The 144,179-nt window shown below is 37.1% G+C and overlaps 7 protein-coding genes and 4 pseudogenes across 12 annotated transcripts; 5 read left to right on the forward strand and 6 right to left on the reverse strand.

Moving 5' to 3' along the window:
• Nucleotides 1-2,205: 2,205 nt before the first annotated feature.
• On the reverse strand, nucleotides 2,206-14,569 carry LOC143538268 (peptidyl-prolyl cis-trans isomerase FKBP18, chloroplastic-like). Its single transcript, XM_077031863.1, has 6 exons — nucleotides 14,224-14,569; nucleotides 3,821-3,891; nucleotides 3,651-3,737; nucleotides 2,590-2,739; nucleotides 2,447-2,506; nucleotides 2,206-2,348 (listed from the first exon to the last, which is right to left on the reverse strand). The coding sequence occupies exons 1-6, from the start codon at nucleotides 14,567-14,569 to the stop codon at nucleotides 2,286-2,288; spliced, it is 777 nt and encodes a 258-aa protein (XP_076887978.1). The 3' UTR covers nucleotides 2,206-2,285.
• A 7,952-nt stretch (nucleotides 14,570-22,521) lies between these two features.
• On the forward strand, nucleotides 22,522-24,000 carry LOC143538287 (putative F-box/LRR-repeat protein 9). 2 transcript variants are annotated; one of them, XM_077031876.1, is made up of 3 exons: nucleotides 22,522-23,015; nucleotides 23,114-23,747; nucleotides 23,823-24,000. In XM_077031876.1, the coding sequence occupies exons 1-2, from the start codon at nucleotides 22,678-22,680 to the stop codon at nucleotides 23,742-23,744; spliced, it is 969 nt and encodes a 322-aa protein (XP_076887991.1). In that variant the 5' UTR covers nucleotides 22,522-22,677; the 3' UTR covers nucleotides 23,745-23,747; nucleotides 23,823-24,000. The 2 variants fall into 2 exon arrangements, with proteins under 2 accessions (XP_076887991.1, XP_076887990.1); XM_077031875.1 differs by having other exon boundaries at nucleotides 23,114-24,000.
• A 1,497-nt stretch (nucleotides 24,001-25,497) lies between these two features.
• LOC143538269 (MLO-like protein 9) lies at nucleotides 25,498-28,857 on the reverse strand. The gene is made up of 13 exons (XM_077031864.1): nucleotides 28,738-28,857; nucleotides 28,593-28,650; nucleotides 28,284-28,501; nucleotides 28,075-28,191; nucleotides 27,899-27,956; nucleotides 27,732-27,820; nucleotides 27,564-27,638; nucleotides 27,391-27,479; nucleotides 27,066-27,115; nucleotides 26,893-26,933; nucleotides 26,569-26,778; nucleotides 26,420-26,487; nucleotides 25,498-26,044 (listed from the first exon to the last, which is right to left on the reverse strand). The coding sequence occupies exons 1-13, from the start codon at nucleotides 28,855-28,857 to the stop codon at nucleotides 25,774-25,776; spliced, it is 1,464 nt and encodes a 487-aa protein (XP_076887979.1). The 3' UTR covers nucleotides 25,498-25,773.
• A 1,529-nt stretch (nucleotides 28,858-30,386) lies between these two features.
• On the reverse strand, nucleotides 30,387-44,948 carry LOC143538300 (MLO protein homolog 1-like; annotated as a pseudogene). The gene is made up of 15 exons (XR_013136223.1): nucleotides 44,752-44,948; nucleotides 44,410-44,452; nucleotides 41,254-41,274; nucleotides 39,284-39,573; nucleotides 39,092-39,208; nucleotides 38,181-38,241; nucleotides 38,001-38,086; nucleotides 34,802-34,876; nucleotides 34,519-34,607; nucleotides 32,697-32,746; nucleotides 32,519-32,559; nucleotides 32,249-32,422; nucleotides 31,532-31,567; nucleotides 31,235-31,345; nucleotides 30,387-31,140 (listed from the first exon to the last, which is right to left on the reverse strand). The product of XR_013136223.1 is annotated as an MLO protein homolog 1-like (transcript).
• A 5,389-nt stretch (nucleotides 44,949-50,337) lies between these two features.
• Nucleotides 50,338-52,812, forward strand: LOC143538288 (uncharacterized). The gene is made up of 5 exons (XM_077031877.1): nucleotides 50,338-50,519; nucleotides 51,999-52,116; nucleotides 52,251-52,347; nucleotides 52,420-52,512; nucleotides 52,590-52,812. The coding sequence occupies exons 1-5, from the start codon at nucleotides 50,438-50,440 to the stop codon at nucleotides 52,734-52,736; spliced, it is 537 nt and encodes a 178-aa protein (XP_076887992.1). The 5' UTR covers nucleotides 50,338-50,437; the 3' UTR covers nucleotides 52,737-52,812.
• Nucleotides 52,813-55,922: 3,110 nt separating this feature from the next.
• Nucleotides 55,923-60,635, reverse strand: LOC143538301 (glutamate receptor 3.3-like; annotated as a pseudogene). Its single transcript, XR_013136224.1, has 6 exons — nucleotides 60,357-60,635; nucleotides 58,752-60,077; nucleotides 57,885-58,162; nucleotides 57,753-57,784; nucleotides 57,076-57,482; nucleotides 55,923-56,336 (listed from the first exon to the last, which is right to left on the reverse strand). The product of XR_013136224.1 is annotated as a glutamate receptor 3.3-like (transcript).
• An 8,864-nt stretch (nucleotides 60,636-69,499) lies between these two features.
• LOC143538302 (glutamate receptor 3.3-like) lies at nucleotides 69,500-74,922 on the forward strand. 2 transcript variants are annotated; one of them, XM_077031890.1, is made up of 7 exons: nucleotides 69,500-70,022; nucleotides 70,314-70,599; nucleotides 70,877-72,204; nucleotides 72,622-72,899; nucleotides 72,991-73,022; nucleotides 73,283-73,689; nucleotides 74,378-74,922. In XM_077031890.1, the coding sequence occupies exons 2-7, from the start codon at nucleotides 70,335-70,337 to the stop codon at nucleotides 74,789-74,791; spliced, it is 2,724 nt and encodes a 907-aa protein (XP_076888005.1). In that variant the 5' UTR covers nucleotides 69,500-70,022; nucleotides 70,314-70,334; the 3' UTR covers nucleotides 74,792-74,922. The 2 variants fall into 2 exon arrangements, with proteins under 2 accessions (XP_076888005.1, XP_076888006.1); XM_077031891.1 differs by having other exon boundaries at nucleotides 70,021-70,190.
• A 1,112-nt stretch (nucleotides 74,923-76,034) lies between these two features.
• On the reverse strand, nucleotides 76,035-79,275 carry LOC143538289 (pentatricopeptide repeat-containing protein At4g02750-like). The gene is made up of 2 exons (XM_077031879.1): nucleotides 77,765-79,275; nucleotides 76,035-77,124 (listed from the first exon to the last, which is right to left on the reverse strand). Exons 1-2 carry the CDS (start codon nucleotides 79,220-79,222, stop codon nucleotides 76,318-76,320), a joined length of 2,265 nt encoding a protein of 754 aa, XP_076887994.1. The 5' UTR covers nucleotides 79,223-79,275; the 3' UTR covers nucleotides 76,035-76,317.
• A 2,650-nt stretch (nucleotides 79,276-81,925) lies between these two features.
• Nucleotides 81,926-84,846, reverse strand: LOC143538303 (F-box/kelch-repeat protein At5g42350 pseudogene; annotated as a pseudogene). The gene is made up of 2 exons (XR_013136225.1): nucleotides 84,797-84,846; nucleotides 81,926-83,544 (listed from the first exon to the last, which is right to left on the reverse strand). The product of XR_013136225.1 is annotated as an F-box/kelch-repeat protein At5g42350 pseudogene (transcript).
• A 10,575-nt stretch (nucleotides 84,847-95,421) lies between these two features.
• Nucleotides 95,422-104,689, forward strand: LOC143538270 (regulator of telomere elongation helicase 1 homolog; annotated as a pseudogene).
• A 16,980-nt stretch (nucleotides 104,690-121,669) lies between these two features.
• Nucleotides 121,670-123,035, forward strand: LOC143538304 (F-box/kelch-repeat protein At3g23880-like). Its single transcript, XM_077031892.1, has one exon. It carries the CDS (start codon nucleotides 121,703-121,705, stop codon nucleotides 122,810-122,812), a length of 1,110 nt encoding a protein of 369 aa, XP_076888007.1. The 5' UTR covers nucleotides 121,670-121,702; the 3' UTR covers nucleotides 122,813-123,035.
• Nucleotides 123,036-144,179: the final 21,144 nt, after the last annotated feature.

A 144,179-nucleotide genomic window follows, 5' to 3' on the forward strand; every position in this document is an offset into this window, starting at 1 on the left:
GTGGGGGGTGGGGGTGAATCCAGACCACTGAGGAGTCTGAATGAACGAGTCATGGTTGTGGTTTGTGGTCAAGGACAAGCACAAGGGAACATGAGGATCAACAGCAGCTTTATAAATAGTGGAAACCGTTGTAACTAACTGTATTTTCAAATTAAATGATTAACAACCAATTCTACTTTTTATAAAAAAAAATATAAATAATAACTTATGTGGTGATCTGATTCTGAGTCGATTGACAATTTTTTATCGGGGTTTTGGACAATTATGTAACTTTAATAATTATTTTAAGTTTATTGTAAATCAATACCTGATTTTTTCAAAATTATGCTATATTAGCATTTTTCGTTAACCTCGTTTATGTTTTTCTCATGAAGTCAGGGTTAAATAGTAACTTTGTTTTTGTCGTTTTTTTTTGTTTTTTATTTATTTGACAAAGTTGTATAAAAGCTTGACATGAGGTGTAGCAACTTGCTGTTTATTAGCATGTTGGTAGGAGTGAAAACGAGGAAAAACAAGGTTACTATTTTACCCCTAACTTGACGAGAAAAAATAAACGGGGTTTACAAAAGGTACGAAAATAACATGATTTTTAAAACGTCAGGTGTTGATTTGAAAGAAATTTAAAAAAAAGGTATTAAAGTTGTATAGTTGATTAAACCTTAGGTATGAAAATAATGACAATTAACTCTTTTATTTTATATCTTAAATACGAGGTGATACAATTAGAAAGTATTACAAAGTTGTTAATATATATTTCTTTTCCTTTTAAGTGAAAACATAATTACAACATTAAAGTTTATTGAAAGCAAATTCAATATAGTTTCCACAAACAAAATATATAGAACTTGGGTGAGTGAAAAATCCAAATAATGCTAGAACCAGCGATAATTGGTAATACTGAGTTGTAATAACTGACTCAGACTGATAGCTGGCGGTAAGGTTTTTTGTTTATGAAAACAAAAAACTATGGTTTGGTTTCAGTAATGGAACCATGCTGAATTGAACAATAATACCGAACAAAATAAGAAAAGAGTTTTGTTGTAATTTTTGAATTAAGAGAAGAAAGCCAGAATCATATTGCCAAAAAAGGAACTTAACAAATCAGGTTAAACATGAGAAAGCAATTATTTCTAACATGTTGAAAGAAAAATTTCTTGGTGACAAAGCTTTACTTAAAAAGGTGATTGAATGTCCAATGTTATATCTTAAAATGTTGTCTCAATAACAAATGTGTCATTGTAGTTAGGCAAAGCTAACACTTGGCCGCTTCATCTGTCTCAATGATAACAATGTCTAAAGTCGTTACAACTAGATTTCACTTACAAGTTTTAGGTTCGGGTTTCCTATGATTTAATCTTCATTAAAAATTGATACGATTAGATTAATTCGACTTGGTTAGCTCTTTTCTTAAATAACAATGCTAAGTTAAACTTGAAAATAAATATAAAAAATTTTTGAGACATTCCGAAGATGAGACACCATACTTTCTGGCACTTGATAAGAAAGTATTACAAAATAATAAAAAAATTACTTCATGTTAAATATCACTTTTTACATCAAATGGTAACAAGTTACAAGTTTTTGCTAAAATTATATGTTTTATAGTTCATAATTACACTTTGATGTAATGTATTAGATTACAAGACAAATTACGTGATAAGATTTGTTATGAAAGAGAGAGTTTAGCAAGAAACATGTTACGTAAATAAATGTGTAACATAAAAAGTGCATCATTCATTTTGCACCATTATTAACTGTCATGGAAATAAAATGTGTATTTATATGCAACCAAATGCATATATATTTATTTAATATATTCATAGAAGTAACTAAGGTAGGTGAGATTGGGGGGTTGACCTGAGCCATATTAATTATTAAATTAATGTCTGTGGCCCAAAATAAACTGCTAATATGTGATTGTGGTTGTGGTACACCTCAGCTCTATCTATAACCCAAAATATAAAGACCTCTTTGAACAGTCTATGGTTTGAAATTTAACACTTTGATTAAATAATAAATAAATAAATAAATTTTCCTTCATATCAAAGCACCTGCAACTGCAAGCAAACACAAAATGTACTTTTAACTCGATCTTAAACATATAGAGAAGGAGGTGGCGAGAGCCGAGAAACGTTCAAAGAAAATGAAATTGGTATATAAACATGTTATGAAATTGGTATATATTAATATGAATACAGTGTGTATGTACGTACGTGTGTTCTTTATACGTTACACATATTCAACAATTATTAGCTCTTTATAACAAAACCAAGAAACATTACACATTACTTTCCTTCGGGTCGCGTTACTTGCAATAGCTCAAGATTCAATTCAAAAGTGGCTCCAGGCTGCACATGCATAATTAAAAACAAACACATAATCAGCCAACAACATTCTTAATAGCAACCTTAACATAAGCAAAGAGCTTAAGTTAACACAAGCATACCGGAATCTCATTCTGTCCTTTTTTACCGTACCCTGCCTCCGGGGGAACAATCACTGTCCTCTACACGTTCAGCATATTCAAATTATATAATCAATTAAACAAAATAAAATAAGTTAAAATATGAGGTTAAGAAATACGAATACCTTTCCACCAACTTTCATCCCCTCAACAACGCTGTACATGGCGGGAGGAGGTTTTGGTGCAGCTTGAGCAGAAAATAAACCGTTGGGGTTGTCTACAAAATCACGTTTTCTTTCCCTTCCTGGAGGAGCTCCAACCTTAAACTCATAAGGCTACATTTTCAAGAAACATGTCGTCATTCGTTAGCATACTTAGACAAAAATAACACGACTTTGGGGGTGTTTGGAAGCTGATAATTTAACTTCATTTAGTGTTTGGTAAAAGTGATTAAGCTCTTCATTCGGGATAAGAATGAAAGTTGCTGTGATTATTGAAATAAATGTTAATTAACTACCTATCCGTAATTAGCTTTATCCAATCATAATTCAAAGGTTCAAGTCCTTTGAAAATTTCCTTTTTGTACGAAACAGAAAACAATGTCCATAAGGATTCTGAATTATAAACAAGGGCAGGCTAGTGAAACTCAGGTTAGGGAGTTATTTATTTTTATTTTTAGAAAAAATAACCTTGTGTGTAAAAATAACCCGTGTGAGTACGTATGTACTTTAAAAATCTCATTTTATACAATCAATGTTCCTCTCCTATCACCTCAGAATCGCAAGAATCAAGACCAAATTTTCTCACCACGTAGTCAAAACTTGGCCCTTTGCAAACATCATTCAGACACACAGAAAGTGGAAAGCGACAATCTTATGAAGACAAGACAGCCACCTCAATGAAGTCCGCCTACAAGGAGAGGAGAGAAATGCTATTTCACCACTCTAAACTCTAGTCTTACACCGACAACTAGACATCTTTTGGGACACAGTACGACTACGTTTGTCATTGGCAATTGGCATGAAATTTAGATTGGTTGTTGCACCAACTAGAATGGCAAGCTTAAGAAGTGTACAAATTGCATAAATCAGTGAACGCCTTACGTAACGAATGAATTTCACCCGACTTTAAGTAATGGGTATGATCACTTGGAAAAAATGAATACAGTTGACTTTTGAGGTTATAAAGTCAACAAATCAATTTTGAATTTTCATTACTCCGCAGGTGAAAGTAGAAAGAAACATACCTGTGCGATGGTACGGTTTCCAGCTAAAATTTTAGACTCTCTGCTTGAGACTGCTGTAATTTTGTTATAAACACAATCAAAGTGAACCTGCACAAACCAACCTTACTCATAACCACATTCGCTTAAAAGATTAACTCGTATCAATACATTATTACATACAATACAAGAACCTGAACTGTTGATCCCTTTTCAGCAACGGGGCCCTTTCCTTCCACAAGATCATAGTATTTCAGCCCATCCGCTGCTTATTAAAAACAACAGTTACCATCTAAACAATATCCTATCCTTGCAAATACAATCTCAAGCTTCGGTTAATGTTTGGACTAACATAAAATGTTTCAAGTAGGAAATGCAATTCAAGCTTCCTCGCAATGTATAACAACATTCTTCATGAAAATTAAAAAGGAAAAAAAGAAAGGTGATCGTACATACTACTAGGCCTGTAAACGATCCGAACGAACACTAACAAGGGCATGTTCGTGTTCATTTATTTAACTTTGAATGAACATGAACATGAACACGAACAATTAATCGGGCAAATATTTATGTTCATGTCCGTTCGTTTAAAAAGAACATGTTCGTGTTCGTTAATTTAAAATCATAACAATTCACAAACATAAACAAACATAAATTAACATGACAGAATAAAGATAAACGAACATAAGTGATCATAAATGAACATAAACGAACAAATATATAACATGAATGAAGAAACACTAACCGGACCCCGGGCAGATTACGGGTAACCTGGGGGTTAGATAGATGTTTCCCACGAGGGGTTAGACCCAGAGAAGATGGTTCTTCTGATAACCTGCAAAACAGACACCGTGAGCTTGTCACTGAGAAGGGGGGGTTTCCTCCTTGTGACCACCCTCCGGCGTGAGAATCAGACTAGATTGCTCTTTAAATATAAATGTATATTAAGAGATTGCTAGAGCAGATATCAGGTATAATATGATGATACAAGATAAGATATGATCATACCATTTGTGGTATTTATAGCCGAAGGTAGGTTTCCAAGGAGGTGTGGCCGGCTGCAACAGTATTCCTGTTCCACCAACAGTAGCCTACGCACGTGCCCTGCTGGTAGTTGGTGGGTAGGCAGCGGCTGATAGAGACCAGGCCTGTTGTATACTATTCCTTTTCCACCAACTGCCGGCTACGCACGTGGTATGACAAGAGTTGGTGAGTAGGCAGCGGCTAATAGTGACATACAGTGCAGGAGCATGCTGCTCGCCATACTGTTGTCAATAAGCTGTCGTATCTTTAGTCAGATCTTTTGCCCATACCTCGTCAGGTACAGTACAGAAGATCTTCCTGTATCGTACGGACTGGCTTATTTGGGCGGGAGTATTCCCCCTCCCGCTCCTGTGCGGGATTGTTCCCGGCTTTGCTCATTCCTTCAGGTGACACTGAATGATCGAGAGCTAAGTGCCTTGTGCGTGTAGCCTTGCTGCGCGGGTGGCCTTCCCTAATGGCTTGTATCCGAGGCTGCGGGGACAGGCGGAGTCCTTCACCATTGGGAGGCATTTCCTGAGGGAACAGCTTGCGTACTGCGCGTAAGGACGTCACGTCTCTGAGCATGGTTGGTCCTGCGGATCCAGTTGGTTTCTGCGCAGACGTCCCTGTTCAAGGTGAGTCTTGCGGGTCCAACTGGGCTCTGCTGGGACCTACCTCTTCAAGTCCCCCCAGTCTAATGTTCTTCTCATGCGTGTTTAATAAAGTGAGGTGAACTTTTGGACTTGAGCAAAGGGTTTTTTGAAAAGGGTTTATTAAGGTTTTCCATGGGGATTCTTCCCGCGGAAGTCCTTGTCACTTGCAGAAATTCCCGAGTTTCCTGCTTGGTCTTTGGGTATGATGCGGGTAGGTCTGTAACCTCCTCGCAAGTCAGGAGCATTGAGTCCCACTTGTGTGGATTTTCCATGAGGTTTTGGTAGTTTTGAACATAGTGATCAATTATGTTAAAACCACCAATTCCATCATGGAGCTTCAAACAACGTAGTTCTCGACGTTCCCGCTATGCGGGGATGTTATTTCCGTTTCCGCAAGCATTGCCCAGAAGATCCTTCTTGGTTTCAATTCCCAGCGGAGCGCTAGGTATGTGAAGGGTTTTGCCTTAACACTGTACCAGCGCTCGTCTTACGGTTACTTTACTTCCAAGGTATTCCTGGCGTCAATTCCCTGCGGGTGCTAGGTATGTGAAGGGTTTTGCCTTTACACTGTACCCGCACCCGTCTTATAGTTACTTGGTTGCCGAGGAATATTTGGCTTCAATTCCCTGCGGGTGCTAGGTATGTGAAGGGTTTTGCCTTTACACTGTACCCGCATCCGTCTTACGGTTACTTGTTCGCCAAGGTTTATTTGGCTTCAATTCCCTGCGGGTGCTAGGTATGTGAAGGGTTTTGCCTTTACACTGTACCCGCATCCGTCTTACGGTTACTTGTTTGCCAAGGTTTATTTGGCTTCAATTCCCTGCGGGTGCTAGGTATGTGAAGGGTTTTGCCTTTAAACTGTACCCGCATCCGTCTTACGGTTACTTGTTTGCCAAGGTTTATTTGGCTTCAATTCCCTGCGGGTGCTAGGTATGTGAAGGGTTTTGCCTTTACACTGTACCCGCATCCGTCTTACGGTTACTTGTTTGCCAAGGTTTATTTGGCTTCAATTCCCTGCGGGTGCTAGGTATGTGAAGGGTTTTGCCTTTACACTGTACCCGCATCCGTCTTACGGTTACTTGTTTGCCAAGGTAAGGGGTATTTTCCTGCTTACTTTTTAATACTTTTAAATTTTGAATTTTGAAATTCGAAAGGTTGGTGGAAAGATAAGAACAGTCCAAACCTTTGAAACGTCGTGCGACGGTTTCTTCTGACTGTGTCAGGACGTGCAGGAAGTTATGGTGACGTGACAGTACATGGTCATTCCAGACGCTTTTTCAGGCGCGTGGGCGCGATTTTTCGTGCGCGTGGCCGCGAAATTAATGGTACGCGTCCTGTCAACAGCTGTTGCCAGCTTGCTTTTTGCCACGTGTCATAGTTTCATTGCACCTTCGATTTCTCTCTCCTCTGCATTAAATTCTTCGCATTAATTGCGATTAGTATATAAAGGGGGAGAGGGCTCTTTGTAATCCACACTTTCACCCTTGTCTTCATCTTCTTAGCGATTTCCGGCGAATACTCACCTTTTCAGGCAAGCATTTTCCCGAAATCGTTTTCTTCTTTCTGCAAGATGTCTTCACGTGATCTCGAGTCTACAGCTGATGACAAGAGTACTGCTGGCGAGTGCCAGTGTGCTCTGCCCGGCGATCTGTACCGGTATGTTGTCAGGAAGTTCATGCTCGATCCTCTCGAGCCTGAGTTTCCTGAACCCCATCAGACCGTGTACGATTCCCCCAGAGGCAAGATCGGGGTTTATGCAGCATTCTTTGTCTATGGGAATCTTAGGTTCCCATTGACAAAGTTTGTTTACCGTGTCCTTGAGAGGCACGGTGTTCATTTGACCGAGTTGCACCCCATGGCGATCGCCAAGATTCGCCACTTCGAGTGGGTGTGCCGGATTTTGGGCATCGAGCCCCATGTTGACCGCCTGATGACCTTCTACACTTGGAGGTGCATCCAGGGGTGGTATACCCTGACAACCCGTATCAAGGGTTTGAAGATTTGCGCGACCGAGCGCAGTCTTCGCGCGTGGAAGCGGGAGTTCTTCTTTATCTCCGCTCGCGCCATTCCCCTTGCCATGAAGTTTAAGAATGGGCAAGCTCTCCCAAGCCTTCACGCCTCCAACTACCAGGAGGCGGAATGGTTCTCAAAGATATCTCGGGTCCAATCTCCGGTTTACCGGTTTGCGGAATCCGGGATGGTCATGTTGGGGATGAGCCGGGTGTGGAAGGCGGCGGACGCGCAAAAGGTTCCGATCGTCCTCGAATACGGTTCGAACTCTGTTCCTTACGGTATGCTTTCTTTCCTTTTGTTGATTTTGAATTTCTTCTAACTTTTTCCTTGTTTACTTCAGAGGGGAACGACCTGCAGTCGCTCCTTAACCCGCGGGAGGCTGACGGTCCCGCACGGATGGGTACTCGTGCTCTGGAAGAGAACGAGTTGCCCATCCTTGAACAAACTGCGGATCGGTTCGTGGAGGTCTATCCGCTAGGCCATGAGATCCTTAGCGCCAGGCGGCCAGGTAAGGCGCTCTTCGACCCTCGACCCCTCAATGTTGAAACCTCTGCTGGAATTCCTCTAATCGTATGTTCTGATGAGGAATCCGCAGATGGTCCTCCGTTGGTGCGGAATAAGAAGGCCGCCGGCGGGAAGGGAAAGGAGAAGGTGGCCTCCACTGCCGATCCGGTGCCTCTGTCTGACTCGGAGACTGAGAGCGAAGAGGTGGCGGGGAATCCCGGTGTTGAAAAGACCACTGCTCCGGAGGTTGCGACTGTCACCTCCGGAGAGCCCAAAAAGACGACAGTGACCGGCGCAAAGAGGCCGGCTCCATCGGGTTCGTCCCCGCCTCTCCGTACCTTCAGGCTCAAGAAAACCCGTAAGTACAACTTTAGCTTTTTTTCTTCATAGCTTAATATCCTTTTAACACTTATCTTCTTTACGCAGGTGTGGATGTTGACGCATTCCAGGGTTGAGCGCAGAGGAGTACCTCTCCGCCAATGACGGTAGGCCCGGTCAGCCTACCTGAGGCGACGACCCAGGCGGCTGCGCCTGCGCCCGCTGGTTCAGTTGCTCACTCTGAGCCGACTGTTCCAGCCGAGATGACGTCACCGCCGGCCGTGAGTGCGATTTTTACAGCATCCTTCACCGAGCCGGCGGTTACTATTGCTGCGGATTCTGCGGCAGCGACTGCGGCGGCTGCTACCATGCCCCCGCCACCGGCCACGACGGCCGGTCCCTCAGGTACGCATGGGGGTTCTCGCCAATCTTTGCCACTTTCCCATCTGCCTGACCTCTTGGATGGATTTCCTTTGGGTTCAGGTGATGGGTTCGGCGGCTATCGGCCTGTTATTGACCCTACAGGTGCGTAGGGTTCTTCTGGCCCATTTTATACATATATATTTTATCATCTTTTCCTAACTGCTTTGTGTTTTTTGCAGTGTCGGATTCCAATGAAGGGTATGTTCCCCGATGGAACATTCGCCGAGGAACAACCCTTCGCACCCCTGTGGAGTGCGTGGAATGGGCTCGTCACGCTGCTCCCAGTGGTGCGTTGGGGGAAGCCATGGCTAGCTACCAGGAGGGTAGACTAACCAATGAGCTTCGGGTTCTCCTGGCCCGGATGCAGCCGCGCGTCGAGCTGCTTTGTCGTGAAAACGACAAGTTAAAAGCAGCTCGCCTCAAGGAAGTAACTCAGGCGCGGGCTGTCCGGGAGGAGAACCAAAAACTTGCCGCAGTGGCTGCGGAGAAGGAGAAGGCCTTCAAGGCCCTCGAGGTTGAAGTTCAGGCTCGACTCGAGGCCCGTTCCAAGGCTGCCCAAGCTGTTAATGAACAGCTTCGGCTGGCTAAGGAAACTGCGAGGAACGCAACCGAGAGGGCCACCAAGGCTGAAGCTGTTGCTGAGCCTCTGCGCGTGGAGAATGAAGAACTTAAAGCCAAATTAGAGGCTCTCCAGCAGGCTCATGATGCCTTGGCGATGGAAGACGCCAAAAAGCTCCAGGAGATCTTGGACCAGAGGGGGGTGCTTGACCATACTGAGCGTAAGCTAAAGGGCGTCGAAGAGGCTGCGGCTAAAGAAGTGTTGCTTGCCAACCTTAACAAGAGTGAAGCCGAACGAGCCCGTAACGAAGCTCAATCTGCCATCCAAGAAGCTCTGGCTGCCAAGGAATGGCTTCTTCGAGAAGCGTTGTCTCAGGTAAACTTTCATGTCTTTAAGCTCTTCTTTGTAAATAAAAAGGGTGTTGACACTAGTATATTTTCTTATGTAGGTTGTGCATCGGGTCTTCTCAGAGACATCTTACGACGATGCTATGAGCGCAGCCCTCAACGCTTCTCACGAGGATGGGGAAAAGGCCGGCTTCCTGCTTGGTCTAGGATTCGTTGAGAAAGGCATCCCGCCTTCCAACTTCCCTTTATTCGATGTAGATACCGAAGCTGTATACGACCAAGCAGTAAATCAATACGCCGCCTTCCCGCATCCGGTGGTGGAGAAGGTGAATGAAGTTGCTGCTGCTGATGATGGGCTAGCTATCCTCAAAGCTTTCCTTGAACTGCCACGCTCTACTGATGGGGCTGGTCCAAGTGGAAGTGGCCCTGAAGCCTGATCCTGAAGATCCCTTCCCACTGCTAGGATAGATTTAACTTGTATAGATTTATTTTCTTGTAGGCGGGTAGTTACCCGGCCATTCTTGTAACGAATATTTATGAAATATAAATCTTTATGCGGGTAAGACCGTTTCTTTTATTGGATTCCTTGCTTTATAAACGTTATATGACTTGCATATTTTAGTTTAAATTAGCAATTTTCCAAGTGTTTAGAATAAGTTAACCTTTGAACGTGGTAGATAATAGGTGTGAAGTTTTGCTTCCTCTTTCGTGATTGTGCGGATAGGACCGTCACTTGCACTTAGTAGGATGGCTAAACTTTACCTGCGTCTAACCTGCGTGTAGGTTTTTCTCATCCTTTAGGATAAGTTAACCTTTGAACGTGGCAGATAATAGGTGTGAAGTTTCGCTTCCTCTTTCGTGATTGTGCGGGTAGGACCGTCACTTGCACTTAGTAGGATGGCTAAACTTTACCCATATCTGACCTGCGTGTAGGTTTTCCTTATCCTTTTTTAGGAATTTTGTTTTGAACCGTTCGACGCGCAGTTGTCAATAGGTTAGTGTTCAGTTTCCTTTCATGATTCATGCGGATAGACCGGCACTTTCATTTAATGGGATAACTGAACTTTTCCCCTTCAACTGACCTGCGTGAAGGTTTGTCGTTTTTTGGGTTTATGCGGGTTTTGCCGCCTTCCCCACGCAACGACTTTTCACGTAATTATGCGGTGAGAACCGGCATATTAGTGTTTAATAAATTAACCGTTCGACGCACGGTTGTTGATAGGTTAGTGTTCAGTTTCCTCTCATGATTCATGCGGATAGACCGGCACTTTCATTTAGTGGGATAACTGAACTTTTCCCCTTCAACTGACCTGCGTGAAGGTTTGTCGTTTCTTGGGTTTATGCGGGTTTTGCCGCCTTCCCCATGCAACGACTTTCCACGTAATTATGCGGTGAAAACCGCATAATAGTGTTTAATAAATCATAAAGTATAAATGTAAAATCATCAGCATCGGTGTTTTAAGGAGAATCATTTCCATTAGAAGTGGCTCTTGGCCTTTTCTTTACAAATTTGGAATTGATTTACATGCAAACTGTGTAAATGAGCTCCCTTCCATGTTGGGATGGGAGTGCCATCGAGCCGATACGCACCTGGTTCGGGATCTCGTTCTTTACGCAGCATGTAGTCTCCATATCGAAGCTGGAATTTTATTCGTGTTTTCCCCAGCTGGGGTTCTACACGCATCAGCCTGCTCAGCGTTCATTGCGCCACGAGGTGCGCGAGCGTCCCATCTCTGACAAATGCTTCGACCATGTCCTTCACGTCTATGCATTCTTCGGTGTTGTGGCCTTTTGTCTTGTGAAAGTCACAGTATTTACTCCGATCAGCATTGTGACGATGTCGGATTATTTGAGGCTTTGGCCATGGGAGCTCCTCGGTGGCGAATATCTCGGTGACGCTTTTGGTGAGCGGCGTCCATCTGGGGTTCTGGGTCGATCGTACATTATCCCTTCCGCCTAACCTATGTTGCAAGCCGGATGAGGTGTCAAAGTTTACCCTTGACTGCCAAATGCCTAGCTTTCGCTTTTTGTTTAATCGGGCGGTAAGGACGTTGTCTTCCCTTGTTTTCTGGGTGTAGAGGTTTGTGCTCTGTGGGAGATCTCTACCCAGTTGCTTCTCAGTTTCCGCGAAGCGTTTTGCTGCTGTCATGATGGCATCCCATGTGGATGGCATGCCATCTTTACCCGTTAAGGTGCGGATGAGCTCTGGGTCGTTCGCGCCCTGGATGAAAGCAGCGCGAACAAGATCTTCGCTAATGTTACCCAGACTAAGTTTCTTCGAGTTGAAGCGAGTGATGAAGTCTAGCAAAGATTCATCTGTTTCTCGAATGCATTTGAGAATTGTCCATTGCTCCTCGGTATACTTTCTTTGCTGGCTGAAGTGTTGGCTAAACTTCTGTTGGAAGTCTGCCCAGTCGTAGATGTGGTTGACCGGTAGACGATCGAACCACGCTCTAGCAGCCCCCACAAGCGTCATTTGGAACATGTAACACCACGTAGGTTCCGTCCAACTACTGACGGTTGCCCCCGCTATGAATCTGTTCAAATGATCATCGGGGTCAGATATACCATCATATGTGCCTATGCTTGACATTTGTTTAGCACTTTTTGGGGCGATTGCTTCCGCAATGTCCCTTGCAAATTTGGACGTTCCCGCATTTGCAACGTTTGGTCTGAATGCTTTGGAGAAGTCCTGTGGACTTCCGCCTGTGCTTTTTGGTTTGAAGGCTTGTCCAAAATGCCTTCTCGGTTGGGAGTCCGGTTCTTTACGCTTCCCTTTTGCCCTGTGGCGAGGGTTCGCGTCGGAGTCGGGTTCCTCCGAGTCATCCAAGTATTCGAATTCGTCGGCCTGTTGTACGGAACGCAAGCGTTCGTCCAACTCAGCCTGGAATTCCTTTTGTCGTGCCTCCGCCCATGCCTTAACTTCATCGAGAGTTTGGCGGGGGAGTCTTCGTTTCTCAAACTGGGTATCGGTGGATCCCAGTAGGCGATCATTTACTGCACTTGCCCCAGCTTGAGTAACTGGGGTAGTGTTCGTAAAATTTACTTCACTTGCCCCGGCTTGGGTAGCCGGGGTAGTGTTTGTAAAAACTGTGTTGCCGGTATTCCCCCCAGTAGCTGGGGTTGTGGTTACCGGAATTTCTCTAACCATCTTTGTAGAAGTTTGAAAAAACTGGAGAAAATTAAAGTTCTAGCTTTATGCACGGATGGTGCCAATGAAGAAACACTAACCGGACCCCGGGCAGATTACGTGTAACCTGGGGGTTAGATAGATGTTTCCCACGAGGGGTTAGACCCAGAGAAGATGGTTCTTCTGATAACCTGCAAAACAGACACCGTGAGCTTGTCACTGAGAAGGGGGGGTTTCCTCCTTGTGACCACCCTCCGGCGTGAGAATCAGACTAGATTGCTCTTTAAATATAAATGTATATTAAGAGATTGCTAGAGCAGATATCAGGTATAATATGATGATACAAGATAAGATATGATCATACCATTTGTGGTATTTATAGCCGAAGGTAGGTTTCCAAGGAGGTGTGGCCGGCTGCAACAGTATTCCTGTTCCACCAACAGTAGCCTACGCACGTGCCCTGCTGGTAGTTGGTGGGTAGGCAGCGGCTGATAGAGACCAGGCCTGTTGTATACTATTCCTTTTCCACCAACTGCCGGCTACGCACGTGGTATGACAAGAGTTGGTGAGTAGGCAGCGGCTAATAGTGACATACAGTGCAGGAGCATGCTGCTCGCCATACTGTTGTCAATAAGCTGTCGTATCTTTAGTCAGATCTTTTGCCCATACCTCGTCAGGTACAGTACAGAAGATCTTCCTGTATCGTACGGACTGGCTTATTTGGGCGGGAGTATTCCCCCTCCCGCTCCTGTGCGGGATTGTTCCCGGCTTTGCTCATTCCTTCAGGTGACACTGAATGATCGAGAGCTAAGTGCCTTGTGCGTGTAGCCTTGCTGCGCGGGTGGCCTTCCCTAATGGCTTGTATCCGAGGCTGCGGGGACAGGCGGAGTCCTTCACCATTGGGAGGCATTTCCTGCGGGAACAGCTTGCGTACTGCGCGTAAGGACGTCACGTCTCTGAGCATGGTTGGTCCTGCGGATCCAGTTGGTTTCTGCGCAGACGTCCCTGTTCAAGGTGAGTCTTGCGGGTCCAACTGGGCTCTGCTGGGACCTACCTCTTCAATGAAGTAGATGATCCATCCAAAAAAGAACAAAAGTAAAAGAACATTTGAAGGAACATAAATGAACGGACGAAACATGTGTTCATGTTTGTTCATTTAATTAAATAAATACAAATTTTTTGTTCATGTTCGTCCATTTATTAAATGAACAAACATAAACGAACTTCCCACCAATTGAACGTTCGGTTCGTTTACGCTTACATGGTGCATAAATAAACTACCAGAAAAGAAAACTCTTTTTAACAAAGTATCCATTACACTTCCTATTCACTTAACATGAAAATCAACAGACTTTTGTTTGGATTTGGGAATTTTACATCAGACAAAATACATTCAGCATAAAATGCAAAATCAATCTTGTACTTTTTTATTTTATTTTATTATTATCAGGGTACAGAATTGAGCTATATTTGTATCTCTAAACTTATAAAAATATAACCTTGTCACCTAAAATGTATTATTAACCAGGCCACATTGTGAAACTTTTGATTTGGGAAACAATGTGACATTAGAGTTCCATAAGACAAGAATAATAAGTAAGTGATGAAATGAAATAGAGTGACTAACGGGTAGTTTGGTAATCTTCAAGAGGGATGATCTTTCGATTGCGTCTTTCTCTTGCGAGAGATTGTTGGGGGTTTGAAAGTGGAATCACTGATATCAGAATTATTGCTGCTGCTGTTCTTCTTGATATGGAACAAATGGGTACTAATGCAACATTTTGATTTTGATTTTGATTTTGATTTTGATTTTGATTTTGATTTTGATGATTCACTTGTTGATGATGATGATGATGATGATGATGACGATGATGATGGCTTTTTATGGGTTTGCAGGAAGAAATCAATGGACTTATTTTCTGCAAACAAGCCATGGCCATGTGCACCCAAATCCCAAATCTATCCACTTCCATATTATTAATATATCTTTTATTGAAAATAAATATTCTCACATTTTTTTAGTGACCATTTGAAAATTACTACCGTTTGTCCGGCCTTTCAACTATGTTTATCTTAACAGATCTTCTTTAAAAAAACACTTGATGTCAGTTAAGTTTTCTTTCCGAGTTTCAAAAGATGATTTAAGGCTTTTGATCAAAAGAATGATACGAGTCAACTGATGTAAAACGAAATAAAAACATCAAAACCGAAAGGAAATGAAACCAAGAAAACTGACCAGAACAAACAAAAAACCGATACTGGGTCGAGTCGAAACGATCCAAGTGACGGGCTGGTGCAGATCAAAACGGTTGGGTTGTTGGCGGGTCGTCAAACGCGAACTGGCTCGGGGCGTCAACCCGAACGCGTCCTAACCCGGAGCGCTGACCCGAAAGCGCTACGACCTGGAGTTGTGACCCAAACTAAAGACTTAATGTTTCAAACTAAATATGCTTATCAACTATACTTAAATGGTAATTGTTTTTACTTAACATATATAAATATGTCTGCTCATTAAGTATAAAACTAAAATTATATTTAATTGTTGACTTTTTCACAATTCACAATAACAAATTGTTTAACATTCAACGATTTATATCTTTTTTTTTCTTATTTTTATTGGTCAAAATCAAATAATTATTATGTTTTAGTTATGTAAAATTATCCGTTTTTATATAATATAACATCTACAGTCCATTAAATATATAACATGCTCACATATATTACGCTTTCTTTATTTTCCACTCATGTGTAATATGGGTAACTAGCCTTCGACACATTTGGATTCCTAGCTTCCGAGGCGGTTCGCTTTTTGGAGTGGGTGCATAAGGTGGTCCACAGTGACTTGTAGAGCCCGATGAACCAATGATTGATATTTAGTAGGATAGGCTTTGAGACTCAAAAGGGGATATTGCTCGCTTACCCATTATCCAGATGTAGTTTGGTTTTTATGCTAATATTATTAAAGAAAATACAAATACATAAAAAAAATCTTATTTTTTTCTCAACTCAAGAGAAAATCAATTACATTTACCTTATTCATTCTTATTTCATTTCTACACCTAATTTTATTTCAACGATTTTATTTAACTTCTCACTATCAAGAAACATTTTCATTTCAATAGCACCAAGAGGAATTTTCGGTTCAGTTTAACTACACAAGATTTTTGGTAGCAACATGGTCGAAGTTACACTACGTAATGGGTTGAACGTGTCACTACAATGTAGGAAGGGTATATGTGTATTTAAAAACCCACTTCAATAATGTACACGCTTGTAATTGAGTTAGATAAAATTATAAAAGAGGTAAGACACACCATTGTAATCACAACAAACACCATACCATTTAAAAATGTTTAAAAGATATAGAACGACTATCATAGAGTAAAGAAAATGAAAGTTCAATTTTTATATAAAGAATAAAGTATATTAAAGACTATAGATTTTAAAAATTTATAAAAGTATTTTAAATCTTAATAAAGAAAATAAAATTCTGTATATTTTGTAAACGGATATTATAAACACATGTTAATTTTAGTCTCAAATCTACATCATCGGTCACTATAAGACTCAAATCTTAAAAAAAGATGTTATTTTACACATCTTGATACCATTATATTACAAAAGACTTGGTGTCAAATGTATATAGATCTTCCATTTTCTTTTTTCTTTCTAACATTATATTTTATTATCCGAGTTAAATGAATACATATAGTAATGTAGTTTTTAAAAAAATTATGTTTTGTAATTAAAAAAAAGTAGCGGTGCAGCTTGTGCTATATTACAAGATAATAATATGGAAAACATTCTCTGGATTTTAAAAATGGACAACTTCATAGATTAGTAACCAAGTTTCAAAAGTGTTCTAATTAGGTCACTTAACTTTAAAAGGTATTCCAATTAAATCACTTAATTTTCATATTTTATTAAATTAGAAGTTTTAATATGTTTTTTTAGCGTTTTTCTTTTTTGTTTCACATAAGAAATCTTTTTATCTTTTTTTATGTTGACGTTGAGTGGCGACGTGGATTTTATTTTTTATTTTTTAATTTTTAAATAATTAACGTTTTTTAATTTTTTTTAGTTATAACTAAATATATTGCAAATTCTGACCCTCACGTCTTATCCTCCATTTCTTTCTTGACGCACACAAAAATCGGTGAGACTAAATTTGAAGATTTAGTGACCCAATTTGAGAAAAATATACATGAGTGACCAAATTGAAACACTTTTGAAAGTTGGTTAGTATCTTACTAATCTATTAAATCAACACAATTTTGCCACATGTCCTTCTACTAGGGTGTCCACCTAAGCCTCCATGTCATCTCATTTCCATTCTAAAACTCTCTAATATGTTGTCATGTGTCATCTCACAAACTATTTAAACCTTAGAAATTTCCACCATCATTTTAATTTCTCTCTCTCTCTCTCTCTCTCTCTCTCTCTCTCTCTCTCTCGGCTTAATTACTAACTCCACCATCTTCTATATTCCGGTGATGTAGATCGAGATTAATCGCTTTCCGGTAAGGCCAACAATATTATTTGATTTTCCGGCAAGGTAATATCTTTTTCCGGTAAGATTTTCCGATATGGTTTTATATTTATTTTAATTGTTATATGATTTTGTAATAATCCTTTTAGGTTGTATATCAAAATCCAAGATTGAATTAATATTTTGAAGTTATTACGGTTTTTCGGTAAGGTTTTCCGGTAAGATTTTTGTTTTCCGTTTTTGTTTGTATTTAATCTCTCTCTCTCTCTAACTCCACCATCCACCATCTTCTATATTCCGGTAATGTAGATCGAGATTAATCGTTTTCCGGTAAGGTTATATATTATACTTTAATGTCCAACAATGTTATATGATTTTTCGGCAATGTTATATCTTTTTCCGGCAACATCATATATACTTCCGGTTATTGTAGATCTAATGATTTTATCTTTATTTTCATTGTTAACTGATTTTTTTTAAATCAGTTTAGGTTCTAAATCAAAAACGGCGATTAAGCTAATATTTCTACGTTTTTACGTTTTTCTGGTAAGTTTTTCGGTTCATGTGTTATACCTATAACAATGGTTGTTTTATATTTATTTGAAGTTTATATTTTTCCTGTATTTTTCTTTTACATGTTGTTCTTCTAGGTTCCAAATAAAAAGTTTCATCCATGAACATTATCATTATTCTTTTTCCGGTAAGGCCAATAATAAATTGTAAATCAGTGGTTTAACATTCCATAACATATAACATTACCGCGATTACTTTTTTTTATTTCTAAAACGATTACAATTTCGAAATTTAAATTTCAAATTTAAGTTAAATATGAAATTTGTAAATGGTAAGTCAATATTCTAAAACGTTTAAACTTACCATCATTACAGTTTATTGTTTTCCAAAACGATTTGATTTAAAAAGTTTAAATTTCCAAATTTAAATTAAAATTGATTTTTTTATTTAATTGTTGGTCAAACGTTTAAGTTGGTAAGTTAAACGATTTGATTTAAAAAGTTTAAATTTCCAAACGATTTGATTTAAAAAGTTTAAATTTTCAAATTTAAATTAAAGTTGATTTTTTTATTTAATTGTTGGTCAAATGTTTAAGTTGGTAAGTTAAACGATTTGATTAAAAAGTTTAAATTTTCAAATTTAAATTAAAGTTGATTTTTTATTTAATTGTTGGTCAAACGTTTAAGTTAGTCAAACATTTTTAAATTGTCTGGTCAAACATTAACGTTCAATTTAACTTTAAGTTGAACTTTTTAAATGGCTGATTAAACAAACATTCATAATGTCTAAAATTACAATCACTAAAATTTATTATTTCTAAAACGATGTAATTTAAAATTTATAAATTTTCAAATTTAAATTAAAGTTGAATTTGATGAATTACTGGGTAATTATTTCATAACATGTAACATTACCACGATTAAAATTTATTATTTGTAAAACGAATATTAATATTTAATTTTCTCATTTCAGGTTATGTTCCCAACTTGATATAGCTAATTTCATGGGTTGAAGATTTGTTGATAAGATATCTTATTTTTTGTTTAATATTGATGTATATTTTTGTTATTATTCATGTATTTTATTTTTCACAATTCATGTAATTTATTTGATTTTCATATAATCAATCATATATAGTTGTTGGTTTTGTCCATTTAATATATTTTAATCATAACCGATGTATTAAAGAAAGATTTTATTTTTGTATCTTATATTTATCTATTTATTAATGATAATCTCTATAATTTATAATAATTATTATAATTTTAGTAATTTTGTTATTATTAATTTATTACATTTTCTAATTAGTTATTACATCTTATTTTAACATAAAATAATAACACTTACTCCTTACCATTTTTATATTTCATTATATTTGACTTAAAACATTATTATTTTATTATATTGTAAGATACATTATATTTTCTAACATTTACACATTTCCATCTTTTTTGTTTGACCGATGTATATGAGGCATAATTGTCACAATTAATGCTAATGTGTGTCATCATTTGGTTATGGAAACTGTAACAATTAATGCACTATAAAATTTCGAAATATTATTTGAATTTGAATTCTAAAAAAAAATATATTACAGCTGGTTATGGAAAATTTTTGTTTTCATTGTCAATATTTATTGTTTATTAGTTTCCAATCTCCACAATTTTCATATCTTATATGTTTGACTAATTTATAATTAGACATAAATATCACAATTAATGATAATGGGTTTTTAACAAAATTGAATGCATATTTCTTTGACTGTAATAAAATAATATTAATTATGGATTGACTAAAAAAGTAATAATTTAAAGATTACATTATGCCATGATTTTGTAATATTTTTTGTATTTAGGATTTTTGACTATAACAAATTTCGTTTAACAATTTTGGTAAACCGATTTATAACTTAAATAACAATTTATTATATTCTAATTTAATCAAATCATATAATAAAGTTTAAAGTCATTATTTATAATTATTACTTCTTATGTGTATTCAAATTAATAATTCGAATTTCAAATAAATAAGTTGAGTATAATTTATTTATTTATTTTTGAGATGACTATAATGTGGGTCGGTGTTTTCTAAAATTTTTAAAGTTAATAACTTTCTTTTATATTGTTGGCCGACCATTTAATATGTTTTAATTTAAATCATTTTCCTAATATATACTCAACATAAAATGTCAATATCTTAAATACGTGTTTATTACATTTTCTGTTTGTACGGGATATTCATATACGTTCGTTAGTAATGTCTTTAATAATATTCTCATTTAAATATAACAATTAATTTCCACGTTTTTAATATATTTTTTTATTAAAATACATGTATATATGGTATATATATTTTTGTATCATATTTTTTCACCTTTAAATATTTTCAAAGTCAACATAATTTTTTTTAATCTTTCCAAAGTTATTTGAAAATGAGTATCAAATTTGTTATGTATAAAATTACGGCCAAAAAAGATTTTTATTGACATATGTTTTTGGTTTAATGGTTTAAGTTAGAAAGATGTTTTATGTTGTCGTTTTACTTTGTTTGTTGTTGTATGTTATTTTGTTTTAATAAAAACAACTTTATTAATGTTCAAATGTTACTCATTTTTAAATATATTTAATATTAATGCTAATGTTTTATTATATTTTCAGGTGGTGAAGCAAAATGAGTTTTTTTTGGTAGAATGTTTAAAGAAGTTGATGGTGGTATAATATGAAAGTACATGTTTATGTCTTTTGTTGATGTTTTTTGGTTGTTCGATGTACATTAACTTATTGTAACTTTTGACTTTTAAGATCTAGACAATGTAAATGGTTAACGTTTTGGTCCGAAAGTTTGAAGAAGTATTGTGTTGCTTGAATTTGTTGTTTAAATTTATTATATTTGTTATGTTTAAATTAACTTCCTGTAATTTGAAAGTTTTAATATTAAGACAATGTAAATCTATTACTTTTTGGTTGGTATGGTGATGTGTTTAGTGACAATGTAAATCTATTAAGTTTTAATAGTTAAAGAAACATTATGTTTGTTTAAATTGATGTTTAAGTTGATTATGTTTAGTGACAATTTATTCCACACGCGTATAAATAGTTATATGAGATTTCCGCTCCTAAGTCCTAACTAATCTCATTTCAGTTATAATTGAAACCTAATAGAAACACTTTTAAAAAATGGAATTTCCGCCATTTCTTGTGTTGCCTGCAAATTGTTGATACATGTTTTCATTCATTTTCGATGTTTAGTGAGGGTTTTATCAATCTCTCATTTCTCAGCACTTCGTCAAATTTTATTAAACAACTCATTGTAATGCAATATCATATACAGTGTTGTAAAAATCGACTGATTACTTTTTAATTAGTCGGTCAGAATTTCGGTAGTCGGACCTAATTTGACGGACCTTAATTCTGGCCAATTTCCGTATACATATACATACAAAATTTATATATATATATATATATATATATATATATATATATATATATATATATATATATAAATCCCAATCCTAATAATTGCCAATCCCCACTTCACCGTCCGACTAGCGACCGGCGATTTCTACTATAGATAGATAGATGATTATGTTGTTCTGTGGTTTAACTAACATACATAGATGACTTCTTTGATTTTACAAGTTTCAGTAGTTCTAGAGTTTCTTGTATAATCTATTATTTCTATTCTGACATTTTTTTGTCACTTAATTTCACGTTTCTGCTTTACTTTTATGCCAATCGCATGTTCTTGTTATGACTGCAAATTTGTTAGGGCATTTGATTAGCATCATATATTTATGTGTATAAATCAATGGACTGGTTTTACATTTGGTTTGCTTTGCTTTGCCCTGTGAATGCTAAAGTGACAATGCCAAAAAAATCAAAATCGAATCGACGAAAACACAAGGCGGCTCAAAAACCCAAACAGGAATGGCGACTGAAGCAACCAACAAGGAACTGGTTAGAGCTTCCTTCAGATATAACGAGGAATATACTCCAAAGGGTTGAGGTGATTGACCGAATTGATAACGCACAGTTAGTCTGCACCGCATGGCGTGAAATCATCAAGGACCCTGCCATGTGGAGGGTGGTTCATATGGAAGGATGCAAAGCCGGGACATGTGTAAGGTTGCTGTGCATAGAAGCCGAGGCCAATTACTCACCCCATGAAACCAATTTCATTTCAAAGTAAAAGCAAAAACAAATCATGTCTTGTTCGTAAGCGCCATTTCTCTTCTTCTCCAGTACTACTGTAATGTAATGTGAGTTCAATTTCCCTAATCAGTTGATGCATCTTTTCCAAGTTTCATTTCTCATTCTAGGGTTTCAATTTGTCATTTGTTTTTAATTTTCATGTAGAATTAATTAATTGTTAGGGGGTTTGAACTTTAGCTTGACGTGTTTCTTATGACATTGCTAGGCCTGTAAATGAACCGAACGTATAATGAACGAACATGAACAAAAAAATTATGTTCATTTGATTAAACGAACGAACATGAACACATGTTCTTTTCGTTCATTTATGTTCATGAACGTTCGTCTATGTATGTTCGTTTATGTATTGACAAAAATAATTAAATATTACTTAAAGTTTTATATTTGTTAATTTGCGTTCATCATTTATGTTCGTTTATGTATGTGTTCATGTATGTTCATTTATCTTTGTCCAGTTATGTTCGTTTAGATTTTAAACAAACGAACACAAATGTTCGTTTTTTAAATAAACGAACATGAACATGAATATTTGTTCGATTAAGTGTTCGTGTTCTTTTAAGTTAAATGAACGAACACGAATCGTTCGATCTGTTTACAGGCTTTTGTTAATCACATTGATGAATACACCGGTCTCAATCTCTAGGCTCTGTCAATTTTATTTGTGTTCGTGGTGAACACATTCATTTCCTTAATGAACGAACACGAACATTAAATGTTGTTCGGTAAGTGTTCGTGAACCGTTCATGATCACAGTTTTTCCTTAACAAACGAACATGAACAAGGCCTTGTCCGTGTTTGTTCGGTTCGTTTACAGCCGTTGCTATACATGGTCATACTTTAAAAAAGTGATTTTAACATTATAGTGACAATGGCATCATCAAAATCAAAGTTTAAAAGTGAAGAACCAGCAAGGAACTGGTCCGAGCTTCCTTCAGATTTAACCATCAATATTCTCCAAAGACTTGGTGTGGTTGACCGCCTTGAGAATGCCCAAAAAGTGTGCACCGCTTGGCGTAAAATCTGCAAGGACCCTGCCATGTGGAGGGTCGTTTATATGGAAGCATGTTTAGAGGATCCAGTTGGAAGAGCCAGAAGGGCCGCATACAAGGAGATGTGTAAGCAGGCTGTAGACAGAAGCCAAGGTCAACTGCTTGATTTAACTGTCTGCTATGGTGATTATGAGCTTCTTCTCTATATTGCTGACAGGTATGCACGACTGATGATTAATTATATGCAATCTGCGTTTGTATCTTTTTTAACGATTGAATTTCTTATATATTATTTGGATTTGCTTTCGTTAACAGATCAAGTAAGCTTAGACGTCTGGAACTTGTGAAGTTCCGCCATATCTTTAATGAAAAATGGGGTGAAGCTTTCAAGAAATTACCACTACTGGAAGAACTCGGGTTCATTGAAACAGAGGTTTGGGAACACAATATTGAAGATGCTGCCCGCCATTGCCCCTTGTTGAAAACACTCAAACTGAACCAAACACCTGTTCTATTATCGTATGGTAGTGATGATGATATCGATTACATTTTAAGTATGCGGGATGATAACGCTTTGGCAGTTGGGAGGCACTTACCTGAGTTAACTCACCTGGAACTCATTGGGAACAGCATGACAGACCATGGGTTGCAATTTATTTTGGCACGTTGCTGTCACCTTGAATCACTTGGCCTGCGTCGGTGCCGGAGCATATGGGGTCTACGCGGAGACCTGGGGAAACAATGTTCACAACAGATTAAGAATGTGAAGTTTCCTTGGCATGATCTTAAAGGGCATCCATATGCTCGTGATGTTTTATATGATCCTGAATATGATTCTGATTATGTACCTTGGTCAGAATATGATCCGTATGATCACCTATATGATGATGACTACACCGCGAATAATAATGATAACTTTGATGACTTGGATGCTGTGGAGCCTTGAGAGGTGAGTTGTTGTGTGGTTTTATGAATGTAATATCATGTTTGGATACTAATTGTGTTTGATGTTTTTCTTTTGAAGGTGTAGTAGAGCAGTCTTCGGTTTGCTTAATCATGGATCAATATTCTGCTTATGATGTCTCTAGTCTTATGAAACTTGTTACTTGGGTAACCGCTAAAGCTGTTTTTTTTGGAGTTATTGTTTGTTGGAGTAAAAAATGCATTTCCTTTTATGGTTGTAGAACCTATTTTGTTTGTTGGAGTTAAAATGCATTTACTTTATGGTGAAATGACTAATTTCAGATTGTAATAGTTACAAATCAGTGTTGCGTATGACAACCATCTTGACCGAACCCATCCTGACCCGGTATCCATTCTGCTTGTTTTGTCGGGTATTTCTGAAAGTTTTATTTAAATATATCCTCTCATTCCCATAATCTGTAACCAAACACCCTCTTAAGTAACTTGGGTTCACCAGCTGAAGTTTCTGCTCGAGCTTGAAAGTATACCACTCAAATGAGCCATTGCTGTATGCAACTATGCGAGCACTCCAGTTTTTGATAAAATAAAAATCATAATTTACAAAAATGTATTAAATTTAATTACAAATAATGTTCTTGGCACTATCATAGTTTATCCATCTCAAGCTTTCTCGTTCGTTGTTTTCCTTTCTCGTGCTGATGAGATGCTTTTGTGTTGCATACAGCCCAAAAAATCTTGCTGCAGAAAAACCCAATTAAAACATAATAACTAGAATCAAAGTATGGTTCAAACCATGATGAAAACCCCGAGTATACCAAATTCTAAGGATGGAAGCAAACATCCATGAATTGTCGGGTGGTGGTCGCTTGCTCGATTTGGTAAATTCTGTCATTTTGGCAATTTAATCAAAGTATCAAAACACCTTTTGCACTCACTTTTGATGATGCTTACTAACCCATGTCAAATGTTAACTCCTTTTTATAAAAGTTAATAAAGAAAGAAAAAAAGGAATTTTACCTTAACACTGTATCTTGGTCTACTATGGTTATGGTTATCTTTCAAAGATTCACTGATTTTGTTGGTTTATATTCGTCACTCGTTACACGCCCAATGTAATCTGCAAATTAAACATATTAGACTATGTTCTACTTAAACGAGCCAAAGATTTAATAGAAAAGAGAATCGGACCGGACCAAAGTGCCAAGTCAAAGTATGATATGACATTTTGTTGCTGGTGAAATTAAGGGGCAAAGTGCCATAACCAGAAAGATAAAATGAATCAGAAGACTGTAACTGCATAAGTTTGACTAACAGAGAATGTCAAACATATAGATATCAAACAACCGGTGAATTTGCATTTACCTGACAATTGAATAACATGTACTCTATAACACTAATACAAATTTATACCTATGCTTAGGTGACATGAAATAGTAGTAATCAAGAAAGTAAGCAAACAGCCGGTGTCCCGATGATTGAGTGTTATGTGTCTTATGTCCAAGGCTTGATTCAAAACTACTATCGAGCCGGGGGTCTCACCGGAAGCAGCCTCTCTATCCCTATGGAATAGAGGTAAGGCTGTCTACATCTTACCCTCCTCAGACCCTACCATAGCATTGCTATTGGTGGGATGTACTGAGTACGATGATGATGATGATGATGAAGAAAGTAAGCAAACAGAAAGTCAACCTACCACTACAATGTTTTAGTGTTGGTAATGTTCTGTAAAGGAGCAAAGTTCTATATACTTTAAGTTGATACCTGTTTAGGTATTCAATTTTGAAAAATAAATAAATAAATAAAAATGGAACCGTTTTCCGCTATAAAAAGTCTATTAATAAAACCTAGAAAAATCTATACATATATTGAGTAAAAATAAAAATGGTTGACAATATTTCCCTAGATCGAGAGATCGAAACAACCAGTTTAAACAATATGTAACTTTATTAATTATACAAGATAGAACTTGTTTTGCAAAGATTAATTAATTGAGTATACACGTAACACAAAGTAATTAACGATTTAATTTTCCATGGTAATTAAGGTACGAACTAGGTCTTATGATCGTCAGGTATGTCAACACTAGTCTTGACCGGTGCTTCAGATGGACTCTTCTTTTTATCTTTGTCTTTGTCTTTGTCTTTATCTTTATCTTTATCTTTATCTTTGTCTTTATCCTTCTTTTTCACGTGCTTATGCCAGTTCTTCAAAGTCTTTGACGTGTGATCATCAAAAATAGACCTCTTCATTGTTGAACCCATCTGGGTAACAAGCGCGTAGAGAGGGAGTATACTGTAGGCGCATAAGCCTTGTACTAGAACTCTGTACATGAAATAAATATATAAATAAATATAATTGTTAACTAAATTGAAAGAATATTGCAAAATAAAGGGATTTGAATTAGAAATAAATAGCCAAAATAATCATCTAACAAAATGGCATTCTTTTCAGCTAAGAATAAGTTGTTCAGTCAATCAAAATCTTCCACGTGGCAGACCCTACCGCGCAGTCGCAACAGATTTTGACTTTGTGTTGCAGATTTATGTAGCTACCGTTCGATAAAAATTTTTTCGCACAAAGACTAAAATCAGGCGCATCGAAAGACAATTGGCAAACACTAGTTGATTGAAAATATTTAAAAGTCAAGACTATTTTGTTAATTTTATTTGTCAATTACTTAAAACGAAGTTTGCGTACCCTATGACAACTCTGCCATATTGAAGAAGGGGATTTTCGTAAAAGCAACTATCAAGTCCAAACTCATACTGCATAGATGCAAGAAAATTAGAGATTAACAATTAGGGAATAATGAAGATTAATTAAGTGTGTGTAGCATTAAATGTTACCCATATCCAAAAGAAGTGTGTTATCTCAAATGCATTCTGAAAGAGAGTGAGTTGAATAAGAGAGAGAATTAACGTGGGAGAGTTAAACCAAAAGTGTCTGTCCGAGAGTTCCACAACAGGTATCCCTTGCACTACAGATTGTCGTTCTTGAATTTCAACCGCCATTTGTGATACAATAGCTTGAAGCTTTGTTCCAACTGCTAATAGTATCTAAACAGTTTACCAAAATCATCAAATAGTTAGTTAGTTAGTTAAAACGCTTGCAAGTGTAAGGTTTGAAGGATTTTAAATGACAAAATTTGTTGTTAAAAAGAAGATGCTTACAGTTACAGGAAATAAAGAGAGATAAGTCATAGCGCGAGCTCCTACAAGAGTTACCAACAATTTATATATTACTAAACAAACATGTATGCATGCAATTAAGCCGTAACACTTTACTAATTCAATTAATTATAAGAGGTGTAACGAAAAGTATTGATTAAAGATGGGTGTCTTACCATCAACGTTTGCGAAAAGAAAAAGGACCGTGGTAGCCCATAGCATTGGGCTGAAAGTGTCATAACAAAAAAATAAGAGTGAATAAGAAGATTCATACAGTCATATAATTCATAACTAACAATGCTATGTATTAATAGTAATTAGTTAATACTGCATTTGATCCCGTAAGAAAACTGTCATTATATATATAGTGGTAAAAAAAATCCATTTTACGATCATGTACCTGATTAACTACAAGAGTTAATAATTCACTGTAAAATTAAAGAAATGAAATGATATATAAATATTGTTATGAATTGATGGAGTTAGATATATATCACGTACCTGATTCCTACAATTACTTTGAAGTCATCTTCTAGTGACCTTTTTATATACTTCTGAAAGTTGAAGTGAGTCCCAGGAGACAAATGAACCTATACATTTATATATAAATAAATAAATAAATAAATGATGAAGATAATTAATTAATTAAGCTTAATTGTAGGATTGTTACTGACTGAGAAAAAAGCATGGCGCATGGCCAAGTAATCTGATTTACGGACAGATGTAAAGAACTGCTTAAAGAAGCATACCTGAAACAAATCAACAACTTTTGTATAACTATCATAACTAATCATTAAAATTGCATGGTTAATTAATATTGTATACAAAAAGCTAGTGCTTACAATGTAGAACATTGCTGGAGTGCTGGTAAAAGCACCCGTGTGATGTTTCACGAACGATAAGTCCTTGGTAAGCCGGTACTTTGACGGATCTTCATGTATCATCAAATAAAATTATTAAAGAAACAAATTAATAAAAAAAAATTATATATTAAGTAATAATTAAGTACCATTGCCAGGTATATGATCCTCCAAAATCTCCTTTTCCCATAATTTCCACATGCGGGTCTGCATCAATTTATGAAATTAATTATCACAATAGTTATGGCTTGATTTATAATTTAATAAAAAAAATTAAAATGTTGAAAAAGAAAATGCAAGAATATATAATTGAATAAACAAACACCTTTGCTCTTCCACAAATCATTGTAAGGGCACTATAAAAGACATGAAACACTGCCAAGAAGAATATAAAGATATGCAATTGGTGCAATCCAGCAACAGATATAATTTGTTCAAATCCCTGTCACATTAATATATTATTATAACTTTAAACCATATATCTAGATTAATTAAAATAATACACGTGCATAATTAATATTGGATCTTACTTACTTCCCCACAATCTTTTGGTGGATCATCAGCTAACCTTCTATGTTCATACCACAATAATCTCCTGTCACCACCACCTTTCTCCTCATCATCCTCATTTTCATATTTTTCTTTCTTGCATGGCAAGAAATCCTTTGTAAGTTCCTTTGATATACAGATGGATGCAATGTAGTTTTGGCAAAACACCAAAAGCAATGAAATAAACCCAAGAATCATAAGCTCTGCATGCATGCAACAATGCCTAGTTAATTAATACATTATACATATACATTATTACTAATTAAAAAAACAATATGTGTAGACCGATGATACCGTTTTTTATCTTGTCGAGTGCTTCCAATAGCCCGGGTTTATGTCGTTTTTTCAGAAACTAATTACACAACATATATATACGTTAGCGAAAAATTAATGTATATGATTACAACGACGATTATGAGAATATGTAAGGATATCGTACATGTCCCACGCTATGCAGACTATGTTCCATAACTAAGGATATTATAACGATGACTGCACAAACAACCGCAACAGACCATGTTGCGGTTTGATCAAGCGCTCTTTCACCTTCGGCACCCATTTATTAATTTACCAGCTTGTTATTTTACGATCAACCTAAATATAAATAACCTTGGTGTTTCAACATCACTTGCCTCCTTAATTATGATTTCTTCTTCTTTGATTAATAGCTTTTTTCTACTATTCAAAATTAATCAATGTAGAGCATGATAGCAAATTCCATGGGCAAATGGAAAAAAATAATGATGTAACAAACTTGAACCGACTTTTGTTCAGAATGAAGAAAAACTAATTAACGAGCGTGTTAATAGGGGATTTTGTTATGTCATTTTAAACCATGACCACTAATTAAAAAACACCTCACAATGTTTTCTCTTTGATGTTTTTCTTTTCAATATTGTAGTCTTTAATAAGAGTTAATAGCCATATACCAATAAATACTGTTCACATGTACGTGAACAAGGTGCATTTATTATTATTATTATTATTATTATTATTATTATTATTATGATTATTGTTAGGAATATTGGATTTTAATAATTCCTATTAAATGGTATTGGTCGATAATAATCACTATTCGTTTTATCGCCATTGACGGTCCCAAATTCAAAAAAGTTGGCCTCCAATGGTCCCCTGTTAAATGTGACTTAACGTCGTTATAGTTTTTTCTGAATTTCAAACCAATTTTTTAGGGCTTTTAATCGTTAGGAGGATACGAGTCGATTGGTGTAAAATTTAGTTTGAAATAGTGCTTCAAAATGACGAAACAATGCTTCAATTCGGGTGTTTGAACTTACAATTAACCAAAATCAAGTCGTTTGGATCATTGTTTCGAGCTAAGTTTTACATCAATCGACTCGTATCCTCCTAACGATCAAAAGCCTTAAAACATTGGTTCGAAATTCTGAAAAACTATAACGCCGTTAAGTCATTTTTAATAGAGGACCATTGGGGGCCAACTTTTTGAATTTGGGACCGCCAGTGGCGATAAAACGAATAGGGATTATTATCGGTCAATCTCATTTAATAGGGATTATTAAAATCCAATATTCCTTATTATTATTATTATTATTATTATTATTATTTACAATTAGTTAAAAATTAAATATAATTGCACATTTGAAATACATTTTCTTTTCTTTTAATCAAAGTTTGTTCCCACATGGATTTAGACATGTCATTTTAGTGTTACTGGATTCACATAAGACCATATGAGAAATCATACAAACATCATTAATACAAGTTAGATAATGTACAATATACGTGGTTCCTTTGGGTAGGGTTCGAGGCAGCGTCTTGATGGTCTATGGGTTAACCCTTAGCGGTTGTCACGTACATGCACACCGCCTAAAAGGTGATGGGTCCTCGAGCGGTTAGCGACCGATTGGTATCAAAATTTTTAACACGACCATAATATCTACCATTTCATTCATACTAAGTTATTACAAAATAAAGTAAAATTTTCCAACCATAACACGAGACTTGTCTAAAACACATTTTAACCACTGATATAAACATCCGATAGATTCAAACAAAAGCCTTTGATTCTTAAACGTACGCAAGTCAAAACCTTGAGCTTTGGGTCCATACGACATACTAACGGTTACATGAGAAACATACTTAAATTGAACACATCAGCAAAAGCTAAAGCTAAAACAGGTGAATACAATCGACAGACACAGTGTTTAATCAACAAACTATAAACTTGAACATATTATTTGAATCATTTGATCAACCGATCGGTTAGCCAATGAATGTTGTGTTTCCACTAGATCAAATTATAAAAAAATGGTTTTAAAGTTAACTATATATGTAGTAACAGTAAGCGATTTCATTGAAGGCTGAAGTCATAGGATCTTACATTATTATGAAAATACAGATCAACTTAAGTAAAAACACATTTTGCTGTATCACTGTATATTGGTGGAAGTTAAAATCAAGAAATGTAAAGGTTGTTTCATTGTAATATTGTACTTAATAAAACCCTAGCTAAGATTTCGAAAAGGAGAAATCCTTATCTAGATGACGCTTGTGATGATCTTGAGTATGATATGAACCTTCCATATCGGAGAGTTCCGTCTCTGAAGTATACGCTCGTGGCGATGGAGGAATGTCGATCTCACTCTCTGCCGTGGATGATCGGTGTCTTTGGCTATGGAGGAGATGAACTGGCGAGGTACCATGGCTTGGCGTGCGTTCGGGGCTCGTTAGGCCTGAATTTGAGACATCTCCGACTCCCTTGCCACCGCCAAGTTCTCGCAGCCTCTTCCTTTCTTTTGCAGCCTTTTGCCATTTCTTTAGAGGTTTGCTCTTCAAATATGGACCTTTTCATGTGTGTTCCCATCTTCAAATTAATTAACATTAGAATTACATATGTTTGTTAGTTAATTATCAGTATATATCTAAAATATGATGCATTTGTTTTGATTGGTACTTACTTGTGTAACCAATGCATAAAGAGGGAATGTGATGTAGCTACACATGATATGAACAAGCACCCCTAATCCCACCATGCTCTCGTGGTAACACGAGTTTATCCCAAATTCATACTGCAAACAAACAACCAATTCTTTAATTAATTAATGAAGAGTTATATATTGATCATCGATCGTTTACAAAAGACGATAAAGTGATCACCGTCTTATTTCAACTTTTGATCAAAAATGCTGTGTTTTACCTTTTCAAAATTTATAGGAACTTTGTTAAACATTAAGAATATGGTGAGAACTACTTACCACTGTCCACAAGAAAAATGCCATTTGGAATGCATTCTGCAATTAATCAATACAGAATTATTAAAGTAACTTACAAGTAACAAGCTAGCTACAGAGCTTGTATTCTTGTAAGAAAACCAAATATATAGGAAGTTTTACAGGAATTTAATATGTTATTCTCATGAAACTAGCTAGGTAGTTAATGTATGTATATATTAGATAATGTTTGTAGCAATGTTGCAAAAGTCGTTAGGCGGCCTTTATGCGGCCGACCTCCTTGGAGGGAGTACTTGGAGTACTCGGGGAGTACTCGGAGAGTACTCGGACATGATAAATATAAAGAAAATTAATTTTTGGGTAATATATATATTTTAAATATCATAAGTTTACTAATATTTATAACAAAATAAGTGAATATCAATATAAATAAGAGAAATACATTTTTAAATACTAAATTATTCTAAAAATTTGTTAATCATTAATTAAAAAAAAATGATATTCGTTCTTTAATACTATATAAATACAAATTATGATTGTATTTTTAAGTCAAAATAGGCACAAGTTAGCCAACTAAATGTATTTCAAGCTAATGTTGACAACATTTGAACAATTTTTAGTAACTAGGCGGAGTTAAAGAAACTCCCCTCAACACCATACCTTGTAACGAGTACTCAGAGAGTACTCGGCCTTGTAGACCTACTTTTACAACATTGGTTTGTCGTATTAATAATTAGTTACCTGAAACAAAGTGAAATGGATTAAGAATAGGACCAACTGAGGGCTGTTGAACCAGAAGAACTTGTTGGTTGGCTCTACAACGGGTGCGCCCCTAACAATGGTTGCCTTATCTTGAATTTGTTGAGCCATTTCCATGATCACAAGTTCAAGTTTTGTGCCCACCAACAAAAGAATCTACAACGATATAAATTCGTTTTATTAGTTTATATCGATCATCGAATTATACTGAATGTTAGGCTAAATATATAAAGTTCAAAAATGATTTTGTACCACGAGAGGAACAAACGAGAGATAAGTAAGAGCATGCCATCCTGCATCGTTATATAAAACGCACGCATCAGTTTCAGTTACTAGCTACGTACAAATATTCATCACGTACGTTTTATATAATTACGTATACTATTATTAATTATTGTGCAGATATTTTGATAGTAGAGAGTTAACATACCATGAACATTTAGTAGCAGAAATATGATTGAGAACATCCAAAGTGGGATACTGTTAAACAAGATCAAACAGATATATATGATTTAATCAAAAACAACACACTACTAGAAAATTAAGCAATTGCGACTAAAATTTGCTACCGAAAAAAAAGCGGTAGCAATTTTAGCGACCGATTTAGCAAATTTGCTACCGAAAAGTAGGCGATCGAAGTTTTTGCAACCGTTTATTTTCGATAGCTAAGCGGTCGGAGTTTTTCCAACCGGTGGATAGACGGTCGGATTTTTTGCAACCGTTGGATAGGCGGTCGGAGTTTTTGCTACCGGCGGTAGCTAGACGGTCGGAGTTTTTGCAACCGACGGTAGACGGTCGGAGTTTTTGCAACCGGCGGGATAGATTGTCGGAGACCCCATTTTATTTCACATCCCGCTTCTGTCGTACACCAACAAGGCATTGTCTCAGTGTTTCCAGAGATAAATCCAACCCTAGCTTCTGATCATTTTGCCTCTCCATTTAAGATCTCGAGAACGCATATCTCTTTCTTCAATCTCTCCAATTCGATTTCAAATCTTCAGCCTCGTAAGCTCAATCCTACCTATCTTCATCTTCCGTCAACTTTCGCATGTTAATGGTGTTTCCACTCTCCAATTGCCGTCAATTTACTGTTTATCTACACCTAAAAAGCTAGGTCACTGAATTTCAACTCGTAATCGCCGGTTTTGGAGCGTGAATCCGATTTTCTATGAGGTTCAACCGGCATTATCATCATCATCTCAAGTTAATCTTTAAGCTCTGTTAACAATCATTTTTTGTTTAGTTTCTTTGTGTAGATTCCTTTGTGCAACGATTGGGAGCAACAGATGCTAACATCCTCTGTTTTACTTTAGACTTCATAGTATGATCAAGAAGTATTACATCAAATACTTAAATCGTTTTGCCTGTTTATTTATGGGCAGGAGTTTGGTAAAGGTACTTCAATTTAGTTAATGTTGGTGATTAAGTTGTTTAAAGTTTTTTATACAAGGCTCATTTGACATAAATTATTATTTGTAGCTGGGATCGCATTGGCATTTCTGGAAGCGTAATTAAAGGTGATCTTGATGTTAGTCATTTACTAATTCACATTAGAGTTAAAACTTAGTGAAGACATTTTCTGATGAGCAGGTCATGAGAAGCAAAAGTGAAGACTTCCTATAAACGTATGTAGAATTTTATTTACTAGAAAGCGTGTATAGGTAGAATAACAATTTTTATATTTGTTTATAGAACTTGATAACATTTTGTATTGAACATCTTTGATAGAAATTTGTAGTTTAATTTGTGTTTCATCTACAATTTTATGATTTGATATTTTAATTATTTTTTGTGCAAAAAATATTTCTACTGCATTGCGACAAAAATATGGTCGCAAATTCGTCTCAAGAGAATAAGTGCATGCTGGTCGCAAAAAAGACTGGCCGTTGGAAGATTTGCGACCGCAACATCAGTCAAAAGATTTGCGACTGCAATACTCGTAGGAAGATTTGCGACTGCAATACTCGTAGAAAGATTTGCAACCGCAACTCCGGACAGAATATTTGCGACCGCAACAAATTAGCGACATCAGCACCGTCGCAAATGTAATTGCGGTCGCAAAACGGTCACAATAGCAACAGCTACCAGCGTTTTTCCAAGACTACACTTTCGATTGCAAAACGGTCGCAATGGGGCAAGTGCAACCGTTTTCCGCCCGAAAAGGCTGGTCGCAAATGCTTATTTTTCTAGTAGGGACAATATATATATCTACAATCAAAATAAATGACAAATTAATCATGCATAGGTAGTACCTTATACCCAAGACTGCCTTGAAGTCATCTTCCATGGATCTCTTGATGTACTTATGGAAATCGAATTTGCTACTTGGAGCAAAATGTTTCTGTCTTTCAATTCGATTCGAGATGCATTAGATAGCTAGGGGCCAATGTTAATACTCATTTTTCATTTTCATTTCAAAATTTAAGATAATTGTAATATTTCGAGAAGTTAATTAATTTCGAAGAATAGATCGATTTTTCCTTCAATCGACCGGTTAGAGCCGATCAGCTAGTGATGATGATAGTTGAGACTTACATTTATAAATCCATTGCGAATTGTCAAATAGTCCACCTTTGATATGGATCCGAAAAATTGTCTGAAAAATGCTACCTGCATTGGTATTGTAGGGGTATGGTACTAAAACCCGGTTCTACGACCCTAAATCTATTATGTTTGGCTTATTTCATTACATGGACTAATACGATGTTATTGGGCCAAGGGGGTTTTGTGGAGGCAACCCTAACTGGGCTAGGCCCATTAGGGTACCATGATGGTGGCCATGAGACTCTATATAAGGAGGTCTCCACCTCCTTATCATGGGTCATGCTCAGTAAGAGCCACCACCACTTTTTGTGTCTGTGAACAAGAAATCCTCAGGATATCTTAGCAGTCGCCTCCACTCCCCCGAAACCATTGCAGGTCACGGCATTGCAGGTCGCCGGCGCAGCCGCAGTAGAGGAAGAAGATCAAGACGTGGTTCGTTCATCTCGAAAATCCGTGGAAACATCGTCATGGATCAGGTAAGATTCATTTCGTGCTTCGACATTGGCGCCATCCGTGGGACGGCAACGAACTGCCCTTCGATCTTCATCTCGGCTGTCAGATCTCTCCCAAGAAAAACGCAGATCTGGAAGTTTACAGAAAAAGGCTTCAAAGCTTGTTCTATTTAAAGCTCAAAAAGATGAATAGATCTAAAAAGAGGCTTCCAGATCTGGGCAAGAAGGAAAATCCGTGATTCGAATGATCAGATCTCCGAATCTGTGAATCTGTGATTCAGGATCTCCGAATCTGTGATGGTTTTAAATCTGCTCCGAATCTTCAGATCTGTCCAGATCTGATTTACAGATCTAGGTCTAGATTACAGACCTGGATTTTAGGTCTAAAGTTGCAGATCTGACTCTTAAATTGCAGATCCAGAAGTTACTAGACTTCCGCCGCCATGTACGCACGCCCGGGGGTTCTCACTCCGCAGCCGTGCATGTGCCGCCGCGGAAACCACCATCTGGGTTTTGCGCAAGAGACCTCCGCCATGCACACGCACTTGCGAGTCACCACTCTATCGCCGTGCATGCGCGCATCAGGCTACGCGCCAAGGTTGGGAATCCTCCTAATATCCCATATGGCTACGCGCCAAACTTCAAGGTTGGGAATCCTCCTAATATCCCATATGGCTACGCGCCAAAACTTCAAGGTTGGGAATCCTCCTAATATCCCATATGGCTACGCGCCAAGGTTGGGAATCCTCCTAATATCCCATATGGCTACGCGCCAAACTTCAAGGTTGGGAATCCTCCTAATATCCCATATGGCTACGCGCCAAGGTTGGGAATCCTCCTAATATCCCATATGGCTACGCGCCAAACTTCAAGGTTGGGAATCCTCCTAATATCCCATATGGCTACGCGCCAAACTTCAAGGTTGGGAATCCTCCTAATATCCTATATGGCTACGCGCCAAACTTCAAGGTTGGGAATCCTCCTAATATCCTATATGGCTACGCGACAAACTTCAAGGTTGGGAATCCTCCTAATATCCCATATGGCTACGCGACAAACTTCAAAGTTGGGAATCCTCCTAATATCCCATATGGCTACGCGCCAAGGTTGGGAATCCTCCTAATATCTCATATGGCTACGCGCCAAACTTCAAGGTTGGGAATCCTCCTAATATCCCATATGGCTACGCGCCAAGGTTGGGAATCCTAATATCCCATATGGCTACGCGCCAAACTTCAAGGTTGGGAATCCCCCTAATATCCCATATGGCTACGCGCCAAACTGCAAGGTTGGGAATCCTCATACCATATGTTCACGCATCACATATGCTTACGCATCACATGCTTACGCATCACATGCTTACGCATCACATGCTCGCACATGTCACAGTCTACACGCACGCGCACGCAACATCTGCGCGTGGCGCTTAACACAAAACCAAAGTCTACGCGCACGTGCATGCAACATCTGCACGTGGCGCGTGACATAAAGTAGCCCGTAAGTCGCCTCACGCGCTGGCTTTATTATTCACACAGCTCATAAGACGCCTCGCGCGCAAGCTGTTATTATTCTTACGGCCCGTAAGTCGCCTCACGCGCAGGCCTTTATTATTCACAGCTCATAAGACGCCTCGCGCGCAAGCTGTTATTATTCTTACGGCCCGTAAGTCGCCTCACGCGCAGGCCTTTATTATTCACAGCTCATAAGACGCCTCGCGCGCAGGCATTATTATTCTCAAAGCTCATAAGACGCCTCTCGCGCGCAGGCTTTTATTATTCTAAGCTCGTAAGACGCCTCTCGCGCGCAGGCATTATTATTATTTTAGCTCGTAAGTCGCTTCTCGCGCCAGCTCCATTATTATTATAACTCGTAAGTCGCTTCTCGCGCCAGCTCCCCTATTATTATAGCTCGTAAGTCGCCTCACGCGCGAGCTTCATTATTATTATAGCTTGTAAGTCGCCTCGCGCGCAGGCTTTTATTACAACATGTCACCATCATGAAGAAAGCCTCTCAAAACTCAGACAATAAAGACAAGGCCAAAGAAAAGGGAAAAAACCGCGTCACACCTTATAAAGTCCAGCGCTCCACCTAGACGCTTGCGCGCCCAGGAGCAACACTGGTTTGGGGGGGCTTGTAGGGGTATGGTACTAAAACCCGGTTCTACGACCCTAAATCTATTATGTTTGGCTTATTTCATTACATGGACTAATACGATGTTATTGGGCCGAGGGGGTTTTGTGGAGGTAACCCTAACTGGGCTAGGCCCATTAGGGTACCATGATGGTGGCCATGAGACTCTATATAAGGAGGTCTCCACCTCCTTATCATGGGTCATGCTCAGTAAGAGCCACCACCACTTTTTGTGTCTGTGAACAAGAAATCCTCAGGATATCTTAGCAGTCGCCTCCACTCCCCCGAAACCATTGCAGGTCACGGCATTGCAGGTCGCCGGCGCAGCCGCAGTAGAGGAAGAAGATCAAGACGTGGTTCGTTCATCTCGAAAATCCGTGGAAACATCGTCATGGATCAGGTAAGATTCATTTCGTGCTTCGACAGGTATATAGATGTAACGTTTAATAATATTTACATAAATTTAATTTGTTACAAACTATTAATTAGAGTACACTCAAACTTTCTTTTAATTTCTTAAAGAGACGTGACATCTTTTGTTAAATTAATCTGTTGTCAACGTATAAAATAAAAAAAATAACAATTTTATATATATGTTGACTGCTTACCACCCATCTAATTCCAGGCTTTGTAGAAAGCCCAGTATGACGCTTAACGAAGGAGGTCTGATGAGCAAATCGAAATCTTGCAGGATCTAAATGCAAAACAAAATAATTCAAATATGTAAGTTTTTGGACATACTAAATAGAGATTGAAAAATAAATAATATATAGCTAGTTAGTAGTTACCATTTGTGAACTCGTATTCTAAAGAAGTAGTTTCTGCTTCCCAAGTCTTCCATTTCTTCATCTGTTCAGTCAAACTATCTTAATTAATATATATCTCAAGACTTACGCTCAGATAAAACCTATTTGACTTGACTAAATTTATATATTTAAACCAAGTTAATAAACAAAAGTGTCAAATATATAATGTGTTTTTTTATTTATCAGCTTGAATTCTAGAATTATTTAATTCGAATGGAAAATTAGTTTGACTGATTCTTAAAGATGTTTACATATTATAACTTTTGTTGATAGCTTTTACTAATTCTTACATATGTTAATATATTAAGGTATATGTTATACACCCGTCCATAAAAGTTAAAACACTTAAATGACCGTTTTGAGTATAAAGGGATCAAACTTTAAAAATGATTGGTCTGAACATTCGTTAAACTAGTATCTGGACAAACTTTGCAATCATAAAGGATCAACCTTAGAAAATTTGTACAAAACAATCATCCAACTTCATTCTGAATGATCATTTTTTTTCCTTTTAATATTGAAATGTGTATATATTGAAGAACAATATTGTTGAAAATAGTTCCAATTACAATAAAGAGGCATGTAAGCGGGCAACAAGCTGCGCCGCCACCCCCTTTTGAATGGCAAAACCGATCCTACTGAAAGCAAAGTTATCGTTCTTCGGCGTCGATGAGTTATTGTGCACGACCCGCCGAACTCTTTTTAGAAACGCAACAGCATCGGGGGCAAGAGACCCAAATGTGTCAAAAGCAAAAGGAATGAAGGCGTGTTGATTCTCCCCAAATGATCAATTAAAATGGTGTGGGATTAAATGTCAGACGGTGTGTATAGCTACCCTTAATACTAACATACAAATGCATGTATAATATATAGAGAGAGTATGATATTGTTACTTTTGCGAGACCAAGGCCGATGATAACGACACTATAAAGGACATGGAAAACGGCAAGAATAAAAATGAATATATGAAGCTGGTGAACCGCCGAAGATGATATCATAGGTACCATTCCCTGGACAAATATATCAATATATAATAAATTATATCTAATTTAAATATATATAAAACATCAGCAAATCTTGCATACCTTACGACAAGTACTTCCGGTCTCACTGCCTGCTCCCGCTAGCACTCGCCTGAATATCATTTCTTCAGCTAAAGAAAGCAATTTTCGATGTTGTTCTCCATCTCCATCGCCAACACCACCACCACCACCACCACCTTTCTCACCACCGTCTTTCTTTTTGTCATCACCATTGTAAGCATGCGCTTTACACGGAAGCATTTTGTAACCGACCTTTTCAGGAACACATATTTTTGCAACGTATTTTGTACCCACCGTTAGTAGCAACGATAGAAACTCTAATAGCATGAGCTCTAGATTCACAAGAAATCACAAAGATTAATATATTTAAGTATCACAAGTATTTTAACTTGACATAAAGTCATAATTTTTTTATTACTAGCTATTAATAGTTACTACCCTTTTTTTTCTATAACTTACTTTAATTTGAAATTCAAAATTTAGTCTGATTGTTCATTAGAGACCAATCAATTAAGGGATTGTTTGGTAATCTCTTGATGATTCAATTAAGAGACTACCTCTAAATTGGTTAGAGGTAGAGTATGCTTCGTTTATTAAAATGGTCAGGCTAAACGTACTCCCTCCATTGCTATCCATACACACTCCTAAACTTTCATTTCCCTTTAACATTTGTAATTGGCATGTTAGTCCCTCTTATTTTATTTTATAATTCTCTCAAATTATCAAATAAAAAACTATTAAGTTTATTTTTGTTTTACAATTTTTTTATATATTTTTGTTATTGATTTTATTATCTTACTTCTTTAAGATCTTATTAAAAGTTTGTTTTTATTTTTTTTACATGTTTTAAAAAAGTTTTGTATGTTTTATCTAGTTAGTTTATTATTTATTTTTTTTTTAGAAAATGTATTCAAAACAATTTGATTTTTTTGTTAGGTTTGGATACATGAGATTAATGTTATCTGATAAAATAGTCAATTTTTATATCAAGTTGTATGTTATTAAACATTTTTATTTATAAAAAAAGAATATGATTTTTTATAAAAGAATGTAAACTATCTCTTAATTAAAAAAAAACACTCTACAAAAAGATTAAAAGAAGTATAGAAAAAAATATATTTTTTTAAAACAAGAAAAACATCGTTTTTTAGATAAGAAAAAAAAACCATTTTTCTAAGTAAGAAAAATATGTTCTTATTAAAGGCTTTTAAATTTACATAAAAAGATAAATAGAAAAAAATTATTAATAAAAATACAAAAAATTGCTTTTATAAGAATAATAATTATAATAAAAGATAACAAAATAACAAAAGAAGCAACAAAAAGATCTAAATTGTATTAATGTAAAATTTGAGAGAGAGGGTATGTTTAGTAAAAATAGATGAAAGGGGGGTACGTTTAGCAACACCCTTACTAAAAATGACACATTTTAATGGTTTATGGAATCTTTTAACTGTTAAATTTAAGAGATATGCTGAATAATTTATAGGATGCATCTTAATCAATCAAACCTGTTAATGATTGCCAAACAACCCTAATTTCAAACCAAAAGTCAAGGTAGACAAGAACGGTTGAGGTTAAACAGATAAATGTAAACACAAAAATGGAAACCATGAACATCTCTACCTAATTTAATATTCGATCGTCATAAAAGTAAAGTTAAAAAATTACTTTTTAATATTTTAGAACTTGAATTATATATGGCTGTCTACTTCATGAAACTATAATAATCGGGCGAAAAAGCGAGGTTATATATATTTGAAATATTTGACAATACAACAATGTTAAATATTAGACGATAACAATAATAATATATATAAACATAAGTACAAAAGAAACCATTATTCAAGTTATAACTTATAGTTAAAAAGTAATTCAAAGTAAAAAAAATGAAAAGGATGTAACGAATTTTATTTTATTTAGCATTTGGAAACAAGAAATGTTTGTATTTTAAGTTTTAACAAGTCTTTAAGTGCTAGCTAGGCTATTTATTTGATTAAGTTTAAAGTTACCTGATTTCATTTTCTCCAAGGCTTCAAGTAGAGGTGCACAAATCGGTTTTTTTGAAAAAACCGGTTCGGTTATTAACCGGACCGGTTTTTTTTATCCAGAAAAAAACCGGTTCGGTTAATAACCGGACCGGTTATTAACCGGTTTTTATCAATGAAAACTCTAACCGGCCAAACCGGTTTGGACCGGTTTAGAAACCGGTTAGAACCGGTTATTAAACCGGTTTTTTTATAACCGGTTTTTAATAACCGGTCTAACCGGTTAACCGGTTTTTTTTTTTTTTTTTTTTTTTTTTTTTTTTTTTTTGCTTTAGGGTTTAGGGTTTAGGGTTTCGTTGTTAGCATTCTTTGCTTGGAAGATTAAAAACACATAACTTTCATTTATAGCTTTTACATTAAAAATACAAACATTAAATCGTTATCGCATATTCGTAACTCAAAAATACAAACATTAAAGAATGCTTAGACACGATTACATTAACAAGTTGATGTTTGTTACTCATTTTCTTCGCTACCCGATCCCGAGCTATTCCTTAGGTAATCGTCGTACGCGGCTTCTTCATCGGTCATTGGTTGAGTGTGTCCTTGATTGACCTCGTCTTCATACAAGGCCGCCTCATACTCCATTTCCCCCTCGAGTGAGCGTTGATGTTGTGCCCTATCTAAAGAGTCCAAGTAATCCTTGTAGCAAATCGACATCTCTACAGCTGGTGGAGTGAGTCGAGTCCTCCTAATCGATATAACCCTGCCAGAAACAGAAAAAGCAGACTCCGAAGCTACCGTGGAAGCTTGGACCGTTAGTAAATCTTTGGCCATGGCGGCGAGGATCGGAAACTCATCCTCCTTACCTCTCCACCAAGCCAGCAAATCAAGACTTCTAAATTCATCCGGAGTCATGTGTTTCACAAAGTTGGTACCACCATACCTTCCAAGTTCACTGCTTGGGGTGTTTACCCTTTGACGTTTACCGGCGTCTTCCCAAATCATGTAGTACATCCCCATTTCAAGGTCGGTTTGGGATTGGGATTGGGCAACAGCTCTTAACGAGTCATGAATTTGGGAAGACGACCCGTGTTTTGTAAGGTAAACATCATACATGTTTGCCAAGGTGGTGTTGAAAGCATTCTTTAAAGTTTGGTTATAATGGGGGTTTTGATCGTCGTTTAACTCTAGCTCATCACAAATTTTTTCTATTAAAGCTTCAACACCACCAACATTGATGCAAGGGTTTAACGCAGCCGCACAGGTCAAAACAGCGGGTAGTTGTTGAAAATATTTTCTAAATTTTTCTTTCATTTTTGCACCCATATCAAAATAAGGTGCACCCCTACAATGAATTTCAGTCAACTTTGTGCACATGACAGCAATTTTTGGTAAAGCAATGGGGCTTGTTGGATAGTAAACCCCGGATAAACTAGTTGTGCAAGATTTAAAAATTTGAAGAACCTCCGTAACGATCTCAATCAATAACCAGTTTCTAGGATCGTACGGTGCACATTTACCCCTATTTGACAAAATTTGATGAAACGCAATTAACGATTGTTTTTGTTGGATGGCTTTCTCAAACATTTCACAAGTCGAGTTCCATCTTGTTGGACAATCCCAATTAGGCCCCAACCATTGACAGTTAGCTTCTTCACAAAATTTTTTGTATCTTGAAAATGTTGAATTGTTGCTAAAAACATCTCGTAACATTCTTTTAAAATTGTTTCTTTGCGTTTCGATCACGTTTAACCCATCTTGCACGGCCAAGTTGATAATATGTGCAATGCATCGGCTATGAAAAAACGCTCCATCACAGATAGGTTTATACTTTAATTTTAAATGGCCAACCGCGGCCGTATTGTTGGACGCGTTATCAAACGATATTGAAAAGATTTTATCTTCAATCTTGTATTGTCGAATGACTTTATCCAAGAGTTTAAAAATATTTCTACCCGTGTGCGGGTAATCAAACAATTGAAACGCAACGGTTCGTTTCATCATTTGCCACGACCGGGGGTCAACCCAATGAGCCGTCACACAAATGTATGAGTCGGGCGAACCATTAGGTACCGACCACACATCCGTTGTTAAGTTCACACCAGTTTGTAAGTTTGAAAAGTATGAAATTAGTTCGGACTTAGCGTTTTTCCATGCTTTAAGACAATCTCTTCTAAGGGTCGAACGACTTACGTGTTGGTAGCGTGGTTGAACATACTTTTGCATCATCTCCGTGAATTGAGGGTTGTCGAAGTGGTTGAAAGGAAGTGATTGTTGAATCACAAAGTTGCCAAACTGTTGACGTACCGCTTCAAGGTCGTACGTAAACACCGTTCCTTGATTCGTCATCTCCGGCTGCGAACTACTTCCGGATTCGTCCTTCAAGACCTTGCAAGAGGGCTTTTCTACATGAGCTCTTAAACTGGAGTTTGCTTCTTTGTTATAAAACTTCAAACAATGTTTGCATCTAGCTTTTTGGGTTCCGTTAGACATTTCGCATAGGTCGAAATGTTGCCAAATATCTTGGTTTCGTTTCGTGGGGATGACCCGAACGACGGTTTCTCCCGTGTTCGAGGCACCCATGTTGACCGATGAAGCAGCACTTTGGGAGGCCATGATAATCGACTACGAATTAAGAGTGGTATACTCGAGTATGAAATAAACGACTACGAAAGAAGAGCGTTTGGAGTTGTATAATCGCGTATGAAATAAACGTTTAGAGCGTTTGGAGTTGTATAATCAAGTGTGATCTAACCAATACCCAACCTAAACTATATATAGATGTTTGTGGGGGTAAAATGGTAAAAAAACAAAAAAAAAAACGGCTAAAAAACGGTCAAAAAAAAAAAACGGCTATAAAGCCGTTTGGTAACGTTCGAAAACCGGTTTAACCGGTTAACCGGTTATTAAAAAACCGGTTAACCGGTTTTTTTTTATAACGGTAATAAACCGGTTATTTTAAAAACCGGTTAACCGGTTTTTTAATAACCGGTTATTTAAAAAAACCGGTTTTTTTTATAACCGGTTATAAAACCGGTTTTGGCTCCAAAACGTATAACCGATACGTAAACCGGTTACGTAAACCGGTCAAACCGGTTTTTAAAAAAACCGGTTTTTAAAAAACCGGTTTCCGGTTGAACCGGCCAAACCGGTTCCGTAACCGGTTTTTTTGAACACCTCTAGCTTCAAGCATTGCTTTCTTTTGTTTTTTATGAAACAACTGCATGCATGTAATTAAGATCAAGGGTTTAAATAAAACTATTAATCAAAAATATTATTGGTCAATTGTTACATCATGGAGTAGTGGAAAGAAAGAAACATAAGTTACATAATTTATCTATGATAGTAGTTATTCGTTAAAAGAATCCAAAAGCCAAAAATAATAATCTAAATCGTAATTATTATTCGACTATTCTTCCCAATATAACTTTTATTGACCTTATACATCAGGCAATGAGAGAGGGTTGTGTTATTATGTCTAATATGAATTGAAACAAATGTATTACAAACTAACGTTACCTTGCCAAGTGAATGAATCCCATGTTCAATGATAACTGAGATGATTACGAAAACGGTACAAACCAATGCAACCGCCCACGTTGGTGTTTCTTCCAATGACCTCTCGGATGATGATGATCCTACCGCCATTCAACTCTGACCAAAACGACTCAAATGACCGGCAAGACTTCTTTGGTTTTTCCGGGTTGGGCTGCAGGAACAAGAATATAGCATGAAGTAAACAAGAAATAGTGTATATATGGGAGAGAAAAGCAAAGTAAATTAGAAATAAAAAAATAGGCACAAAGCGTGTTTTAATTGATGGATTATTAAATATTTATATAACTATATATTGAAAGTGTCAAAATTGTCACTTTACTAAAATCGTTCGATGGTTATGTTTTGTTTTGTTGGGACTGTTACAATCCTAATTATTTCAAAAATTGTTCTATCATCTATGTACTAGCTTCCTCACAAAATCACTTGATTAATTAGATAAATTACATATATAATACTCCGTAAAAGATATTGCTAAGTCAAATAAGTTTTTGGTTGATAAATAAAATTACTTGTTTTCAAGCGCTAACTATGAATATAATATCTAAAGATGAAGACTTACTGTATATCATCTTTCAATTCGAATTAGCAAAAACGATGTGTAAAGCCATGTATTTAGGAGTAACTTAAAACTTAAAAGAAGGGATTTCGGTTTCTTTCACCCCATTTAATGCTTGAAATACTCTCAATAAATAAAAGAATATATACCATTCGAATGTATGTACACGTACAATGGCGAAGCTTGAACTAAAACACCGGGGGGGGGGGGGGGGGGGGAGACTCAAAATGTATACAAAAATTCACAAAGGGGGCGGGCTCAAATTTTCGGCCGAAAACGACTAAATTTACACTACGTATAAAAAATTTCGGTTGAAAATGGCCAAATTTTACACCGCGTATAAAAAATTTGGTCAAAAACGGCTAAATTTACACTACGTATAAAAAAATTTGGTCGGAAATGGCTACATTTTACACTACATATAAAAAAATTTCGGTTCGACTAAATTTACATTACGTATAAAAAATTTCGGGCGAAAACTAGTGAATTTACATTACTACGTACAAAAACAGGGGGCGGGGCCACCCCGGCCCTAAGCAACCTTCACCAATGTACACATGCGTCACATAGAAGGTCAAATACTAGAGAATCTTACATTTTTTCTTTAATACAATGTTATTCAAGTTTCGAGTTATAAAATGTAGCCAGCTGCTACGAACGGTTGATGGTGATTTCTTATGAAATTGCTAGATTTATTATGAAATTGCTTACAAAATAAACTCTACATAAAATTACAATGATCAAACTGAAAGGGTTTGACCCTGTTTATTCAGTTTGACTTACAAAAACCCATACCCAAACACAATACAAATTGCTTGTCTAGTGAAGGGGTATGCACCCGCCTTAACATCGAGCGGGGCGGGTCAACCCACAAGATATAGACAAGAGGCTTGAAATCAGGAAACATCTGCGCGTGGCGCATATCACATATGCGCAAGCGCAAGCGCAAGCGAGGCGGGTCAACCCACAAAGTCAAAACCTATGCGCAAGCGCATGAAACATCTGCGCGTGGCGCATATCACATATGCACACAACACACACATTTAGTGTGAGAATAAAGAGAAGACCTTGCGCATCCCCGGGATAGGCGCATAAAGGCCGCGCGTAAGCGACACACAACAAATGAGACAATGGTCTAATCCAAATCAGGATAAGGACAACCATGATTGTACTCATCAGACAACCTTCCAGAAGGTATCTTTTAAGGAATAAAGAATGTGCTGATGTTGACAGCTGCCAATGAAGGGTGGACAACTCAGCAAAGCCCATGTGCCACCACGTGATGGCACATGGGTCAGGTGAAATACCTTGGTCAGAGAATAATCAATGAAAAAGCACCAGGTGTCCTAAGTACACGTGGCGCGAAGCAATAGGAGGAGGCCAAAAAGGCCCTAATTGGGTCTGAGCCCAATCATTGGAAACCCTAATACTATAAATACCACACCACCTCAACAGTGAGAGGCAGGCAAGAAAATATATGCTAAATCCTTTACTCATTTTCACATCCTGATTATCCTCTCCTACAATATCTGATTCTCACACCGGAGGGTTACCCCAAAGAGGACCCCTCTGTCCCTTTCTGAGGGGTAAGCTCACGGTGCTGTTCGTTTTGTAGGTGGAAGAACCCGTATCTCGGAAAACCATCGGTGGTATAGCATACTCGTACCCGAGGAACGTTGATCGTATACAAGTAAGTCGATACACGCTTCTTCATTGGCGCCATCACCTGTTACAACGGCAACAAAACCACTATTTCATCAATTTTCTCTCTGAAAATCTTCACCATGGTTTCCGGTGTTCGAAATAACGATCAAGTTCTGGAGGATAATGAGCTTGAGGATGTTAATGAGGGACATCAGGTTCTGAGGGCGCCGCGTGACACTGCGCGCACCGCCAGTAACCATCCCTTCAACACAACACCTCATAATCAAACTGAAACTCCCCCAGACGATCTCACGTTCCAAAATCTGACTGGTACAAAACAAAAAGGACCAATGGGCCCGGAAGTTGAAACCAATGACCCTAAAGAATGGCTCATAAACGAACAACGGCGTTTAATGGACAAATACAATGAGTTGGTAAAACACAAAAAGTTAGCCGATTTAACATAAAGGCTCGCATTTGATAAACAAACAATTCAGGGAACAACAAAAAAGACGCGCGCGCTGGAAGACGGTCATTCTGTTCACACCGAACAAGCTGATATTAGTGATGAGGAAGAGGTACACAGCATGAAGAAGACGCGAGATACTCATGCAGGAGGATCACAGCTTCGCGCACACATGCACATAGCACCTGGAGCCAAAGCTGATATGGATTTATACACACCATACAACCCACAAGCGAAATGGCAAGTGGACGTAACCACACCATATAGGCCAGCCATCTTGGTAAAACATTCAAAATTCGCTGAGCGCATTGCGAAGGCTCCCATCAAACACAAAACCAAGATGCCAAGTGGTTTAGGCAAGTACGATGGTACAACAGATCCAGATGATTTCTTACAAGGTTTTTATAACACTGGAAACTTAGAAAGCTGGACGATGCCAACATGGTGTCACATGTTTGCTCGCTGCCTCACGGGTGCAGCGCGTGTCTGGTTCGAAAGCTTGCCGACAGGACAAATCGATGGGTTCGAAGAGCTATTGGAAAAGTTCCAGGCTCACTTTGTACAGCAGCGCAGACACACGCGCGACCCCGATGACATCATGTACTGCGTACGCAGGAATGATGAAACCATTGAAGACTACATAACTCGTTTCAATCAGGAATCTCTTGCAATTGGAGGCATCACTGAACAACTCTTGCGCGTGGCCTTTATACAAGGTACGCGCAGTGATCAACTCCGCAGAGCTCTCGTGAGCAGAGAAGGCATGCCAACCACTTGGGCTAAGCTTATGGAAGCATCGCGAGTCTTCGCACGAAATGAAAAACAAATTGCCCAAGACAGAGCAAGAGATAAAGGGCATCAAACAGGAGCACCACGCAACAATGAAAGGAGGGGCAAACAAAACTCCGTATGGTCCAGGTTGCAACAAACCAATTATTCTCCGGCAGAAAAGCAAGCGCAACAAAGTTCACCCCAACCCCAAAAAGACATTCTTAATCGCGGAGAAGATGACAAGAAGGAAGGCGGCAGAGAGCCTAACAGACCTCTACCAAGACTATGGACTCCCCTCACCAAAACGCCTTCGCAAGTGTTAAGCACAGAGAATGTCCAGTTTAAAAACCTCAGGCCATTACTCCATAAGGGACCACCGAACAGTGGCAAATATTGTGAGTTTCACAAATCCACAGGGCACAACACCGATGCATGCCATCATTTGAAGGATGCGATCGAAAAAGATGTGAAATCAGGCAAGTTGGCTCACCTGGTAAAAAATCCAAGACCATAGAACGAACAACCAGACGGAGCCTCAGCCAGTAAAAAATTCAAAAGAATCTGTGTAGCTGAAGGAAGAAGGCAAGGGCAAGGATCGAGGAAGAGAAGCGCGCAAATCCAAGGGGATTGGCGCGAGCAACAAGTAATCTTTCCAAGAATCAGAGGAGGCCCGTCTATCAGCAGTAATCTTTACAAAAACCCATACCCAAACACAATACAAATTGCTTGTCTAGCAAGGTATATCATTAAGTTTCCGTAGTGAAGATCGATCAAGGATGGGTGTTCTTACAAAATTCAACAAAAGTCTCACAACACAAACACTAATCGAAGGTCAGTCTATTATTATCAATTTACACATTTTTAGTTGAAAGTAAAAGCAGATTAAAATAGTAACTCAGGAGATTATACGAAGTCAAAATTGGAATTCCATATAAAATATTTAGGGTCCGAGAGTTGGTTCAAACAACATGTATTCATTTTCTTAAACATTTGACCCATTAAAACTTCTATGTCCACGTCTTATAGGTCTTGCGATTGTAAACATATATAGGTTTTGAATTAAACTCCCTGTCTAGCCCTTTTACTATTTTTAAGATGAGTTATTTTTTTATTAATACCATGCGTCTAAAACTAACATATTATGATATTATATACACAACCCAAAATAGCCCCTAAAGTTCACTTGATCATTAGCTAACTAACAAGTTTAATCAAACTTTAATATTTATACTTATATTATTATTATTATTATTATTATTATTATTATTATATAGTAGAAGATTATATAATCTAGCCGGCCATATGTTTCTCACCTAGACAGTACTATGCTTGTATTAACCGATTACGCGCTTAGCACAAGACACAAATAGGCATTTTCTTTGTGATTGTTTTTCTTTCTTGTTATTGATATTAGGGTCTATGTAATTGCAATATTCAATATTCTTTCGGTTTGTTTTGGTACCTTTAATTCAATTATCGTTATCTTTCTAGAAATGTCTATATCGTATGATAATTTATGAAGTTGGTTTGTCTATTTAGATTAATCAAAGGAAAAAATCTAAGGGTGGAAAAGTTTAAGATAAAGTCAATGAAGTTTTTACAAAACACAACTTAATGCGGTATAATGTCAAGAGTTTCTTTCTTTTGGTTTTTAAAAAAATGAGAATAAGTTGAAGTTATCAATTACAACTTAGTTTCAAAGTAAAAAGAAAACATAGTAGCTACACGAATACAACTGTAAAATAATATGAAATTGTATCTCTTGAACTACTGAAACGGCATAATACGTTATCCCTTGAAAAGAAAATGCTAATTGAAATACAGTGATACTAGAAATTTATTGTAACTTTTAGAAAGCTTGTGAGTAATAAAATTAAACATTATATCCACCATAGATTGCTAGTAGTAAATATACTATAAAATAAACAAAATGACACAATCATATCGTCTAGTGTAGCGATATAGGAAACACATAGACTCAAGGTCTCGAAGCAACGAAAATCTCAAAACAAGTATGCAAGTCGATTCCGTCTATAAACCATATGGACAGAAATTGAAGTATACTTAAAAATATAAATATAAAAACTAACCCATTAGAGCGACCCGTATTTATGAAACGGATCACAAAATAAACCTAAAACTAAAACAAGAGGAGTGTTGTTGTTCCACACCCACACGCACTTTGATACTAATAATATCAATTTGAAGCCATGTCTGCTGCTGCTGCTGCTGCTGCTGCTGCACTATCTAATTCATCGGTTCTCTTACCCAACAACCCACGACTGTCAACCGGTATTGTTTTTCATTTCTTCTCGATTTATTTCGGAGAAATATAATATAATATTGGTGTTGTTTGCAATCTAGATCATCATTTCAACTTTCTATTATCGATTATTTGGATTTCAAGTTTAAATCATTATTAGTTTTCTTTTTAAATGGGATTTTGATTCCAACATTTTAGAGACAAAATAGTTGGATTTTAGTAACAAATAATGCCTACTGGATTGTATTAGTGATTTTCTTTCTTTAGAAATGAAACCATCTTCTAAATCCTTTTGTAGACATGGTTTTAGTCAGGGCCGTCTCAGACACCATACAGAGCTGTCTACGGCATGGTCGTAAGGGCCCGGAATGTTAATTAGTGAATTAGGCTGAAAAGAAACCGATAACAGCCCAAAAAAATCTGAACAACTCTATTAAACATTAATTAATTTAATAAAGTTTGGGCCTGGTAACGAAGTATTACAATTATCGTTGATCTTTTGGGAAATTTCTTATTTTTATATAAGGGGCATTTTTTAGTACTTGTATTGGGCACTTGAAATCTTATAGACGGCCCTGGTTTTAGTTAGTTGCAAAGAATGAGATCAAAGTAACTTTGTCATAATTTCAATTTGGTCATCGAACTTTGAAACTTACCAAGAAAACGTTTGAGCTTTGCAAATGTTTCCATCTTGGGCAACATTAATCAGGGATTAGGACCAAGAATGGATCTTTGTGCAAAGGTTAAGCCTTTTCATGGTGTTTTTGCACTTAACACATTTGTCATTCGTGTAACTTTGAAAGTTTCGATCTTTTATGAAACCTTTTATATGACTTGAAAGTTACATAAATGATGAATGAAATATACGTGCAGTGTGCATGGCCTAAATTGTTGATTAGGTATGACATTATGAGCTTGATAGTGAAATATACTGTAGTTCTCAAAAGGCTACAAAAATTGTTTCATTTTTTATGGTATATTATACGTTAGACACTGAAGCTAGTTTGAAAGTTTCTATGTGGTTGACCACTGACCAAATGTTTCATCTTGACCTTTCTAGATGTTTTCCTGTATCTTCATTTTCATATTAAAGACTATATTATTAGAAGTAGTAAACTTAAATTTAGTCGATAAACATTATAAGTACTTTATGTGTTAATTATATATGTAAAGCGTCTATATTAGTATGGGTCAAGTAACCAAATGGGTGAATAGTAAGTTACCACATATGGTAGTTATGTCGGTTAAGGTTAATTATGGTTGTTAAATAACTACCTTTATGTCAACTAGGATTGAAGGCCTATAAATAGGTCATTTGTGTCAATGTAATTAAGAGTCGAACATATGAATGTGTATGCAGTCTTTTTTTGTGTACATGATAAGCGTTTTCACTGCAAGTTCTGTGTTATAAACCTGTGTTTTTGCATCCCCTAATTCCGACATATATTGCTTTATGAATTCACTAAAACTAGTTTGAAAGTTTCTGTGTGGATTATATTTTGGTGTAGGTTCTTCTGTAAAGAAACATGACCAGGGTTTGACCAAATTATTGTTCGGGCAAAACCGCATAGGCAATGTGCATTTGTCCACATCCCAAAAGCCGATCTCTGTCAAAGCAGTATACAGGTGACTACGTTACATGCAAGTTTTATTTCTAACACATAAAAACTCCTAAAATTTTGTTCAAGAAAACATATTATTTTTGGAAAAATAGATAATTACCTTATAAAACCAAAACGATTCATATTTTGTATATTCAGTGATGATGGAAGATCGAGCAATGGAAGTGCCTTCATTGGCGGTTTTGTTCTAGGAGGGTTGGTTGTTGGCACACTTGGTTGCATATACGCCCCTCAGGTTTGATATATGTTATTTCTATTTGATATATACAAATGGCAATTATTATATAACGTGGTCAACTTGTAACAGATAAGCAAGGCGCTAGCTGCAGCTGGAACCGACAAAAAAGAGTTGCTTAAGAAGCTCCCCAATTTCATCTATGATGAAGAAAAGGCTCTGGAGGTACACGTTTGCTATGATATAGATAAAGAGTGTTAATTTTGTCGGATTATAATAATAATAATTTTGTTTTGTTGCAGAAAACGCGTCAAAAGTTGGCACAGAAGATAGCAGAGCTAAACTCTGCTATAGATGATGTATCGGCTCAGTTGAAATCTGATGACGAGGAGGATGCGGTTGCTAATGGTAATGGTGTTGTTCCTGATGAAACCGAAGCTCTTGCCTAGGTTAACAGTATTAGACTCGTTTTCTTCATTGATGTTTGATGCATGCAAACTAATGTTTTGATTGTATAATGGTACTTGGATTTTGGTAATACATATATGTGTGTTCTGATTTGGGTTGCTGCTAGAATATGTTTTTTTCTGCCAAAAGAGATTAAATAGTTTGCTATTGTGTTTTATGACATTAAAAGTATTTAGCTGCACATTAGGTTTCATAGTAAAACAAATGGACGCAATTGAACAAATACACATGATGATGACTTCCACAAGAAAATATAAATGCAGATGTAACATAATGTATAATATACTTATAACACATTCAGCTTGGCGCAAATACTATCTGGTTAATAGTAGAAAAAGAAGTTGGTAGGCCCATGTTTAGAACAAGCATCGAAGAGACGTGCTACTTTATTCATTCACAAATGTCATGTCCGTTTATAAAGTGAACATATACTGCTGCAATCATGCTTTAGTGAGTGATATCATGTCATATGATGTGACTTCGAACTCTTAATTTTCCAATTTAGTGATTTTATGCATCATATACTTTCACATCACAAGCTAACAATTGCACTCGTTAAAACACCAAATGGACATTCATATAAAGTGAATAACTATAGACGATTGTCCATCTACTTTATGCAACAAAACAGTAATCACTTTAGATAATTAATATACAAGAAGCTAAATAAACTCACTGATTATATGAAAAAAATATAAACAAAACACAATTCAATAGCCAAAAAGGTTATCACTAACCAGTGTTTCTCTCATTATTCGTCCCACATTGGATGCTTAGAAAATAATATTCACTTTATAATACACGCTCAGCTGCTAGCAGCCACTGGGCTTGGTAGCGCTTGCCTGTAACTCAAGTGAGGGTATTAAGATGTTTGGATGATGGACAGTCTCAGGCTGGTTGGTTCTGTTGAAGCGTTACCTTGGCTTGCCCGTTCCAAGTTGCGAGTTGGGTCATGTGGCTCGAGCGAAGGCTCGGGTCACATGGTCCCTAGAATAGGGGGCACCGCGAAAGGCTGGCTTCACAGAGCATCGAAAACCCCTTGCTCGTGACAGTGGGAGGATAACGAGCCAGAGCTCTGACCGGGCCATATAACCTCCTGTTATGTCTCAATCGAACAACCATCTTTTTTGCTCATTTATTGGGTAAATGCTGCTAACTGATCTGCCATGTTTCTTTCTTCAGCATCTGTTGGTGTTTGGACATGACTGAATGTATTAGTATACATATTACTACATTTTATTAATGTAAGGATTATAACAATTCAAAGTTTGCATAGGTTCTAAAACATAGAATATTAGTTGAGCAACTAAGCTAAGGTCGATTTGATAGTTATATCAAAACGGTCGTGTAATAGATTTTACGACCCTATGCTTAAGAGATCCTGCATTGATGATCAATCCAAGTAGGTGTTTATTATAACTAGGGGCATTTTTTAGTACTTGTATTGGACACTTGAAACCTTAGAGACCGCCCTGGTTTTAGTTTTAAGAATATGGCTAATCCTTCTTAAAGTTAGCTGCAAAGAATGAGATCAAAGTAACTTTTTCATAATTTCTAATTTGGTCATTAAATTTTGAAACTTACCAAGAAAAGGTTTGAGCTTTGCAAACGTTTCCATCTTCTGTAAAGAAACATGACCAGGGTTTGACCAAATTATTGTTCGGGCAAAACCGCATTGGCAATGTGCATTTGTCCACATCCCAAAAGCCATTCTCTGTCAAAGCAGTATACAGGTGAACAAATACACATGTGATGACATCCACAAGAAAGTATAAATGCAGATGTAACTTAATGTTCATACTGTATAATATACTTATAACATATTCAGCTCGGTGCAAATACTATCTAGTTAACAGTAAAAAAAGAAGCTGGTAGGTCCATGTTCTGAACAAGCATCGAAGAGAAGTGCTACTTTATTCATTCATAAATGCCATATCCATTTATAAAGCGAACATATACTGTTGCAATCAAGCTTTATGCATCATATAATTTCACATCACAAGCTAACAATTGCACTCATTAAAATACCAAATGAAATTATTAATATATAAAATGAATAGCTGTAGACGATTTTCCATCTACTTTATAGATAATTCATTACAAGGAATTACAGATGTAATTTACTACTAAAAGACAGTAATCACTTATAGATGATATACAAGAAGCTAAATAAACTCACATAAAAATCAAAGCACAATTAATAGTGTTGGACTGCAACTACAATCATTTACTTGTTTACTTTTGCTACAAGGAAAAAGAAAAACACCAAACTTGTTGGACCATGACTCTTATCGAACGTTAATATTAGTGGGATTATTCGGTGTTTGGACTTGACTGGAAAGCAGACCGAAAATTTGGAAACTGTTAAAACGTATGCTAAAAAGATTGTATCAGTATACATTACATTTTATTATTGTTAGGATTATAACAATTCAAAGTTTGAATAGGTTCAAAAGCATAGAATATAAGTTGAGCAAGTAAGCTAAGGTCGATTTGATAGTTATATCAAAACGATCGTGTAATAGATTTTACGATCCAATCCTTGAGAGTTCCTACATTGATGATCAATCCGAGTAGGTGTTTGTTATACCTGTTCCAAAAAAAAGAGTTCATTACACAATTGACAATCCTATGACCATAATCATTTTTTGTGTGGATTCTAATTACTAGTTATATTTAAATGTTGTATAAATGATGTTTTTTTTCTAAAAATTGTAAATAGTGATAAGTTAATAATTTTGCAAGTTTATACATAGCTTACTTGTACATAATTTCTAAACATTTATACAAAAAACCAATTTTATAATCATAGATTGGTAAAAGTATTTGGTAAGAATTTATTAAGTTCATATATTTAGAACTTAGAAGGATATAAAAGTACATTAGTTAAAGAAACAAAATGGATCTATTTTAGCCTTACTGTTGTTTGACAACGTATTTAGCGGCATCTTGAGATCGGATGTCGATTACATGCATCTTCATAATGCCATTCATTCCCATATGACTTGGATAAATGTTAATACTTCCATCATAAATAATTAAATATGTACAACTTTTACTCATTATCATTCTAAATTTGAATTGCCACTATAAACTTAGTTACAAATTTAAATAGCATTATTAATTATGACAAAATGTTACAATTCAAAAACAAATAAAATAATAATCTATCCTTGTTCTGAATCATTTCCAATCTCAGAATCTTTCTCAACTTTCTGCCTTTTCTTGTCTCTATCCCTCGGGTCCTTCTTCTCATCAATAATCGATATGAGCGTCTGAAGCCGCCTCGACCGCGACGCCAACCTGTCCGACTCAGCCATCGCCGGAGCTACATTACGAAACCGACGAAACACCTGAAAAAAGTATATGGAAATGGCAATGAAACAAACTGCACCACATATAAGAAAGAGCCCTGAGAAGCTTGACAAGTGCAACCGGTCTGATTCAAGCTCCGAGTTATCGGTACTGCAACCGCTTCTTATCAGCCACTTGTCATGGATCCGTTGTAGGTCCCCGTTTTCAGATAGGGACAGAATTGCTGTTGACAAGTCAACCGCCAACGGGGAGTCACGTGGAAATGCCTACAAATTTATGATCAAGTTAAAATTTTATTATTCAATTTTTTACCCTTCAATATGAATTATTTGTTACTCGAGACTACATATTTTATTTAAGTCTTAATATTTTATTAAATTTGCAAATTAACTCCAAAACATAACATTACAACGTCATAATTTGTTTTGTATTATATCACACACAATTTCATTTTTTTTATATTATTTACGACTTCATCTGGTTCCTGAATCCGGTTCATCTGGTCCAACCAGCGAACTAGTAACGCGACCGTTTGGCTCTTCAGTCCGGTTTTGAAAATATTGCTAAAAAGAAAACAGGTTCAAAGGGTCAAACAAGTTGAAAACATTGCTAACAAGGAAGCAAGTATTCAAGAAAACTGTATTATTTATTTAATAAGAGTCTTAGTAATTGTTTTACAATATAAAACATTTTATAACAAATAAAAAATTTGCACCACAAAGCTGAGAACATATCAGAACTAGTGCAAGTAGTTAAGATTTAGGAAGTTATTGACTTTCATGGTCAAATAAGTCATTTGGTGATTCCAGATTCAAGAAGTAAAAGGACCTTCTTTATCATCTCAAATTTTAAAAATGTTATCATTAAAACTTAAACTGCTTTTTATGATTAATGAAGTATCAATATATATTATCCAATGATTCAAAATATTAAGTTTTGAAAATGTTTCATTTGACCATGAATGCCAAAACACCAAGAACAAACAAAGTGATAAGAAAAACTTACAAATCCCCATCCACTCTTTGTGAACTCGCGCCCAACAACCCGAAACTTGCACTGGTTGGACAAGAAAAGCTCAATGTACGGGCGCTCGTCAACGATAGCTGTAACGCCACCATTCTTGGAACGTTTTAGGAGTGCATCGGCATAAGCATCGGGAGTTCCGAGAGGCATGAGTCGGGATTCAGGAATCCCAATTTCATCGACCAAATATCGTTCTGCAAACGACCCCACTTGATATCCGATACGATCGTTGGTTTTTTTCAAACTTTCGATCCCTTTGATTGGAGAAGCTAGCTGTTGGACCGTGAGAATTGAAGTCAAACTCGCGGTGTAACTCGAGTTGATTATTAAAACAACAAAAAGCCACATCAGTAGCACTATGCGTCCAAGACTACTCGCAGTGTTCTCTCCTGCATTAAGAAAATAAACTTTACTTAGTATGACTTCATAAGCCAAGTGGAACTTACTTCACTTTGACTTTTCAGGTCAAACTTGGTTGCTCTTGAAGTTCAAAATGAATTATTAAAAGTTGCTCTTGAAGTCCAAAATATGGCATCCTTTGTAACATTTAAACAAATTATTTAAAGTTGGTTCAATTTTTTGAGAATTTGTATATATTTTGAAAAGTAATCATAACTAGGTTTGACTTTCAACTACATAAAAAAAGGAGTCTCACTTACTATGTGCAAAAAAGAGTGTAGAAAAGCTAAACCTGTAAAAATCAAAGAAAACAACATCGTTAAGCAACACAATTGTAACAAAAACCTAAAGTCTGTCAAAAAGAATAAAAATCTGAAACAAAAAAAAGTCACAATAAGATTGTTATGATTTGACTTTTGGGAGACCCTCTAAACTCATCATTAATCCGATGTTCTAGAATCCAAACAACAGTGCCAACAAGAAGAAAGAAAGCCGCTGTAACCGCCCACAATGTTGGAGAAAACGGGTGCAAAAACGCCCACGCGCCCATATTCATTTTCTTAAACGGGGCCACCACAATGAGCCCCGATGCAGCATACGGTTGTGTGAAATCCACAATTCGTGTTCAGTTTGTTGTTATAGCAATGTCCCCAACCGCCCCATCATAAACCTACAATAAATGTAAATTTTTTACGGGTGGGATGATGTATAAAACTACAAATGAGTTTCGAGGTGCGAATGGAAAGAAGTAAAAAGATTAAACCACGCAGTGGCAATTTCTTAAGTAGTACAATAACGCTATTCATCCAATAATTACCCTACAATATAATTAAACTAGAGTAATATTATTACTCTAGCTATAATATAATTACTCTAGTTTAAAATAATTACACTACAATACAATTAAGTTAGTTACTTAAAAAATTATTCTAGTTATGAAAATAATTACAGTAGTTTCTAAGTGATTACTCCAGTTATAAAAATAATTAGACCAGTTGAACATCTGATAGTAAAGGCTTGTGCAAAAATTCATGTTGTTACTCTAGTTATGAAAATACAAAATTACAGTACAAATAGTTACCCTAGTGAAGATCTGGCAATCAAAGTCACGGTATATAACCTATTTGTTAGAGTTAAATGATATATATTTACAAGTTTTCCACCACGCCCTTTTTTTCTTTGATTCGTATGCTTCACACATAATATCTTATATGTATTTGATGCAAACACTAAAAATAGTATTATTAAAAAAAACTCACCCCTGCTGCAATCATTTTTACCAGATCCGTGTAACTCAGGTTGCCTTTACCATTTCCATACGGGACAAACTGATACGGGACCGCATACGGTAACAAATTAACTGCCGCAACAAACACATCAATACAAAATCCTTTTGACATGTTGCTTCCGGGTAACTGTGAAACAAACTCCTTAAAACCAACTCTAAGTGGAACCGCAATTTTCAACAACTTCCCGTTATTCGGGAACACCCATCCACGTGGCTTTGTCACAATCTCCCCGGGCCAAATCACACTATGAAGTTGTTGACTTGCCTTTGACCGATTAAGTTGAAGATCCTCAGGGGTCAAAGTTGACAAGCCCGTCCCGTTTGACCAATACCCAACTATTCGAAACCCCGTTCCGATTATGTTAATAATACCATACGCGGGGTTGACAAGATTTCTATCCGAACCAAACTTTACACGCCCGGATAAACCAACAAAATCGCTCGCCCATATATTATCTAACAGCATTTCCCCATCATCAAAAATGTTCAGAGCATCAAGATGAAGATCTTCAAGTCCACTGCTACTTAATCTTGAATCATTTGAAAACGAAATGACCCCGCCTTGACTAAAAAATGCTTCAAGCGCGTGAGCTACAATCCAAACGGTATCATAAGCATATAACCCATAAGAGTTCAACCCAACCGAAGTTAACTTTCTCCATTTTGATACAAGTTCTCGTTTTCTTAACGAATCGGGTGTGTGCTGACGTAATGCAACAACTCCTTGCATATTCTCCATTTTATCAGACGGATATGGTATATTCGAATCTAAATAAGATGAAAGCCAATCGGTAGCAATCCAAACATAACCGTCACCCATCATTCCAAGATACTGAGCAACTGAAAACACCAAAAAGCCCATGTTGGGATAAACATGAAAAACAATAACCCGAGATTCCATCAAAGCTATTTTCACCAAAATATCCATAATTTCACTCCGACCATATTCCGATCCAGGAGGGATTCCAACCTTAGACGATATCCGACAACGTTTTGCTGCTAATGTGTCATCTAATGCTAACACCCCGTTTCTTCCATAATCATCATCTATGAAGATTGCAATAACGTCCTGCCAACCGTAATAATCTACAATATCGGCTACTGCTGTCATTTGGTACAGATCACTCTGTTGTTCTTACAAAATAAGGGAACTGGAGGTTGGTTAGTGTTGGGTCCGTTGCAGCAAATGATAAGAGTGGGACTTGAAGCTCATTTACCACGTGGGATATTATGTGAGCCACTACAGACGATTGCGGCCCTACAATTGCTACCATGTCGCGCTCCATAAACTGTAAAGCTACAAATTTAAAAAAAAAAAAGATAATCATTCAACAAGAATTGATCCTTGTTAACCAATAGTAACATATTGTGGTCCATAACATCTACTTGTATGTGGTCCATCATATTAATGGAGATAAGGGGTGGCTTTTGTAAGCTTTTTAGATAACATTCAGCTACTTATATAGTCGTGTCGATTTATTCATATTCAGATTTTAGGAATTGCAAATCTTGTAAGAGAATAACATGAAAAAACAACATCTTTAATGAAATTATTGTGTAAAGGTTCATGCTTTACCTCCAACCATGCCAAGAAAGCCGCTACAATTAGAGCTCCTCATGTCCATTCGAAGAGTTGTTCCGGGTAGCACGGTTGGATTTTCGTTAACATCTTTGACAGCCTGCTCAATTGCAACTTTAGCAACTTTCCCAATAGTGGAATCAAAAGTGAAAATGGCACCAACATTCACATAAGCTGGTCTTGTTGAAGCATTATGTGTGGTTAAACCATTTACCCCAAAATTTAATAATACAAGACAGAGATAACAAGAACACTCATCATATCATATCAAAAGTAACCCACCTGAAACACAGTATTATACTATTATATATAACCGATTTATGGTGATTTCGCATAAATGACCCAAAAAAATTAAAACTTGATTGCAAATTCTTGAAAAAAAATAACAAAATATTAATTGCTTACCAAGAACAGAGCTTTAAACCCTAGTTACAAGAAACTATGAATCCATAAAGATTATTAATTAAAAAAAAATCTATTATTCATTGGTATTCAACACAAATATCCAAAAACATTGAAACTTGATTACAAATTCTTGAAAAAAAAAGACAAAAATAATAAATTGCTTACAAAGAACAGAGCTTTAAACCCTCATGTCAAGAAACCATCAATCCATGAAGATTTTTAGTAAATAATTAAAAACCCGAATGATATTATGAGGGAATATGAAAAGGTTAATCACAAGTTAGCAACTTGAATTGTTTCTCCCACACCAAGAAAACGTAACGGAGAATTAGATGCATTGCCTAAAACACAATTTTAAAAGAAACCCTTGTCATGAAAGATTCTCAACTTTAATGAATCCCCCAGAAACATGAAAAGCACATGAGAACCTAAAACCATGTCATGTGAAAACAAAGACAGAAAATGTATTCAAGTGTAATAATGAATAAAATGTGTTGGTGTTATTATTATTGATATGGGCATTGGGTGAGTGTGGATGGGGATTGAATGAACAGCCAGAAGATGACACAAGAAAGTTTGGTATAAGACTTATTGGGAAGCAAAGAGATTCATGACTTTTTTGATATAAAGCTAGCATTGAGGACCCGCGCGTTAAGACAATGAGTACATTCTCATCCTTTGAAGGGGCAGCAAAAGGCATTATATGTTTCAGGAATAACTATAAAGTAATAATCGTTCTTGAATTTAAAATGAAATTATATAACTGTAATTCTATCATACCTGGTAAGTTCTTGAGGCCATGAGAAATGGGATTGCAAGCCATAATACTAATTTTCTGAAAAAAAAAATCAATTATTTCTCTTTTTATTATTTTTTTTATGTTGTATTGATTAATAGCAATAAGAGGGAAAAAAAGAAATAAGCATTGTAAAAGAAAAATAACCCAGTGGCGTTTATGAATGAGGTAGAAGTCCATTGGTATCCACATGGCGCGTATATTGAAGCTCGTTAAAAGTAGACAACATCTTCTGTAGCGTCTAACAGCCCAAGATATGCATACCTGCAATGCAATGCAAGCATTGGTGAATCTTCATAGTATTAAATCAATAATAAATAGGCTAAATCTGTGTACCTGTAGGGTCTGTAATTCCAAGTTTGTTTCCAGTGCAGAAACTGTCCTAATTATAAGGTGATGACGATGATTCATTCATCTTAATGCAAAAACTCATTCACATGTATGTATGTATGTATGTATGTATGTATGTATGTATGTACGTAGTACGTACGTTATGTAAAAGAAGGAAGGAATTGTATAATAATTTGGGATTTGGATAATAATTACAGTACTGGTGCGGTTACTTTAATCTTAGAGCAAAGATAAGATTAATTTACCCAAAACACAATAACAAAACATACTTTGTTTAACCCTAAACGAAAACAAAAGTAAGGAAGCGTACCAACGAGATGGATAGACGATCACCAACCGAATCAAAGGGACTGAATGTATATATATATATATATATATATATATATATATATATAGCTTTGGGATTTAGTAGCAGATTCAGTGGCATCAATTGCCAGGTGTAATGAACAAAGACAGTACGTACAACCAAGTGTACAACTCCAATCAACATTCTTGCTTACAGAAATGAACAAGTGTGCGATCAACTTTACAACAAATGGCACGACAGCGAGGAGCCGGTAAAACCGGGTGAGATCAGGACTCGAAGCAAATTGGCAAGTCATGGTCATTCCTCGTATCTTTCATATAAATTGGTGGTAGTGAGGTTTGAATCCACTACCTCTCACTAATAAAGTGAGTGCTCTACATTGAGCCACAACCAATTTATAAAAAAAATTACATCTTTATTGATTTTCATTAAACAGAGTTATATTCACTTTATAAGACACGCTCTTGAGCTAGCTGCCACCGGGCTTGGTAGCGCTTGGCTGTAACTCAAGTGAGGGTATTAGAGCATTCCCATCCCATCCCCTATAATTATGTGAGGGGGATTGGTAAATTATAGGGTGAAGTTTTGAATGATTGTGAGTGTAAATTATAGGGTGGAGAGAGAAATGTACTGATTTTTTGTAAATTTGGGGAAATATTTGGGGTATATTGTTTGCCCCTCTATATTTTTTAATATTTGTTGGATTGTTTGTGAGTATAGGAGAGAGAAAACTGTAATAATAAAAGTATTATTTAATTAAACAGGAAAGAGAAATGTAATGTTTTGTAGTGTAATTATAGAGATGAGAATGGGGGATGGGATGTGAATGCTCTTAAGATGGTTGGATGATGAACAGTCTCAGGCTGGTTGGTTCTATCAGAGCATTAGCTGGCTTGCGCGTTCCAAGTTGCGAGTTGGGTCATGTGGCTTGAGCGAAGGCTCTTGTCACGTGGTCCCTAGAGTAGGGGGCACCGCGAAAGGCTGGCTTCACAGAGCATCGAAAACCCCTCGCTCGTGGCAGTGGGAGGATAACGAGCCGGAGCTCTGACTGGGCCATATAACCTCCTGGATAGTCTCAATCGAACAACCATCTCTTTGCTTCTTTATTAAGTGTTCAAATATAGAAAACTAACCGATTAAACACGAAAGCTTAATCGGACATCATTGGATGTTAAATGCTAACTGTGCTTTTAAATCTGCCATGCTTCTTTGTTCAGCATCTGTTAATAATAATAGGTTGACATTAACGTTAGTCCAAAATACCAAACATGTTCCCAAGTGTTGGACTGCATTTATTTGTTTACTTTTGCTACAAGGAAAAAGAAAAACACCAAACTTGTTGGACCACGACTCTTATCGAACGTTAACATTAGTGGGATTATTCGGTGTTTGGACTTGATTGGAAAGCCGACTGAAAATTGGAAACTGTAAAACCAAGGAAATGTTAAAACGTATGCTAAAAAGAATGTATCAGTATACATTACATTTTATTACTATACGGGTTATAACAATTCAAAGTTTGAATAGGTTCAAAAACATAGAATATAAGTTGAGCATGTAAGCCAAGGTCGATTTGATAGTTATATCAAAACGATCGTGTAAAAGATTTTACGATCCTATCCTTAAGAGTTCCTGCATTGACTATAAATCCAAGTAGGTGTTGATTATATCTGTTCAAAAAAAAAAAGTTGTTCATTACACAATTGACAATCCTATGACCATGATCATTTTTGACAATGTTTTGTATAGATCAGTTCCATCGTACAAAGCCAGAGATGACAACAAGTACCCAATTCCAATGATGAAACATAAGCATTCAGAATTGGTCCGGCTGCAACGTATGGATTCTAAATACTAGTTATATTTAAATGTTGTATAAATGATTTTTTTTCTCTAAAAAATTGTAAATAGTTATAAGTTAAAGGCTCCTCTCAAGTTAGCTTGCACTTTGAGTTATGCTTTACTTGATGGATTTGGAAGGTAAGGTTAGGGGTGATCAGAAAAACCGAAAATTGAATCGTGTCCGTAATTGAAAAACCCGAATCCAAATTCAATTTTTGATCTTCGATTTGGTTATAACTGAAATCAAATTCCAAGTTTGATTTACGATTCGATTTTCAGTTATGTTTTTTTCTTGCATGCGATTAGGTTGATATATTCGGTTAATCAAATTAATCGATTAAAATATGAACTAAATTAATTATTTTGGATATGAAAAAAAATTATAAATTCATGTCAAAGCATCCATAATAACGGTGTTTTTGGGGTGTTTTTAATAGTGCCACATGACACCTGTCACCGATCAAAATTTTGCTCTCACTTGCCCCATGAAATAACAAAACTACCATCTCTCACCTCTACATCACCCACTATTTCCTCCAACTCACATTCTCTCTCCTCTAAAAACATAGATTGGTTGTATGTTTAAAATTATTTAATGGTTCGTCGGTTTGGATGTCTTATTATGGTCTTTAACTTTCGGTTTTAGGATATATATGTTGGGTTTGTTTAAATATTTTGATGTAGCACGAAACCCAAATGGTTGTACAGAATCCCGAAAACAAACAAAATAAATTTTTATTTTGGATGAATTCGATTAACACAATTTGAACCAATTTATTCAGTTTTAACCGATACCGAAACTGAACCGGATTGAATTCGGATCGATTAGCCACTTTTCAAATTCGGTTAGATTCGATTTTCGATTAGGGGGTAAAAACATCTCATAATCAAATAAATCAATAACTGAACTGATAGTCTAAATATAAGAAGTAATCAAGCATGGAACCTAGGTGTTAAAATGGTGGAGATTTCAAGCTTCATTCTTTTAGTTGGATCGAGTCTAGAGCTAAAAGATGTAATCCAGAATGGAACGGTTGGTGATGGCTTCCTTTATCTTTTTTAACTTGTATTCTTGGCTAGCTTTTTTGCTAGTTTTTTATTACATAATCTTAAATATATATATAAAAACGAAACCTTCTTATTTTCTCTCAAGCCACCAGACTGTAAATATTTGATAAGATTAATTTTTAATATAATGAGATGTTATAACTTGTTTAAGGGTTATCTGGGTTGGTGAGACTCATACCCGTAAATTCAGTCAAATGCATGAGAAACCTTCATTTATAAATAAAACAATCTGATGACTTGAAAGGATTTAGGGAGGTTTCGTTTATACGTATATTTAAGATTTTTATTTTTATTTTATATTTTATCAAAACTTTAAACAAGACATACTTACATTGTGCAAAATATTCTAATCATAACATTTGGTAATATAAATAATAATATAACAATATAATGATTTCTTTTATGAATATCTAAATTTTGAAGATATTTACAATTAAATACATAAGCAATTAAATACAAACGGAAAATAAATTATGTAACAAAATTAAAGTATAAAAGTTACCTTTTTTAAGATCAAGTTTCGATCTGGGAGAAAAATGAAAAGTACTTTTTTTTTAATAAATTTATTTGTATACCTTTAATTTGTTGAAAAGTTTGTGAATCTTTTAGTTGGTATTCATCATGTAAAATAAAACATGCACACCCCCAATACTAATGACTCACAAAACAAAATATATTATGTTTTCGAATTAGTGGTAACTCCATGAAAAATTTTCGTTGGGGCTGAAAGAGGTTCGACGCCTAAGTTTTAGTGGGTTGATTGCCGATTGGAATTTTAACATATATATACCATAAAAAAATTATAAGGGCTAGCCGACATCTACACCTTTAGGTCTACCTCTATTTCGAATTACTAATAAAATTCATTCATTCTTCTCTTATTTACTTCAATAATATTAATAAAGTTGTAACACATCTTTGTATCAATGGCGAAGGTCGAACGAAAATGCGAAAGGACGAAATGAAAACGAGATTGGAGGAGAGAAGGAGGGGTCTCCGAGTGTCCATTAAGATTGCATTCACACATTTTAAGGTTATCATACTTTAGAATTAAAGTTATTAACAATTGTACTTTCCTTTCGCTCGACACAAGGCCAAGCCAATTACTTGGTTAACGTTCTTTCAACAACATGTATATGACATGTAAATGCTCTAAACATAATAATCCTAACCGATGTTTAAAAAAATAATGCGTTTTTGTTTTGGCATAGTCATGCGCTACAAAACTAGTGCCAAAAGCTATAAGTGTTTAGAATATTTGTTTATTTATTTTTTTACAATCCCGTCAAGAATTTCGGGCTTTAATTCTAATTTAATAACATAAGTTTAATGCATGTTCTGATAGAAGTCTTGAAACATAATTTGTTGCAATAGATGTAAAGTTCATTTCACTTATTGGTAATTTTGAGTACTTGTAATTTGTAAAATCTCCATTTTACAAATTTTATATGTTTTTAATTTTGAGATAATATTTTTGTCTTTATTCTTACAGCAGATGAATAAAAACTCATTTAAAAGCCAGTATATTTACATGCATGACAATTTGTTACATATTATCACAAGATATAACTCATAAAATGTGTATTTTAATAGTATTTATCAAACTTTAATATACGCGCACATTTTTAAAAAATCCCGGGTTGTTAGACATACACCACCCCAACCCGAACACCAGCCTACTCTCATATGTGTGAGTCATATAAGACTTTACAACTTATAACTTTTCCACGCACGACCAATACCTAAAAGTGTTAGATCTGACGTTGACTACTATACAACTCGTTTTGTATTGTTGCATGGCGATTCTTATAGTGACATGGTTTTATGTGCATTACAAGACTACACTTGATATGCATGTCACACAATCATTAGCCACGATACAAGATTCCAATAATTATTTAACACGATACAAGATTCCAACAATTATTTGAAACAATATAAGATTCCATCAATTATTTAACACGACACAAGATTCTACTAATAATTAAATGACACTACACAAGATTACATTGAAACTAGTATATATATGACTATAAGTTTATTCATTTTATTCTCGTTTCCTCCGATCCATTTTATCACTCATGTTATCGATTTTTAGTCAAAAACTAGTTAGTAATGTCGAGTTTTGACGAAAACTATCCAAAATAGGTGGTGACTCTTCTAGCAATATAGCAGCGCTTTCCTCGATTAGGTATAACATTTTGTCATTATATTATATTATTTAACCATATTTTCTTTAAATTGTTCGTGTCTCTCAAGGTCTTGATGAATTGGGGGCAAAACAGAGGTCATGAGTCAGGTGTTGTTATACTCAGCTAATGATTGAAGAAAAACGTGCAAGTCATGTGATCAGTTTTTTCGCAAGTGCATGCAATCATGGTGGCAAATAGAAGGGTACATCAGCATTCAATACAAAAAAAAATGGTTGTCAATTTCAACTAGTAGGTAAATACTTCAAATTAGTATGATGGTTGGATGTTACGGATGACATGTGGTCAACACAATCATCAACTGCTCAACATTTGGAGGTTGGAGGGGCATTCATACGCAATGAGATTGACCGTTAATGAAAATTGTATGGTGGAGAAGTTGACAAAAAATAATATGCCTTGTCTTGACATTCTATCCCTTTAAGGGTCCTAAACAACGGGAATGCATCGATACTTAGAATCATGTACAACGAACGTTAAAGGATACAAAAAGAAAACCACCAAGGATGAAGTCCAATGAAGGTTCTTTTCAAACTTTTGCATGATAACAATTTTCTTCATGATGAGTTGCAAGTCGACCCTATAGGGTGCATCTAAATAGGCAATGCTTACTTGCTTAGTTAGACTATAACATAAGTAAATAAATCACATATAAAACATATAATCTAACAGACCATACACTCAATAAACTAATAATAATCCACGTGAGGCTAATCTTTAGTGCTAAACATAGCCACCACCACAATTGAATTTTATTCAATATAGATGCTAGCTTCCTTTTTTTGCAACTATAATCACACTCTAAAGTCCAACCATAGCCACCACCATAGATTAGTAATCATTTCATTCGACCAATAATTGATCATAATAAATTGTTCGTTACAACGCTAGTGCCTTTTGATTATGCGTAACTAAATACAGTCGTAAACGCACCAACGCTAATGCTTATTGATTATGTAACATAAATTATGTTACATAATGTATAAGGTTATATTAGATTGGTGCCCGCGCGATGCTGCGGGAAACCAAAATCCTGATAATCATGTAACAATTACTGATGTTCAAAGTTCGTTTGAAATCTTGAAAACGTTTAAACCAATCGCCACTTTTGATTAGCTGGTTTATGAATGTTCAAACCATAGAAAACAGTTCGATTTACGGTTTATACCAAAAATAGGCCATATAAAACCGGATCGGACTGTAAACTTATTGAAACTCAATGCGTGAAACCAAACCATTAGTAACGATTCATGTTAAATTTTCGACGCTTTAGTTTTCGTTTTCAATGAAAAAAAATCAAACTAACAGTTTAGCTCACTATTTAACTTAGAAACCGTTAAAAACTGAATTGTGAACGCCAATATGTAACATGTTAATTTTTTTAATTGAAAAAAACTATAGCAATACCATACTCAAATTAAAGACAATAAAATGCTCGTTTTTATGGTGTAATTTTTTAAAAAATGTATTAACGTATGAAAAAGTTACAGCCGTTGAAAAATCGTTGGTGGGAAGTTGGTTACAATTAAAATAAAAAAAAATACATAGGTAAAAATGAAGGTTCAAAGTTGTAATAATTTTTTAAATTTATAAAAGTTGAGTAAAGATGTGGGGCAATGTTGTAACTTTTTTCATGTATATTTTCTAATGGACAAGTTTGTCTCTATCTTACATGCTATGGAAGGTGTACCTTAAGCTTTACAAGTTATGAATAACTTAAAATGTAGGTGTCTTAATTTGCCCATGTTTTCTGCATTATATATAGTATAGATAAACAATTAACTTTTAACTCAACTCAACATTGTCACGTCAGTCATTTTCATATGAGTCTGTATAACTTTTATAAACCAACTTAAATATTTATATAATAGCTTGTATAATATTTTAACTTTTACAAACCCACATAACAGTAATTTATAGGCAATATTTGAATGATGTCTATAAGTTGACCCTACATAAAACATCATACTACCAAAATCTAATTATGAAGGACCAACTTATGCATTGTGTCATTATGTGATCTCATAAAGTTTTCAAAGGTGGGGCCTTGCTTTTATATTTAAAAGGTTATTTAATGTAATATGTAATAAAAAACTCAACTAACACAATAAAGTATTCAACTAATATTCATGGCATAGAGAAGTTGTGTTACATGCTTTATATTTTATAATTTATATCCTAAAAGGCATGGATCTCTTAGCTTCCCAAGAAGTCTTATCCCAAACTTACTTGTGTCATCTTCTGGCTGTACATTCAATTCCCATCCACACTCACCCAATACCCATATCAATAATAATAACACCTACACATTTTATTCATTATTATTGTACATGAATAAATATTGACCCCTTCAACCAAGTTGCCTGAAATAGATTCTTTGTGTCTTTGTTTTCACATGGTTTTAGGTTCTCATGTGTTTTTCATGTTTCTGGGGGATCAACTAAAGTTGAGAATCTTACATGACAAGGGTTTCTTTTAAAAAAATTGTGTTTTAGGCATCGCATCTAATTCTTTGTTACTTTTTCTTGGTGGGGTGAGGTGTGGGGGAAACAACCAAAGTTGCTAACTTGTGATTAACCTTTTCATATTCCCTCGTAATCTCATTTGGGTTTTTCATTATTTACTTAAAATCTTCATGGATTCATGGTTTCTTGAAATTATTAAGGTTTAAAGCTCTGTTCTTGGTAAGCAATTTATTATTTTTGTCTTTTTTTTTCAAGTATTTGCAATCAAGTTTCAATTTTTTTGGATATTTGTGTTGAATTCCAATGAATCATAGATTTTTTTATTTTTTTTTATTTAAAAATCTTCATCATGGTTTCTTGAAACTAGGATTTAAAGTTCTGTTCTTGGTTAGAAATTAATATTTTGTTATTTTTTTTTTCAAGAATTTTCAATCAAGTTTTAATTTTTTTGGTTATTTATGCGAAATCGGATAAATCGGTTATATATAATAGTATAATACTGTGTTTCAGGTGGGTTACTTTTGATATGATATGATGAGTGTTCTTGTTATCTGGAGTCTTGTATTATTAAATTTGGGGGTAAATGGTTTAACCACACATAATGCTTCTGCAAGACCAGCTTATGTGAATGTTGGTGCCATTTTCACTTTTGATTCCACTATTGGGAAAGTTGCTAAAGTTGCAATTGAGCAGGCTGTCAAAGATGTTAACGAAAATCCAACCGTGCTACCCGGAACAACTCTTCGAATGGACATGAGGAGCTCTAATTGTAGCGGCTTTCTTGGCATGGTTGGAGGTAAAGCATGAACCTTTACACAATAATTTGATTAAAGATGTTGTTTTTTCTTGTTATTCTCTTACAAGATTTGCAATTTCTGAAATCTGAATATGAATAAATTGGCATAGCTATATAAGTAGTTGAATGTTATCTAAAAAGCTAAAAAAGCCACCCTTTTTATCTCCATTAATATGATGGACCACATACAAGTAGATGTTATGGACCACAATATGTTACTACTTGTTATCAAGTATCAGTTCTTGTTGAATGATTTATCTTTTTTTAAAATATGTAGCTTTACAGTTTATGGAGCGCGACACGGTAGCAATTGTAGGGCCGCAATCGTCTGTAGTAGCCCACATAATATCCCACGTGGTAAACGAGCTTCAAGTCCCGCTCTTATCGTTTGCTGCAACGGACCCAACACTAACCAACCTCCAGTTCCCTTATTTTGTAAGAACAACACAGAGTGATCTGTACCAAATGACAGCAGTAGCCGATATTGTAGATTATTACGGTTGGCGGGACGTTATTGCAATCTTCATAGACGATGATTATGGAAGAGAGGGGGTGTTAGCATTAGATGACACATTAGCAGCAAAACGTTGTCGCATATCGTCTAAAGTCGGGATCCCACCCGGGTCAGAATACGGTCGGAGTGAAATTATGGATATTTTGGTGAAAATTGCTTTGATGGAATCTCGGGTTATTGTTCTTCATGTTTATCCCGATATGGGCTTTTTGGTGTTTTCAGTTGCTCAGTATCTTGGAATGATGGGTGACGGTTATGTTTGGATTGCTACCGATTGGCTTTCGTCTTATTTAGATTCGAATATACCATATCCGTCTGATAAAATGGAGAATATGCAAGGAGTTGTTGCATTGCGTCAGCACACACCCGATTCGTTAAAAAAACGAGAACTTGTATCAAAATGGAGAAAGCTAACTTCGGTTGGGTTGAACTCTTATGGGTTATATGCTTATGATACCGTTTGGATTGTAGCTCACGCGCTTGAAGCGTTTTTTAGTCAAGGCGGGATCATTTCGTTTTCAAATGATTCAAGATTAAGTAGCGGTGGACTTGAAAATCTTCATCTTGATGCTCTGAACATTTTTGATGATGGGAAAATGTTGTTGGATAATATATGGGCGAGCGATTTTGTTGGTTTATCCGGGCGTGTAAAGTTTGGTTCGGATAGAAGTCTTGTTAACCCCGCGTATGGTATTATTAACATAATCGGAACGGGGTTTCGAACAGTTGGGTATTGGTCAAACGGGACGGGTTTGTCAACTTTGACCCCTGAGGATCTTCAACTTAATCGGTCAAAGGCAAGTCAACAACTTCATAGTGTGATTTGGCCTGGGGAGATTGTAACAAAGCCGCGTGGATGGGTGTTCCCGAATAACGGGAAGTTGTTGAAAATTGCGGTCCCACTTAGAGTTGGTTTTAAGGAGTTCGTTTCACAGTTACCTGGAAGCAACATGTCAAAAGGATTTTGTATTGATGTGTTTGTTGCGGCGGTTAATTTGTTACCGTATGCGGTCCCTTATCAGTTTGTCCCGTATGGAAATAGTAAAGACAACCCGAGTTACACGGATCTGGTGAAAAAGATTGCATCAGGGGTAAGTTTTTTTTTTTTTTTTCATAATGCTATTTTAGTATCTGGAAAAAAGGGCGGAGTGGCGAACTTTTAAACATATATCGTTTAACCTTAACAAATAGGTTACGTACCGTGACTTTGATTGCCAGATCTTCACTAGGGTAATTATTTATTTTCATAACTAGAGTAATGACATGAATTTTTGCAAGAGGGTTTTATTTTTATAACTAATGATTTTAAGTAACTAACGTAATTATAGTGTAGTGTAATGATTTTAAACTGGAGTGATTATCTTATAGAGTAATTATTTGCTGGACAGCGTAAAACTACTTAAGAAGTTGCCACTGCCCGTTTTTTCCCTCTTTGCTTCGTACCATTTGTACCTTGAGGCTCATTTATACATCATCCCACCCGTAAAAAAAATATACATTTATTGTAGGTTTTTGATGGGGCGGTTGGGGACATTGCTATAACAACAAACCGAACACGAATTGTGGATTTCACACAACCGTATGCTGCATCGGGGCTCGTTGTGGTGGCCCCGTTTAAGAAAATGAATACGGGTGCGTGGGCTTTTTTGCGCCCGTTTTCTCCAACATTGTGGGCGGTTACAGCGGCTTTCTTTCTTGTTGTTGGCACTGTTGTTTGGATTTTAGAGCACCGGATTAATGATGAGTTTAGAGGGTCTCCCAAAAGTCAAATCATAACAATCCTATGGTAACATTTTTTGTTACTTTTTGGCAAAGTTTAAGTTTATCTTAATTCTTACAATTGTGTTGTCTAATGATGCATTTTTTTTTCTTTTCAGGTTTAGCTTTTCGACACTCTTTTTTGCGCATAGTAAGTGAGATACTAGTTCTTAATGTAGTGTTGACTTACAAAGTCAAAGCGAGCGACGCTTACTTTTCAAAATCGATAAAATTCTCAAAAAATTGAACGAAGTTTTAATAATTGCATTTAAATGTTTTAAAATATGCAACAAATTGGAAAGAAGTTTTTTTTCTGATGTTACATCAAGAACATCTTCATTTGAATTACAAGAGCAACCAGGTTTGACCTGAAAAGTCAAACTAAGTAAAGCTTAATTTTCTTTTATGCAGGAGAGAACACTGCGAGTACGCTTGGGCGCATAGTGCTGCTAATGTGGCTTTTTGTCGTTTTGATAATCAATTCGAGTTACACCGCGAGTTTGACCTCGATTCTCACGGTCCAACAGCTATCTTCTCCTATCAAAGGGATCGAAAGTTTGAAAAAATCCAACGATCGTATTGGGTATCAAGTGGGGTCGTTTGCAGAACGATATTTGGTCGATGAAATCGGGATTCCTGAATCCAGACTCGTGGCTCTCGGAACACCCGATGCTTTTGCGGATGCACTCATAAAAGGTTCTAAAAATGGCGGCGTTGCAGCTATCGTTGACGAGCGCCCCTACATTGAGCTTTTCTTGTCCAACCAGTGCAAGTTTCGGGTTGTTGGGCGCGAGTTCACAAAGAGCGGATGGGGATTTGTAAGTTTTTCTTATCACTTTGTTTGTTGTTGGTGTTTTGAGTTTCGCGGTCAAATGAAACATTTTCAAAACTTAAAATTTTGAAACATTGGATATACATATTGATACTACATTAATCATAATAGGCAGTTTAAGTATTAATGATAACATTTTTAATATTTGAGATGCTAAATAAGGTCCTTTTAGCTCTTGAATCTGGAATCACCAAATAGCTTGTTTGACCACGAAAGTCAAATTGACTTCTAAACAACTTGCACCTGTTCTGATATGATCTCAGTTATGTGGTGTTTCAAATTTTAGTTTTTGTTATATAATGTTATAAAACCTGATTACTAAAAAAGTTATATATATTACTTACTAAATGAAACCTTACTTGACTTTTGTTAATTGTAAGTTTAAACATCCGAATTGAAGCATTGTTTCGTCGTTTTGAAGCACCGTTTCAAACTAAATTTACAACAGTCGACTCGTATCCTCCTTCCGATCAAAAGCCTTAAAACATTAGTTTGAAACTCGGAAAAAAATATAACGTCTTTAAGTCATTTTTAACAGCCAATACCATTCAACAGAGATTATTAAAATCCAATATTCCAAAAATAAAATTTGAAGCCCCGAGTAATAAATGGTTCATATTGAAGGGTAAAAAATGAACAATGTGAACAATAAAATTTGCAATATAAACTTGCAGGCGTTTCCACGTGACTCGCCATTGGCTGTTGACTTGTCAACGGCAATCTTGTCCCTATCGGAAAACGGGGACCTGCAACGGATCCATGACAAGTGGCTGATAAGAAGCGGTTGCAGCACTGACAACTCGGAGCTTGAATCGGATCGGCTGCACTTGTCAAGCTTTTGGGGGCTCTTTCTTATTTGTGGTATAGTTTGTTTCATTGCCATTTTCATATACCTCTGTCAGGTGTTTCGTCGGTTTCGTAATGTGGCCCGTGCGACGGCTGAGTCAGACGGCTCAGCGTCGCGGTCGAAGCGGCTTCAAACGCTAATATCGATTATTGATGAGAAGAAAGAGCCGAGAGACAGAGATAAGAAAAGGCAGAAAGTTGAGAAAGACTCTGAGATTGGAAATGATTCAGAACAAGGATAGATTATTATTATTATTATTATTTTTTGTTTTTAAATAGTTACATTTTGTCATAAGTAATAATGCTATTTAAACTTGTAACTAAATTTTTTAGAGGCAATTCAAATTTAGAATGATGACGAGTAAAAGTTGTACATATATATATGATGAAAGTATTAACTCATATGGAGATGGCATTATTAAGATGTATGTTAATGGTTTGAAAAACATTTAGCAAAAATATGGTTCGCAACTTCGAAAAGGCAAGCCAGCTGACGCACAGAGAGGACCAACAAGCCTAAGACTATTCATCGTCCAACCACCTTAATACCCTTGCTTGAGTTACAGGCAAGCGTTACAAAGCCCGGTGACAATTAGCTGCTGAGCGGGTATTATAAAGTGAATTTAAGTTTTGTAAGCTTCCGATGTGGGACAAATAATGAGAAACATTAGTGATAGCCTTTTTGCCTATCGAATTGTGCTTTATTTATTTTTTTCATTTAATCAGTGAGTTTATCTAGCTTCTTACCGTCTTGTATATTATCTAAAGTGATCATTGTTTTGTTGCATAAAATAGATGGACAATTGTCTATACTTAATTCACTTTATATTAATGTCCATTTGGTATTTTAATGACTGCAATTGTTAGCTTGTGATGAAAGTATATGATTGATAAACTAGACGCGCAACCACGACATGTTGGCTTTGAGGAGCGGCACGCGTATCTTAGGAAAATGTCCGACGGGATGATGATGATGATTATGATGTTATGTGTTGTTTCTTTCATAATAATATTAAACAAGAAGCATTGAATTGGCTAGATGAGTATGCTGATATTAATTCGTCTGATTACCGGTATGGTTCTAGCAAGTTTGGTTTTTGGATTCAACTAACATTTGTAAAGCTTGAACTACAAGCATGATGATGATGATGATGATGATGATGATGATGATGGTACTGTTTATCGGTATTGTTTCTTTTGAATATTATGCATTATGTTATAAACTATTATACAATAATATTTAAATATAATAATAATAATAATAATAATAATATAATGTATAATATAAAAAAGGCTCTATACGTTATGTATAGGCCTTTACGTGACGTATAGACCTAAACATGATGCATAGAATAGAGATTTTTAAGTCTATCCTTCACGTATAGACATGCATATAGTCCTCCATTCAAATCTAAACGAGTGACATTTTCAAAAAACAAACATCACACTCACACGAGATCGAACCCGACAACAACGAGCACGGCATCCAACAACACCATCTCCACGCCCACAACACAAACACATGTTGGAGGGTACTTATGCACCCATGGTGATGTCATTTGAACTCGAGTCAACAACCATGTCCAATGTCATATTTTATCAATCTCAGAGTAAACATAACCAGTCATGCTGCAAACCACCATGAAATCGACCACGAGCCATTGAATTTCCGTCCATTTGTCAGACCTATGCTGTTGTGGGTCCCACCTTGAACCCTTCGCCCGCCTATACGGATTCAAACACCTTAACCCTCTCCTCATATCATCATTCACCAATAATCACCACAAGAACATACACCGTCCTTAAAATGATGAAACCGGTGAGAATCTCTCACAATTATCAACCTACCGACAATCTTTGACATGTATTTAATAACATTATGACAGTCACCACAAACCCTCAAGTTTTTAAACACACGAATCGGTCGCCCGCTTTGTATATTAATAATCCCAAACGCCACCGCCAGTTTTTCACTATGGTACCTCAGCATATGCTCCTTTTCCTCTTCTTCTACATCATGCAAAACCAACTTAGGAGAAGAAATATAACCCTCTTCCTTCAATCTAAAATACATTTCTTCAAGATAACCATATATTTTAACTGTGTCTGGGTGGGTACAATCCCCAACCGAAAACACATGGATCTTGTTTTGCACTTCAACCCAACTATAACCCGGGACTTTTTTCACACCCGTGTCCCTCATTTTCAACCTCATAGTTCCAACATCACTCCATCGACCCGAAGCGGCATACAAGTTTGATAAAAGCACATACATGCCTGCATTATCAGGCTCCATTTTGAAAACCATTTGAGCTGCTTTTTCGGCTAAGTCAGTGTTTCCATATATTCTACTGGCACCAAGTAGAGCGCCCCATGTGGCGGCATCTGGTTCAAAGGGCATGTTTTTCATCATATTTTGGGCTTCATCCAACTGCCCTGCTCGGCCCAGTAGATCAATCATGCATGTATAGTGTTTTGAATTAGTAGTTATGTTATACTCATGGTTCATTGTGTGAAAGTAGTGTGTCCCTCTTTCTACTAAGCCACTGTGACTACATGCAGACAGCACGCCAACCTGCATATATACGAACAGTCAACGAACGTAAACGAACAAGGATAATACATTAAATATCCAATTATGTCAATTAGGCTGGTAAACAAACAGAATGAATACAAACCGGGCATGTTCTCGATCGTCTATTTAACTTTGACCGAAGAAACAATTGAACACTAACTATTAAACGAACAGGGTTTTCTCGTTTGTGTTTTTGTTAAGAAAATGAATGTGTTCTCGTTCGTTATCAGTATAAACGAACGGTTCAGAATGTAAACAAACAAACACAATTGAACGGAGATAAACAAACATAACTTCGCTAAATCAATTAAAAAGTAAATGTGAACAGCAATTTGTTGGGACTAAAAAGTTATTAAAACTAAACTAAATTTCAGTGGGGCCTAAAAAGTTTTTAAAACTAGAAGGAATTTTTAAATGAATATACCATAAACGAATGAACTTAATCAAAAGTAAACTAACTAACACAAATGAATGAATATTAACGAACTAGACGAACGAACCTATATGAGCATTCATGAACATAAATAAACGAACATAAACAAACATCCTGCCAAAATGGTTTATGAACGGTTCACTGAACGTTCGGTTCGTTTATATGCACAAAATGCTATGAGACAAAGAATTCATAACAGATAATTACCATAGTTACTTCATCTGGTTTGACTCCGCTTCTCTTCATTGACTCAAAAATTCTTAAAGCCTCTTTACCAAATCCATGCCGTGCATATCCCGCAATGATTGTGTTCCATGAAACAATATCTTTATCAGAAATCTCTTCAAATATAACATTAGCTTCATCGATGTTTCCACATTTACAATACATAGACAGTAATGCATTGCCTACATACCATCCAGATACAAGCCCTACTTTAACAAGCTGTGCATGCAATTGGTATCCCAAATCTAATGAAGTTATCTCGGCACACGTGCTCAAAATGCAAGAAAATATAGATCTATTTCCCTTTTCTCCGTTTCTTTTCATTTCTACAAATAAATTTAACGCTTCTTCATTGTGGCCTAAATGAGCATACCCTGCAATAATTGCACCCCATGAAATGCAATCACGCAAAGGCATTTTTTCAAATAAATCCCTAGCATGACCAATGGAGCCACTCTGTGCAAACCCAGTAATCATCGTGTTCCAAGAACTAACGTTTTTACAAGGCATCGAATCAAACAACTCCTTTGCAACTTCAATCTTCTTACACTGCAAGTAACCAGCAATTATTGCGTTCCACGAAACAGCATTCTTTACCGGCATTTCATCAAACACTCTTCTAGCTTCATCAATCATACCGTTCTGCACATACCCAGACACCATAGCGGTCCACGTATACACATCTTTAACCGGCGATTCATCAAACAAATTCTGTGCTTCAGATAACTGACCATTTTGTGCATACCCTGAAATCATCGTATTCCAAGAAACTTCATCTCGTATCGGCATTTGATCAAAAAACCATCTTGCATCAAGCAGCCTCTTCTTCCTCACATACCCACCCATCAAACAGTTCCAAGAAATCACATCCCAATCCGAATTCGACTCAAACAACTTCCGCGCATCCTCTATCCTTCCGTTCTGCACATAAGCCGCAAGTATCCCATTCCACGAGATCGAATTCTTATTCGGTATCTTATCAAAAACCATCCTTGCTTCCTCCACATACCCATTTTGCGCATAACCCGACAACATCGCGTTCCAAGAAACCGAATCTCGTTCCGGCATTTGATCGAACAGCTTCCGGGCATCGCCTAAATTCCCATTTCGAACACACCCAGTGATCATGACATTCCATGAAACCAAATCCCTGTTGGGCATTTTGTCGAACATCTGGCGTGCAAGATTGAACCTTTTGTTTAATAAGTACCCGGATATCATTGCGTTCCATGAGACTGAAGTGCGTCGAGTCATGGATTGGAAGATGCGTAGAGCTGAGTCGCATTGGCCAGTGCGCATGTAATTGGTGATAGCAGTGTTCCATTGCACAATCTTTGAGTCTGTGATGGTAGCAAGTTTGGGTTTTTGGGAATTTGGCGGTAGTTTTTGGTGTTTAAATGGGCGGCTGTGCAGCAGCCTCACGCATCGAGTGACACGCATAACTAGTTGCGAAGTATGCAGGACCCAGGAGGTGCAAGAGGTAATAATAACTTCATAATAATCGGGTGTGGATGGGTCGGTTTTGGACAAAAACTGTAATAATAACCTAACTATAATCGGTTATGTAAGTTGATTCGGTTCAGTTATGCATTGGTTGACCGTGAATTATAAATGAGGATAAAATGTAGACGTTATTTTACTAATCACGTGAAAATAACGTTAAAAGTGGCGGAAGGTTAATCAGGCATCATGTGGTGGCGTTGATAGCCGAAAGACAAGGGCACATGCACCAATCAGCCGGTGTCCCGATGATTGAGTGTTATGTGTCTTATGTCCAAGGCTTGATTCAAAACTACTATCGAGCCGGGGGTCTCACCGGAAGCAGCCTCTCTATCCCTATGGGATAAAGGTAAGGCTGTCTACATCTTACCCTCCTCAGACCCTACCATAGCATTGCTGTTGGTGGGATATACTGAGTACGATGATGATGATGATGATGATGATGATGATGATGATGATGATAAAATGTAGACTAAAATAGCTCAAAACAATGGAAGTTGGGCATGAAATTTTGGGTTTGAAACTTTTAACGATTTAAATTGATGACATTTGGGCTAGAATAATTTGAGTTTTTGTAAAAGTCAGGTTATAGATCATTTAAAGGTAGTAAGTTGGGTCGGTTAACCATGTTTTCTAAATTGTAGGTCGGTTTAGTATCGTCGGATACGAGAATAAGAATAGCCACAACCAACACGCTAATTTCGGTTATCATAAAAAATGGTCAACACCGATTCATCATTTTTGCTTAGGTTCGGTTAATTTGGTTATGGATCGTTTCGTAGGTAGGGGTGTGCAGAAAATCGAATTAACAGACCCATAACCAGATTAACCGATGAAACTGAACCTATATAACCAAACTGTATCAAAAACGATGGGTCGGTTTAATGATTTTCTAAACACCAACAATAGCGTCAGTTATGGTTAACAAAATTTCCATCCTGCCAAAACCGAAATGAACCGATTATATGTATTTTTTTTTAAATTTATTAACTTTGTATGTAGATTCTTATTGATACGTGATATGCTAATATATACAAATTGCATGGTAACTAGTACACGGCCTGCACATTGCGGGCAAGAGTGTTGATACACGTTAACATGCGTCGTGATGGGACGTTGATAAAACATAATGTTACTAAAGTTTGTATAGGGGTGTTCACGGTTCGATTCAAAACTGTGAAACCGCCTAAACCGGTCATTGGTTTGGTTTCACGGTTGATTTTTTTTCTTAACTTTCGGTCGGTTGGTTTCAAAATTTTCAAACCGTATCGAACGGTTTGGTTTACGGTTTACACTGAAAACCAACCGTATAAAACCGGACCGGACCATATTCAATTTTTGAGAATTATTATATCATATATGAATATTAGGCATACTTAATTTGAAAATTGTATAATGTGTAAATAAAATGTATTCCTACATGTATAAAGAAAAATGGGTTAAGCCCAATTAACACGACATTCCAATCCTGCCTTCATTTTTTTAAATTGAAATCTTAAACCATTTTTCAGTCTCACGACACCAGCTTGTCATTCTACAAATTTGGGCTATTTGATCTTTGATTGTTTATACACAACTTTGTTACCTTTTTAACGGTTTGTTGTGACAGTTTATAATTGACAAGCTATTATACTTTATATTGGACGTGTTACATAAATTGAGGCCCTTCGAGCACAAACCGTGAAACCAAACCGGAACCAAACCGTTACTAATGGTTTGGTTCAGTTTAAGAATTCAACGGTTTGGTTTTGGTTTGCAGAATCCAAAAACCGTTACTAACGGTTTGGTTCACGGTTTGATTTAAAACCGCGAAAACCGGACCGTGAACACCCCTAAGTTTGTATGCACATTATGATTGGTCTAGTTTAATAAAATTTATACCAAAACATTATATAGAAATAAGTAGGTATATATGCAAACTTAAGTTGTTGTGAAGAAAGGAATATATTATATTTGCCATGTGTCCCATTGGGTGAGCTCCGTATTAGATAAAAATCGTAAGTAGAAACATTGACGCGCATTTGTATTTGAAATTTAGACTAACATTACTTGTGAAAAAAAGTTAACAATACGGAGTATTATATTAACCATCATCGATGCCGCACAAAACTTCTACTTAAATGTAAATATAAATATGTCAAATACAAATTATAGAAAGAAATAATGAAAAAAAAAGACCTTAAAAATTAATTAAAACCAATATGTATATGGAGAAACATAAACTAGCATTAAAATCAAAGTTGAAAGTGAATTAAATTAATTCAAATCAGTATGTATATATCAAATACGAATTAAATGTATATGGACCAGACCTGGAACCGGTTTCTACCCGTACCCGTCCTGTAGATAGGACCAGGTAAAGGATTTCTCCCCAAAACTGTACCCGGAACCGACCAATAGTGGATCTACTGATTTCAGAATAATTCGAGACGGGTAAGTTATAATCCCTATATTAGATGGTTGTGTAAGTTGTTCTATCATTATCTAATTAAGTATAGTTTTGTATAATTAAATTGGTGTTTTCAGTTGAATCAATATATAATCTATAATCATATTTTAAAAAGACGAAGCACCATTATCACTAACATAAATCAAGAATCATGAAAACATTTATCGCCAAATACAACACAATGCCACCACCACCTTTTAAGTTTTACCTTACAAATGCACCACAGCCATCGACTTCATGGTACACGAACACACATCCATTCTCCGACCCACCTCATTCTTGGACACGTGAACCCACCTCATCTTCGGGTCTGATACATCACACATGGTCAAAAACTCCAGCACCTGCCCAAATATCTTAAACATCTCCACCCCAAATATCAACTTCTTTTTATCCCCAACAAACACCGAGTTCCAGTCCATTGGTGCATCTGGGTGCACCGAGACCTCAGTTGTTGTTCCATCCACCAGATCAAGCTCCCACACCTTCCGAACCGCTTTGTTTCTCCTTCCAATTTCACCATCCCCTTCACACCATGAAACTGACACCATAAATAACCGTTGGTCATCACACGACACCAGCTTTGGGGAGTACTCATGAACCCGAGCCCGTGGTGGTGGGCCCATTTGGACCCGAACCCAGAACCCACATCCAATGTCATATGCTGCCAGTTTATCAGTCTCGGAGTAAACGTAAAACACCCCGTTACAAACGATGGCGGAACACGCCACCCCGAAATCAACCGGGACCCGTTGGATATCCGTCCATTTGTTCGATAATGAATCGTAAACCTCGCATGAATCCAACGGCTCGTCCCACGAACCGACTCCACCGACAGCAATCATCAAGAACCGTCCACTGGTTTTCCCGCTCGTATGCTTGATTTTTTCGGTTCTCGATGCGCGTCTAACAGATAGCCGGTGTGGATCCTCGTAAACATCGGACGCGGCACCGATGCGCGTCCGTGAGCGTGGTTGACTTTTGATGGTCAAACAATCCGAGTCGAGTTCGTAAACTGCGAGAACAGGTTTTGACCGTGCGTGTCTCATTGACGCAACCTTTTGCCATGATTTCGTTAACGGGCTAAAAACCAATACCCCTCGGTGAGTCTTTCGGTCCGTACCACCTAAGCTCGAACACCCTCCGACAATGAAAACTTTATCATGGACTGCAGAAACCGAGAATAAAAACCGACCCTTAAGTACTTCCGACTCGATTTTATGCCATTTGTTGAAACCAACGTCAAAGGCATATATCACACGAGAGCTTAAACCGTCTTTAACCGTGCCCAAAAGGAATAGCCACGGAGTAGGGTAATTACCGTCTCGTCTCATTTGCATAAAACGGGTTGTTGTAGTCAAATCTCTCCATTTTTTGCAAACGAGTCGAGTGTTCATCAAGCTTGTTATCGGTAGTCTCATTAAACACATTTCTAGAATATCATCAGGAAGAAAGACTTGCATTGTTTGGTTTCGGTGTGACTCTCGGGCTTCAAAACTCTTCTTTTTATTACTTCTCTTCCAAAACCTCTCAACTCCATACGAGAAGCAATCGACACTCGTGTCGTTGGTCCCACAAACGGGTCTGTACCCTTCGTTAAAATCGTCACTAGCTGCGGCTCCAACCTTGCACCCTCCACCTCGGGTGTAGAAACTCAGACACCTTAATGAAACCCCTCTTATGTCATCATCATCCATCACATTTTCATTGTACTTGCTTTCCAGCTTTTGGCTAACGGACACATTGGAAACCCTCGGTTGTTCAGATATCATCTTGCATTCTAATAAATTTGTAGATGTGACTGTTCCCACGCCTGGTGATCATACATAACAAGTTTTAAAAAGTTGGAAAATAATTTGCAACGATATCAATAAAAAGGGCTACAGTTGGACATTTGATATTTAGGTAAATTCTAAGAGATTGTAGATACTACAGCTAGACTGCTAGGGAAGCATATACAGTCCAAATCCAGACTTTAAAAAGTCAAACTGACAAAATATGAGCGTCTAAATCGACATGCTTCGATGTGTGTTTGACAATCTGCATGTTACTTTTTAAAGTCAAGGTAGATTATCTGTCACAAGAAGCAAAAAAAAAAGCGGAATTGCTCATGAGAACCAACTAGAAGATAGAAGTATTAGAATACTATTAAGGTTTAGTTATGTTAAGCCCATGGGCCAAGTTAGGTTTTAGAATTTGTAGTTTATTTCCTAAAAACAGGCTTCTCCTCTATTGTAAAGAGTACATTACATAACTATCCCAAATTTTAAGCACTTCTTGAATAGCTGATTATCTAATTCTTATTTACTAAGTCCCGATGATCACATTGATACATCCAAACAGTCAAACACCTATCAAGCAAATCCTTTGTGCTCGTTGCAAGCATGTTTTTGGACTATACACAAAAAAAAACAAGAAAGTGTAGCGTCGCCAAATGACAAAAAAACTATACTTGTCAAAAGAAGCGAATTGTCAAAACGAACATACAAACACCTCGTAAAAGATTCCATTGTTAATATTAGACGATCAGAACAAAAATATATTGTTATTGTTACCAGAATGGATAGAATGTGTGCTATATAATATTCATATATACAGTGCAACGCCCTATACAAGATTCCTTTGTTCCTCATGAATAAAGTTGAAGAATACTGAAGACAATTTCATGTTTTTGTTATTATATGAAGAGTTGAATACATAAAAAACAAGGCAAACAACAATGAGTAGTATCAAGTATTACAAAAGTCAAATTTGAATATAAATTATAAAGAAAGACATACACATCTAGTCATCTACAACAGTGATTAAATTCCAATAATAATAATAGAGCAAAACAATCCAAACCTGAAGTCAAATAAGTTGTCTTGAAGTTGAAAATCAACAATAATAAATTAATAATCAGAAATGATGAATATAAAAATTGTTAGGTTTGACAATGGAAAGTCAACAAACAAAGCTAGACATTGAATCAAGAGCTTTGGATGCGATCTGGTGACCTAGAAGTGCACATTGAATGTGAATCTGAAGAGAAGATAATTAGGTAAAAGTAGCAATTAGAAACAAACCTCATGAAGTTGTTAGGATTCAGGATGGATTGATGGATGGGAAGATGAGATCGGAGATTGAAGATGAAGATGAAATTGTGAGGTTAGGTTAATTAATGATGAAGCCAGGGATGGATGATTTTGGTAAAGTAAAGTATGAAAAGCAGAGTATGTGAATCAGAAAGAGAAAGTCATGGATCTGGTCGAGGAAAGTGGAAAACGTGTTTCTGTTTTTGGATTTATTATTAAACATCGTATCATATCATATCATGTCATATCAAATTTAAATATAGGACAGGTTTTACTACTATTTTATTACATTGATTGTTGTTTAAGAGATAAAATATCTACGGTCTGTGAATTATATATATTATATATGTAGAAGGTGGACCAAACTTGTGTACTTTGTAAAAAAAATATTGTTTGTTTTTTAACGTCTACACGCTACTAAAATAAACTGGTGACAATGTATGAACGGTGGTAATGGGTGGTGGTGGACGATGGTGGTAGACGGTGGTGGTGGTTGATAGCAGACAGTGGGTGGTGGTAGATAATGGGTGTTGGTAGATGGTGGTGTTTAATCCTTTGCAGAACTTAGACGATTTTAGAAGTGGATATGTCATATATGTACCAATAAGAGTTTGCGTTGGCGTTTTTCAATGAAACGTTTTAAAAAACAAACAGTTTGAATATGATAATGTATGTGTGTGGTCTGCGTGACACATAAAAAAACAACCCTTGTAAACCTTTTTTAGAAAAATAAACACCACCTAACTATTTTCTTATTAGTTAAAACTATGCATATTTTAAAACTATCTTAATTTTTTAAACGGCTTATTTTTACTTTCACAAACTTCCTTATTTGGTTGGGCTAGATGACATGTAGATGACGTGTTAAAACATTTAGGTTTACATGTCAATCTTTTAATTTTTAAAAGTGATCTCACAATATGGAAAGTGTATATATTATTCGTTTAGAGTTGGGCCATTTCTAAGATGTGTTTATGGTAGGACGAAATCAGTGACCCAAAGTTAATAAGCAGGATAGAAAGACTTGTTCTCGAGAAATCAAGGGCGGTGAGTGGGCCCTTAAAAGTTTGGTAAGGACAAGTGGTATAAGAGTCAGGTAGGTACTTGGAAAACGCTCCCACAATTCTTAATTATTGGTTAATTAATGGTGATGGGAGGAGATAAAAAGTTGAAGGCAACTTGGCTGGCTAGTTTAGCGGGTCATGCCTGATGACCAGCAGCGAAGGTGTCTGAGGACTCGCGCTAGAAGTCATGACTAGTTTGAAGATGTGGTCATTTGGTATTTTGGTCAGTATGGTCGGGTAGTCATTCTTGAAAACTATAAAGATGTCTTGAGGAATCACTATAGAGAATAATTGATATTTGTCATATACGGTAACAATGTGACATGAAGATACAAAAAAATTGGATGCTATACTCATCCATTTTCTAGAAATAAAAAGTGAGAAAATTAGTTGATCATGTTAAAAAAATGGTAACCGGGGCTAAGAATGACAAAGGTGGAAGCCACAAACTAGAATGTTCGATTAGAATGTCAAAGGCATGAATTCAACATTGGGTTGTTAGAGCTGCAAATTTGACAATGGGTTAACAACACCGTAAGTTTGATTATCATTTGAATGATAGTAGGGAAATAATGGTCATTGTGATCTAGAACTAACTAATTGGTAGATATAGTAATGGACTTACACAATTGAATGGATATAAGCGGAATAATTTGAATGATGGATGGTTGTCACATGTTGAGATCAACGAGTTCCTTGAGCCATCTCCCCAAAATGATTCATTTATTTATGTGGTGACGCAGGATGTGTAGTCAATGCATGACAACGTGAACGATTTTATGGTGAGAGAATGTGACATGCCAAGTTGATAATCATACTTACTCGCTTTGTGTTGAAATTCTAGGCTTTACTCGCTACTCATGTACATAATCCTAGTGATTGGCCTCATTGATGAAAAATTCACGTACCCCACAAGTGTTTACACATATGGTTACACACACCACTACTCCACTAGTTAGGGATTGAGGCCACTTCTCTTATGAGTCCATAACATGACAAAACAAACTCATATCAATAAGCACGACAAAAAAAACTTGTCTTAGGACGACCAAGGGTATCGCGTGAGGCCTAGAACGACGACACGTAACATCAAGGAAGAAACACTTAAACTTTTTTTTGAAACGATCAACAAAATATATTATAATAAGCTAGCAAGATGCTAGGAGAGAATATACACCGACACCAACACCCACACCAACATCAACACCAACACAAGCAAGACCACAAGTATCGCACGAAACAAACAAAAACAAACAATTACACATTAAAACGACACCAACTTTCCCAAGTGAGGTCTCTCATCTTCCCCTATTTTTAATCCAAAGATAACCCATAATCTTTATTTCCTCAACAAGACCAGAGATGGTTATCGGCACCCCCTCGTGAACAAGAGCATTCCTTTTTTTCACAAGCATCAAGTTGCAATAAGACAAATCGCATGAAATACTTTGGCCTTGCATCTTGACAACGACAAAAATTCTTGAACCCCCCAACAACTCTCAAAAACTAAACAATAAAAAAGGGGGCACCTTACACCATTGGCAAATCGCGCTCCACAAAGACTTTGCTAGGCCACATGATATAAAGATACGCTCCACTGATTCCTCAATATCGCCACAAAACGGACACATATTTGAATTGACTGTGATATTTCTTTTTACCAAGGCATCAAAAGTTGGTAACCGAGCTTGAGCCGCTCGCCACGCCACAAATCCAACCTTTTTGGGAATCAAGCGGTTCCACTCAAACACAAAAGTAGGGGCAGTGTAAGTATTAACAAAAACCAAATCCTTAATGTTTCGAACCGAGAAACCATCCAAGCCGTCTCTCCCCCAAACCACTTTATCGGCCCCTATATGAATCCGAACATCCTTACATTAAAGAAGCAGACCCGAAACTCTTCTAACTCATCACTACCCATCGGCTCTCTAGACCAATCCCACTTCCCGCAGACCCAACCATCTAGCATGAATAAACGATCGGCTACGACACACATTTTTGTCTTTTCAATATAAAATAACTTAGGAAACCTCACACACAGTGGAGTAGGACCTAACCATAAATCTAACCAGAACCAAGTTCTTGTACTATCATTAACCACATTCTGGAAGCCATTACACAAATCAACCCCCAGCTGTAATAAGCTTGAATCAATCTTTGCAATCTGATTCCAAGGGCATGGACTAGACATTTTGAATGGGATGGCAGACCATGATCTTGATGAGTGGTGGATAGCCCACACCACGTTCCACCATAAACTACCCTTCTCATTTTTAAATCGCCACCACCATTTAGCGAGTAGCGAAATATTCACATCCCGCAACCGACCAAATCCAATCCCACCAAACTCGGTCGGTGCCACCACTTTATCTCATGCCACCCAGTTAATCTTAGCCTTTTCTTCCAAGCCTCCCCAAAAAAACACTCTTCTCAATTTTTCAAGTTTCACCAACACCCCTTCAGGTGCCTTAAACAAAGAAAAGTAATGCGTTGGAAGAGAGTTGAGAACCGACTTAATTACCGTGATTCGAGCACCAAATGAGAGTTATTTCGCCTTCCATACCGATAACCGCTTCCGAAAAACATCTACCACCGGGTCCCACGCCTTAATTCCATTCATGTTTCTACCAACTTGCAACCCGAGATGTATAAATGGTAGTTCACCAACTTTACACTTTAAAACTTCCGCCATCCGAGCTTTCTCTACTCCACTGACTTCGGTACCAAATAAACGACATTTAGCCAAATTTATTTTTAGGCCCGACACCAAAAAAAAAACATCTCAAAATTCTATTCAAATTTAAGGCGTTCAGGATGTCCCATTCTCTTATAAATATAGCGTCATCCGCATATAACAAATGGGATAACATCGGTCCCTCTGACCCGCATTTCAGCCCTCGAAACAAACCCTTTTCAAGCGCCTTATTTATCAAGCTAGTAAGAGCTTCCATCGCAATAACAAACAGAAAAGGTGACAGCGGGTCACCTTGTCTCAAGCCCCGAGAACATTGGAATTCCCGAGTAGGTGAGCAGTTCACTAAAACTGAGGCCCGACTCGCCGAAAGAATCACCGACACCCACCTCCGCCATCTATCTGGAAAGTTCATTTGGGCCAACACCGAATCCAAAAAACCCCAGTTTAACGAATCATAAGCTTTATCAATATCCACCTTAAAAAACATCCCTTGTTTTTTCAATTTTTTCAGCCACGCAAAAGCTTCATTGAGAATCAATGGGCCATCTAGAATGCTCCGGTTTGCAATGAAAGCCGATTGCTCCTCCGATATTAAACCCCTTATCACCTTTTTCAATCTTCGAACCAATACTTTTGAAATTACCTTATTTAAACTTCCAAGTAGACTAATCGGGCGAAACTCATTAAGGTGCTGTTTGTTTTTCCTCAGAAGCACTTCTCCACCTCTTTTGTCTGCACTGAGAAGAGGGCGCGCAGACGTTGGGCTCTGCAGTGTGTTTGTTTTTTCGAAGACGTTTCATTAAAAAACGTCTGCGCGCCCTCTTCTCCCAGAAGTGTTGGTATTATTACTTCTTAACCTCTTCTACCCATTTTATTTCATCGATCATCATCCTCCTCCTAACCCTAACTCCACTCCTCCTCCTAACTCCTCTCCACTGCCGCCGGCCGCTCCACTCACCACGCCGGCTACCTCCACACCGCCGGCCGCAACCCGCCGGCTACCTCCACACCGCCGACGCTCCACTCACACGCCGCCGCCGCTCCATTCACCACGCTGCCGCCGCTGCTCCGGCATCTTCTTGAAGGTAATGATTCATTTTAGGGTTATGCTTTCTTTCTATTATTTCAACTCTGTGAATAGGTGATTATATCTTGTTCTAATCGATTGATTAATATGTTTTGATTTTGTTGGTCTGATGCAATTGAGAATTTGCCGGTGAATTCATAGTTTTTTGATGATTTCTGTTAGAAGTTGTGAGGTTTGTTGTTTGGGTTTCTGTATATGTGTTATGAATTATGGTTGTTAGTTTAAAGATCTCGTGATCAGATCTGTGATTAGTTTAGATTGGAGATGTTCACATTAATGAAATCAATGAACACAGAGTTCTAGATCGTAGATCAATAAATGAAATCTTATAACTACAATTCAACTGCATTTTCTCAAATAATATGTTTTTGTTTTGTTGATCTGATTCATTTGACAATTTGCTCGGTGAAGTTCTGTTATTTGCTTTGAATTCATAGGTTTTGTTGATTTTCGTTTGATATTGTGATTTTTCTTGTGCATGTTAGTGGTCATATTTACGTGTTATGAAATTGTGATGTTTGTATTTACATAGTCAATGTTTGTTATCCGTGTTTCTCATAAACTATACATCTCTGAGGATATGATCCACAATAGGAGTTCCGAATTCATAGACACGTAGAATCAAACTATACATCTCTGTTGAAGACCTTTTTTATTTATATTTCAGTTTATTTAAATTTCAGCTTATTTTAGCAGTCTGCAGATGTTAAAAAACAAACAGTCTTCTTGTTGCAGACTGCAGAGTTTTGGTCCACCTCTTCTGCTACAGATGTTGGCAGATGTGATTTCGCAGTCTTCTGACATTTTACCTCTGAAAAACAAACAGCACCTAAGGCTACCGGGATCCTTTACCTTTGGTATTAGGGCAATAAACGAGGTCATACACCCAAAGCTGAGCGAATTAGCTTCAAAAAATTCAGCAAACAATTTCACGAAATCACCTTCCAAGCAGTTCCAAAACCGTTTCAGAAACTTAAAATTGAATCCATCCGGACCCGGTGCCTGGTCCCCGTCACAATCCCACACCGCCTCTTTTATCTCCAGTACCGTGAATGGGGACGTTAACAAATCCACTTCCACATCATTTAGTCTTTTAATATCCTCCAGTGTTATCCCCGTTCGGTTTGAAATCGGTTCCCGAAACCTTTTTTCAAAAAACTCGAAGACAGCCTCCTTTAACAATATTGGACTCGAAACCCATTCGCCATCTATTAACAAACCATGTAGTCTGTTACTACTTAAGTTTGCCTTAAAAACCCCATGGAAGTACTTCGAATTCTCGTCACCATTTATAGCCCAACGAACCCTAGATTTTTGTTTAAGATCTTGGAATTTTAACTTTTCAAACTCCTTCAAAAAAACCATACATTCAGACCTAATCTCCGGTTAGTTGGGTTTTAACAAGATTATCAAAGCCATATAAACCATTTATATGAAAAACGCAACGGATTTATTTGTTTTAAATCTTGTTGTATTGATAAATATAAAACCCGTTTTATATGTAAAACCCAAGCCCCGGATCCATATACGAAATACATGCATACCAAAATAATCAACCATAGGGGGTTTATGTAATACAACATTTCAAGAGGCAAGAAGATGAAGGAGATGGCGGTTTGAATGGCTAGCCTTCAATGGAGAAGAGCCTCAAGCTTGTATACCCTCCAAGCCTTCAACAAACGCCTTGCTTGCTAGGATTTAATCACTCTTGCACTTGAAAGATAAAACCTCTTGTGTTTTCTTCTTCCTTGAACCGAAATCAAAAAGAGAGAGAGAGAGGTTGTAGAGAGCTTTTGCATGTAATGTGGTGGGTAGTTGTGTTTGTTGTCCCAAGAAGTATTAATAAGAGAAAATGGATTTTAAACAAAAGGGTGGGAATTCCCCCCCCCCCCCAAAAAAAATGTGGGCCGGTCCTACTAGAAATTATTTTCTCTTTCCTTCTGGAACCAGACTAATACTCCATGTACTAGTCTTAGGACTAATATTCCACATACCAGTCGCAGGACTAATACTTCATGTATTAGTTCACAGGACTAATACTCTATGTATTAGTCACATGTCTATTTAAACTTTGTGACATTTAACACTTTTAACATGTCATAAGTTTTATGCAAAATACCACAACCATTATCATATATATATCATTTAACCAACTTAAATAATATCATAAGATAATCTCTCTAAATAAATTATTCATATAATTTATCGATTCCTCAAGTGCGAATATTTAGAAACCCATTTTCTAAATATCATAAGTGCTAATATTTACTTGTTAGATCATATCTACAATAAATATTATGGTGTTTGTCTAGCTTGTTATTGGGTATGACCCGACTTGGATCATAACGTACTAGTCACATAAACTCTAATATGTGTCTTGGGCAGACCGATTCCTACAGGAAGTACTTCGAATTCTCATCACCATTTATAGCCTAACGAACCCTAGATTTTTGTTTAAGATCTTGGAATTTTTAACTTTTCAAACTCCTTAAAAAAAAACCATACATTGAGACCTAATCTCCAGTTCCGACCCCGCAAGTGGGCGGTGTCACTAATTTTGGCACGGTCATCCCCTCCTCCCTGGATTCTGCCCCCCCCCCCCCCCCCCCCATCAGCCAGTTTGTCCATATCGATGTCAAAGTTAGGAGAGGGAATCTTTGTTGAATTTGCTCCATCATTTTCTCCTATGTCCAGAGGGTTTTCCCAACTTGGGCTTCTAGTGTTTCTGGCCCGTTTTCTAGATGCCGGAGTGAAACCTGGACCTAAGCCTATTCCAACTTCATCCCCACTATCCAACACAATAGTTTGACGGTGCGAGTTCACTGAATTGATACCCAACGTTTCCCCTCCCCCCGTGCCAGTTTCCGGCTATGCTTCGGTAACCGGTACAACCGGCGGACGAAACTCCCCTTCTTCCATGATCTCCTCCCGACTCGCACAGTCTCCTCCCCCATCAGAGGATTCTTCAGTCCATGCTAAAGATGTGTCTCCAAAGAAATTTGGCACCCAAGTCTTCAATTATTCTACAACCCATATCAAGAACTCCTTCCCTTTCCACTTAACCACTATTTCTTCCTCAATTCTACTCCCGATCTTGGTTAGTACAAAACATTCCCCGGTAGAGTTATCAGATTTTTGCCAAGAAAACTCCGAAGGACAGACCTTGGAGCCGAAAAGCTCCCCAATTTTATCATAGTTTGCACTATCACGCAACATAATGGGCATCCCCAACACCTTCAATCCAGCAACCCTATCAAACAGGATCTCTTGACCCTTCCATACCGATGCTTCCGATAAATATTTCTCCCAGACCGCCACCCCATTAGATAGGAACTCATTAGCCTGTGCCAAACTTTTAAACACAATCATCATTTTTAGCCCACCGATATACGACAGCGCCGTGTCCGAGAACCCCGCCTGAATCATCATCGACTTTGCCCCACACACGGCCTGCACGCTTCTCGCCACCGCTAGGATGGATCTCCCCAAAATCTGCTCAGGGTAGCAGAGTGTAGGGCTTCCTAATGTGTTTTCCTTCTTTTTTACATTTCCTCTGTTACTAATCCCTCGCTCCACCACGGATTTGGTAACCCCGGCCTGCTTCAAGGACCGATTTGCAGGTCTGCTTTGCACACCCCTCGACGTTCCGTCTTTACTCACTTGTTCGTGCCTCCTACTTTTCACGGGTGCCCCCTTTCTATTGTACATTGCTACCGTGACTGATAGTGAAGCGCCAGAAATCTTTGTTCCACTTATTTCTTCTGCAAATCTCTCTGCATCCATCACTCCCTTGAACCGAATAAATCCAAACCCCATTCCCCCAATGTCTTTCTTCTTCGCAACGTATGCATTAGACATTGAACCGTAATGTCTAAATGCCACCCCCCCCCCCCCCCCCCCACAAATCTTTCATCAAGACCCCATCCGGAATGTTAGCAACAAAGAAAGAGGTTTCTTTGCCATATCTCCTTTGACCATTCGCCTCTCGCCACTCCCACACCATATTTTTGCAAGTTGCATAAGAAACACTTAAACTAATGCTACAAAAATTAATACACCTTGTAGTTTCCTTCTATCATTTTAGTATTAAAAAGTCAAAAAAAAAAAAATAATAATAATAAACTTGTATTTTTAATATTTGAAAGCTATAAACAATGGAATGGAAATATAAGAAAACATATTGATTTATCTCCAAACATGAATTGAACCATGGTGTGGTTGCACATACCACTTTATAAGTTTATTCAATTTACTTAGTAAAAGTTCATTCCAATTGAGTTAAAAGAATTTAACATTAAGCATATGGTTCGTCATAATTGATATATGAACATGTAGGCACACACAATCACATTTGTACACAAATACAAAACAACTAAGTAGTTGCACGTGTCATTGTATAATTAAAACGCAAAAAACCAAGTTAGTCTTTAGGGTTATTATTATACGGTGGGACGTGCCCGTGACAACACGGTAAAAAAACCATTATTGTGTTATGGTTGTGACACATAGTAAAAACTAGACGGGTGCCCGCGCGATGCTGCGGGTGTTTTAACTTGTTAATCATGTAACAAATATAAGTGTTTATGGTTCGATTAAAACCTTGAAATCGTTTAAACCGGTCATTGGCTTGACTTATTTTTTCTTCTATTTTTTTTCTTTCGGTTTGTTGGTCGGTTTCAAAATTTTCAAAACGTAGTGAACGGTTAGTTCGCGGTTTATACTGGCAACCGGCCATATGAAACCAGACCAGACTGTAAATGTTGAATGCATTTTAATGTTTTTTACTATTAATTATTATATATGTTTTGTAATATATATTAGATATAGTTAAAATTTAATTGAACATAATCTTTTTATTACATATAACTTGGCTATACAACTTCAAATTAACATAATTGAAATATGATTCATTTTGTGATATTTGTTGTTATTATTTCACATCCTAGATCTTCCATTAATATTTACCATATATGTGGTTAAAATTATCATTTTTTTATTTTTGATCCTCTCAAGTATCATATTATGTTAGTGTTTAGTTAAAATTGATGGTACATTTAAATTAATAATTATTTTAAACTAAATTTATTATTAAAGTTTAAACTGTGAAACCTAACTGGAACCAGGCCGTTAGTAACGATTCGGTTTCAACTTTCAATGGCTGAGTTTGGTTTTGGACGACAAAAAATCAGTATTAACGGTCGAAAGTTTAACTTAAAAACCATAAAAACCGACACTGAACACCCATACGTAACATGTTAATTTATTTAAAATGAAAAAAATTATAACAATATCATATCCAAATTAAAGAGAATAAAATGCTCGTTTTTATGGTGTAATTTTTTTATAAAAATATTAACGTTTAAAAAGGCTATAGTCGTTTAAAAATCATGGGTGGGAAGTTAGTTTACAAGTTAAATTAAAAACATAATATGGTTAAATATAAGGGACCAAACTTGTAAGTTGAATGATTGTGTTTAAAAGACAAGTTTACCCTTACTAACACATATACCTCATGCTTTAAATGTTGTAAATTACTTAAAAATGAATGTCTTAATTTATCCTTGTTTGGTGAATTATATATAGTATAGATACAGACGTAACATTAACATTCTCAATAGGTTAGGAAAACTTGTCTTGCAATCTTCTCTTTCTAATTAAAGAAAAAAACGAAACAAAAATAAAAAAAACGAAGTCCCGCCAAAAGAAGAAAAACAATATTAATATTAATAAACCCTAGATAGATCAACTTCATTCAAACCCTGCAAACCAGTGGCAAAGATCCACACACATGTCTTCTGAATCAAATGCAAACCCTAAACAATCAAAGCCAAATGTCAATCTCATCGGCGGCATACCGGTCGAGTTCCCATTCCCGCCGTACGGCTCTCAGCTGGCTTACATGAGCCGAGTAATCTCAACGCTCGATCGGGCGCAACGAGACGGTCATTTTCACGCGTTACTTGAATCGCCTACCGGTACGGGCAAGTCATTGTCTCTGCTGTGTTCGGTGCTCGCGTGGCAGAGGAATTACCGGTCGAAGTATAATTATGTCGGTCCGGAGGATACGAGTGATCCGATCGGTGTCGGTGGGGGTTTTGTTCCTGAAATGGAGCCATCATCAGGTATAAATGCCATTGTTTTAATGTATGTAAATGCATTTTGTGGTGAATACATTGATCATTGTGTTTATGGTTTGTTTTTGAGAAGTAGTGATGAGTGTCAATAGTTATTGGTATATCACAAGCAGTGGTGTAACACACGGTAGTCAGGCGGTGGGGTACAGATTAGTGATTAATTAGGATTAATGATTAGAACGGATTCTACATGCAAAGATTTATTATAATAAAAAAGACTCATTTTTATAAAAAAAAATTATATTTTTAAACTATTTATTGATTAAAACGGATTCTACATGTGTTTATATGCAATAACTTTGAAAAGATTCTGTAAAAATGATTTTTTTATAACTATTTTACATGTAAATCACTTGGTTCTCCGGTTCTCCACTTTTTTTGTGCATCTTTTTTTTGGTTCCCCGATGAACCCACCCCTATATATATACAAATTTTTTTCCAAATTTTATATATAATATTTCAAAACAATTAATTGGATCAGATTAATAAGTATGATTTTCAGTTACCTTCAAGATTTTGACTGACTTTGACTAATTTTGACAAATTATGATCAAAATTTGACAGATTCTGACCAATTTTTACCAAAGTTTGAATGATTTGGATCGGCTTTGAACACTACGGATTTTTAGGCGTGATTAGGGGAAAAATCGAATCGGTAGCATACCGATTAGCAAAATCAGTGACTAATTGCAATTGTTACAACATTGATTGTTATCGATAGTAGGAATCTGGAAATCTCGCAGCTTTTTGTGTATTTGTATCATTTTAAGTTAAACTTCAAGTGACATTAATGAAGATAACCACAAATTCTGTATCATTGAAGATAACCACAGCTCTTCTTTTTTATAGAGTTTAACGTCATGAAATATGTTTTGGCCAGTGTACTATGTACCAATATTTTCGTTTATGCGAAAAGTCTGTACTTTGTGTGTGTTTCATTCTTTTATATTGCACAGGTTGTTTTATCACTATTAATTAACGTTTCTTTCTCTTTATAAATCACAGCTAACGAGATGCCTACTTTTTCTGAGAAAAACACTGCGAATCAAGGAAGAAAGATTACCATCTGCTATGCGACGTAAGTTCCGTCCAATCAAGCACTTGAGATTCTAGCGTATGTGCTCTCTATTACATGGAGATCACTGTTGAATTTAGGCTTTTTTACTGGGAATGCTGATACTTCTGCACATTAACATATTTGTTTTACAAAAGCAACAATCACATTTCCCTGATAGTCGTAACAAATATAAATCGTTTTTTGTAATATGAGTTGCAAGTGGATTGGGGTCACTGAGTTTGGGATTAACGAACTTAAGCACTCATTGTTTAGGACTTAGGAGGCAAATGTAAATAACGGACTGTTTTTTTCTATACGTTTTAAGTTTGTATTTGTTATTTATATGAAATAGTATTTGTGTATTGTTTTTGTATTGGTTATTCAGGAGGACGCATGCACAGATTAGTCAAGTGATTGGCGAATTTCGAAAAACAAGCTACCGTGTGCCTATGGCAGTTTTGGTTCGTTATCTGGATTTTACCCTTTGTCTTACAATATTCTTTTGGTCAAGATAATGTTTCAAAAAACTTGCACCTTCTCATCTTTTATGGTCATCTTTCAGGGATCCAGAATACACTACTGTACAAATCCTAAAGTTCGCGGTAAGGATAATATTGACGAGAGATGGTACTTATTTATCTGTAAAACATGCAGTTATACTTCGTTTCTACTTCTTATATGTATTGTTTAATATTGTAGTAAGCTACTTGTAAAGCAGAATAAAAAAAAGAAAGTTGGTTGCAGACAATTTACGTGAGTAATTTCATTTTTATATACTTTCAGATTGATTCCCGATTCTATGAGAATTAATAATCATTTGTGAGCTTTAATAGGAACGCACCAAGGATCAGAGCTCACCCATCTCTCAGGAAACGGGGTTGCTATGAAGTTCATGACATTGAGGATCTTGTTAAAGTTGGAGAAATGGTAGAAGGTTTGGCTTTTTATTCTTGAAACTTAATTTTTGACACAGTGTTATTTCTTAGTAAATAACTTTTTTTCTTGGCTTTTCAGGCTGCCCATATTATGGGGCACAAGCCCTGGCAGAAGTCGCAGATATAGTTTTTTGTCCACACAACTATATTATCAATCCACAAATTCGAAAAGCAATGGAGATAAACCTTAGAGGAAATATTATTATTCTTGATGAAGCACAGTGAGTAATAAAATATCAGAAATCTCAACAGGAGAAATTTTAGAGAATATTGCACAAACGGTTCCTGTGGTTTGACTTTATTGCGAGTTTGGTTCCCATATTTTAAAAATTGCAAACTTAGTTTCCTTCGTTTATGTTCGAACGTGCAATTTTTAAAATTTGGAGACCAAATTGTAATATGGTCAAACCACGAGGACCAGTGGTGCAGTTTTCTTGAAAATTTAAAATTTATGTTTTTTATGCCCATTTTGATCTCTTTCAGTAATATAGAGGATATATCTCGCGATTCTGGTAGTATAGATGTCGAAGAAGGTGTCCTGTGTCGTAAGTGATATCTGGTTCTAGCTCCATTTTTTGCTTTTTACATTTTTGTATTTATTTGTTCTTTAATGTTCTTGTACATATGACAGTATTACTGAGGGAATTGGAAAATCTTTGTGAAAGTAATTTGCAAATTTATCAGCCATTAAATGAAATGATAGAGGTACTACTTTATATTTAGGAATTATTGTTTAACTGCACAGATTTTGTCAGTGTACATAATTATTTTTAGCTGTTTATATTGACAGGGTATTATGAGTTGGATCAGCCTGAGGAAAATTTTATTGGGGAAGCTCAGTTCTCAACTTAAAGCCTCATGGTTGGTTATTTAATATATTGTTTAACCACTCATTCATCATATGTTCAGACTTCAGAGTTTATTGATTTGAATGGACTTGTGTATAATAGGGGTGTAAAAGAGCGGAGCCTGAGCTTTGCCTAAGCTGGAGCTCGGATTGTCTGTTATTTTTAGTTAACTTATATACATCTTTAGTTGTTTTATATACATTGTCAATTAAAAATTTAAAAGGTATCATAGTTATTATATATAATAATACTATTGTATAAACATATATTAAATATAAAATTATATTAATAATAGGCTCGATTAGGCTTGCGAGCCATCTTGAACTTGATAAGTGAAGCTCAGGCTTGGTCTTGTTTATTGAGCAAGCTTATTTTTAGGCTTGAGCTTGTTTAAGCTCGGTTCGATTCAAGCTTTTAGCTAGCCAATCTCGAGCGGCTCAGGTCGTGTACACCCCTAATGTATACTTAGCTCTTTGGTTAACATTTTGTTACAAATCGATAATGCATTTACAATGGACTCAACTGTCCCAACCTAAGTATTTAATCCTAATCTCTGGAGACCAACACTTACGTGTTGTATTTCTAATATGTAAAATTCAGTTTGCTTGTGAATCAAATATCATTTTTATGGTATTACAATTTATACATTTTGTGTATGTAAAGTACGCCTTCAACATTAAGTGATATTGTGTGACAACTATTTTAGTTGGAGTGGTGATAAAGCTTTAAAAGAACTTCAAGAAGCAACCATTTCAATGCAGTGCTTCCCAGGTTTACAAGATTGTGCCACACAGGTAATCCTGTTGACTTCATGTTAGACCGAGTTTTTTTAATTATCATCTTTTATATAAGTAATGCTGACATTAGTTTAACATTTTTTCTAAAAGTCAAGAATGAAAACAAATTCTAAAAGTTCTAAAACTTAATTCAGGCAATTAGACTAGCTGCAGAAGCTGATCCAGAAGTTAACACCTTAAGTGGCTTACCCTGCACGGTATTAGAAGGTAATTAACTTCCATGTTATGCTTTCAATATTTATTGAAATCAAAATAAATTGTAATCTCATTGCATCTTTGTTTGCTTACATTGCACAGATCTCTTCTCTTCGCTTACCTGTTTTTTCTCTGAATATGGGAGACACATATGTGATTATCAGCTTGTATTGCAATGTCAGATCAGTAATGATGCTGGTAGGTTGTTGACAGAAACATATTTATAGAATTTGTATAGTCATACAAATTTCAGTTTTAGTATTTTCTAGCATTTATTTGAAGATATTATTTTAAAAGTATATTTTCTAGCAGGAATTTCTGAAGATGACTGGCCCTGTACTTTCAGTTTGTGGTGCTTAAATCCAGCTATCGTGTTCAGAAACATGGCTCGTGGTGCTCTGTCAGTGATTTTAACATCCGGGTAGGTGCATGCTTGTATATTACATTTGATTTTCTGGTAGTACATATTACTTTGAGTACATTACATATTTTGTCCCTCAAAACTTTGCATATCTTTTCTTTCTCATTAACAGGGGTTAGAACTTTTTTGTTAGTCAGATTGTAAAACTTTTAATACAGTCACCATGCTTAATTTTTCAGCTTTTACAGTTACACATGCTATAAGTGCAGTTTGCAGTCTGTTGGTTTGTGCATGTTTATCACAAACATTCATTGTGTCGTTCGTATAACCAGCTAATAATCTGATGCAGGACTCTGTCACCAATGAGCTCATTCCAATCAGAACTCGGGGTTCGGTTTGGTACTTCTCTTGAGGCTCCACATGTAATTAATGTGGACTCACAGGTACTAACAAAGCAGTTTTTTTCCCCTTAATAAAAGTTAACTCATCATTTTGGTTCTATTATCATTCTTATGACCTTTTTTACAAAAGCTATGGACTGGTGTGATCCACACGGGGCCAGATAATTACCCGTTGAATGCAAGCTACAAAACATCAGAAGCTTATGGTTTCCAGGTAAGTTTTTAAAATAAAGATGTGAATGTTTCTTTTAATGTTAAGGATGATGTCATTATTGTTTCAAATACAGGCTGCACTTGGTACACAACTTGGTTTTGAACAAAATTTACATCAAAACGTTGATCAAAATAAGCACATAGCAATGGTAATTTTATAAAACATTTTACTCTAATATTGAGTTAACCTTTTGTTATATTATTAGAGCCAAGAGGAGGTCAAGAAGAGTTTGAGCATGTTTTGAAAGATTACTACGATACAGTTCGTCATGGCAGTAAACCCGTGACAGGGAGGAGAAGGGGTAAAAAGTGGGATGAAAATAGTTGTAATGCAACAAAAAACAATGGGAACTTAAAGGGAGCTATATTTCTCGCTGTTTGTCGAGGAAAGGTATGCTGATATGACATCATGACCTTACTGTTTCCTTCTTATCTTGATGTGTTATCTTGATCAAAAGTTAGGCTGCAATTTGTTTCAAATGTGTCCGATAGAATCAAAGATAGGGGCAATTTCATTAAGTAAAATGGGGTAGAATGGTCATTAAGTAAAAAATCTTTAAAGTTGGGTGTATATGTTATACTCAGTTTTTGTTGGATATAACTTAAGAATTTCAAGTTCATACGGGTATTTATGAAATTAATCCTAAAACTAAAAACAAATAGCTAAAAAGGAAGAGGGTCAAATGAATGGTTTACATGTTTAATTGATGCTCAAAATGACTGAAGCTGCTATCTGGCTGTACAGGTGTCAGAAGGAATGAACTTCTCTGATGATTTTGCTCGAACGGTTGTATCCTTTGTTGTTTTATGAGAATTTTTGAACCTATTTATATTATTGTTTCTTCTCAAGATGATCCTTGACTACCACTTTTGAAATCTCAGATAATTGTGGGGATTCCTTTCTCAAATGTGTAAGCTTCACCTTTTCTTTTTATGATATGATATATTTTAATTTATATTATAGGCTTTATAGCTATAACTTTTCATCAGGTTTGATATTCAAGTAGCAGAAAAGAAGAAATACAATGATACATATAAGTCGTCTAAAGGCCTTCTTAGTGGCAACGAATGGTACTGTCAACAAGCTTTTAGAGCACTTAATCAGGCAGCAGGTATTATTCTTTTTGATGATAGTGGTTACTATGTGATGGGCTGTTTTTATAATGGGTTAATTGGATTAATCTTGTCAGTTTGTCGTTTTATTATTGTTCAACGATTAGTTTTAGTAATGTTGTGATAGACCTGCTCATATATCAGAGTGACCATCTTTTTGTGTAGGGCGTTGCATTCGACACAGGTTTGACTATGGAGCCATAATCTTCCTAGGTAAGGGTTTCTTTTAGTTATAAGGTTGTGTTAGACACACACACACATAGGGGAGGGTTTGTGAAATGTGTAAAAGATAATTAAAAACGTGTAGCTCACGAACATACATATATGTATCTTATGCTAGGTAGTAGGTACTTGTATGTAAGTTTGCGAGCTACATCCTTTTTTGGAGTTATTTTCTATCTTTTTTACAATTCTAATCTTATATTTAAAAAGAAATGATGAGTAGTTGTTTCTTGGTTGTTTCCTATCCTTTTAGTTTTCTCAGTTGGTTTGACTGGTTTGTCCTGTTTTAGATTAAGTCATTCTTTCTCAGTTATTACTTATCTATCTCTAGTTTGTTTTATTGTTATATTCAGTTTTCTGTGTGCTCTTTTAAGACACTTGAGTCCTCATAATGGTTAATTTTGCAAGCAGATGAACGCTTCCGTCAAGAGAAAAACTTAACTTACATTTCAAAGTGTATAAGGAAATCCATTAGACAGCATGACAGTTTTGACCAGTCATTAGAAGGGTTAAAATCTTTTTTCGGAGACTTCAAGGTATTCTCCTTACCATCTACTGTTCTACCATCCTTACAACATCTTTTCTTTCCTTGCAATTTTTTATGCTCATACTAACAGTGTTTATATTTTTGTGAAATGATGAAAGATAAAAAAAGAACAGGTTGATACTAATGGAAGTTCTGTGCAACCGATCGATGTTGAACTTATTGATGTTGATGAACCAAGAAACTTGTTGACAGAGATAAAGGACATTAAGCCTAACATTAATGGACAAAGATTTGTGTCAGATAATGTCACAGCACCAAAAACTACAAGTAAATTTTTTGATGCTGGTGAACCAAGAAACTGGTTCGCAGAAGTGGACACTAAGCCCAACCTTAAAGGACAAAGTTCTGTGTCAGATGATGTCACAGCACCAAAAATTACATCTAAAATTATTGAGGTTGATGGGCCAAGAAACTGGTTCGCAGAAATGAAGGGCACTAAGCCCAACCTTAAAGGACAAAGTTCTGTGTCATATAATGTCAAAGCACCAAACATTACACCTAAAATGGAGAAATTTGCAGATATGACAACATAATCTAAAGCTCCGAAATTAAGGCCATGCAGTATGAGTGACAACAAGACTGGTATACCTTATGTTGACTTGGAAGATGATTTGGAGACCGAAAACAGGTATACCAACGTTGCTATTTCAACTGTTGTCTTTTGACGCTACCAAATAAATTCCCTTTTATTAATGAAGTTGTGGTTCCTTATATTTGTGCAGGTGTTCATCACCACTGGTAATTGTTTTATCTCCTGATGATATTGATGGAACTGTTGTTGAGGAAACCCTGAAAAACAATGACCCTGAGAACTTAGTTGCAAAGGAAACACCAGTTAAGGAAACTGGTTCTGTTACTTTTGAATCTGTTTCTGAGGACGTGCTGTCTAATTCGACCATATACCAAACAAAGTTGCCAGATCAGCAATTACCGCATTCCTTTTCTTCCCCATGTTCCACTTCTGCATTCGTGACTCCTAACAAACAATACATATCTCAAAACAGATCACCTTTGCTAGAAGCGAGTGTCAATTCACGTTTTCATAAACGATTAAAGACTTCAGTTGTCAAAATGGAGTCCTTAGATTCTCCAGATCCTAAAACTTCAGCTACCATTTTTGGTGATGCTATGAAGAAAGATTTAAAATTAACCTGTTTACTTTGTAAACATCAGTTAGGTCTTGAGGAAAATAATTATTTTGTTTCTTGTTCAACAATGTCATTATCTAAGATGCATTTGGCATCAATTTGGAAAGGGAAGTTGGAGGAGTCAGAAGTGGGCCCCACAAGTGTACTGGTTATGGTATCTGATATTACATCAGTTGATAGAAGAATATGGGAAACAAGTCCAAAACAAGGAATATGGAGTGAAGAAGATGGTTGTGTATTCAATAAAATTATATGTAGTTTTTGTAATAACCAAGAAAATTGTCTTGGTTTGCATGTTGCTGCAACCGATTCATCCAACGTGCAGCTTCTTAATAAGGTACTACTGTCTGTTGAAATTATTATAATTTATCTTTTACAGTGTTTTAATATTTTGACTCTATTTGCAAGTGCTTTTTAATTCTGACAAACTGGAAATCCAACATGTTGATGTATCAAGGAATAAGGTCAGTACGCGTCCTCGTTTATTTTAAAATCTAAAATAAATGATCGAATGAAAGTTGGCCTGTAAACAAACCGAGTGTTCAGCGAACTGTCTAGTTTTAATAACTTTTTATGCTCAACACATTGTTCACATTTACTTTTAATTAATTTTAACTCAGTTATGTTTCGCAATTTATGTTCGTGAACCGTTTATATATTGTTAACGAACAAACATAATAAACACAAACATATCCATGCTTACAAGCCTAAATGAAAGCACAAATTAGGCTTCAACCTATTTTTAGCAGCTAGCGCACACATCACATATATATCTATTCTTGATTTTAAAATCAAACTTTAAAACTTTTCATTGATCTAAAAACATGCTTCAAGCATGGTGAGTTGGTGCACATGACATCAGACCTGAATGGTTGCTGAAATTGAAGACTATTGTCAAAATTCAAATTATGATTGTTCTTGGATATATGTTTTGTGAATTGTGATTATACTTGTTGAAAGATTTACAGTTGATATCAGTTTTGAAGTCAACAGTAGTTGTTCTGTTTGACATCCAAAGCACAAGTGTAGTTCTGTATTTGAAACTGGGGATGAATCACTATTGTTGAAACAATGTAGTTCTGCTGGTTACAACCGAGTACAATTGACTTATGTATAACGTGTTCAGCTACAAACTATCATGTGCCTTTGACCTTTACTTTCTGCTGAATTTTGACAATAGTCTTAAATTTCAGCAACCATTTTGGTCATCTTCCAATTTCAGCAGATCTTATAACCTTCAATACATAGCAGCAATTCAGACCTGATGTCTATATATATTGATGTAATTATTAATAGTGCAATGCTGTTGACTTTTTACAGTCCATCTGTTGACTAAGATCTGCATTTGATTTATGCTATCGTGTTAATGCCTTTGATTTTGACTTTTTTTAATACTGCAATTAAAATGACTGTTGACCTTTCATTCGATTATTTGTTTTAGATTCTAGAATAACCTAAATGTTACTGACCATACCGAACATTCAATGAACTGTTTGTGAACCGTTCGGTGAGAAGTTCGCTTCTTAATAAACTAACAAATATGAGCACATGTCTTGTTCGTTCATTTATGTTCGTGAACGTTCGTTCATTTAGACTCCTTCATGTTCTTTCGTTTAGTTTATGTTTGTTTAAGTTCATTCGTTTACATTTGTTAGATATTCATTTAAAGTTTAGGCCGATTCTAATCAATGACGGAGCTAAGTCTTTTTAAACCGGAGGGTTCTAAATAATATTAACTTGATAATAAGCAATTGGTTTGTTAGACACTAAAAATTTATTTCCTGTTAACTCGAATTGTTCTCCAGCCTTTTATTATCGGTAACGTATTTCAAAAAAAACCTATGAAACCTCAACGCTTAGTTAGAATTTTTGAATAAAATATTATTTCTAAAATCTAGTTGTTATATGTATATTCTTAGAAGCTAAGGCTACGCGTAGTGGGCGAGAGCTTGGGCGAAATGGGGGCGAAATTGAGGAGGAACACCGCCCCCCGGCCAAAATTGGGGCGATAAGGGGTGGGGGCGGGGTTAAGTTGTCGTCGGAAAGAATGATAAAATAATATTATTTTATTATTATGACCGTTGTCAAACGGTCAAAAATAAAAAATAATTAAAACAGTATATATATATATATATATGGGATGGTTCATGAGAGAAATGATATTATTGCGAGAAATACGAGAAATAGATCTAGACCATTGATCATGTGTAATCAATGGTATAGAGTAATAGTGGCAATCTTGTTATTATTTATGGTATAATATGCATGGTTTGTAAGTAAAAAGGGTAGTTTGGTATTTTATCTATAGCCTCTTGACTTTAAACGTATCTCATCATATTAATTTCCATGTTTTACTCAATAGTTTTCTCCCAAAGTATTAATTGTGATCATTAAATATTTAAAATTCACTTACTGACATCCATATTCCTGTGTTAGTTTTTTCTTATTATTAATATAGGATTTTTTTGTTTAAAACAAAGAAACAGATTTCTTTTTAATTTGGTTAGAATTAATACTAAACAAATAAATTGAAAAAGTTTATTCGTTGAAAGTATTACCATATCTTTTACCTATATTGTTTGTGGTTTTAATTTTGTGAAGATGTATTTATCTATTTTGTATTTTTATTCGTATTTTAATTCTAACGATTAATGATTTGAGGATAAAATAAGAGCTTTATGTGGTATGTATTTTACTTATGTAGGTTTTAATTAATATTATATGTGTAAGTTCATGTTTAATGTGTAGGGTGTCTATTGAAATTGTGTATGAATTTTTTTATTTGGTTATATTATATGGTGTTCATTAAGAAACTGTGGGTTTATAATTTTCGTGTGTGTTCCTTTAGTTGGTGTAGGGAGTGTTATTAAAAATGAAAATGATTTTTTTATTTGTGTAGTATGTACACTAATTATGTAGGTATTAACCGATGTTATGTGTAGGAGTTATTATTTAATGTGTAGGATGTCAATTGCTAATTGAAGAAACGTGGATCTACTCACTGGTAGCAGATCTACTTTCCTCGGGTGTGATTATACTATTTCACCGATGGTTCTTCTGGATCAGTGTTCTTCCACCTACAAAATGAACAGCGCCGTTACTTACCCCTCAGAAAGGGACAGAGGGGTCCTCTTTGGGGTAACCCTCCGGCGTGAGAATAAGTATGTGTAGGAGAAGATAATAATGTGAGAGTAAGGGAATTGGGAGAGTATTGCTTAAAAGCTGAATACTGTATGTTACTCTGTATGATTGTGTGATTGAATATGCTTCAATGTGAATCAATGTGTCTGTAACTGTCAATGATTGAGTATGAATGTGTCCATCAAAGTGGAGTTGATGCTGTATTTATAGTGCTAGGGTTTCCACTGATTAGGCTCAACCTCGCTGGCCTCCTCCAATCGCACTGCGCCACGTGTCCTCTGGGACACCTGGCGCTTTCTCGTTGGTTGTAATCACGTGGTAGCACATGTGTCATGCTGAGTTGTCGACCTTTCATTTGGCAGCTGTCAACATCAGCATATTCTTATTCCTTAAAAAGATGCCTTGTGGAAGGTTGTCTGACGTGCACAATCAAGGTTGCCCTAATCCTGATTTGGATAAGGACAAGGTCGATTATGTGCATGTGTGATATGCGCCCATCCTGAGGATGCGCGAGGTCTTCTCTTTATTCTCACGCGCAGATATTTCATGCGCAGATGTGATATGCATGAGCATGTGATATGCGCCGCGCGCTGGTGCGCCGCGCGCATATGTGATGCGCGAGCATATGTGTGCCTGGGCAGATGTGATATGCACGAGCATGTGATATGCGCCGCGCGCATATGTGATGCGCGAGCATATGTGTGCCTGGGCATATGATGCCTGAGCATGTTTTGTATGCGCCATGCGCATAGGTTTTGGCTTTGTGCCTTCACAATGTGTTTATCTTGTGGGTTGACCCGCCTTGCTCGGTGTTGAGGCGGGTACATACCTCTTCAAGCCCCCCCAGTCTAAAGTGTGTCTTATCTCGCGCGAGCGCGGTAAGATAGATATTAGACTTACTGATTTGGTCTTTTAAAGGGGTTTTGTCGTTTTCTTGGTTGTTTTCATCGTTGCGCGAACTTCTATCAATTTGGTTGAAACGAAGGATCCAAACACGTGGTTGGTTGGTGGTGACGTGCGCCGTAAACGTGTCAGACGTTTCGTGTGCTCGAGGTGCTACAGTTGCCTTTCATGTCCCCTCGCACAGCTGTCTGGAACACGTGTCGCGCTCGCATTGGTTTGCACCTGCGAGTGGGGGCGCGTCTCTGTTCCGTGGCAGGTCGGTTACATTTTTATGTCCCCTCAACAGTGTTAGGGACACGTGCCGCGCTCTCGTTGGCTTGCACCTGCGAGTGGGGGCGCGTGAAATCCGATCAGTTACCACTTTTCTCTCTCCTGGGCCTATAAAAGCAGGCCCTTAGGAAAAATTTTTTATCTTCATCTTCATTGTTGCTAATTTTCGAATTTCTGCCTTTCATATTCTGATTTGAGTGTTTTGATTGTTTTGAATCCTCGATTATCTGCTGCTGCAGTTGTATGTCTGATAGTTCAGACTCCTCTAACCCCTCCATCACCTCTATTGCCTCCCGAAGACGCCGTGTGAAATCTGTGGTGATGTCGACATTGAAGCAGAAGGGCAAGGGGAAGAGGGTTGTTGAGACCACATCGGAGGAAGTAGGGAAGACCAAGGCCCCGAAAAGGTGGAATGAAATCCCCTGCAAATTGAGGCAGGCCGATCTCGACAGCCTCATCTCGTCACAGGGTTTCCCCCCTGTGTTTGGCTGCATGTTGCCTGTGGCCGGGCAGACGGCGGCGGACCCGCCTCCCGGCTATATTTCACTGTACACCCATTTTTTCACCCACTGCAACCTTCGTCTTCCGATGACAAGGTTTGTAGGCGCGGTGTTACGTTTTTTCGGGATTCATATATCCCAAGTCCATCCGTTTGGACTCGTGCGCATGACTCATTTCGAGTTCATGTGCAAATCACAGCGCGAGGAGCCCACCCCTCGGCGCTTTCAATTTTTTTACAAGCCCAAGATCCAAGATTCTTGGATCTCCTTTATTCCTCGCAGTCAGAAGGTTAAGTGCTCCACTGTTTCATTCAAGAGCCTTCATGACTGGTCTGAGAGGTTCTTTTACATTAGGGCTGGTGTGATACCCATCCGTATGATCATGCGCTCCATCTCTTCTGCGCCTGCGGATGTGGGTGTCCTCAAGAACCCAACTGGCGCCTGGGTTAAGAAGCTGTCCACTGAACCATCCCCAGCCAAGAGCATTCGTGAGGAGGCGCTGGTGGGGGTTGGTATGAGCAAGAGGTGGGCGGACAGCTCGCTTGAGCCCGTTATCCAAGTCGACGGGTTGTGTAAGTTTATTTCATTGCTTTTTTTTTCTTTTTCTGCGCGAACATAATTCTTTTTGCTGATATCACTTGACTTGTTTTTGCGCAGTCACCAAGGATTATATCCACGCCGCTTATGATGATCAAGTGGAGGGTGGCTCCGTCGCGCTTGGCGCTGGGGAGGTTGGTTTCCCAGATCGCTTTGATGACATGTTCATCCCAGTGGATCTGGAATTTGACTTTGATAGCGACGCGCCTGGTAAGCCTTCGCACTTATGCTTATTCCTTTAGAATACCAAAGTTTATTAACAGTTCTGTTGCATGTATTGTAGATGCGCTGGAGAACTACGAGCTGGAGCTCGCGGAGGAGGAGGAGGAGGAAGAGGAGGCGCCCCTACTAAAGCGCAAAGCTAAGGGGAAATCTGGCGTAGGGGGCAGTAAGAGACAAAAGAAAGATGACACCCCTGTCGCTCATCCCCATGCTCAAACGAAGGGACCTGCGGAAACCGAGGTGTTTACCACCAAGGTTTCTTTAGCTTCCCTGCCTGTGAAAGTGGGCAGACCTCCTGTCCACTTGAGGTATGGTGGCGTCACCTCCTCCGTTCGCGCGGCTGAAGAGAGAAGCAGTGCCGCGCCTGCGACAGGTATACTTTGCTTATCTTCATCTGATTGAATTATTACTAAACCTTTGCTCCTTTGAATGTTCGCATGACCGGCGACGGTCGCAGATCAGCCGCATGCGCCACAAGGTGCTGAGGCTGCGCCGGGGGCTGCTTCAAAGTCCCCTGTTCTACCCTCTGAAAAGGGTAGAATGAACTTTATGGCGATGTTCGCCGCGCGAACAGAATTGCGCCAAGGTATGTTTTGCACATTTGTCTCCTGAATTTTTTCTTTTGGATCCAGTCGTAAACCAATTTTCCTTGTTGATTTGTTCATAGGAGTTGTAGCTGGCGTACAAGTTGCTGGCGACACTCCTGGCGCCGTTGCCGGCGCCGCTGGTTCTGGTCCTGCTCCTGCTAGTGCTGAGTCTCCCCTTATTGGGATTACAAAGGAGCAGGAAGCCGTATTGCGCGCCGAACTGGCGGCGTCGAGACCTCCCTCGCCTCCTCCTACGCGCAGCCCTCTCCGCGAGGCTGGTTTGGAGCCCTCCAGGTCGCAGGAGAAGAGGCCTATTGAAGAAGATGAGGAGGATGAGGGGGCTCAAGCTGAAGACTCCTTGGGAGACCGCGCCAGCCCTGCGATGCCACAAGACTTCACAGCGCAGACTTCTGGTGGGGCTGGCGCTGACTTTTCTACTTCATCCCCGCAGGTATGTTTTAATTTGTTGCTCCGCTGCGCGTACCTCCATATAAGTATGTTTTATGACTTAGAACATTTCTTGTGTTTTGTAGGAAGGTGACCACGTTTATCGCCCGAGATGGAATATTAATGAAGACAGTTCCTTCCAATCCATGGGCGTATGCGAGGACTTCTGGGCTCATGCCGTGCCTCCTACTGAAAGGAGGTATCAGGAGGAGCGCACCCGCGCTGACTTGCTCAACGATCACATTTTCGCTGGGTCAGCTTTCTTTGCTGCCTCCCAAGAGCTTCATCGCGATTATATTAAAGTACGCGATGCTCTTGTGGCAGCCCAGCAAGAGGCTAAGGTGGCTGCCTGGAACCTTTCTGATGCTCGCGCACGAGCTGAGAAACTCCAGGCGGAGCTCAGCGAAAATAGAGCAAGTGCCAACACCGCCTTTATTAAGCGCGGGCATGAGCTCCAGGCTGCGCGGGAGAAGCAGCAGGTGGCGGAGGCCTAATTTGCCAAGTACGCGCGGAGAGTGCGTGTCTTGGAACAGCAGGCTGAGGCGCGTGACCAAGCTATCGTCCAGAGTATCACTGAGAAATCATCACTGGAGAGTGAGGTCGCGCGCCTGAAGAAGGAGTTGGCGGCCGTGCAGGCCGATAGAGATGAGGCCTTGGCGACGGCAGCGTCCAGCCAGGAAGCACTTGATGCTGCGCAGGCGGAGAAAGAAGAAATTTTGGCGGCAGCAGCGTCTGATAAAGAGGAGCTAAAAAAGACCAAGGAAACTGTTGAGTTATTAAACTCACAGGTTCCTGCCCTCGAGACGTCTGTTGCTGGCCTCGCGCAGGATCGCCAATGGCTGGTGTCACAGGGCATGACTCGTTGCGCTTTGGCGATGAAATATTCCGCCGAGTTTCAGGCCCTTGTGATGGACTGCAATGCTGCCGCGCGCTTGGTGGGTCGAGCTGAAGGGTTTACGGTTGGGTATGAATATGGCATGTTGAAAAAGAACCCATCCGAGTACCCTTATAAGAGCGACGCGGCCTGCGCGGACATGGCCGCTGTGGGGGAGAAGTATATGAATACTCCCATCCCCATCCTTATGCAGGTACCTCGACCTTAATGAGTTTTTCTTGATTAATTTTCCAAGTGTTTTGTACTCAATACTTTTCTAATGATTTGCAGATAGCTGCGCTTGCTGACCAGCCCGACCTCGGCGCGCTAAAGAAGTTGCTCGATGAATGCGAGAGGGCTGGTGGCGATGATGGTGGCGCGGGGGATGTTGCCCCTGCCAGCGGCTCTGGCGCGGCGAAAGAATCTGCTCCTGACACCGTCGTGATAGAAGACTCCATTGAGGAGGAAGAACTTGACTATGGTCAGTTCGGAGATGAGGAGCGGGCCGCGCCGGATGCTGAGGGAGATGATGAGGGTGATGAAGTGGCTGACGTCGACGTGGAGACCTGAGAAGCCCTTCATCTTTCTAATTTTTTTTTTTATTTTTTATACTTGTAATTTGTAACCCATCATACTTGTAAATTTCAATGCTATGGAATGAAACTTGTTTTCCCTTTTTCACATCTTGCGCATTTCCATTCATCTCTTCATGTTTGCTTGTATAGATATAAGATATGCTTGCACGTTAAAATAAGAACAAGGTTGTAAGGAAATTATTCACTTAACCATAGTCCTATTTTGTAAGTGGTTTCGCAGTATCTTGTTTATGCTGACATGCGCGATATCTTTTCTCAATTCCTTTTTTGCGCGTCGAGGTCGCGCGGTTTTAATATGGAAGTATGAGTTTTAGCCATTACATGTCAGCATGTGTTACTCAGATATCCACTATGATTCCGCGCGCGACCTCGACCTGAGACCTTAACAACTATGATATGGCATGTACTTTGCCTTAGTTGTGTTTAAGGATTTTTATGATCAGGCTGCGCGGGATGTAAGATGTATGTTTGTGAGTGTTTTGAGCTAAGGCTCTTTGTTTTGGGCTAAGGCCCTGACGTTTTTAGAGTTAAGACTCATTAACGTGTTTGAGCTAAGGCTCGTAGGTTTGGGCTAAGGCCCTGACGTTTTAGAGTTAAGACTCGTTAACGCGTTTGAGCTAAGGCTCGCGCATGTATGTTTTACTTCGTTTTATTTCGTTTTGAAGTCAATATAGTGTTGTCATATTGCTCCAAATTAATAAAGGAAGTGTGAAACATGTATGCAAAGGTAATAGAACAAATATTGAAAGATAGCGCGAATCATCATTCATGATGGCTTAAAAGCCTTGATTACATATTTGAACTTTTACATGAAGCATTTTCTAAGTTGTGCCGCGTTCCACGCGCGCGGTATCTTTTTTCCATTCAAATCTTTTAAAGTGTACGCGCCTTTCCCCAAATCTTCTGAAATTTGATAAGGTCCCTCCCAATTGGGGGACATTTTTCCTGGGGGTATTGCGCGGCTAGCTTCATTGTTTCGAAGGACAAAATCATTTTTCTTGAAGTGGCACTCTTTAACGCGCTGATTATAATATTTTTCCAGCTTTTTCTTGTATCTGGCTTCATTGATGATAGCCGCTTCTCTGCGCCCTTCAAGCAAGTTAAGGTCCAATCTTCTTTCGCACTCGTTATCAGTCTTGCTCATCATGAGTACCCTATGGGATGGGCATCCAATTTCTGCTGGGATCATAGCCTCTGTCCCATAGGTTAGGCTGAACGGGGATTCGCCATTGCTAGTTTTGCTTAATGTCCTGTGCGCCCACAGGACATTAGGTAACTCTTCGACCCAAGAATGGGATTCTCCCTCCAACCTTTTCTTCAGCCCATTTAACAAACTTTGATTCGCGCGCTCCACTTGGCCATTCCCCTGAGGGTGGTAGACCGAAGTGAAGATTTGGTTGATGTGCAATTCTTTGAGCCAGCTGGATATCTTCCTGTCAGTGAATTGTTTGCCATTGTCGCTCACAATTTCCATAGGAAGGCCAAAACGGCAAATGATGTGGCTCCAGATAAATTGCTTCATCACCTCAGCTGTGATTTTTGCTAGTGGCTTGGCCTCAACCCATTTTGTGAAATAGTCTATCGCCACTACCAAAAATTTCACTCGCCCTTGCGCTTGCGGCAGGGGCCCCACGATATCAATGGCCCATTTGTGGAAAGGCCATGCAGAGGTCACCGGAATCAAGTTGTTCTTTGGCCGCATGGTGTTTGGCGCGTAGCTCTGACATGCCTTGCATTTTTGTATTTCTTTTAGCGCATCTAAGTACATGCCTGGCCAATAGTAGCCCGAGCTCACTGCCTTGGCAACCACCATGCGCGGGCCAGCGTGTATGCCGCAGATTCCTTCGTGAATCTCCCTAATCACATAGCTTGCTTCTTCAGCATCCAGGCATTTCATGAGCGGTCCAAGATAAGAGCGTCGATATAATGTACCATCAAGTAGTTCATAGTTCTGCGCCTTGTGTCTTATCTTTCTCGCCTGTGCGCGATCGTCCGGTAACGTCCCCTCCTTCAGGAATTCCATTATTGGAGTTATCCAGGATGAAGGGGTTGTATGAATTACAAGGACCGATTGCGTTTGCACTGACGGGTTGCTCATCACTTCCACCCTGACATCTTTGCCAAAGTGATCAAAATTAGTTGATGCCATCTTACTCAACGCGTCAGCGGACTTGTTTTCGCTGCGCGAGATGTGTATGATTTTGAAGAAGTCAAACTGCTCAACGAGCTTTTTTGCCTGCTCTAGATATAGAGGCATGGTGTTCTCCCTGGCATCATAAAGGCCATTGACCTGTGCAGCTACCAAGTAAGAATCAACATGTGCCTCTAGCCTTTTAACTCCAAACTTGCGCGCAATGCGCAGACCAGCCAGCAGGGCTTCATACTCAGCCTCATTGTTAGTACTCTTGAAGTCCAACCTAATAGCATAAGTATATTCATGATTATCAGGGTCCACCAGTTTGAGGCCTGCGCCGGACCCTTCGCTGTTGGAGGCTCCATCAGTGAATAGCCTCCAAACATCTTCTTCATCATTTGCTCGCGGAGGGTCTACCTCGCGCTGAGCTTCTTCAATCTTTCCCTCTGGGATTTCCGTGATGAAATCCGCCAAAACTTGACCCTTTATTGCTGGACGGGGCTTATAAGTGATCGTGTGTTCACCCAATTCCAGCGCCCACTTTGTCAGCCTTCCGGAGAGCGCGGGGCGTCTCAAGACTTGCTGGATGTTGTAACCTGTCAGAACTTCAATCGGATGACCATTGAAGTATCTGTGAAGCTTGCGCGACGCGTGTGTTAGTGACAAAACTAACTTTTCCATGATGGAATAGCGCGTCTCAGGGTCTGTCAGCACCCGACTCACATAGTATATTGGCGTTTGGATCCCCTTGCGATCCACCAATAATACTGCGCCGATGGCGCGGTCTCCAGCTGACAAGTACAATGTAAGGGTTTCGCCAGGAAGTGGAGCTGTGAGCGCGGGCAGCTTTATGAGACATTCTTTTATCTCACTGAAAGCTTGCTCAGCCTCAGGCGTCCACTTGAATTGGCTCTTCTTCAAGCAGTTCCTCAAAGTGTTAACGAATGGAGTAGATTTGCTGGCGTGGTTCGCTAGGAACCTGTTGATTGACACCAATCTACCATTCGGCTTCTGAACCTCTTTCATGGTGGATGGTGAAGGCATGTCAAGGATGGCTTCCACCTTTTCAGGGTTCACCTTGAAACCATCCTTAGTGACCATTACACCAAGAAATTTCCCCTCTTCCGCGCCGAAAGTACATTTGCTCGGGTTGAGCTTCATGTTAACTTCCGTTAGGCGCTGAAGAGTTTCCTCGATGTCTTTGAGCATTTGTCTCTCCTCCCTGCTCTTGATCACCAAATCATCAACGTAGACTTCTAGATTTCTTCCGATTTGTTCACTGAAAACCGAATCCATAAGTCTCTGATAGGTGGCGCCCGCATTCTTTAAACCAAAGGGCATTTTTGTGTAACAAAAAACACCCTTGTCGGTTCTGAAGGCAGTCTTGTCTTCGTCCTGTGGTGCCATTTGAATCTGGTGATAGCCTTTGTAGGCATCCAGGAAACATTTGAGCTTGAATGGCGCCACGGAGTCCACCTTTGCGTCGATGTTTGGGAGGGGTAACAGTCTTTCGGACATGCTTTGTTGAGGTCCTTGAAGTCAATACACATCCTCCATGACCCGTTGCTTTTCTTTACCATCACAGGATTGGCTACCCACGTCTGGTATCGGATCGGGCGGATGATGTTTGCGCGCAACAGGTCCTCCACTTGCTCATTCATGGCCTTCGCCTTTTCATCCCCCATGATTCTCTTTTTCTGAGCAATTGGCTCCACCGACTTGAACGTGTTAAGAGAATGTTGCGCCAAGTCTCGCGGACCCCCGTCATATCGGAGTGTTGCCACGCGAAAACCGACGTGTATTTTGTGAGCAACCTTTTCATTCTCAATCTCGTTTCGTCTGAAATGGTAGCGCCAATTGTGACCGTTTGCTCTGGGAATTTTGGGTTTAAAATCCACTTCTCTGGCGCATTGTCCCCCATTGGAAGTTTCATTCTCCCTTCCCGCGGCGTACTTGTCACTGCGCACAAATGATCGCGGTAAACAAATGTTACGCATGTTGGTGTAGGGAACCCCAATGCGCCGTGCGCTGGCCACGGTACAGCATTAAATTGGGCAATCGTTCCCCTACCCAGGATCATATTGTGGCATGACGTGGTGGGCAAGATCAAGAAGTTGACAACTTCGGCTCGCTTGTGCTCATCATCCCCCATAGTTAGTTCAAACTGAATCTGGCCTAGGGGATGGATGATTTCATTTGAGACACCACAGATTGGTGCGTTCACAATTTCGAGCCGCGCTTGGTCTGCCGGGTCTAACTTTCTGAAACATTGCTCATACATAATGTCAGATTCGCTTCCAGTGTCCACCAGGACCTTTGACACTTCGTAATGAGCAATGTGTGTGGTGATGACGAGAGGACTGCTTATTGAAGGGCCTCCCCTGATTCTTGGGAAGATGACTTGCTGCTCGCGCCAATCTCCGTGGATTTGCGCGCTTCTCTTTTTTGACGTCTGCCCTTGTCGTCCCCCCTCAGCCACACAGATTCTTTTGTATTTCTTGCTGGCAGAGGCTCCTTCCGGTTACTCATCTTCTATTCTTTGGTTTTCACCAAGTGAGCCAGCCTGCCTGATTTTACATCCTTCTCGATCGCATCCTTTAAATGATGGCATGCGTCGGTGTTGTGGCCCGGGGACCTGTGAAATTCACAATATTTGCCACTGTTTTGCGGTCCCTTGTAGTGAAGTTGCTTGGGGGGCTTGAATTGAACATTCTCAGTACTTAACACCAGTGAAGGTGTTTTAGTGAGTGGAGTCCATATTCTTGGCAGAGGTCTGCTAGGATCTCTGCCGCCCTCCCTCTTGTCACCATCCCCGCGATTACGAACATCTTTTTGGGCCTGGGGTGAGCTTGGTTGCGCTTGCTTTTCTGCTGAAGAAAAACTTGTTGGCTGCAACCTGGACCATACAGAGTTCTGTTTGGCCCTTTTTGTAGTCTGCTTATCAAACGCTTGCCTTTGTGTTTGGTCGGCTAGCTTTTTCTGTTTGACCATTTCATTGTACTTTTCCAGTAGACGCCGCTGCTCGTTTATGAGCCATTCATTCGGATCATTTGTTTCTTCTTCTGGACCCATTGGTCCTTTCAGTTTCCCGCCGGCCATATTTTGTAACGTGAGATCGTCTGGAGGAGTTTCAGTCTGGCCGTGAGGGGTTGTGACGAAGGGACGGTTGCTGGTGGTACGCGTAGAATCACGCGGAACCCTCAGAACCTGCTGTCCGTCGTTAACACCCTCACGTTCAATATCCTCCAGAGCTTGATCAACGTTACGAACGCCAGAAACCATGGTGATTTATTTTTTTTTATGTAGATCTGATTGCCGTTTGTAACAGTGGATGGCGCCAATGAAGAAACGTGGATCTACTCACTGGTAGCAGATCTACTTTCCTCGGGTGTGATTATACTATTTCACCGATGGTTCTTCTGGATCAGTGTTCTTCCACCTACAAAATGAACAGCGCCGTTACTTACCCTCAGAAAGGGACAGAGGGGTCCTCTTTGGGGTAACCCTCCGGCGTGAGAATAAGTATGTGTAGGAGAAGATAATAATGTGAGAGTAAGGGAATTGGGAGAGTATTGCTTAATAGCTGAATACTGTATGTTACTCTGTATGATTGTGTGATTGAATATGCTTCAATGTGAATCAATGTGTCTGTAACTGTCAATGATTGAGTATGAATGTGTCCATCAAAGTGGAGTTGATGCTGTATTTATAGTGCTAGGGTTTCCACTGATTAGGCTCAACCTCGCTGGCCTCCTCCAATCGCACTGCGCCACGTGTCCTCTGGGACACCTGGCGCTTTCTCGTTGGTTGTAATCACGTGGTAGCACATGTGTCATGCTGAGTTGTCGACCTTTCATTTGGCAGCTGTCAACATCAGCATATTCTTATTCCTTAAAAAGATGCCTTCTGGAAGGTTGTCTGACGTGCACAATCAAGGTTGCCCTAATCCTGATTTGGATAAGGACAAGGTCGATTATGTGCATGTGTGATATGCGCCCATCCTGAGGATGCGCGAGGTCTTCTCTTTATTCTCACGCGCAGATATTTCATGCGCAGATGTGATATGCACGAGCATGTGATATGCGCCGCGCGCTGGTGCGCCGCGCGCATATGTGATGCGCGAGCATATGTGTGCCTGGGCAGATGTGATATGCACGAGCATGTGATATGCGCCGCGCGCATATGTGATGCGCGAGCATATGTGTGCCTGGGCATATGATGCCTGAGCATGTTTTGTATGCGCCATGCGCATAGGTTTTGGCTTTGTGCCTTCACAATGTGTTTATCTTGTGGGTTGACCCGCCTTGCTCGGTGTTGAGGCGGGTACATACCTCTTCACTAATGTAGATATTTATTGTGTATGGGTTCTTAGCTTCTTTTATTTGGTGTAGGATGTATACAACTTCTGCAATTATTAGTAAGAAAACCTTGTATGAGTTCTTTATTGTGTAGGATGTCTATCATTTATGTAGCTATTAACCAAGAAGTTGTGTGTGTGTTATCGTTTGTTGTGTAGGGTGTAATGTGTTAATAAGATACCATATATTAGCTGTTTATTTTAACTTTCATAATTTTCAATCTTCTTGAGATAATAACTATGTGTTGTTGTTTAGTAATAATTATTTACTTGTTTGTGTAGGATGTAATGTATAATACTTTTATGTAGGTATATTTTATGAAATAGCGTATGAGTTTCATTTGATGTGTAGGATATGTATCGATTATGTATGCGTATCTAATATGTTATATGTTTTGTTGTGTAGGTAACATAGTAGTTATGCATACGAGAATGATTTATTATTTATTTATTTACATTATGTTATTTTGTGTAGAAACTTCTATTTTTTAATAAGAATAAATAGTAATTAGTGTAGGTCCAACCTCCTAAATAAAAGAAGTTAATAACCCATACACAAATAATTTCTTCTTATTTTATTTTTTATATAGCATAAAATGATTTGTTATTTGTATTGATTTCTTTGTTGGCACGTACACTAATGGGTATAAAAACGGTTGAAAGGAAACAAAAAATAATCATTTGTTTCTAAAGTTTCCATAATTGGTATTAGTTTACAAAAATAACACTCAATGATACATTACAAATACACCCTTATAAATTAATAAATGGAAATAAAAAAGAAAATACATGATTGGTTGAAATCACTTCTCACATTTCTTGCAATAACTTGACTTCTCTTATGAACTTAAACACATATATATATATATATAAACATACACCTTCTCCATTTCATATACAATTCATACCCAAATTCTTCAAAAAATCTAGCAAAATGAATCCTAGAAACAACCCGAACCAACCAAATCCCGTGTAACTCACCGCTACCATGAGAGAAATCATAAAAAAAACAAAAAGTTTGCCGAGGAACTCAACGATGCCATGAGAGAAACCAACAAACAACATGAAAAGATTGCCGCTATGTTGAATTGCGTGAAATGAGTAAAGAATACGAATCCCTCAAAGTGGTCGGGTTACACGAAGAGGCCGCATTTATTGGAACGACGGCGAATTGAAAAAATGTGCGAATATTATGAATATTAGGTTTTTTTTAGTTATGTATTTTTTTTAGTTATGCATTTTTTTTATTTTTAGTTTTACTTTTTTGTATTTCTTTTTAATTTTAATACATTTTTATTTAATTATATGTTTAGTTTAATAAAAAGAAAATAATAAAAAAAGATATCGTGGGCCTAGTTTGTAACCCATACACCATTAGAGCATTCTCATCCCATCTCCTATAATTATGTGTGGGGAGTTTGCAAATTATAGGATGGGGTTGTGAGCTATTGTGAGTGTAAATTATAGGGTGAAGAGAGAAATGTAGTGATTTTTTGTAAATTTGGGGAAACATTGTTTGCCCCTATTTATTTTTTAATATTTGTTAGATTGGTTGTGAGTATGGGAGAAAGAAAACTGTAATGATAAATGTATAAATAATATTATTTTATTGAACCTGAGAGAGAAATGTAGTGTTTTTTAGTGTAATTATTGAGATAGAGATGATGAAAGGGATGAGAATGCTCTTACACCCTAAATACAAATTCCCACCCATTGCTGACTGGACGCCACGTGTCATAACTCGTTCCCATTTATAGCCCATCCACTACGCATAGCCTTATAGAAAGCGTTATATAGAATATTAAAATAATAAGAATTTGATCAACTTAATTTAGTTTTAATAACCTTTTAGGCTAAGCATATTGTTGGTTGTTTATACTTTTAAGTTAATTTTACTCATTTATATTCATTCAATTATGTCCATTTATTTATGTTCGTGAATCGTTTGTTATATTGTTAACGAACGAACATAAATGAACATGAAAATTCATTTTTTGACGAATGATAAACCCACATTCGTTTATTAATTCATGTTAGATCATTTATTCTGTCAAAAGTTAAAAAACGAATAAAACCAAGCTTCGTTTGTTAAAATTTATTTTAAAGTATGCACTCTATACACTAATATAAAGTAGATTATGCATAACACATCTTTATCTCCAGAATTTGTTAGACATTATGCATATACTTTGAAGAAATTATTATTTTATAGATACCGATGATTAAATACTTTATATATTGCTCAAAACTTTTTTTTGTTAATAGTGCTTGAAACTATCCTCAGTACCCAGATAACCTTTTCTGAAACACAACATCAACCATTCTTATTGATTTTGACTTTCCAGATCGGACTCATTGTAAACACTATCAAAAGGAAACCGACCAACCAGACCCAGTTTTTGGGCTGTGCAATCCGTGCAGTGGCACGAGGCCCAAAAGTTCAAAGGGGCCCGAAGGTTTTTCTCTGGCATGTCACCAATGATTTATTGTACCGGTGACTCGATGAGCTTGTGATATGCAGAGAAGAAGAAGAAAATAAGGAAGACAAGGATGATGGTTGAAAAGAATTGTATATGTTTTTAATATATGTAGGCTCGATTCCCAATAGTAATTAATATATGTAGGCTTGATTTCCAAGAGTAAGAGTAAACTATTTAATTATTTATTAGGTTATATTATTTATTTATTATTAACGTTTATATTTGTATATAATATATCTATTGTTTATGAAAGTGATTTTGATTTTATTCAAAAGTTATTATATACATTATTTACTTCAGGTTATATTATTTTTTATAATTGTGTGACACGGATCTTTTATTATTTTATGCATAGATTCTTTCTTTTTTTTTCTTCTCAAATATGCATTGGTTAACAAAAGGAAAGACACAAATCAGGCGTTAAAACTCGATGAAATATATTGAATATTAATAAACATAACTATACAACAAGAGAAGAAAGAGTCTAAATTGTTATATGTAGCGATTATTGGTAACCCAACCTTGCGTATATTAATTATTGATGTAAAATATTTCGACCCTCCAGCTTAAAACTTATGGTTCCCAAAACATTAGTAGAGCCTCAAAATCTGCTTAAGTAAGTTCGATCATTTTAATACGCTACTTTTGATTTGTTTATGTTATAACAGTTGTATTCATATCGTGGGTTTTTAAAATATAATTGACGAGTTTATATTATAAGGAGGCCCAAATTTTATTTCGCACAGGGCCTAAATTTTGTTTAGCATTTTCGGGGACGGGCCTGCGGCCAACGGTGAAAATACCCACTTAAGAGTTAGATTTTAAACACTTTAAAAATCTTGTCGTTTAACCATCACTCACATGCCATTAGAATCGCGCACTTGTTTGAAACAAAAATGACAAACTAATTTCCGTTATCTTAACCATTTTCAGTTGCTGTAATTTCGTTACCCTAACCAAAACTAAATCAAAATGTCAGACAACATTCCGTTCGACATTCAAGCGGAAATCATCAAACGCCTTCCTGTTAAATCATTAATCCACTTTCAATCCGTCTGCAAAACATGGAAAACCCTAATCACCAGCTCCGATTTCATTAAGCGTCACCGCACACAGGCGCAACATCATCATCTACTTGTAAGGTACAAAGATGCAATTGATTACGAGCATAATTACGTTTCATTTGTTGATGATCATACATTTCCTCAACACAAAGTTAACCAAACCGTTCCCGATTTGATTTACAACCTTATAAACCCTAAAATAATCGCCAGTTCTCATGGATTATTGTGTTTGCACAGTAATAATAACCAATTTGTCCTTTGGAATGTTTCAATTAGAAAAGCTATTGTTGTTGTTAACCCTAGTAGCGTAAACGATGAGATATATGGAACTTCTATAGGTTTTGGGGTTTGTCGTGAGACCAATGACCCTAAGATTGTCAAGGTTACATGCGTTGATCAACGGAGTGAGATCCGTATGGAAAGTGTGACTAACTTTGCTCCTCGTGTTGAGGTTTTTACGTTAAGCGCAAGGGTTTGGAGAAGTTCATATGGCAATCTCCCTCGTGAATCAATTCATTTTTATCCCTTTAAAGGGGCGGTTGTAAATGGAGTTTATTATTGGCTTGCTAATGATAGGATTACTATGGACGGTGAGCATAAGTTTATGATTGTTTCATTTGATATGACAAGTGAAGAGTTTGGAGAAGTAATCCTTCCGAATAGTTTAGCACGCATGGGTTTGTGCTTGTCTAAGTCAGGGGTCCGGGAATCTCTGGTTTTGGTTGCATTTGATTTGCATGACATTAATCCGAGCTTTGATGTATGGATGATGGGGGATGGTGTTTTGAAGTCGTTTACAAAGCTGTTCACTCTTACACCAGAAGAAGATACTATATTTAAGGGGTTTCTGAAGAGTGGTGAGCCTATAATTGAAATTCCAGAGCAAGAAGAGGGTGATGGTGGACAACTTGCTGTTTACGAGCCCTACTCAAAACTCATTGATAGTCTTGGGATTGTTGGAAAATGGGGTACGTTTGATGTGTATGACTACAAGGAGACATTAATTCTACTTGATTAACCAAATGTAATGGTTGATAATGGCATTTGAAAGCATGTTTTTGGGACTGAGTTTAGGTTATTCGTCTTTAATTTCAAACACATGTTATAACATATGATCATTTTTCCATGGTTTATGTTGATCTTATTACTCAAAACACATGGAGTAATTCAAGACATTGCATTCTATAAGAAATAAGGTTTTTCTAATATCTAAGCAAGTGCCATCAAGAATTTGCACCCAAAAAATCACTCTGTTTGTTATTATAAAATCTTAATGAGTTATACAGTTGATATTAATTTTGTTCTTGTTCTTGGGTATATATTTGTGAATTGTGACATACTAAGTTTAGTTTAGTTGAAAAGCTGTTGTTGCAAGTTTTACAGTTAATATGAATTTTGAAGTCAACAAAGACCCAAAGCATAAGTGTAGTTCTGTATTTGAAACAGGGGATGAATCACTATTGTTGAATTTGTTGGTTAAATTGGTAATATTTTCTAAATATAACTCCCACTGAAGTTTGTAAATAATTAGCAGATTTAAGACTATCATAACCCTTAGTAGACTTAGACTACCTTGAAGATTTGACCATAGGATACATAATCCAAAGTCATTTTACTTTTGGTAATAGATTTTAATTTCATCAACCATTTTGTTTGGCCATCTGTGATCCTTCCAATTTCAACAGATGTTCGAAATACTGTATTTTACCAAGAATGTATTGAACTTATGATTTTGGGGCTGAACCGTACAAATTATTCCCTTCTACATCGTATTGAAAGTATGCATACCACATGCTCGATAAAATGTCTGAGAAAATTGCAGGATATAACTGCTAAACAAACATCAATATTACCACAACTTTAGTTTCAAGGGATTTACCATAACTAGATCATAGGCACACTTTGTGTGAGATAAGCTCAATTTCACAACACTTTGTTGAAACCCACAAACATACTTTTCTTACAAATCTACATACTTTTACTTAAAAAAAAGTTGAAATTTTCTTTGCAACATGTCGGTGAAGAAGCCCTTCATGCGGATTTGGTGGAGCATGGTTGGTGTTATCATTCTTATGAATTGGGCTCGGATATAGAGGAGGGTTTGACTTAATTACGTTTATCTTATTCGTATTTGTGATGTTTTTTTTTCTCTCTCTTTTATTGTTTTCTATTTAAATTTTAATGAAACTTTAACGTTTAATTTTATTAAGAGTATTTAATTATTTTAATTACATTTGTTAATATATAAATAGTAGAAAACAATAATGAGAATTTTTAATTAAGGGGCTCTTCAAATTTTGGAGAGTGCAGTGCTTAAATACAAGAAAAGCGGCGTTTGTAAAAAACAATAATTAAATAATGATTATCCAATCACCAACCAAACCCCTTACATTACACCCATTTCGAGTATTTATGGGTGAGAAAACTGTGTCTACATGTCGCCAATGTGACAACACTTTTTCCTCACCCAAGCCTCCTAGCCAAACCTTATAACACATAGTCATAAAACGACCGAAAGTTAAATAGATATGAAAGAACCAATGAATTCTCCTTTCATACTATGTTATGCTTATTAACGGTTTTTTAATAGAATTGCAACACAACAAAGGGTATTTACATTAACCTTATCAAATTATGAGAATTTAGCTAATTATGCCCAAACTAACTTGATAAAACATAAAAGACATCTAACCAATAGTGTTAAAAAGTAGAGTAAAGTGCCATTTTAGTCCTTGTGGTTTGACAAATAATGCGAATTTAGTCCAAAAACTTTATTTTTTGCATATGGACCCTCCACGTTTCCCAGTTCTTGCCAATTACATACAAATCACTAACCCCGTTAAATTTTATCGTTAAGTCAGGGGTAGACATGTATTTTCACTCTTTCTTATTATAATACTTATTTAAGTAAACTGCGGTTTTCGTCCCTCTGGTTTGGCAAAATCTGCAGTTTTAGTCTAGTAGTTTCAAATTTGCAATTTTCTTCCTTATGGTTTCGTTGCACTTGCAATTAAACCCGAATTTATTAACCTTGTTAAGTCTTGTCGTTAACCCATTTGCGTGCCCCTCATGTGACGATCAATTTTGTCTTTTCTTTCTCCAGATAAACCTCAGCCCTAGTTCGCAACCCCCTCACGTGAGGGGGTAGGGTGCATTTTGGGAAAAAGGGAAAAAAGAAGGAACAAAATTGCCCCTCACGTGAAGGACACACTGATGGTTTAACAACCAAACTTAACGAGATTAGGGAATTCGAGTGTAATTCAAGTGAAATGAAACCATAGGGAAGAAAATTGCAAACTTAAACTATTGGACTGAAACCGCAGATTTTGACAAACCAGAGGGACGAAAACCGTAGTTTACTTAAATAAGTATTATAATAAGAAAGAGTGAAAAGACATGTCTACCCCTGACTTAACGATAAAATTTAACGGGGTTAGTGATTTGGATGTAATTGGCAAGAACTGGGAAACGTGGATGGTCCATATGCAAAAAATAAACTTTTTGGACTAAATTCGCATTATTTGTCAAACCACAAGAACTAAAATAGCACTTTACTCTAAAAGGTATTTGTTTATGTTCAGTTCATTTGCGAATATTTGTTAATTGTGTTTATGAGGTCATGTTCCGACTATCATTCTAAAGTACGGGTTTAAAGCTTTGGTTAAAGTTTAGATTCTTTGTTTGTGACAAATAGTAAACAAGTGAGTTGTGACCAGATTAAGGTTGTTCAAATTAGGGATGAGATCGGGACCGTACTCATACCTGTACCCGCACCTAAAATCAGTAAATCTTGGTACCCATACTCACACCCGAATTTTATGGTACGAGTACGGGTACATGTACCTTGGGTACAGTACTCGTTTTGGTACCCTTTTGTTCTTTTTTAAAAAATCTCCACTAAACTAGGTAACGGTACGGTACCGACAATCAATTATCTATAATACCAAAACCGTAATACCAAAACCGTAATACCACCACCAAATTTTGTAATACCGCAACCAAAACATAATACAAAAACTAAAAATGAAACAAATCAACCATAATATAAAATCCATTCAAAATAAAGTAATGAATGCCAAACATACAAAGTATCCAAAAAAAATTATCAAAATGTTTAAACAAAATTAACTTATGCAAATAAAGTCAACATTCGTTTAATCTTTGCTAGTCATCTTTTCATTTTCTCTTATCATTTTCTTTGTTTATTGCTTCCTCAATTTTTATAGAAAAATAAGAGAAAAAGTTAATACATGTTATTTAATGATATACACAATTACATATACATGAAATAAAAATATACGCATACACAATATATGAATATACATATATAGATCGAAAAGAAACTTATTCAACTAATATATATTAGGTTTTGAAAATACCGCTTGAAAGTTAAGTCATGAGTGTTGAAAACCTAATAAAAGCCCCTACACATTCTAAACAGATACCAGTACCCAATGGCGGCCCAACTATTTTAGAGACTATTGCGTACTAAAATATATGAGGCCTTTTTCTAAAAACAATATATTTTTTCCTTACAAAACTAACACATCGAAATATGATTAAATCAACAAATAAGATTTTATATGGGACATTGTATTAGTTACTCCAACTCAAATTCGACCACTTAGCATAAGCCAACTAATGAACATAGCGGATCCAACTGAGGAAAAATAATCCAAAAATCAACTAAACACAAATCAAGCATAATTGGACGAAAATCAAGCATAACTTTAGCAACAACGGAAATTTTGAAACCTTAAATCGTGAATATGAAAATTGAAAGATATAAGAAAATAAAATCAAACTTTTGAAAGACTCATAAATGTTCACCGGTTGTGACTTCAAGTGTCGATAGATTTTGAAACTGGAGGTGTTCTTTGTTTCATCTCTCAAAATCAAACTCGGTGATGTATATCATAAAAAATAATATAATATTCTTAGGAAGAAACAATCAAAACAACCAACACAATAAAACTTTTTTTTCTAATCAAATACAGAGTATAAAACAAGTAATTCGTTAAAGGTCATTACCTTCATGTATTGTATATATTGTTTTCTCTGTTGCAGACAACACCACAATTTATATATAGTCTAGAAATAAACCACTAGAAAATTATATTACAAGGTAATTTTAGAAGTAAAAAAAGGTAGGAAAATTCACTAGAAATGGGATAAAAAGCATTGCCAATAGAATTCGAACATATGTCTCCATGGAAAAAAAAAGGCACGCATACTATTGCAATACAAAAGACATATTTGATAAGAATGCAGACTACATAATAATATGAACATTAAGATATGAACTTTTATTTAAAAAATATGAGGCCTTTAAATTTTGGGGCCTATAGCTAGGGTTTTAGTTGCTTATAATATTGGGTTGGCCATGGCAGTTAAATGCTTGTACTTGTATCCGTACCAGTATCCTAAAGTACCCGTACCTATAATCAGTAAATTTGGATACTCATACCCATACGCAATAGACACGTACAAATACATGTATTTAGGGAAAAAAATCTCATCCCTAGTTCAAACTGCTCGCATCTCACTAGCTAGGAAAATGCTTGCTAGATTTCGGTTCGGTTTGCAAATAAGCCGATAACCAACTCGGTTCAGTTTGTTTTGCTCGAAATATTTTTAAGATTATTATATTTATATCTATATTTTATGTACTTGTGGCCTAATTGTATAGTGGAGGCCCAAATTCGAATTTCACCTATGTCATTTTGGGTGGATGTTAACAATGAAGAATTTGAACTACGTCTTGTGAGGTTGTCAGTTCGGATCCCGAACCCACCCATGTTTTAATCCCACCGTGTGTTACGCTAATAGAGTTCTGCTGTTGTGGCGACACAACTATTATCAAGTGACATCGTGTGGTTTTCCGAGGGAACACTCAAGCTAAACTCTAAAGCTAGGGTGAGTCTAGTTAAGACAACATAGTCTGACCATAGTGAAGCAACGAGGCTCTCCAAATTGGGGAGTGCGGTGGCCTAAATACAAAAAAGATAATCATTGTTTAAAAAAATATAAAAGCATACAATATTTTTCTAAAAGTTTTTATTCTCCACCTCAAAGTTTAATTTAAAGGTGTTGCTAAACATACTCTATCCTCGTCATTTTTACTAAACATATCCTCTTTCTTAACTTTTACATTAACACAATCTCTTTGTTGTTTCTTTTTTTTTGTCATTTGTTATATTATATTATTGTTACTTTTAAAACACATTTTTAAAGAGTTTTTATATTTTATAAAACTATTTGTTTTATTTTCTAAAATAACAAAAAAACAGTTTCTTTCTTTTTTGAAATAAACATTTTTTATTATTTAAAAATAAGGTTTTTTTTCTTTAGTTGTAATAATTTTTTAGATAGTTTTTTTTAATATATTTAGAGATCATTTGCATTATTTTAAAGAAATTCATATTATATTATACTATAGATAAATATCAAATCTTGGTACCACAAAGACTTTTGAAGATCTCTTTTTAAGTAAATTATTTTGTTTAGTTTCAAGATCTGCTGGATGGATGTCTCAGATGGTTAAGCTGATTCTGTTAAAGCTGTGGTGTATCATTTGCCTGAGTTGGATTCTTCTTGCTGCCATTTTTTTTTATTTTCTGTCAGTTGTGAAGGGGACTTGTCAGTTGTCACTTGTGTTCTATTTCTATGTTTGACTATACTGACCGTTTAACTTTAGATTAATTATCATTATTTTTTGTTTTCTATTTTTACTTTCTTTTTGTCTTTTAAATGTTTTTGTATTGGTTTGTGGCTTAGGTATGTTTTTTTGGGTTAATCCCGGTGCCGTGACCCGATACCAACCGAATTTACGTCAACTCACAGTCATACTGTGTGAGTTTTACTAACCGACTACAAGTGGTTTTAAATATGTTTTTTATATCATAAGTGAATTCACATTGACTCACCATCTCAATGCCCAGATTTTAACGATCAAGTAAACATCATTTTAAATATTTTAATTGTATCATAAGCTACGTCGTAACCAAGTTCGTGTCATTTGATCATAAGTTGTACGTGTGCCAATACAATTTTGAACGATTTTTTTTTCTGATTTACTGTCGGTGTGGTAACAAACTTAACTGATACAATTTTGAATGATTTTGAACGATTTGTTTTAAATATTTTAACTTGGAAGAACTTATTATTTGGATTTATTTCCAAAACCATAATAAATAAATCTGATATCGGTCGAATTCACATCGACTCACCATCTCAGTGCCCGTTTTTAACGATCAAGTAAACATCATTTTAAATATGTTAATTGTATCATAAGCTACATCGTACCCAAGTTCATGTCATTTGATCATAAGTTTTACGTGTGCCGATACAATTTTGAACGATTTTTTTCTGATTTATTGTCGGTGTCGTAACAAATTTAAATGATACCAACCGAATTCGAGTTGCTGCGCCGCCGCAACGCGACACGTTGTTTACCTAGTTAGTTATCAAAATTAAATTTCCCAAATTTACGATGGTGGGGTAAGAAACTGGTGGTTTTGAAATCTCTTTTTAAGTAAATTATTTTGTTTAGTTTCAAGATTTGCTAGCTGTCTCAGATGGTTAAGATTGAGGGGTGTGGGGCTTCAACGGGGGCGCTAGAGCCCCTCCGCTCGCGCCCCCAGGCGCTAACACCACACCACCAGGGACGCGAGCGGGGCGCTAGCGGGAAAAACAAGGCAGGCGTGAGCTGGTTAGCGGGAGAAGAGAGAGAGGAGGCACACTTTTTGATGTTTTTTGGACAGTTGGGAGCCGAAAAAACAAAAAAAAAATATATTTTCTATATAATTATACTCCATTTTACCCATTTTTATACCAAAACTTTAAACCTTCACCCAAAATCAATTCATCTTCCCAACTTTTTTTTAAAAAAAATGGCTGGAAATTGGTTCCCAAACCTTGATTCAGATTATCTTGACGACGATTTATGGTCGTCACCGCACCAACCGATGTTTTATTCGGAGCCGCAAGAATCATCCGGCTTTCAACCATCCAACACACAACCGTCTCCTAACTTCGTTGTTCCGGAGACACAAGAATCACAAGGTGAAGCTACGGGACCAAAAAGACGCGTCCACCGAAAAAAACTAGTTGCAACGGACGGGTCGGGACCGGCTTTGTAAGGCCCCGTTACCGGTAACCCTACTTTCGTGTTGGATTTACTCATAAACACAGTTCTAAATACCAGAGTTAATTAAAACTTTACGCGGAATATAAAACTTTCATAAAACATTACATATCAATTCATAATCATGTCTTAAAACATTCCTCTTGTCTTTCAAAATCAAAACATAACTTATAAAACATATCAGATCTTCAGATGCCAGGCTTTAGTCTTCTGCCATGTGTCCTCCACTCAAGCCAGCTGTCTCAACCTACTCACCTGCGTGCATACTAAAAGTCAGCTACGCTGAGTGAGTTCTAGTTAATCATACAATACCATACAATACCTTATTACATACATACGTACTTAACCTCATAACTTTCTTTCATACACACATAAGTACTCATGCCTTCATTCTTACTTACATACTTTCTTTCTTACTTACATACTTTCTTTACATTCATAATCATACGTTTTAAAGAGCCTTTCGCCCTATAACCTCACAGATATTATAAGGGTCTGGTCCCTAACATCACAGATATTATAAGGGTCTGGTCCCTAAAGTCACAGATATTATAAGGGTCTGGTCCCTAACATCACAGATATTATGAGGGTCTGGTCCCTAACATCACAGATATTATTAGGGTCTGGTCCCTAACATCACAGATATTATTAGGGTCTGGTCCCTTGTTTTCGAATATTAGTAGGGTTCGATTCCCTCTTCGTTACCATACAACCATACATCATACCTCGAGTATTATTAGGGCTCGGTACCCTTTTCGTAACCATACAACCATACAACCGTCATTTACTTCTTTTATTAACTTTATTCCGTTCATACACATAAACATACATATCATACTTGCCATATTTACAACGTTACAACCTGACAGTACGTGCAATATCCGAAGATCGTTCACGTACCATCAAGCAATCATCCATACATATCATACTTACCATATTTATAACGTTACAACCTGACAGTACGTGCAATATCCGAAGATCGTTCACGTACCATCAAGCAATCATTCATACATATCATACTTACCATATTTATAACGTCACAACCTGACAGTACGTGCAATATCCGAAGATCGTTCACGTACCATCAAGCAATCATTCATACATATCACATATATCACATATGGCATACACTTATCACATAGGATAAATGTATTAACAACACATCAAGTATGCACACAGCCCCGAAAACATAACAAGGAATGGGGCTAGAAACTCACCTGGATCCTGTTACGCTCGCCGTTGATCGTAATTCCTTTCTTTAACTGGGCTCGGCTAACTGTATAATATTTACACATATCAATTAACTACTACTTCTCGTTTTGTATTTCTATCTATATATGACCCACAACGAACGGGGGTCCGGGGGCAGCGCCCCTGGCAGCGGGGTTCTAGGGGCGGCAGCCCCTAGCGGGGTCCAAGGGGCAGAGCCCCTGGCTGGGGTTAAGCTGCCAGGTCAGCTTGGAAAAATTTTATTTTCGATAACTGCCTTAACACATTTTCCATTAGGTTTTTAATTTATTTTATAAACGAACTTCACTTCAGGCGAAGTTAAACCTTAGGCGAACTTGGCTTCAGGCGAAGTTATACCTTAGGCGAACTTGGCTTCAGGCGAAGTTGTACCTTAGGCGAACTTGGCTTCAGGCGAAGTTATACCTTAGGCGAACTTGGCTTCAGGCGAAGTTAAACCTTAGGCGAACTTGGCTTCAGGCGAAGTTGTACCTTAGGCGAACTTGGCTTCAGGCGAAGTTATACCTTAGGCGAACTTGGCTTCAGGCGAAGTTAAACCTTAGGCGAACTTGGCTTCAGGCGAAGTTATACCTTAGGCGAACTTGGCTTCAGGCGAAGTTATACCTTAGGCGAACTTGGCCGTAGGCGAAGTTATACCTTAGGCGAAGTTACGCTTGAAGGCGAAGTTACGCTTGAAGGCGAAGTTCATCAGGCGAACTTGATCTTGCAGGCGAAGTTATCGCGCTGCAGATCTGTTTGCCCATAAATCCTTCGTTTCTTAGCCAAATAACTCGATTTTGGTACCCACGGAATCGTATGATCAGCGCCTACAAATCCCAACCATCAAATCGGCCTAAAATCGACGTTTTAGGGGTCCGATTTGGGCAGTTTGGGTTTCGGGTCCGGTTAACCCATCCAATCCTAACCATTTTCAGTAATATAAGCTTTGGTGGATTTGTTCTTACCTTACCAACTCAGATCTATCAACAAAATCTCGGGTCTCGGCTTCGAGTCTTGATCGGTTAGTATGTGTGTGTTTTGAGTGTGTGAAGAAAGAAGGTGGAAATGAAAGATTGGGTTTGGGATGGGATATTTATATCCCTCTAAGCCCACGGACCCGAGGCCCATTCTCATTTAACCCATCTTACGCAATCTAAGCCCAACTCCCTCCTTACTCGACATTAAATAATTAACAACGTGAAATCACTAAACATAACTTTCTTTATTTATAAATAAAATTTAGGATGTTACAGGCTTCGACTCCGAGGACGAAATGGAAAGCCACTCCGTGGTCATCGGATGAGAAGGAAGCCTTGTGTCGGGCTTGGATAGTCATTTCTGAGGATAGGCGTTGTGGTAATTGTTTTAACGTTTTTAAAAAAGATTTTTAATAAAAAAGTTAAATGGAAATCTAATTTATTTATTCATTTTGCAGCCGACTACCAAAAGAGAAAGATTTTTTGGACAAAGGTTAGGGAGACGTTCTACATGCTCGTTGGGAGTACAGAGCAGAACGCCGATATGATTTCGGGTCGGTGGTCCGAAATCAGAAAATTTGTCGGCTTGTTTACTAATCTTTTCAACAGGAACAGCGGTCGTATGAGACCAAGTGGCAGTGATGATTTGGCGGTTTACAATTTCACGGTCGAAGAGTGGAAGCAGGAGTGTTTGCGGAGGTATGGGATGGTGAAGACGTGAGACGATTTAAAGTTGTGGGACAGGTTGAAAAGGTGTTCCAAGTGGGTTGAGCTGGTGGAGCCGGACTTTGATGCGGAAGTAGGGCCGAAACGGACTAAAACTAGTTCGTCTGGAGCGTATGACACTTCAACCGGGTCGGATTGCCGCGTTAGATTCGACCTAAACATTGCGGAGGAGGAAACGTCTTCACCACCGAGGAGGCGGCCATTGGGAAGGGACGCCAAGGGGAAAAAACCGGCTGAGGGGGAAGCCGTAAACATCGCCAATCTTGTTGAATCCCTCAATAAATTCAACAAAACCATGGAGGTGGTCTCTTATGACAAAAAGGAAAAAACTCGAATGAGAGATTTGGACTTTCTTGCTATAGACTTCAGTAACCTAAATCCGGTCGATCAAATGCTAATGGAAAAGCAAAAGGAACGTATCCGAAAGAGGTTGATCGAAGAAGACCAAGCCGAAGAATAAGAAGAATGTTTCTTTTTAGTACTTTAATTTTTATTTTATTTTTAGATATTAATGTGTTTTTTTATTAATGTGTGTTTTTTTAATAATACGTTGTTTGAATATATTTATAAAAAAATAAAAAAAAAATTTCGCTCGAGCCCCTGCTGGAGCCCCTCCACACCAGGGGCTCCAACACCCCCCTTATCCAGTTTCTCTCTCTGTAACACGTCATAATATTTTTGGTTCTTGCCCCACACTCCTTAGTCTAAGCTGATTCTTTTAAAGTTGTGGTGTATCATTTGCCTGAGTTCGATTCGATTCTTCTTGCTGCCATTTTTTTATTTTCCGTCAGTTGTGAAGGGAACTTGTCAGTTGTCAAATGTGTTCTATTTCTATGTTTGACTATTGGCTGTTTAACTTTTGATTAATTATCATTATTTTTTGTGTTCTATTTTTACTTTCTTTTTGTCTTTTAAATGTTTTTGTAATTGTTTGTGGCTTAGGTATGTTTTTATGGTTTAATCCCGGTGTCGTGACATGATACCAACCGACTTTACGTCAACTCACAGCCATACCGTGTGGGTTTTACTAACCGACTACAACTAGTTTTAAATATGTTTTTTATATCATAAGTTATACGAGTGTCAATAGTATTCGTGTGTTTACTTTTTTGGTTTTATTATTGTTACAATTACGAACCTAAATCCGTACCGAATTCACGTTGCTGCATCACCGCAATGCGGCGAGTTAATACTAAGTATAAGATAAATATTGCATGTTAGTGCCACAAATTCTTGAAAGCTATAATAAGTTTGGGTATTTAAATAATCTAGTTGATGTCCATGCAATAGATTTGTACTTGGCTTGATGGCTGATGTTGAATTCCTTTAATTTAATGTCGACTTCCGTTTGCATGTTCGAATCCCATCCGGCGATATGCCTTTTCTTGTTTGTTTTACTTGGACGGGTCCAGTATTAGGCCATTCACAAGAATTTTTTTGAATATTGCAATGAGTTTTATTTCTCTTCTTTTTCTTTTAATATGTAATTTTTTTAAGTGTTGGCACCGTAACAAATGTAATCAAAACCGATTGAATTCGCAATGTCAAGGTTTTACCGACCGAATAAACGTAGTTTGAAATGTGTTGTAACTGAGACCGACCAAATTCATGGAGAGTTGCCACCACGCCGCAACAGGTTTTACTGACCGAAAGGTCGTTTGAAATGTGTCTTAACCAAGACCGACTGAATTCGTGTCAATTCGCCACGACAACGTCCGGGTATCGACCGTATAAACGTCATTTTAAACATGTTATTTTTTGTATCGTAAGCTATACAAGTTTTTTAGTTATTGTACTCATTGATGCTGTAATGAACATAACCGAATTCGGGATGGGTAAATAACCAGATCCCAGCTGGTTGCGCCGGGAAAAAACTAGTTTTCTATTAATAAAAAGATAGTGTATTTACGTAATATATAATGTGATAATTAACATAGAAATAATGTTAATTTCGTTTCCTCTCTCGTAAACCCTTACGCCCTGTTTTTGAGTTTTTTTAAATGAGGGAAAAGAAAGGAAAACTAAGGATAGTTAAAAAATGGGTGTTCTTGAGTTTTTTAGGATGGAAAGGAAATGAGTAGAAGAAGTTAGGAAAGATTAAATTAATATATTTTCCCAACAAGTTATCCTCCAAAAAATGGGATGATTACTAAAGATAACTACTTTTTAACATAGTTATCCTTTTCATTCCTCAAATTTCTTTCATCTCAAAATTAAAAAAATTTCCGTCCCTTCCCGTCCCTTTGTTGTCCTTCCCTCCTTTTTCCTTTTCTTTCTTTTGTTAAAAATCTCTAAGAACAAAACCAAAGACCAAACCCTGAACAAAATCAAAATCAAGATGTTAGACAAGCTTCCGTTAGAGATTCTAGCTGAAATCATCAAACGCTTTCCTGTCAGATCACTAATTCAGCTTCAATCAGTCTGCAAAACATTGAAGACTCTAATCGCTAGCTCCGATTTCATTAAACGTTATACCGCTCAGACGCAGCTGCAGCAACAACAACTACTTGTAAGTTACATGGATCCGGTTTATTATAAGCATAATTACGTTTCATTTATTGATGATCATACTTTTCCCCAACACAAACTTACCCATACCGCCCCTCTGTTAGTTAAGAACCTTATAAACCATAAGTTTTGGATAATCGCCGGTTCTCACGGCTTACTGTGTTTCTACAGTCAGTATTACGACAACGGTATTAAGGACATGGTTGTTCTTTGGAATATTTATATTAGAAAAGCCATTGCTGTTGTTAAGCCCGGTTACGAACGCTGTGGGATGTATGGAACTGCTCTAGGTTTTGGGGTTTGTCGCAAGACTAGCGAACCTAAGATTGTCAAGATTACGTTTGTTGATCAATACAGTAACATCGGTATGGCAAGTGAAAATTCTTGCATTGCGCCTCGTGTTGAGGTTTTTACGTTAAGCACAAGGGTCTGGAGAAGTTCGTACGGTAATCTCCCTCGTAAATCGGTTCATTTTTTTCCACATAAGGGGGCGGTTATAAATGGAGTTTATTATTGGCTTGCTACTGATGAGATTACTGTGGATGGGAACTATAAGTTTATGCCTTACTTTTTACAATCACTACTTAAAACATGCTGCTGATTTTGGGATTGATGGAAGAGCATGTACATTTAATGTGTTTGACTACAAGGAGACATTACTTCTGCTTGATCATCCAAATCTTATGGTTTACAATGGCATTTGAAAGTTTGTTTTTGGAACTTTATTTAGGTTATTCTTGTTTAATTTCAATTTGAACGCGCGTCTTTTCATTATAACTAGAATGTCTATCATCCATATAACAAAATTTCCATGAATCAGATTATAAGTTTACTATTACTATTTGGATGTTTGAATGGCTTTTTGATGATTTTAGTATTACAGTTATGATTATTGTTCTTAACATACTTTTGATTAATGTTATAATATATTCAAGAAGTAGAGGCAAACATTAATGAGCTTATTTTAGTTGGAAAGTCGTTATTGTGTGATTTGGTTCTGGATCATGTTATTGGGTATATTTTTTGTGAGTTGTGATTATATTTAGTTTGGTTTAAAAGCTGTTGTTGGTAATAACAATTTTGAGGTCAACAGTAGCCTCTTTGACTTCCAAAGCACAAGTGTAGTTCTGTATTTGAACGATCACTGTTGTTGAAAATGTTGGTTAAATTGGTAAATACTGTCTGCTGGTTATAACCAATAAAATTTGACTCGTTTATAACTACAAACTTTCTGGTGTGTTTGACCTTTACATTCTGTTGAATTTATCCATCTTTTGACTTCTGAATATAACTCTCACTGGATTTTGTAAAACATTAGCAGATTTAAGACTATTATAATCCATTACTAACTGTGTATATCACGGAGAATGAATGCACTTGTGATGTCGGGGGCTGAATCGTACCTTTCTACATTGTATTGAAAGTATGCATAATTGCATATCACCTGCTCGATAAAATGTCAATGTGAGAATTGCATGATATAATTGTTGAGCAAACATCCAAATTACTGTTTCAAGGGACTAACATAGCATTTGTTATATATGTTGGCCAGAACTTGACCAAGGACCCAAGTTTAAGACCCACAGAAGAAACATACTTTTCTTACAAAATCTACATAATTTATTCTACTTTTTTAAAAATAATAATAATAATAAATTTTCGTGGTAAAATGGTGGTGAAGAAGGCAAGAATATTGATGGGTATGTTATCTGCAAACAAGCTTGCTGATAGAGAATTTTACATATTTCTCTTTACTACTACTATTTTTATCTATTTGTTTATTTACTTTTTACTATTTACTATTTTGATATAATTTTGTTTATCATTACTATGTTGAGATTTTTTTTATATCATGCGGTGTACTTCTAGATTTTTGGGTGATTTGGTGTTGATTTAGTGATTATTGTTCTCAAATTAATATATGTTTTTTTGTTTGTATCCGTTTATGTTCATTTGTGTCCGTCAATGTTCTATAGTGTCCGGTCACGCTAATTTGTGTTCGTTCCCTACTGGGTAAGATTGCTCACTAGTTGCCATCAGTTCAATAACTGAAATAAGTGAAATCAAGAAGTCAGTTTCATTTTACCATTAGGGAGAATTCACATTATCACATCTTGAACGGGATTCATTGTTGGGAAGAAGACGAAGTTGATTCAATCCAACTCCAATCGATCACCTAGAGAGATATTTAGTCATGAAATAAATAAGAAAAATATTATTCCCTAAGTGCTTGGTGATTGTAAAGGTGGGCGCTTGGCTATGTTATAGAAAGGGAAGGCAAATGCATCGAATGGTAGAGAGAGGCGGCTCGACAGTGAGCAGAGAGCGTGATTATGTCTAGTCTAATTAGAATTCCATAACTTCACTCGTTTGAACAACAACCTGAAGTGAACCTCATGCAGATAAAAAAAAGGAGGAAGTCAATATTAGTGTTTGTTTGCGTTCTACAAAATTAATGAATGGAAATGGACGAACATGAACAACCTCAATTCCTTCTAGAACAAACATGAACAAGACCTCTTCCGGTTCGACTCGTTTACGACCCTAGTTTGTGGTACAGTGCATTCATGTTCATGCGTTTCATTTTCAGGAGGTTTGAGTTTTTCTTTTTTCCTTGGTTCGAGCTTAGTCGAGCTCGGGCTCGGCTCGTTTGCACCCCTAGTTGAAATGAAAAACAAACCTTAGTTATAATAAACATAAATTTTGTTTTACCCCATAAACTTGGATAAATGACATATTTTACTCTAAAACTAACTCGGTTAGTCTCTGCTATAAAAGGTCCGATGAAAGCCAATATGATGAAAGTTGGGATTAACATAAGGAATTTTCTTAAGTTGGAATTATTGCCGGCCAAAAGGCCAAAATTTGGACTATTGAAATAAAATATCTGTATATTTTTAAACCTAAATATTTATATCTTTCATAGGGCGCTTTAGTGTTTGCCAATGATCACTAGCTTAAGTGATTGAGGTGAGACACTCAATAACTTAAATATAAAAGGAATATTGGTTTTAAATACTCCAAACTTTGACTCATTGGTAGATAGCACTCCCAACTTACGAATTGATTCCCAACACTCTTAACTTTTAACATATTTTCTTTTGGCACTCCGGGAGTAACGAGACACTAACTTCGTTAGTGTTTCGGGTAAAAAATGTCATTTTTCAAAGTTTAAGAGATTAAATAAAATTTTATTTATTGTATACCTCATCATCCATCTCAACCCAACAACCACTCTTCTTCCATGTTCCCTGCCGACAACCACCGACCACTATGGGTTTGAGAGATTGGACATGGTGGAATACGGGATGGCGAAGATGATGGATTCAGAGGTTGAGAGGAAGAGGTCCGGCAAGACGTGTGTAACACAGTGTAAATTTCGAGTTCAAAATGACAACTTTCCAAAGTATAGGGACCAATTCTGCCAAATTTCAAACTCCAGGGTTTAAATTGAAAAATCTGTTTTTTTGACCCATAGCGGTACGCGCCGGATAAGAAGGGACACCCATCGCGATACGCGATGGGATGTCTGACACGTGTGCTACGTGGCACACGGTGGAACTGCTTGCTGCCACGTGTCGCCACGTGCAAGCCTATGTGTGACTCAGCTGAGCTACGTCGCGGTACGCGATGAGTCAGCTTAAGGACTCATCGCGGTGCGCGATGGGATCCAAATTTGGCTATAAATAGGAGGGTTACGGGTTCTCACAATCCACACCTCATTTCACACACTTAACTCTCTCTCTAGAATCACTACGTGAATATTGACCTTCAGCCACACGAAAAAAGTGTGGCCGTAGGCCTTTAGCCACACACATTTGGTTTAGGTCATATGTGGCCAAAGGTCACGACACCGTGGGTATGATATGGCCACACACAGCTTTTAGTGGCCTTATGTGGTAATAAGTGTGGCTAAATGGTACAGACATTAGTTTCTGGCCATCAAAAGCCTCTCCAATAAGTGTGGTTAAACGGTAGAAAATGGCCATATGACTATTTAATATGAGTGACCATTGCACGTATAGAGCCACATTAATTAATGTTTCAGCCACATAAATTTTATAATAATGTGGCCAATAGGGTTGTGTTAAGCGTGCATTGTGACCTATACCGTGTGGATATAGCAAAGCAATGGCCACTTAAATTTAATAATAGTGTGGCTAATTATATTACCCTCAAAATCCACTAACGGAGTTTTACCGTCAGAGGGTGTGAACTAACAGGATCGTAATCATTAGTTATAATCAAACCATAAAAACATTAAGTGAAAATAAGCGCGGAAGCGTAAAAACATAGACCAAGTGTTGCGCCAGACAGGACGACTTAAAAACCCACATAGTAACAGTTTAAAACAAGTTTGCATAATCAATAGTGTTCAAAACAATGCATGCTCCTATACCGCGCGCCCGCCTCGGCTACCTGAGAATAACATACTAAAAGTGTCAACACGAGGTTGGTGAGTTCACAAGTTTATATAAAACAAAGCGTTTAGCGTTTTGCGTTCAGCGTTTTGCGTTTAGCGTTTTGCGTTTACCAGATAGTGTTAAATCAATTATATATCGATAGGTAGCTAGCCTATACAACAAGTATTACTAAGTGTTCGACACCGAAGCTGACTGTTTATCATGTGCCTTGCCACCAGGTCTATCCCGACCATGGTAATGTTTTAGCCAAAATTACACCCACTCGACCTCCAGTCGAGCTTAGCGTTGAGTGGGGTTTGTCAAACCCAGTAGTACTACTCAACAGTGACTCGCTATTTTCCAATACTAAACGGTTCGATGTGTAGGACTTCAATTATTTCGTTTGCCACTTAGTCTTTACAAGTGATATATAATCTACTAACAAAATCTAAAAACGTTTTCGGAGTATGTTATCTCCCCCAAGTGAAAAGCGTTTAAAGAGTTTAAAAGGGGAAAGTGAAACTCACTGTTTGCGAAGAATTCCCAAAAACAAGTCACCCAAGTGATGCGCGTCGCAAAAAACTCTCACTAGCGTTCTAAAACAACAAGGAGATTTTCTAAGTGTCGGAACTATTATCGAGTCTCTAGACTCGGCACATAACACCTATGCACAAAATACGTTTCGTGTTTCGTTTGTGAATCGTGTGTGTCTCAACAAGCACATTAGTGATACGTTATGTGTGTGAACAACTATTTACATGTCACGTGTTAAATGGTGTACATTACTAGCAATTATCCCCCGCAAGGGCAATTTGGTCAAAGCATAACAATTATCTAGCAACAAGCACGTTTCAAGTATGTTCACAAAGTTTAGCAGCTAGTTTCATCAAGACAGAATTCTACTTGAAAGATTACTCTAATCAACAGGTCATAGCATCTCAATTAATTCAACAAAAATCATCACAAAAGCATACATGAGTTAGGTTTCCAGAACATATTTTATTGTATTTTTATTCTACATAGTTTACTCATAATGATCAAAACATTACAACAAACTCACAGCAGTCAAATTCATGCGCAACAGAATGTTATTTGTTATTCCCGTTAAATGAAAAATCTAATTAATGCAAGACCAATTGGGTTAGGTTCTTAACTCAACAAGTTAACTTTCAGAAGTGGAACCAACCCATTTGGCCTTTTAGTTCATGAGTTATGATATTTACAAAACAACCTAACAGCAGGTCTCACAATTCAGATTTGCACTTCAGTTTTGTAAAATAATAAAAGTTAACCTTTACTTGTCCAAAAATTACAAGTTTGGACTTTATAGAAACTAGACTCAACATAGCACCTTGTAGTGTTAAAAACCTCGACCAATCTCCACATTAACATTTAGTTACAGTTGTCTAATCATAACTTACAATCTGTCCAGTACCAGTTTTGACCTTTAATCACATTTAAATTGTTTGACCAACCAAAACACCTCCAAATTAGACGTGGTTGGACTTTCTGAAAACTAGACTCAGAGTACTACCTTGTAGACTCATAATTAGCTCAGTTTGCTTTTATATTCAACAAGTTACACATCGTTCAAGTTTAACAATCACTGCTGTCAAAACTCAGCAAGCATAAACAATCATCTAACATGCATCCTAAGCATACGACATAACTCAACACATGTAATACACATAATTAATCATAGAAATCAGTAGTAACCCTCTAGGGTTTACAAACAATCAACGATTCATCAATCTTTCACCGTTCAAAATCACGTATGATCATCAATATCAACAACCAATGCATAATCAATCATCCTCTAGCAACAATCAATCATAAGAACCCGTAATACATGATATTCAATAGTTAGGGTTTCATAATTATACCTTAAAAACGCAGAAATAACCAAGAGAAACGTGAGAGGTGCTTAGAAACGAGTGTAGGATGCTCCGATTATGAAGAATGAGATCAAAACGGGTGTGATATGTGTGTGTGTGTGGCTGCCGATCGCAAAGAGAGGGGAGCGGGGGGGGGGGGGGGGGCGTCGGGTAGAGAGAGAGAGAGAGAGGGAGTGTTAGGGTTTAGGTTAATATTATTATTTATAATAACATGTTACATCTAGGTCCCTCAACTTCTAATAATTACTTTTCTAGCTTAAATTGACTTGTTTGCATCTTGAGTTAACGTTTCATGCAATGTTATCACATAACACATAAGTCTAACACATAATTATCACATAATTATTGTTTTGACGTTTTTCGTTTATTCACCAATTGTTTGCGTCAACTCGTTTGCGTTTCGGTGCAATTCCGAAAGACTACACATGTAGTAATTGTCAAGCGTCATTTAAAACCTTATTTTAAATGTAATGAGATGCGCGTTATAGATCCAGTGATCTTAAGTTTGAATTGACGGAGTTTGAGTTAACGGAGTTAACCTGAAATTTACGAGTGTCACAATATAGACACTGGATATTACATTAAAAGTGGCTAAATATGTTTACTTGCCACTCAAACACTCCTTTGTAGATTATAGTGTGGCTATTGTCTTACTGTTTGTCACACATAATGCTTTTTTTAATTTAAAGTGTGGCTATTGTCAAACTTTTCGTCACACATAGTGAGGTACTATGTGGCTAATCATATCATATAGACACTGGAGGTTATTGTCAATGTGGCTAAAAATATGAACATGCTAGTCAAAAACTCTTTTGTAGTTTATGGTGTGGCCATTGTCTTACCGTTTGTCACACATAATGCTATTCGTAATTTAAAGTGTGGCTATTGTCAAACTTTTCGTCACACATTGTGAGGTACTGTGTGGCTAATCATATCTTATAGACACTGGAGGTTATTGTCAATGTGGCAAAAAATGTGAACTTGCCAGTCAAACACCCTTTTGTAGTTTGTGGTGTGGCTATTGTCTTACCGTTTGTCACACATAATGTTTTTCCTAATTTAAAGTGTGGCTAATGTCAAACTTTTTGTCACACATAGTGATGTATTGTATGGCCAATCATATCATATAGACACTGGAGATTATTGTTAATGTGGCTAAAAATGTAACTAAACACATTAGCATAAATTCAAAACATGTTTTTTCATAAGTTTAACAAACCCAACAACATAAATTCAAAACAGGTTTACATTACCAAACCTTCACTAATAAGTTATAAATTCAAAATATTTGAAACTACTACTAATTACTACCGACCTCAAACTTTCTTATAAGCTCATCAGATTGTTTTTGCCTCCTTTCTTCATTTTCCTTACGTTCTTTTTCCATTTGTTCCATTCGTTGCTCGTTCTTCCAACTCGTTTCTTGACTTCCTTTCATTTTCTAGTTCTTTTTCCATTTCGGCTCTAACTTTTTGAACCTAAAATTGTTAAAAATATTAGCATCATAACTAATAAAGGGTTAATGTAAGGCAAAACCTCAAAGCCAAGTAGGGGTGTTCACGGTCCGGTTTTCGCGGTTTTTCATCAAACTATAAACCTAACCGTTGGTAAAAGAGTTGTATAGGAGTTTCATTAGTCATGGTTAGGTGTTAACGCCCGAAACACGCCATACTTTCGTCAATAGGCCTTATTTGGCTATCATTAGTCATAGACTCATAGTTAGATGTTAGTGTCCCTTGGTTACGTCATAATTACTTTAAGAAGTTTGTATATGACTATCATTAGTCATACTTAGATGTTAACGCCCAAAACATGTCATACATTCATCAATGGGCCTTGAATGGTACTAGTGGCCATTATAGCATCTATCATGTCCCCGTTGCTACAAGAGGGTTGTATATGAGTGTAGTGAGCCATAGGCATAGTTGGTCGTCATACTTTGCATTAATGGGCCGTCTTGGGCCTAGATTGTTGTTAGTGACCCATTGTAGTCTCTATCATATCATAGTTGCTCTAAAAGGGTTGAATATGAGTTTAGTGAGTCATAGTTTGGTTAACGCCCAACAAAATGTCTTACTTTCATCAATGGGCCTTATTGGACCTTAACTGGTGATTATAGCATTTATCACATCATAGTTGCTCTAAGAAGGTTGTATAGGAATGTCATTAGTCATAGTTAGATGTTAATGGCCGATAACATGTGATACTTTCATCATAGGTCTTATTGGGCCTTGTTGGTGTTAGTGGCCCATTATAGCCTTTTTCATGTCATAGTCGCTCTAAAGGGTCATATTAGGGCTTGAAATCTCTTTGTGGTATATTATGGCATGTGATATGTAACATTAGATATTTAAGGGTTATATCGTGTTATAGGGAGTCATATTAGACCATAATAGACAAAAACAACTCATACATGTCCTAATAGATCATATTGGGCCTTGAAATCTCTAATGGCCCATTATGCATATAATTTTAAATTGTGTCTTAATAGGTACAACTCGCA

This window comes from Bidens hawaiensis, unplaced genomic scaffold (assembly GCF_021521415.1).
Source record: "Bidens hawaiensis isolate Kalapana, Puna unplaced genomic scaffold, B.hawaiensis_p1.1 tig00011542_1, whole genome shotgun sequence".
In the NCBI taxonomy this organism is placed as follows: Eukaryota; Viridiplantae; Streptophyta; class Magnoliopsida; order Asterales; family Asteraceae; genus Bidens; species Bidens hawaiensis.

Excerpts from the sequence above, each read along its gene's own strand:
- LOC143538268 (XM_077031863.1), bottom strand. The coding sequence starts at position 14,569 with ATGGAAGTGGATAGATTTGGGATTTGGGTGCACATGGCCATGGCTTGT. Across the intron at positions 3,738-3,820 it reads AAAAGGGATCAACAGTTCAG|GTTCACTTTGATTGTGTTTA; the intron begins GTTCTTGTATTG and ends TGGTTTGTGCAG. Across the intron at positions 2,507-2,589 it reads GGATGAAAGTTGGTGGAAAG|AGGACAGTGATTGTTCCCCC; the intron begins GTATTCGTATTT and ends CTGAACGTGTAG.
- LOC143538287 (XM_077031875.1), top strand. The coding sequence starts at position 22,678 with ATGGCATCATCAAAATCAAAGTTTAAAAGTGAAGAACCAGCAAGGAAC. Across the intron at positions 23,016-23,113 it reads CTTCTCTATATTGCTGACAG|ATCAAGTAAGCTTAGACGTC; the intron begins GTATGCACGACT and ends TTTCGTTAACAG.
- LOC143538269 (XM_077031864.1), bottom strand. The coding sequence starts at position 28,857 with ATGGGTGCCGAAGGTGAAAGAGCGCTTGATCAAACCGCAACATGGTCT. Across the intron at positions 28,502-28,592 it reads ACTCGACAAGATAAAAAACG|AGCTTATGATTCTTGGGTTT; the intron begins GTATCATCGGTC and ends GCATGCATGCAG. Across the intron at positions 27,639-27,731 it reads CTCCAGCAATGTTCTACATT|GTATGCTTCTTTAAGCAGTT; the intron begins GTAAGCACTAGC and ends GATTTGTTTCAG.
- LOC143538288 (XM_077031877.1), top strand. The coding sequence starts at position 50,438 with ATGTCTGCTGCTGCTGCTGCTGCTGCTGCTGCACTATCTAATTCATCG. Across the intron at positions 50,520-51,998 it reads CAACCCACGACTGTCAACCG|GTTCTTCTGTAAAGAAACAT; the intron begins GTATTGTTTTTC and ends ATTTTGGTGTAG. Across the intron at positions 52,348-52,419 it reads GTTGCATATACGCCCCTCAG|ATAAGCAAGGCGCTAGCTGC; the intron begins GTTTGATATATG and ends AACTTGTAACAG.
- LOC143538302 (XM_077031890.1), top strand. The coding sequence starts at position 70,335 with ATGATGAGTGTTCTTGTTATCTGGAGTCTTGTATTATTAAATTTGGGG. Across the intron at positions 72,205-72,621 it reads TGAAAAAGATTGCATCAGGG|GTTTTTGATGGGGCGGTTGG; the intron begins GTAAGTTTTTTT and ends CATTTATTGTAG. Across the intron at positions 73,023-73,282 it reads GACACTCTTTTTTGCGCATA|GAGAGAACACTGCGAGTACG; the intron begins GTAAGTGAGATA and ends TCTTTTATGCAG.
- LOC143538289 (XM_077031879.1), bottom strand. The coding sequence starts at position 79,222 with ATGCGTGTCACTCGATGCGTGAGGCTGCTGCACAGCCGCCCATTTAAA. Across the intron at positions 77,125-77,764 it reads AACCAGATGAAGTAACTATG|GTTGGCGTGCTGTCTGCATG; the intron begins GTAATTATCTGT and ends GTATATATGCAG.
- LOC143538304 (XM_077031892.1), top strand. The coding sequence starts at position 121,703 with ATGTCAGACAACATTCCGTTCGACATTCAAGCGGAAATCATCAAACGC.